Source organism: Coregonus lavaretus (assembly GCF_964263955.1).
Source record: "Coregonus lavaretus genome assembly, chromosome: 14".
NCBI classification, from domain to species: domain Eukaryota; kingdom Metazoa; phylum Chordata; class Actinopteri; order Salmoniformes; family Salmonidae; genus Coregonus; species Coregonus lavaretus.
In genome coordinates, this window is record NC_140001.1 from 18,756,549 (window position 1) to 18,885,924 (window position 129,376).

A 129,376-nucleotide genomic window follows, 5' to 3' on the forward strand; every position below is an offset into this window, starting at 1 on the left:
TCACTCACTGTAGCATGGCACTGATAACAGAGCCAGACTGCTCCAGTAATGGCTCTCATCCACCACCCAGCCCTTCAATTACGGTTATCATGTCAGGTTGCTCTGTCCCAATTTAATCCGCTCTGCCTCCACTCCTACCTTCTCCCTCCGTTCCTCCCTCCATCCCACCCAGTCAGCCCTATCCACATGTAGTGGCAGTGAATATGGGATTTAGTAGAGCAGAATGATGTCCTGTGTGTTCAGTGATGGTGACAGGTCCAAGTAGAGTATGTGACAAGCTGTCAATAACCCTAACAACAAACTGTCAATAACCCTAACAACAAACTGTCAATAACCCTAACAACACACTGTATCGACAGATAGACTGCACGCTACCATTTTCTCTACAGCTCTTGTTACTCTTAAACAAGACCAATTTCAGGAATTGGGCTTATTACATTGCCATTGGCTGTTTCCCCCTATGTCCACTGAGTTGGAACAAAAGGTTTGAACACTAAGCATTACTTCCAGTGGGTGGAGCAGGGCTTCCAGAGAATCTGTTTATTGCAACAACGTGTCAAAACTGGCGTAAAGCCCCAATAGATGGGCCAAATAAATCTCAGAGCCATTAAGGAACAGCAAGCCAGGGCGCTCCCTAGTGATGCTAGCAACTCCCCTGGGAATCTCTCCAGCGTAACAGTATCCTCATCATTACCCCTCCTCCACTCCCTCCATCCTTTCCCCCAATGGTCACAGTGAAGGCCTACACTAGTTACCTCATGCTCCTCCGCTACCCGTAGTTCCACTCCTACTGCCGCATTGACATACTAGCTCCATACAATCTCCTCTCTCAGTGCTACCACTTCTACTTCTGTTCATGTGGCCCTATTGTTTTTTACAGATACTGTCTATGGTATAGTTCATTAAAACATCCTGTATTGTTTTCCTGAATATTTATTCTAGACAAGTTAATGTGATAACATGTGACCACATGTAAAGCAACGTGATAACATGAAACTACCAATGTGAAAACGTGAAGTGTTCAAAAAACAAATTTTCCACATGTGAAATCACATGGGTTATTTTCCTGCTGCATATGCAATCATACAGTTATGGCTAAAATAATAGGATTATCTTTCCAATCAGGGTTAGAAATCCAGCCAATCCCTGTCTCCAGTGCTGCATGAAATGTGAAATTACCTTACACGCACACACATTAACATTGTGCTTCCTTATTAATCCACTGAGCATCAGGTCTGTCAGTTTGAAGCCGCGTGAACATTTAGCATGAGCCATTAGCTCAGTACTCACCCTGTTAGCACCACCACAAAGTCCATTACATTCCAGCCATTCCGAAGATAGGAGCCTTTGTGAAACGCAAAGCCAAGGGCGATGATCTTAATGCCAGCTTCAAAACAAAATATTGCAATAAAATAGGGCTCTGTGTCGTCCTGTTAAGACAAGAGAGGGCGAGACTGTAAGTGACCATTGATATCCATCATCATTAGTTTGTGAACATGATTTTATAATTATGGGCTGAATGTGAGTTAAAAAGCTATTTGATGGCTTCATATCATGATAGAGTGAGTCATGTCAGACAGAGCCTTGGCCCATCTGGGGGAGTGGATCAATTAGAGGGTGCTGCTGTGAGCCACTTTGCCTGAAGGAGTGTCATTTCATTTTTAAAACAACCAGCGTGCCCCAAGCAGCTAAGTCTATTTGACTGGACAGAGGAGCTCACAGCATTTACCCTTTCAATGGCACGACTTAACAACAGAGTTCAATAGGGAGCCTAAAGTGGCTGTAAACAGGGAATCAAAGGCAGCTCTGTGTGATACTGGTGAGCTGACTGAGCACAACTGGTGAGAAACCCCAGCTGCCTTCATGGGTAACATGCACAACGTGTCATTCAACTCTGTAAGTAGATAGTATTCATGCATGTGAGAAGATAATGACTGACACCTACAGTGGGTTGCGAAAGTATTCACCCCCCTTGGCATCTTTCCTATTTTGTTACCTTACAACCTGTAATTAAAATGGATTTGGGGGGGGGGGGGGGGTTGTATCATTTGATTTACACAACATGCCTACCACTTTGAAGATGCAAAATATTTTTTCTTGTAAAACAAACAAGAAATAAGACTAAAAAACACAAAACTTGAGCGTGCATAACTATTCACCCCCCAAAACTTTGTAGAGCCACCTTTTGCAGCAATTACAGCTACAAGTCTCTTGGGGTATGTCTCTATAAGCTTGGCACATCTAGCCACTGGGATTTTTGCCCATTCTTCAAGGCAAAACTGCTCCAGCTCCTTCAAGTTGGATGGGTTCCGCTGGTGTACAGCAATCTTTAAGTCATACCACAGATTCTCAATTGGATTGAGGTCTGGGTTTTGACTAGGCCATTCCAAGACATTTAAATGTTTCCCCTTAAACCACTTGAGTGTTGCATTAGCAGTATGCTTAGGGTCATTGTCTTGCTGGAAGGTGAACCTCCGTCCCAGTCTCAAATCTCTGGAAGACTGAAACAGGTTTCCCTCAAGAATTTCCCTGTATTTAGCGCCATCCATCATTCCTTCAATTCTGACCAGTTTCCCAGTCCCTGCCAATGAAAAACATCCCCACAGCATGATGCTGCCACCACCATGCTTCACTGTGGGGATGGTGTTCTCTGGGTGATGAGAGGTGTGGGTTTGCGCCAGACATAGCATTTTCCTTGATGGACAAAAAGCTCAATTTTTGTCTCATCTGACCAGAGTACCTTCTTCCATATGTTTGGGGAGTCTCCCACATGGCTTTTGGCCACTCTTCAATGGCTTTTTTCTGGCCACTCTTCCGTAAAGCCCAGCTCTGTGGAGTGTACGACTTAAAGTGGTCCTATGGACAGATACTCCAATCTCCGCTGTGGAGCTTTGCAGCTCCTTCAGGGTTATCTTTGGTCACTTTGTTGCCTCTCTGATTAATGCCCTCCTTGCCTGGTCCGTGAGTTTTGGTGGGCGGCCCTCTCTTGGCAGGTTTGTTGTGGTGCCATATTCTTTCCATTTTTTAATAATGGATTTAATGGTGCTCTGTGGGATGTTCAAAGTTTCTGATATTTTTCATAACCCAACGCTGATCTGTACTTCTCCACAACTTTGTCCCTGACCTGTTTGGAGAGCTCCTTGGTCTTCATGGTGCCGCTTGCGTGGTGGTGCCCCTTGCTTAGTGGTGTTGCAGGCTCTGGGGCCTTTCAGAACAGGTGTATATATACTGAGATCATGTGACACAGATTGCACACAGGTGGACTTGATTTAACTAATTATGTGACTTCTGAAGGTAATTGGTTGCACAAGATCTTATTTAGGGGCTTCATAGCAAAGGGGGTGAATACATATGCATGCACCACTTTTCCGTTATTTATTTTTTAGAATTTTTTGAAACAAGTTATTTTTTTCATTTCACTTCACCAATTTGGACTATTTGTCCAATACATGAAATCCAAATAAAAATCAATTTAAATTACAGGTTGTAATGCAACAAAATAGGAAAAAAGCCAAGGGGGATGAATACTTTTGCAAGGCACTGTATCATTCACTTGGCGAGAGGAGTGTAGTTAAGCAATAATCAACCAAATATGATATCATATTGGTATGGTACATGTAACCCATGTGATGGTCGCTTACCAAGCGCTCTGACATGGGGGTCTTGTCACTGGCTGGTAGGTGCTGCTCCAAGGCAAGGACGATGCAGTTTGCTATAATGGTGGCCAGGATCAGGTATTCAAATGGAGTGAGACGGTTAAGAAAAACAGACTGTGTAATGTTAGACATACCTACCATCTGCAATACATTCGAAGAAGAAGCATCTCTGATATAAATATTCTGCAATTACCACATTCAAAAGCTGCTCAACAGAAGAGTACCATAAATTATACAAGAACTGAAGCATAATGACAATGAATGCAGTAAAAAGCTACCAAAACTTAATTGAGTTGGACTGGATCTCAGAATGCAACACTAAACATGTATAACTGAGAGAAACTGAGTGATTTGTCAGTTGCTCCTGTTCCTGTAATTGTATGGTTGTTTATGGAGGCTATATATCTCCTCAGGAGACATTGGTGCACAGAGGACTAGCACCTCACCTCAGCCAATGGGCTACAGTACATCAACAGCCAATGTGACATCATTCACTGGTCTAGGGCTGCTACAATGGCCCCATGACCCTAGAATCTAACTCAAGGGAGAAAGGAGAAATACTGCATTTGTGGTTTGGAAATGCACAGGTAAGTTAAAGGCTGAGAAGTGTTTACTCAGCACCAGAGTTAACCAAGCAGTTATGCAAGTAATGGATGCCATAAAACAAATGGATGCAAATTAATTGCAATACCTCAAAGGTTCGTTAACCAAATCTCATGAAATAGTGCTTCAGGGGTGACTGCTTCTCTAGGAGGCCTATGCATAGTTTTGACAAGCTGCAGATGATATTGGTATCCCTCATTTGGAAAATGATATAAAATATATAATATCAACAGGTGGACAACACTGCCATAGCATTTTATGGGACATAAAGGACAATATTAATCAATGTAGCCATGAAATCAATTGGTTTTGTAAACTAAACTACATACACAACTAATTTCCAAGCTTCTGTTTATCCCTATTTTGTTCCAATTCCTACCAATAATAGCCTACACCTGAGTAAGTGTCTAAACATGATCGTTCTATGTTTTACTGTGAGATAAATCGACCAGAATTGAATTCTTATGGATCACTGCTTTGACAGGACACCCACGCAGAATAGCCTGTCTGTTTGTATTTAATAGACAGCCTTCCCGCTAGCTTCCCATTTACTGTTGAGCAGCATTTTGCGCGTGGGTAAGTTTAGCACCTTGGAGAGCGCTCGTGCTGAAACGTGTACACAGTAGCTACTGTAGGCAACGTGATATAAAACACCAAAATTGTTTTGGTTGCTAGGAGAGACTTGGTCCCAGAAACAAATGGAGCGATGCCGCAGTTATTTGATATGTAACAGTGGCATAGTCCCCTGGGCAGGCTATTACACAGGCTTGTTTACTTAGCCCATATACCGGAATCAATTGCATTAGGCAAGTAGAACGTAAAATGCGTAGGCTAATCACCTATGATTTATGGTGCTTTACAAAAACCAATTAAAATATCCTGCTGACAATATTTTCACTACACTGCCGATCGGGTTGAGAAAGACAACTAAAAACCACACCTCTATCCTTCATGGTACAGCACTTGTACTGTAGACCTGCATTTGTGCTTTATATTTATACCTTGCAAATTGATGCCATAGATAAGGGACAACACCCTGACAGGTTCTTGGTAGGAAATGCAGCAGCTGTAGGCCTACCAGAGAGAGAGAATTATTCCAAAAGCTGGAGAAAACCGGACTATTGCCAAAAACTGAGCAGTATCACCAATTACCCCATTGTAGTGGGTCCTCTCATCCGGGAGTGGTTATAGGCATACTGAGAGGGGTTATATTATACTGTATTACAAAGTCAACAGCTGGTTGTCTTCCATGCCATATCATAGCCTACAGCAAATTAACTTATGAAAACCATGCCCTATAGTCTAGAACCTTGCACAATCACGTCAAGACATTAAATCCCACTGATAAACTTATAATCAAATAATGTACTGGTACGAGAAATAGGTTGTTTTAAGCAACAAAGGATATGGCCATTCGGTAATCTTTTTGGCATATTTCCGTATGATACAGTCCTCACTAAAGATGAATAGAGACCGGTTGACAGTAAGACAGCTCTGCTTGACAGGGATGGGGTTGTAAATGGCCATTGTCCTGGCTCTTTGGGCCATTGATTGTTTGTACACCCTAGGGCCGCTTGGGGGGCCTGCCGGCCTACCTGCCCCTCTTGAGACCCCTCCACGCCGGTTAGATAGTTCCTCTTCGAAGCGAGCCATTCTAGAATCGCACAAATCTTACTCAAAAAATCTAAACTGACACTAGATAAAAGATAGAGAAGAAGCATCACAACACACACAGTTGTTCCAGCCACGAGATCCTTTCGGTGTGTGTAATGTTCAATAGAATATTCAACAAACATTCAAAAATAAAAGGAAGTATTTTCTTCAGAGATTCTGTTAGGTTGTCTCCGCCTTGTTACTTCCCATACTTTCAATTGTCCAGATGTCCAAATGATATGAAACATGAAGGAGAAAGTTTATATTTCCATGTCACATATTCGTCCATTGGTGTTCTTCTGGCTGAATGGCCACACATATATATATATATATATATATATATATAGCCTATATCCTCTTTCACTGGGCTATAAGCTTTAAAAACAGCCAGTTTAACACGTCGAGCAATAACAATTCGCCTCATTCGCATAACGCATGACATAAGGCGGGCTATGACTGCATAGTTGACTTAAAATACGGTCCAAATAAAATAGATGCATTTATCTGTTGTTTCCGCCTCGATTGGTTTGTCATTGCGCGTTCAAGTTTCAATTTTTTTTATTACAGCCTACGTTCCTTATCAAAACGAGGTACCTCATATAATCCGTTCCATTAATCTCCCTATTAATTCGTGCACGGTGTAACGACAAAATGACGGGGTTGGCACCTCTGCTTCCGCTAAATCACACGCTGGCAATGTATACTGTAACCACTTTCTCCAGCCACTGCTCCTTATGAATCGGCACACGTGACTAAAAAGACGCCAGGCACTGGCTCCACCTGTACGGTCTCTGTATCCATAGCACCAGGGAGAAGGAGGGAAGCAGCTCCCCTCTCTCTCTGTACAGAATAATCAAGGAGGTTGCTTGAGAAATCGCGTCAAACAATGCACCATTTTGAAATTATGAAGCCCCCCCCCCCCCTCCCCTTCCCCTATCTGGCATTAGTGCGTAAACGATTAGTTACCGGAGTGTAACTCCAGTTCTATGAGTGGAGCGGAGCCCCATAGGGGAGCTCTGCACCTATTGGTTTACCCACTGCCCTAAGGCAGCATCAGCCTGAGACAAAATTATGCACACACCTGCAGCCAATAGGAGTACAGGTGTCCCTATAAGAGGGGATGCCTCCCCTCAATCAGCCTCCCGAGATATTTATCTTCAGCGAGACTAGAGAGGGTCGGCAGGGCCTTAAGTCCTATGGGGCTCCGCTCCACTCATAGAACTGGAGTTACACTCCGGTAACTAATCGTTCTATATCGTGGAGCTCCGCCCCATAGGGGAGCTCTGCTCCTATTGGTTTAAGGCGGAGCGTAGCGCTCCAAAATGTACTCCCTGCCGAGCCCAACACTTCCCATCAAAATGAAAAGGTCAGGCCTAGCAATGGCTGCAACCAATTCCCGCAGTACTGTAACCACTGTCACCCTACAAGTGTCACAATATACTGCGTCATCGGTTAAAAACCCGCCCCACCTAGTCCAATGGCAACACCAATGACTAGTGGGCAGATCACCAGAATACAGGCCATACTAATCTGTACTAGCAGATAGATGGTACCTCAATATCCTGTTACAATACTACCGACCACTAATGGAATGACACAAAGTGTCACTCTACATTGTGTATACGGTAGACCGCCTCACTCAATCAATGGAACCCCAGAGATTAGTGGGCAGATCCCAGAACATGATTCATACTAATCTGAACAAGCAGATAGATGACGTCACATTCCGTCAAATTGTCATGACCGGTCTAATAGTATCGTAACCCAGGTTACTACTATTATCCCTCATCATCCCGCCTCACTCCAGTGAATCACTGGTGGGCAGATCAATACATGCCCTCTACTGTACTGAACCTGTCAGTCAGGAGTCATGCCAAAAATATGCCCTTCTATCAGAAGCGGACCTGATAGAGACCCTGTCTCCACAGTCCTGCATTCCTCTCCTCCTAGCTCAAAGTCTCCCTTCAGCCACGCTGAGTACAGACTGAGCCAAAGAGTTAGAAGACACATCCAAGAGATAGAAACTGATAAATGGAGACGGTGTTGACCATGACGCCGCTCTACATATATCCTCTACCCCTGTTCCTCTGAAAAGGGCAGTAGAAGCTGCTACTCCACGAGTGGAGTGAGCTCTGATACCCTGAGGCAATTGTCGCCCCGCTGCCTCATAAGCTGTCTCAATGCCCTCACAGAGCCAATGAGACAGACGCTGTTTCGAAAGTGGTCTACCTAGTGCAGCAGCACCATGACACACAAACAGCTGAGGCGATGACCTAATCGCTGCTGTGCGCTCAACGTAACACGCCAAGGCGCGTACTGGGCACAGGCGATGGAGCATTTCCTCACTCCTCTCTCTATGAGGAGGAGGAGAAAAAGCCCATAGCTCCACGGTCTGTGATCTATATGAACTCCTAATAACCTTCTGCACAAATGCCGGGTTAGGACGTAACACCGCTCTGCTCAGATCGCCATTAATGGCCAGGCAGTCAGGTCTCGTCGAAAGAGCACACAAATCACTAACACGCTTAGCCGTAGTCAAAGCGAGCAACAGTGCTGTCTTCAAAGACAGCATCTTGAGGGGTATTTGATTCAATGGCTCGAACGGCGACTTACATAGCGCTTCGAGTACCAAAGCCAAATCCCACTGAGGAAGCGTGGCTCTAGGTGTTGGCCTAAGCCGCCGCGTTCCTAATAGGAAACGTTTCACTAGAGGGTGGCTAAAGACATTGTCTCTGCCAAACCCCTCCTGACAAGCTGAAATCGCCGCTGCAAACACCTTAATGGTGGCGGGCGATCTCTGCTCGTCAAACATAAGCTGTAGGAAAGAGAGAATACTCTCAACCTGACAGCTCATGGGGTCTACACCTTGTGTGAAAACACGTTCCATCTACTGGCATACATCTTAGAAGTGGAACTGGCACGTGAACCCTGTATGGTCCTGATCACCGCATCAGATAACCCACGGCGCTCTAGCCTGTCCCTCTCAGCAGCCAGGCCTTCAGTGGTTGGCCGATTATGGGCAACTGCCCTATCGTGCCCCCCGCCTGAGACAACGTGTCCCGTCGATGTGGAATTGGCCAAGGTGGCGCAATCAACATCTGACTCATCTCCGCAAACCAAGGAGCCCCTGGGAGATCGGGGGCTACCAGTATCACTGACAGCCCTCCTGACCTCACCCTGGCTAACAGTGGGAGAATGCAGGACAGCGGAGGGAATGCATACAGAAGAACTCTCGGCCACGGGTGGTGCGCAAAGGCGTCTCTTCCTAGTGGCGGTTCTTCCTGTTCCCTCAGAGAGAACCATAGGGGACATTGCGCGTTCACACGTGACGCGAATAGATCCACCTCGGCTCTCCCGAACTGTTCCCAAATTTGGAGAACAATGTCCGGATGCAGACACCACTTGTCGCCTCGAGGACCCCCTCTTGACATGAAGTCTGCTCCTACGTTCAAGTAGCCCGGAATGTGTGCTGCTCTCAATGAGCGAAGGTGCTCGTGAGCCCACAGCCACAATTCCTCTGCCGCCCGATGGAGAGCAGGAGACCTGACTCCTCCCTGGCGATTTATGTGGGCTACTGTGGTCCGGTTGTCTGACCAGACCAACACATCGCGACCCCGAAGGGTAGACGCGAAGTGGGTCAAAACCAGTCGAACCGTTTCCAATTCCAAGAGGTTGATGTGGCGACTCGAAAGAGGCCACACACCTCCTATCGCTTGGGTCTGACATGTCCCTCCCCATCCCGTCAGAGACGCATCTGTGAACACTGGGATGTAAGAGGACCCTTTGCCTATCGGGACTCCGTGCGTGAGAACGCGCGGGTTTCTCCAATAGTTCAGATCTGCACTGAGCGAGAGGGGAACCACCACCAACCGATGACGTTGACGCAATGGGTCTAGTCTTAGTTGGGCGAACCATCGCTGCATCCTGCGCATGTGCAGGAGTCCCAGCGGAACCACAGAGTGGGCAGACGACATGAGACCCAAGAGTGACATGATCGACAGCGCCGTCACCGTGTGATTCGGACGACACTTCCTCAGGGCTAGCAACAAGGCTACCCTTCGGGGGTCCGAAATTCGAGCCCTCATCATTACAGTGTCTAGCTGTATCCCCAGGTAGACAATCTGATGACTGGGCCAGGGCGTGCTCTTTTTCCAATTCACAGCGAACCCCAGACGTGTGAGATGAATCACTGTCTGTGTTGTGTGAGTGATCGCCAGCTCTGCTGACGGGGCGAGAACCAGTAGGTCGTCTAGGTAGGCTAGTAGCCGTATTCCCTGACGACGCAACGGTTCCAATGCCGCATCCACACACTTGGAAAACGTGCGAGGTGCCAGGGCGTACCCAAATGGCATCCTCGTGTATTCGTACGCCACCCCTTGAAAGGCGAATCGCAGAAACTTCCTGTGACGCGGCTGTACCGGCACATGAAAGTACGCGTCCTTTAGGTCTATGCTCGTACAAAAGTCTCCTTTCTGGACACATTCCAGCAGACGTTTTGTCGTTAGCATTCGAAAGGGCCGTTTGGTTACGCTCTCGTTGAGAATGCGTAAATCCAATATCGGCCTCATTCCCCCCGTCTTTTTTGGGCACCAGGAAGTAGGGCGAATATAGCCCCTTGTTCCTTTGCTCCTGGGGAACCACTGTGACCGCCTCCTTCGCCAAAAGTTCAGTGATCTCTGAAACCAGAGCGGCCATTTTTTCGGCCGTTTTCATCACCGTCTCCACTACTCCCCTGAATGGGGGTGGAGTCCGATGGAATTGGAGAGCATAACCCTTCTGCAACGTCTGTTGTAGCCAGCGTGAGAGGGTGCAGCTTCGCTGCCACTGCCAGCAATACAGAGAAAGCGGCCGAGCGCGAAGCTGTGGTACATTCAGTAGGAAGGACCTGTATTCCTCTATGGCCCTTGCCGCCGCTGTTCCCCAACACTGAGGTGGTGGAACAGCCCAAGGCGGGCCTCCCATGAAAGGGAGAGGAAACATTAGTGCGTTCTGAACCAGAAGGAGGGGCAGAGACGTCAGTTAAACCCGTAACCGTCGTATTCCTGCCCTCCGTGAACGCAGCGCGGGTCTGAATTGCACTGACCGAGGCCACAGCCTGCGACAGGGCACCATCCCCAGCAAGCGATTGCGTCATCGTAGGTGACTGCAATCCGCTATTAGAGCCACTCACTACAATACTCCTAGGAGTCTGTAATATGAGGTCTCTTTGAGATAAACCAAGACGGCGTCTTGGTCTCTTTCCTCCTTTCACCTCCTGTGTGCGTTCAGCTCTGCACCTCTGGTGGGCTGAACTACACTCAGTGTGGTGAGCATTGGCGCGTTCAGAAAGAAGCGGGGGCGCCGATACACTGGGCACCTTCGTGACCGTGGTAATCGGGCCCTCCGTGAACGCAGCATGGGTCTGAATCGCACTAACCGAGACCTTAGTCTGCGATAGTGCGCCATCCCCAAATAGCGACTGCGTCATCATGTCAGAGTTTGACCGAGACTGCTGTCTGCTATGTGAAGCACTTCTTATACCTGAAGTGTTATGTGTACCTACTCTGAATGCCTGTCCAGCAACGCACCCTTGGTGGGCTGAACGGCGCTTAGAGTGGTAGGGTAGAGAGGGTGAGATTTGAACGCTCTCGGACGTATTATGGAAAAGGGGCTCTTTTTTGACAAAGTCAGGTGGAGCCAACTCTTTATTAAACACATCAACAAAAGCAATACCATTATCACCCATCCCTTCAACCGAAGGGTGGGGGGGAACAGTGGTCACGTTCGAAGACGACGTGTCCTCCATTCGCTCCCCCGCATCCCGTCATGTGCGCCTCCTCTTGTGGCCTCCCTTAGGAGCCCAAGTCGGCGTCCTCACCACCTCCCTCGCCGGCTGCAACGGGGCCACCGTGGCTGCTGGGGGGGCTGGGCCCGCTCCCCTGCTTCCTGCGGCCGCCGATTGGCGCCGGATACGCCGCCTCACCGTAGACCCTTGTCTACTCTGGGGGGCGGAAGTGGATGGTGACGGTGCAGGGCCTAACCCCCTTGCAAATGGCAGGTGTCTGGCCAACTGCTTATTTTCTTCGTCCAGCTTCGAAAACCTCTCAGTCGCCTCTTTGACAGCGACTCCAAAGAGCCCGTCGTCAGAGAGGGGGGCGTTCAAAAGGGACGTCCTGTCTGCTTCCTTCATGGTTGTCAGGGACAATCAGAGGTGTCGCTCCGCGACCACCGAGGTGGCCATGGACCTCCCCGAGCAGACGGCCGATGCCTGTGTTAGGTGTAGGATGGCGCCAGAAATCCTGGACGCCTCCTCCACCTCCTCTGGCTCCAGCTCTGTCTTACCCGTGGTTAAACGGGACAGAGCGGCTGCCAAGAGGGCAATGTTGTTAGCTGCTGCTACAGCTTGGGCTCCCAAATTGAAGGACTTCTCTAACAGCTGTGCTGTGAGACGGTCCTTCTGAGATGGCAACGTGGCTTTTCTGGAAGAGGGCCAGGGACTCGAACCCGGTATGAGATACGCCGGCATGGCGCTCTCTAACCTGGGGATTCCCTTGACTTGGCCCTGGAACCTTCCCTCCACTCTAGTGAATGGGAGGTACGATTTAACCGGCGAACGCGCCGCTAAAGGTGCCTCCCATGAGCCCTCGACGTATTTAGCCAAAGAAGGCATGGCAGGAGCCAGTGGCTCTGCCGCTCTTCTTGGCCTGGAATACGGGCCGCCCTCCATTAAATCAACCTCCGGTGCGGAGGGAACAGGGGGCAGCGGTATCTCCAGCCGTCTGGCAGCTCTCTCAATGAGACCCGGAAAGTCCGTCCTCAGAGACGCTGCGGCGAAGGACAGGGCTTCTGATTTCTCAGCGCCCGTGTCGTCATAGGAACTACAAGCCCTCTCGCTAACCAAAGGAAAGGGGGGCTTGAATGTATGAGGGACGGGGTCTGACTGTTACATAGGAATGTCAGTCTCTTCCTCATAGTCCCTATCATCCCCTGAGTCTGCGCCGTCAGACGACGCCTCTGAAGCAGAGGCTAGTATTGACAACACATCCTCTAGGGGGATATCCTCCCTAAAAAACACCCAGCGCTGCTTCCTCTCCTTTGTAGAAAGGAGGGCGCAGGAGGTGCAGTTAGGGGGACTGCAGACGCCCTCTTTGGCATGCTGGGACCCTAGACACACGAAACATAAGTCGTGGGAGTCGCCGGCCGCCATGGAGGAGCATCTGCATTGAGCTCTGAAAAGAGCTTTTGGGGGTGGAAAATCTCCTGGTGTGCTCATTTTAGGACGACGTCGATGAGTCTTCTCTTCTTCTCTTCGTCTCTTCTTGGCTTCTTCAGTCTAGTCCAGTCGCTGAAGATAAAGGGAGGCTGATTGAGGGGAGGCATCCCCTCTTATAGGGACACCTGTACTCCTATTGGCTGCAGGTGTGTGCATAATTTTGTCTCAGGCTGATGCTGCCTTAGGGCAGTGGGTAAACCAATAGGAGCAGAGCTCCCCTATGGGGCGGAGCTCCACGATATAGAACCTAAACTTTAGGGCATAACTTTACGCGCGCATTAATAGCCTACACGCCAATCGCTTTTGGGAACTGGCAGAAAAAGCTAATGTAGATCCGCTGAGGCAAAAAGGACAAAGTCGGAGTTTATTCAATAAGAGAAAAGATACGAAATGGAGTTGAAAATAAAGAGAAGGTAGGGCCAGAAAAGTAATGTTCGGGAAAGATTTGGTGAAGTGGTAAAAAAAACATGACAGCAGTGCCCGCTATGTTATGTGTGATGATTGTGAGGCGCTATACAAATTCGACAGTCACAAGACCGGGACTTCAAATAGGTCTAGGGGGCACGTCAAGGGAACTGTAGCCTACTGTTCAGATAGGTGAAATGAAAACTGAAATATGGACACTGTATTTCTATAACTTCTCACATAGTCTTAATATATACTCCTGCAGAATTAAGCATTTCTTGCAGTAAAATTATACACCAAATTTATATTTTGACTCGGGAAGAGGAGAGGAGAATTATCATTTATTTATTTCAGTATTTTTAGAGAATGTGAATGCGTCTGTAGAGGTGCTATCTTTTCGGCATCATAAAAGCTGATAGTATTTCAACCACATAAAATATGCATCCAATCCGAATTTAAATCTTATCAGAAACATTTTGGGACGTATTCACAGCTATCGATTTCCTTACAACTGGTCAAACTGATGTAATTTAGAAATTTTGCACAGAAAATGTTTCCCATTTTGAATTAATATTGCGATTTCAGTGCCAACAGAAATTATTAGAATTTTATAATTTAGCATTTTTATTAGGATATTGAATTAGAATGCAATATTTTTTGAATGTTTAATGCACTAATTGAATAATTGAATTCATAAATTGAACATGTATTTTATGATTAGAAATTTAATTAATATTGTATTTGTTTTAAAATGTAATGTCAATTGAACTGAATATTAAAATTAAGTATTTATATATTCCGTTTAAATATGGTAGATATTGCATTCAAGTCTGTGTATCAAGTTTGCAAACCATCATTTCAAGTTAATCAACATTCATTTATTAAACATTTCAGATGAATTCAGATTCCGTTTTACATTTTACATTTACATTTACGTCATTTAGCTGACGCTCTTATCCAGAGCGACTTACATTATTATTTTCATACTGCCCCCCCGTGGGAAACGAACCCACAACCCTGGCGTTGCAAACACCATGCTCTATCAACTGAGCTACCTCCCTGCCTGCCATTCCCTCCCCTACCCTGGACGACGCTGGGCCAATTGTGCGCCGCCCCATTGGTCTCCCGGTTGCGGCCGGCTACAGCAGAGCCTGGATTCGAACCAGGATCTCTAGTGGCACAGCTAGCACTGCGATGCAGTGCCTTAGACCACTGCGCCACTCGGGAGGTCATTTTAAAATTCAGTTCTCTAAATACAGAATCAAAACTAGAAACAACATCCTGGTACTTTGCCAGCCAGGAAAGTTAGAGGAGAACAGATAGAATCAAACACTCTGTGGTGAACAGAAGCTTCTGGCGGTTTCTGAAGCCAATGTGGCATGTTTAATTTATTTTCTTACTATGAATTTGGCTCTAACGTTTGAACCGCTTTGGCTATAAGCTATTATGACCCCATTCCTGAAAGCTACGACTCTCTGGAGCATGTATATGCTTTCTGTTCCCCTCTATGATGATCACAGGCCTGTGATCATCATAGAGGGCATCCTCCCTCCCTTTCAAGTAGCACTGCATTTAGGCTTATCATGAGTGTTGGACCTGGTGGGATATATGGCGCGATTTCAGTGCCAACTGAAATTTCATTTGAATTTTATAATTTTGAATTTGTATTAGGTGTCAAGTCCTCCTCTTGTTCACCATCCAAAGGACACAGGGACAACTCAAATTTCTGACTCAATCTTTTTTATTTTTAGTTTGCTTTTAGTTGATTGGTCTGTCCAGTAAATTAGCCAGTAAATTAGCCAGTAAATTAGGTTGTAAACCTTTAAAGACAGAACAAAAAGTTACAATTTTAATTAAACATTTTAATGAACTTAAATTAGTTTAAACATTTAAATAAACATTCTAAATAACTTAAGTGAATTAACAATTTACCATTGGCGTCTTTGGACTGAACCTGTGAGTGAACTTGGAGTCTTCTCTCTGAAGTTTGTTCTTCTGAATGACTGAGCCCCTCCATGCCTTCACAGGTGCTCCAAATCAGTGAAAATGACTGATCAGGTGACAAGCAGCCGGTTTGCTGCTTCTGGTGCACTCTGGGAAGTGTAGTTCTTTGACTCACTCCTGAGATTCAGCTCAACACCTCCCACTTGAGCTCCTGGTTTTTTCAAATCCAGAGAGGTCACACAAGCCCTTCACACCTCTGTTTGTTCTTCAATGGGAAGTAGAATGACAAGCCGTCTGACATCTCTATGAAGAATTGTGGCTGGGATTTTGGTTTGAAGCCTCTTCGTTCTTTCACCATTTGCTCTTGTGGGCCCTTTTTTGCTGTTTGACTTTGTGATGTGAACAGGATAGCTGGGAAAAGTCTTCACAAGCACATCTCTTACGATGCCTTTGCTGTCAGCATTGACACCGACCACTCTAGCCAGCTTGTACTGTCCTCTTAGGGCATTTTGGTCAGCCAACCAGACCACATCTCCAACAGCAACATTTCGCTCTTTGGTGTGCCATTTGTTCCTTATGAACAGATTAGGTCCAGCCAATTGGCTCCACTTCTTCCAGAAATGGCTTAACTCTGCTTGAATATGTTTAAGTCTTTTGTAAGGGTAGCCATCAAACTGGAAATCTCCAAGGTCTCCCTTTGGATTGGTACGTCCTAAAAGCAGAGAATTCGGGGTGATGTACTCTACACAGTCTTCTCTGCTTTGAGTTCTTGCATCGATGGGTCTCTCATTAGCAAGGTTGGCTGCCATGAAGAGAAAAGTTTGGAATTCTCCCCACGTGAAAACATCATCTCCACCAAGGTTGCTCAGCGCCCGCTTCACTACTTTGACAGCTGCCTCTGCGGCACCATTCCTATGGGGAGAGTCTGCAGGGTGGATCTTCCATGACCATTCTGTACCATCCTTGGCAGCTGTGTCTTCAAGTTCAGACTTGTTTAGTTGGTTAAGGAATTTTTGAAGTGCGGGTTTGGCTCCCACAAAGTTAGTGCCAGGGTCTGACCAGAGTTTCCTGGGGTGTCCTCTCAGTGAAGTGAACCTTTGATAGGCTAGCAGGAATCCTTCAGATGACATGTCACTCACCACTTCAGTGTGTATGGCTCGGGAAGCCATGCAGCAGAAGACTATTCCCCATACTTTGAGTCTAGTTCTCTTCTTGACCTCATCTTTCACTTCATAAGGGCCGAACAGGTCCATGGTGGTGAATTCAAAAGGTGCAGCTGGGCCTGTTCGCTCTAGAGGCAGGTCAGCCATGATTTGTTGACACTGTTTTGCCTTGTTTTTCCTGCAGACCACACAGCTGTCAACCATTTTCTTGGCAAGTCTACGGCCTTTTATTACCCAGGCTTTCTTCCTCATCCGGAGAAGGGTTCCCGCCACTCCCTCGTGGTTTGCTTTGTGGGATTCTTGTGCCAGCAGTGTAGACACCCATGCTTCAAAGGGTAAAACTGGCACTGCTGTCTTATCTTCGTTGAATGTCTGAATTCTGCCTCCACAAACTAGCAGCCCAGAGTTCACATCTTTGTACACTGTCAGTCTGCTTAGAGTTGTGTCTGAAAAATCTGTACCTTCTTGAGCTGCGAGGAAAAGGTATTTGAGTGCATCTTCATGTTCTTTGACAGTCAGCACAGGTTGCTTGGGTGATCTTACCTCCCTCTTTGCCTGTTTAGGGGCCCGGCCCTTCCTCTTCAGCCACTGCTTGGCTGCTAGACAAACCCAGGCAACGACTCTCACCAGTTTGGACAGGCTACTGAATCTTCTTACTTCCACAAGATCTTTAACCCAGCCAGTGGGCTTCCTTCTAAGAAGAGTTGGGTTTACCACAGGTATTCCCTCTTGAGTTTCACTCTTTGGACTTTCCTGAGTGCCTTGTAGGTCTTCTTTCTGCTGACTACTTCTTGCTTGAGCTCTTGTTAATGCACCTGAGAATGCCTTCCTCTGGAGCTTGTTTACACTCTCCCTGGCATGATCTGCAACCTCTCCAGCTGATTTTATAGGCCACTCCTCCACTGGCCACTTTAGGAACTCTGGTCCATTTTGCCATGTGGAATTCTCCTTCAAATCTTCAGGAGCACCCCCTCTTGTTATGATATCAGCTATGTTTAGATCCCCACGGATCCACCACCAGTCTTGCACTTGTCCAGCCTTCTGGATTTCACCCACTCTATTTGCAAAGAAGGTTTTGTCTCTTCCATCAGAGAATGTGATGCCCCAAGGTTTCCCTTCCCAGCCAGCTGGTGTGAGGCTCCTGTGGAATTTCACCTCTCCAAGCTGCACATATTCTTCAAAAAGCTGGATGGCTTCTTCTCTGAGGCTTTCTGAGAGAGGTTGGTCCCAGATTTGTTGGGTTAGTTTCCCACCCCCTCCCTCTTGGAATGCTTTTCGAACAAGAATTGCTCCCTTCTGTTTGGCAGGTGTAACTAAGCCAATTGGGTCGTACAGTCCAGCCACTTGGCTTAAGAGAGCCCTCCTAGTCAGTGGGTTAGGTGTCTCAGTTCTCACCTCCTCCTTGAGAAGATTTTTTCCAACTCTCATCTTCTTTTTCCTTTTGGAAAAGTTAACTGAGGTTAACATGTAGAGCATGTCTTCATCCATTTGGTAGCCGATACCCAAGGCTTTGTTGTCTTCGTCCCTCATTTGATTTGGAAGAATTAAGGTTTTACTTTGTGTCTTTGTTAGAACCTCCATCTCCATTCCTTGCCTCCCACTTTGCCCTGACCGGACCCATGGTTTGAGGAAGAACCCTCCAGCTTTCAAGATCTCTTCGACATTTGCTGTGATTTTGTCAAGTTTATTCAGGTCATTTTGGGAGGTTAAGAGGTCATCCACATAACTGTCCTCTTCAATGACTCTGCGCTCATCCTTCAAGTGAAGAAATTTGGGCAGGCGTGCTGTTTCCCTCATAGCCAACTGAGCAATGCAACCAGCAGGTCTGTCCCCAATGTTGACTCTGGTTATTGCATATTCACTTATCTCTTCATCTGGGCTGTCCCTCCAGACGAACCTGTGAAGATGCATCTCACGCTCCTCCAGCCATACAGAGTTGTACATCTTTTTGATGTCTCCTAGAGATGCATACGTCCCTTCTCTGAACCTCAGCAAGACAGCTCTTATAGGGTTGAGAACGTCTGGTCCCTTCAGAAGAAGATCATTCATACCCACGCCTTTGTATTTCTGGCTACTATTCCATACAATACGAACCGGTGTAGTCACCGAATGAGGGTTTGGTGCCACCAGGTGGCTTACGTACCACACTGGTCCGTTCCACTCGTCCATGATTTTGTTGGTGAGTTTTATGGCTGCGCCTCGCTCGACAATTTCATGGATCTGGGTAGCATATGCGACTTTCCAGTCTGGCTCTCTGCTTAGTTGCTTTTCCATCCTTAAGAAACAAGCCTGGACTGCACTTTTGTTGTTCGGGAGAGAGTCTGGATCTACCGTCCAAGGATACTTTGCATCCCAATGTGGAGCCGGTGTGTGAGCATCCCCCTTCTTGTAGGTGAGGCCTTCTTTAATGATCTCCAGTTCCCTTTCCTCTGCCAGGGTCATTTCCTTTCCTCCTGGTGGACAGTTTCCACATCGGCATCCTCCACATCTTGGCTCACATGCTGCTCCGATGCTGTCCCAGTGCCACCACTCAAGGAACTCACGGTTACTGGCAGCTGTAAATTTGGTCTGAGTCACAGCCTCCTGCTGTAGCTGGGCTGTGTCAGTTGTTGGACTTGTGATTTCTTGATATTTGACAGCTGCTGTCCTCATGGAGCGAGCGAAGTGTGTTTTGGACTCATATGCTGCAACCTCCACTTCTTCAAATAAGTCAGGATGTGCTCCACCCACTGTTTTCCCCAATGGACCCTCCCACAATACGAGGTCTCCGATGATTTTTACCCTCTGGGGAGCGAGTCTTCCCTCTCGGTGGCTAATGAGAAGTTCAACCTCTTCTGGCCTTTCCAATTCTGTAAGTTTGACTTCTGGGAAGAATTTTTTCAACTTCTCAGGTTCAATTACTTGATGCACTCTGGCGATTTCATCCAAGCCGTAGCAGACCATTTCATGAGCTCTCTCTGTCCCTTTAGGTGTATTGACTCTGACTTTGAGGAGATACCTTTGTGTGTTCACCTCCATGGTCATACCACCAACCCCATGCACAACTAAAGTTATCTTCTCATGTCTTAACCTCAGTCTTTCAGCAGCCTTATGGGTAATGTAGTTTGTGTCTGAAGCAAGGTCAATTAAAGTCCCAATCTTCTGCCCTGCGTTTGCCGTGACTTGCATCAACATCATGATGACAGGAAGTTCAGAGAGCCCATTTCTCTGCGGTAGCTCAGACTGGCCTGAAGCATCGAGTGTCACTGCGGTTTTGTTGGTGTTGGTGAAAGCCTTTCTGCATCGATCTGCCATTTCCTGGGAAAGTTCAGACAAGATCTCCTCTTGTTCCTCCGTTAGCTTGCTTTCACCTTTGCCGTCTTTTCCACTCTTTCTCTCTTCCCCTCTTCTGACTTCTCCTTTTGGGCAGAGGAAAAAATGGTGGTCTGGGGCACCACCTTCCCTTTTACAGTCTTTGTTTCTGCATAGGAAAGTGTCTCTGCAGTACCCATCTTCATCATGGCATCCGAGACATTTTCTGCATGCTCCCAGCTTTCTCAATACAGTTTTCTTTTCATGTAGCTTAAGTCTTTTGAACTTTCTACAGAAGAAGATTTTGTTGTTGTGCCCACTTTCACCACATACACCACATACCTCATCAAGCTCTTCTTTCTTTGTGGTTTTTGTTGAGGCAATCTTTCTGTCATACTTCTTGTCCAAACGATCTGATTTTTCCACCTTCTCCACAGTTCTGAGCTGTTCGAGTCTCTCTAGTATTTCTTCTTGACTTTTCAGGAACTTCAAGAGCATGACAAAGTGGTTGTCTGATGTGACATTGTTTCTGGGTTCAACCATGAACATCACCCAGTCTCTTTTAATGAAGTCAGGCAACTTGCTTTCAATGGATCTAATTACCAGTGGGTTATTTATGGCTCGAGAGTTTCCTAACTCTGTGAGATCTGCTAGAGCCTTCTCCACTGACTGTATGAGATCAATGACCTTTCTTGGTTGGTTCCCTTTCACATATGGCATCTTCTCCAGCTCTTCCAGGATTTCCACTGTGATGGTTGACTTGTTGCCATACCTGTTCTCCAGGACTCTGAACATGTCATCGGCAGTGGTGTAGGTTGAAAGTCTGAGGTCTTTTGAGATTTTGTCATCCACACTCTCCAGGAGTTGAATTTTCTTAACTTCAGTTGATCCGGATGGCTCTCCCTGCTTTTGAAGCCTTTCCCAGTCTTTCCTCCATCTGTGATATTCTCTCTTGCTTCCATTGAAGATAGGTAGAGAGATTGGCTTGATTCTCACTATTGGTGTGGATGTTGCCGGTTGGGGTAGTAGTTCCACTCCTGTGCCTTGCTCATTGATCGTCCGTGCAGTGGCAAATTCAGGTCTCCTTAACTCAAGCCTGTAGTAGAATGCTCTTACGTCCTTGACTCTTCCATCTAATTCGTCCTTTAATCCTACAGGGATCCATCGCTCCCATGTTGACATTGCTGAGATGGCCTCTTTTATTCTCTTGTCCAAGAGAGCGAGGTGCACTTCATAGCCCTCTAAATTGGCACTTTCCACAGGTACATCAGCCGCTTTATCATTGGCTTTTTCTGCTTCCAGGATTGCCACAAGAAGTTCACTCCTTCCATACCTCGACCACAGGTTTGTTTGAACAATGTCTCTTATCTCCGCCAACTTTGTTTCACCTTCATTTACAGATCTATCAATGTCAGCCTCTTGCTGTTCATTAAGACCTGGTTCCTTATCCTCAGTCATGTCAGCCTCCAGTCCAATCCTGTAGTCATCGTTGGCATCGAGCATCTTTCTGAAACAATCTGAAAGCTTAGCGAATTCCTCCTTTAACTCCACTTGAAGCATGCTGCTTGCTCCTCTTGAAATGAAGTTGGCTTGTCTGGTGAAGCTGCTTTTTGCAGTGGTCCTCTCCTTTTTGAGCTGCTGGACCGACTTCCCCAGGACATCTTCCGCCATCTTGACTTCCTCTGCGTCAACAGCTTATTTCTGGATCTGAAGCCGTTTATCCTCAGGGCCAGGCCGCTCCGCGTGGTTTACAACTGTCAAGTCCTCCTCTTGTTCACCATCCAAAGGACACAGGGACAACTCAAATTTCTGACTCAATCTTTTTTATTTTTAGTTTGCTTTTAGTTGATTGGTCTGTCCAGTAAATTAGCCAGTAAATTAGCCAGTAAATTAGGTTGTAAACCTTTAAAGACAGAACAAAAAGTTACAATTTTAATTAAACATTTTAATGAACTTAAATTAGTTTAAACATTTAAATAAACATTCTAAATAACTTAAGTGAATTAACAATTTACCATTGGCGTCTTTGGACTGAACCTGTGAGTGAACTTGGAGTCTTCTCTCTGAAGTTTGTTCTTCTGAATGACTGAGCCCCTCCATGCCTTCACAGGTGCTCCAAATCAGTGAAAATGACTGATCAGGTGACAAGCAGCCGGTTTGCTGCTTCTGGTGCACTCTGGGAAGTGTAGTTCTTTGACTCACTCCTGAGATTCAGCTCAACATTAGGATATTGAATTAGAATGGCATATTTTTGAATGTTTAATGCAGAAATGGAATAATTGATTTCATAAATTGAACGCAATATCTACCATATTGAAACTGAATATATAAATATTGAATTTCAATATTCACTTAAATTCAGTTCAAATTATGAATGCTATGATACAATTTGTGCATTACATATTCTAAAATGTTACACAAAAATGTCACTAATACAAATGCAAAATTATGGAATTAAAATACAATTTTTGTAGGCACTGAAATCGCACCATATGGGTAGCTTAGGCTACAGCAGAATATGACTGATGTTTATTATTTGGTAAACCCAAAACACTCAGCTGAAATCTGCCTTGTATAATGTTATTTTTCAATATGCAAAAAGGAACACACAATTTACTAAGTGCCTGCTTACTGTCTTGTGTGGTGCTTCAAGAGCCTTTAAATATATAGCTAAATGGGTGGGGTAGGGGTTACATCAAATTCAGTACCAGCCGATAGCCTACCTGTATCTCTGTCATCGCTGCTGTCAAAACTGTTCAATCCCTAGGGTAATATATAATTTACATATAGTACCAGTAAAAAGTTTGGACACACCTACTCATTCAAGGGTTTTTCTTTATTTTTATACATTGTAGAATAATAGTGAATACATCAAAACTATGAAATGACATATATGGAATCATGTAACCAATAAAGTGTTAAACAAATCAAAATATATTTTATATTTGAGATTCTTCAAAGTAGCCACCCTTTGTCTTGATGACAGCTTTGCACACGCTTGGCATTCTCTCAACCAGTTTCATGAGGAATGCTTTTCCAACAGTCTTGAAGGAGTTCCCACATATGCTGAGCACTTGTTGGCTGCTTTTCCTTCACTCTGCCGTCCGACTCATCCCAAACCATCTCAATTGGGTTGACGTCGGGGGATTGTGGAGGCCAGGTGATCTGATGCAGCACTCCATCACTCTCCTTCTTGGTAAAATAGCCCTTACACAGCCTGGAGGTGTGTTGGGTCATTGTCCTGTTGAAAAACAAATGATAGTCCCACTAAGCCCAAACCAGATGGGATGGCATATCGCTGCAGAATGCTGTGGTAGCCATGCTGGTTAAGTGTGCCTTGAATTCTAAATAAATCACAGACAGTGTCACCAGCAAAGCACACCCACACCATAACACCTCCTCCTCCATGCTTTATGGTGGGAACTACACATGCAGAGATTATCTGTTCACCCACACCGCGTCTCCCAAAGATGCGGCGGTTGGAACCAAAAATCTCAAATTTGGACTCCAGACCAAAGGACACATTTCCACCGGTCTAATGTCCATTGCTCGTGTTTCTTGGCCCAATCAGGTCTCTTCTTCTTATTGGTGTCCTTTAGTAGTGGGTTCTTTGCAGCAATTCGACCATGAAGGCCTGATTCACACAGTCCACTCTGAACAGTTGCTGTTGAGATGTGTCTGTAACTTGAACTCTGTGAAGCATTTATTTGGGCTGCAATTTCTGAGGCTGGTAACTCTAATGAACTTATACTCTGCAGCAGAGGTAACTCTGGGTCTTCCTTTCCTGTGGCAGTTCTCATGAGAGCCAGTTTCATCATAGCGCTTGATGGTTTTTGCGATTGCACTTGAAGAAACGTTCAATGTTCTTGAAATTTTCTGGATTGACTGACCTTCATGTCTTAAAGTAATGATGGACTGTCGTTTCTCTTTGCTTACTTGAGCTGTTCTTGCCATAATATGGACTTGGTCTTTTACCAAATAGGGCTATCTTCTGTATACCACCACTACCTTGTCACAACACAACTGATTGGCTCAGACGCATTAAGGAGGAAAGAAATTCCACAAATTAACTTTTAAGAAGGCACACCTGTTAATTGAAATGCATTCCAGGTGACTACCTCATGAAGCTGGTTGAGAGAATGCAAGAGTGTGCAAAGCTGTCGTCAAGGCAAAGGGTGGCTATTTGAAGAATCTAAAATATATTTTGATTTGTATAACACTTTTTTGGTTAATACATGATTCCATATGTGTGTGTTATTTCATAGTTTTGATGTCTTCTCTATTATTCTACAATGTAAAAAATATTAAAAAATAAAGAAAAACCCTTGAATGGTGTGTCCAAACATTTGACTGCTAGTGTATATTACATTATTTATTGATAAAATAGAGGATTCGGTTTATAAAATAATATACCTACATTATCCTACTTTAGGCCATTATTAATTGGCTACCCCTATCTTTCTTGTAAACTGGAATAACCATCAACAAATGACAAATAAATCATGTTTTAAAATGTACTTTATTACTATATTGAGCACTTAATAAAAACAGATACATGGAAAAGGTGAGCATTTGTCACAGTCTAGGGCTAGGCTACCCATAGCATTTGATTTCTGTCTGCAAATCCATTAAAATGACATTTAATATCAGTCTACATTTAAAAAAGGAGTCATAGTGGTGATCAGGGAGAGTGAGAGACCCCCACGATGGCTGGGGGAGGACAGAGGTGGCATGGGGGTGTTATGATTGTGTTTGGGCAGTATGAGCACCTGACTGTTGGGCTGGGGCTGGGCTGGCCACCCTCTCTAAGTTCTGGGCTATGGCGGCTGATGAGTGTCTACACTTTGGAGAGCAGCACTGGCAGCTGTAATACTTGCTCTTGACCTTCCAGAAGTGATCACCGTAGTCAAACCTGAATGGGGAACACAGGGTAGCCATCAATGCACATGTACTGGAACCTATTCCTTGAGTATGTTGATTGATTCTATAGCCTAACATTAATAAAACATCGAAAATAATAATTGTTTTATGCGTCTCACCCAATCTGATCGCCTGACTGAATGGGCTTGCTGGAGAAGAAGGCAATGAGTGGGAACCGCAAGTCCTGATGCATAGTGAACACTCGGACTGCTAGCAGGTTAGGTTCACACAGGTGGTTAATAAACCTGCCGATGTTGCCAAAGAGTCGCGCATCAATACAGTGCACATCACCCACCTGCAAGACAGTAGACGAAGCAATCACTCACTAAAATAATTGAATAGAATCACACATTAGTTAAGGCTGTCATGTTGATCCCTCCTGTGAGGCAGTAGCATAGACAGTCATTAAATTGTACAAGTTTCAATATGCTTTAGTGTAACAAATAGCCATCAAGCAAACTATGAGCGAATGCAGTAGAGAAGTGTTGTAAGAGGAACATGTATGAAAATAATGTTGTCTCGGACTCTGTGGCATTGTGTTCTCTGCGGCACCTCCCATTGGTATACAAAAGTACTGTACAAACATTATGCCACAGTAACAATACTACTGTCAACTTCAGAATACGCCATTGGCCAATAAAAATGTGAGTTTCTCATAGACGTAATTTAAAAATCACCTTATTGTCCAGGGTGAAGAGGAATGAGTCATTTTCCCTGCCATCTGCCTCTGCATCAGTAATGATTTCACCCACATACCTGCACAATAAAGAGCAAGCCTGCTGTATATAATCTGTGTAACCACAACATTAAAATGAAGTGAAAAACATACTTCCTGTTTTAACATTATCTGTTCATGACATCAATATTGGCTCATGTCATTTGTATACCATAAAACATAAATCGTAAGTGTTCTTCCTGATTCTGAAACTACAATAAAACAAGACATTTTTATAGTTATGGTTGGGCACTTTTCCAAACACTTCAATTCAAGCATGTCTTCCATAACATTCAGGGCCTCACTCGCAAATGAAAGTTCCTTGAGGAATATCCTGCAGTGCCCTCACACCCCAGCCCATCCTCTGGGTTTTATAGAGCTGCAGCCGAGCCCTGAAAACAGAGAAGAGAAGATCCAGTCCAACTAACTGATAAATACTGTACAGGAAATAGACAAAAATACAATTGTCAGATATGACTGTGCAGTGTCACACTGAAGCCATATTTGATCAAGTGTACAGAGAAACGAATGTTATCGTGCTTGGCTGAAATACTGTATTCAACAGAAAGGTAGACATTAGATGCTGGTGGGTTAGGGAGGATCTGTTACCTAAGTCCATTCTGAACCACACGGTTCCTGCAGCTCCTCCAACAGGAGCAGGCGTGGTTACACTCAAACAGGACCGGAGGCTCCTTCTGACAGAACTCCAGAGGCAGACGCCCTTCCTGAGCAACCAACACAGGTAACACATCACATATGGGAGCTGCGAGAGTCCATAACGTCCATTTGAAATACATGAAAGCAATAACTTTCCCTTGTAATGTGAACTTCGCCTTCTAATGTGAACTTTGCCTTGATGTAGTTATGTACTTACTTTGTCATACCAACAGCGCAGGCTGAGCTGGGCACACATGCAGGTATTTGAAGAGCAGTCATCTGTACATACACAATGCTGAAATAGGAGGAGAGTGAGATCTTTATTAAACAACACTTGTCGAGAGTAAGTATGTCACTTGTTCTGGCCCACAGTAACTTATGAAGCAGAACAAGATGGGATTGGACATTGACTGTGTTTCACAGAGCACTGGAGGTTCACCTGTAAGTGAGTGATGTCTTTGTCTATATTAATTGGGGAGGTGACACAACTGTCAGGGACGTATTTGTAGTTATCAGGACAGGAGTCACTGTCCACCCCGTTCACACAGGTGATGGGGACTGCCTCATACCCCCGAGAGATGTCCCTGAAGAGGACAGAGAGGAGGACAAATAATCAACACATCTACAATAATTACAATGTATTAGACCCCTTCATATTCCCTCTTTCCTCTGTAAGCTAGACCATGCTGTTCTACCTGCAAAGGACCTTCTCTCTATGACTGTCCCTGCTTCTCCTGGCATCTGTCAGCTTCTTATTGGTGTTCAGGGACACCCACACCTTAGAGTTGTAGATACAGCAGTCCAGAGGGGTCTCCCCCTCTCTGTTCTTCAGGTTCACGTCTGCTCCCTGGGACAGAAGCAGTCTGGAGGAGCAGACATCATACTGGATGTGGTTAGGATCTCTTACACCCCCAGCATGGCTATGGTTCAGCAGTATGACTGCCACCCAATGGCCAGGCTAGAGCAGTCACAGTCTCTGGATGTGTGTATCTATGATGTGTTGTATATATATAAAAAACTGGGCTCATTGCAGGTTAGTGCGCTTATGATAATCTATCTACTTATCCAGGTGGGATAGGCTATCGTTCAAGAACAACCTGGTGTCAAGCTGCAGCTCTGGGAGAACAGAGACTGGTGTATTACTCACGTCACACATTCCAGTTGGTTCTCCCTGGCAGCGATGTGTAGAGCTGAGTCCCCATGGACATTGACTGCATGGAGGTCACATCTGGCATCAAGCAGGATCTGAGCAATGTCATCGGAGCCAGACAGGGCTGCCCAGTGGAGGCAAATGTTCTCTTCCTGGACAGGGGTCATAGGTCAACGTGGAAAACATAGCCAGGAGGAATACCTTCCCCAAACACCACAGAGAAAGCGCAACATCTAAAAGCTATCTTGAAGGCAAATGTTTCTGTTTTTTAGGCATTTATGTCAAGCGTAACAATATACAGGTATGTCACCTACGGTATACAAATGTCTGAGGAAGAAATTATCCTCATACAGACCAATTGATATGTTCTCCTTTTTCAAACATACAATAGTTATTGCTATGAGTTAAGTCGTTTCTTCCTCAAGACAGTTAGTGGACTAGTAAGTATGCTCCCAAGGTGACATTCCGAAACATCCCTTTAACTTGGATTACACCATGTACTGTAGGTGAAAAACATGCACCCCATGGGATCCATCCCACTTGTCAGTGAGTACTGTAACCTTGCCTGGGTCTAGCCTCCCCTCCCCAGGCTGTAAGAGGTGTGAGAACAGAAGGTAGGTGTAAAGTGTTGCGATGAGATGTGATGAACAGTATGCGTCCTATACAGTACTGACCTTGTCTCGGATGTTAACATCAGCCCCTCTGGAGAGCAGCAGGAGGACCAGCTCTCTGTGCTTGTACTCTATAGCCCAGGTGATGGGGGTCCACCCACCGTCATCCTGAAACAAAGCACAACCAATCGCTGCTTTGAACTCTGCTACCCATTTGAATATTTGGAGGTATGCTTTTACCAATGGTTCTAAAAAGGTGGCTGTAGATTCTCTTATTGTACACACTATGTGAAAAGGCATTAATTTACTAACAGTTTGTAGGCATTAAAATGAAAGGCAAAACATGGTAAATCCCCTGGAATCATGATAACAGATAGGAGCAATCTCAGTCTCTCTTTCCTGTTAAGGTCAGGACTTTTACAATCCATTTAATATTACCCACAACATATTTAACATCCTAATAGGCACTGTTGAACTGGGCTGACTTCCAACTGCACTGACCTCCAACTCATCCTCCCAAACCCTTGCTGATAGTACACATGAATTATGGATGGATAAAAGAGTGGCGGTTTGAATTAAGCAGTTAAAATGTCAACAGAACCTGTCAGTAGAAGAGGGAGCAGAGCATGGATAGGTACATACCTGACAGTTGACCTGCTTGGATGCCTTGGACAGGAGATGTTGAACTACGTCATAATGTCCCAGTTTAGCAGCCAAATGCAGACAGGTTGAGCCCTTGATATCCTGACAGGAGAAGAAGATCAAAATCAAAATGTTAGTCACTCCTTTTATTAATTACTATTTAAAGAAGCACAGATCTTGAGCTGCTACAGTATCTGGTTAATAGTTTAAGACGTGAGCGTGTCATGGACTTAAAATAGTTTGATCACTTTCCATCTACAGTACACCAGAAAACCAGCTCATTTAGCGAAGGTCTTGTCAATTTTGCGTAATTTGGTCAGCTGCATGATTAATTTCTGTATTCTTATGTGTTAGAAATTGAGAGTTCTTGCAAAAACAAAGTCTCCACCCTCGCAAAAGGAAACTCCCCCCTCCCCCTCCAATCCGTGTGGGCACACGCGCATAACAGTTTAAGCACCGCCTTCCCCAATCCTAATATGTCCAAATAACCAGTGACAAAAAATAAATAAACTGAACTAATGCTGCTCGGATCTCACACATTCCATTAATTCCTGGCAGATTCTCTCGGTCTACACACAGAATCTGCCCACGGAAGATTATATGAACGGTAACAATGCTGGTTGGGTTAACAGAAGATCATGGCCTATCCATGGGGTGATCAATGAGCTATGCTCCACACACTGACCTTATGGCTGAGCGCTGCCCCGGCCCTCAGCAGGTACTTGACTGTGTCCAGATGGTTGTTCTCGCAGGAGTCCATCAGGGGGGTTCTCTGCTCCTCATCAAACGTGTCCAGGTTAGCTCCAGCCTAAGGGGGATGGGGAATCAGAAACCTTTCCCACATGTATGCTTACACAGTATAATAGAGTGGAAATTCTGTCCTGTCTGGAACGCAAAACATCAACCCTCTGCACAGTAAACACAACGTACTCAAGAAGCACAGTCAATACCGACCCAGAAAAGCAAAGTCATGTTCTTGTTGTAGCGAAGCTAACTTAGCCATCTGCTACACTTGTATGCCAAGTGATTATATTGTGAAAAGATAGCCAATACCTGCTACATGTCAGAGTACATCTCCTCACCTGGACAAGCATGTGACAGACCTCCTGGTGTCCTTCAGCTGCTGCAGCATGTAGAGGGGTCCTCTTGTTCTGGCTGTCCATCAGGTAGTTAGGGTCTTTTCCATCCACTGGAACAAAGCTGTTAATTACCCTTTGAGTCATGTTGACAACTTTCTCCTCAGGGACACTAAAGTATATAATTTAATATCATTCATGAAAATAAATAAATAAGTTGCTGTCACCTTTTTCATTTAAGTTAAAATATTAGAAGAGCTGCCTCCATGTAGGAACTAACTAGGCTTATAAAGTAGCCCTGGAGAGATGTGGTGTGTAAATACCCAGCAGATGGATGACTTTCTGGAGCTCTCCGTGATGGGCAGAGATGTACAGCTGCTTCGTGTGATACTTCACTTTCTTCGGCCTCATACTATATACACAAAAGAGAGAGGGTGGTGTGGTGGGGTGGGTAGAGTGCCTATTACATTAATCATTGACATGAAACAATAATGACCTGCTATGTTCATTATATAGTATTATCTCATCCAAATTGTTAAACGTTTATTAAGGAATGACTTTAAAATAGCTCCCTTGTAACTTTACTTTTCATCATCCAGGGCCATTAGGATGCTCTCCAGTGATGTTTTAGCTGGTTCCTCTCCATCACCTAACGTCTCCCTCTTCAGGCTAGTACAAAACAGCATACAGCAATCATTAGCATTACATATTAAGCTAAATACCCAAGCTAGCACTAATGCAGAGATAAAAAGATACAAGAGACACATTAGGATAGAGGGGGATAATATTGAGAATGGAAGAGTCAAGTCTGAACTGCCTGTTGGGGGAGGTGTCCAGCCTCCTCTCAAGCTCAGTGGTCTTCTTAGCCCTGTGAATGAGGGGCCTGGTGGACACAACTGGAAGAGGGGCCACAGGGTAAACAGCAGGAACAGCTGGCACAGAAGGAAGTACAGGTTCAGCTTTGGGGACAGTGACACGATTGGAGACCGTTTTGGGAACAGTGACTTCCTGGGCCCCGGTGGCATCCTCCCCACAGTGGGGACAGAAGCTCTGGGCCTTGATGACTGAAGCACAGCCACGGTGGAAACGGTGAGAGATGCTGCCATAAGGTCTGCACTCCATGAAGCTCCCCTGCATAACATACATTAAATAGTCAGATATTAAAAGGCAAAGGAGTGCTTTAAGAATGAACAACGAACATGTATCATAAAGCAATGGGACAGGTGTGCCAGCCTGCCAGGTCTATTTTGGTTGATCCCTGCTGTATCCCTCCACTTACCGCCCTGCAGAAGAGGCCACAGCCAGGGCAGCACTGGTGCTTGACCATGCCGGCCCTGTGGTCCTCACACAGAACCAGCAGATGCACTGCGTTGGAGGGACGCATCATCTCATGCTTCAGCACACTCCTCTGACACCGACTCACCTATAGGGAAGAGATTAACAGAGAGATTGATAGAAAGAATAAACAGAGAAATAAGGGTTGTTTAGACATTAGCTCAACACACAAAGGCTGGGAAAGGTTAACCTCATCCCCAGGCTATTTCACCCTTTGGGGAGAAAATCTGGTGCGCAAGACTAGGGAAAGTTTGCTTCAGAGCAGGTCAGCTTTACCAGGCCATCCACACTCTCTGTGGCCATGCAGGTGTGCTCAGTCTGGGACAGGCTCTCCCAACTGCATGGGGTCTCCATGCGACAGCAGCACAGAGGCAGCTCTTCAGACAGGTCTGTCTCTGTCACCTCACCATCAACTGGAAAGCCTGCAAAAGAATACATCCAGATCAACAACAGATTGAATGTACATCATTGTACAAGTATAATTTAATAACTAATGATGCAATGTGTAACTCGTCTCTGGGTAAACTATATACACACACTGTATATATATTTTCTGTTGTATTTTTTGACTTTATGTTTTTTTACCCCATATGTAACTCTGTGTTGTTGTTTTTATCGCACTGCTTTGCTTTATCTTGGCCAGGTCGCAGTTGTAAATGAGAACTTGTTCTCAACTGGCTTACCTGGTTAAATAAAGGTGAAATAAAAATAAAATAAAAAATATAAAATAAAAACTTACCTGAGAGAGGAGGAGAGAACAGCTCCTCTTGGGCTTTCAGATCCAGCGATTCTAAAGTCAGTTCAGTGTATTCCTGCTTACTGCTGCTGTCCTCTTCCTCCATTTTGTTTCCTTTGCTTAAGTCAGTTGCCTTTTCTTCACACTGCTTGGCTAACAGTGCTTGGCTTTCTTTTATTTCACAAATCTCTCTGTGCGTCAGGTCTACTCTCTTCTCCCTGCCGCTTTCTTGCCCTGCCTTTACAAATGAGCTTTCTTTCTGCAGAGAGAAGGGGATAACCATTCAGACACTATTAGAGCAAAACAAAGTTCATCAACAGTGCATTTCTACACAAATCTTTACAATAGAGTAGATGGGTCTCTTACCTTCAACACCTTGGTTTTTTTCTTAGGGACAAAGTTGTACATTCCCATCTTCCTCTTCCTCTTCCTAGACCCTGCAGATACATAGGGACGGTGAAGTGGCAGAAGGTGGTCCAAGCAGGCAAGTACAGTATGTCACTCATAACTAGTCCCAACTTAGTACAGGTGCCAACTAACTCCAAGTGCCATCACTACAGAGTGGACATAAGAGACAGTGTAGATAGAAGAAGTCTTACCAGCAAGGCAGACGACTAACCTGGCTGTGACTTGGTAGAGACAACTCTCTTTCCTTTACAGCTCGGAGGTAGCTTGATTTGGGAAGGTGCCATTGACTTTTCCATCCCCATGACTTCCATGCTCGACTCTGCTCCGTCCCTGGTTAAACGCTTCATAACAGACTCTTATGAGTTCAGACACCAGTCATCATTTAAAAGCATGAAATACCATGGACTGGGGTTGGATGAACATTACCTTCAGTGCTGCTGGATTGGAGGCAGGTTTGCCCATAGTCTTCCATGCACACTGTGTACTGGATGCTGGGGCAGGGACCAGAGATGGATTGCTAGGAGGTTGTACATCTGAGATCCCTGCTATAACAGCTTCTCTACCACTGTCTGCAGGAGTTGGAGGGGTTTTGGTCAGTCCATGGGGTGAACCACCTTTCCTTTGAGGGGTTGCCCTCGCTTGTTTTTTATGCAGAATAAAACCATTGGAGCCAGCGACTGAGCCGTGAACAGATGTCATCTTGGTTTTGGCTTTTTTGTTGACGTGTGATTTAGCACTCAGAGCCTTCTTCCCCTTGGCCCCTGTGGGTGTGACAGAGGGGGGGTTAGGATGTATTTTCCCTGCCTCTGATTCCTGACTGACTCCCCTGCGCTCCATGGCTGTCCTGGAGGAAGGCTCTGGCCTCGCCAATCCAAAATCGTCACCTAAAAGATGACAGCTGTTAGTCCCATCAAATAACATGCTACATTAATCACATTCACACACCATTAAGTGGAAGAGTGGGATGGCCTAGTGGTTAAGAGTGTGGGGCCAGTAGCCAAAAGTTTGCTGGTTCAAATCCCCAAGCCGACTAGGTGAAACATCTGTTGATGTGCCCTTGAGCAAGGCACTTAACCCAAGTTACTCTGGATAAGAACATAATGTAAAAGAGTGGTAGGGGTAAATGAGGCCAGTGTGGGAGTGATTACTGAATAGGCAGAACTCAACAGTCCCTCTGGACAAGTTCTTCTCTAATCCATGTTTAATACTTCTACAAAATGATGCTGTACTACAGGAACCCAACCTTCAAATCCGTAAACCACATTTTCACAAAAGAGGGAAGGTAAAGGGTTGAGAAAAACAAAACAAAAACAAAGCTCAACCTACTAGGAAAACACACAGAGGAAAGCACTGAAAATATTTCCAAAAAGTACATGCAAATACAAGTAAGATCCAGAACAAGGCCCTTGAAAAAGTTTAGAAAAATAGAGTAGCTTTATACCTGCTTTCTCGATGGCCTTAGTTGTTGAGCGAGAGTAAGGGGGGAGGGGGGGGGCAGGGAAAGAAAACCGAACCAAAGCACACTGCTTCCACTTCCTTTCCCCACCCGGCGCACACGTTCAGCCACGATCATGTGACAATAGCTGCTGTTCTATTGGTTCCTTCTGCACAGCCCAGATGGAGCATGCTCAGTCAACATGTGTGGCTACTTTTCAGAAGCAGCAGTGCATCAGCCGGCCAGAGAGTGGCACAGCAGTACCATGGAAATATTGGGTAATATAGCCAACGATTTGTAACTAAACCCGTATAGCTCCAGCAAAGACCTTTCACTCTACAACCACATTAAACAATGTATTTGTCTTCTTCGGTGGGGTTTTAGAGCGGACTACATCCTGAAAAGGTGTATTGCCGCCCACTACTGGAAAACTAAAAGGGGGAAATCCGTATTGCAATATGATACTACTGCAATGATGACAAGACCATTGAAATGTATGATTTTTTTGTTGCCAAATACTTTATACACAAACAAAAATTCCAGAAGTAAGTACAAATATTTCGGATCGAATTCAATCATCTAGTTAAAATATCATCCCTAGTTAATAACAAAAATACTGACATCTTGAATCATAATTAGATTTTTTCCTGAGTAAATCCAATTGCCCTCTTTATTTTTATGTGTATGTATTTAAGGTATTCTTGTTTTACCTGTGTGTTTTGTTTTGCTGTAGACGTGTTTGATGTAACTTGTTGATTGCTGATTATTTGTATAACAAATATTTGTGCCTGATATTTGTGATTTCTATTTTTAAAAAAAGTGGGAATGGGGAAAAAACTAAAACTCTTAAAGGCCCAGTGCAGTCAAAAACCTGATTTTCCGAGAAGGGTTTAACTGCGGCCTGGAATTCGGGGCGTTCTTGCATGTGGGTATTATTGCATCTGCAGGAACCCCTCTTTATACTTCTATTGGTCCATTTTTAAGCTAGGACTCCAGTACACATGATGGGCGCGGCGGCGCTCCGGTAGAGTAGGTGGCGGTAATGCACCTTCGTGGTTTACTGGCGGTTGACATCCACAGAATGAAGAAGAAGCAGAAGAAGGGCGGCACTGAGTTGTCACAAGTTACCATAGCCACAAAGTCAAAATTGGCCATCATAAAAATTCATGAAAACAAAAATGTATATTTTTGATCTTCATTTAAGGTTAGGAATAAGACTAGCAGTGTGGTTAGAGTTAAGGTTTGTGGCTGTGGTAACTAGGGACGACCAATTATGTATTCTCTCCAGTGTTACACTTAATTTATTTCGTTATAGAATCATAGCCACGCTAAGGGATCTGAAGGAACTGCAGCACTCCTGATAAATTGAAATACATTTGCCAAAGTTATGGAATTACAGCTGTCTGTTCAGACATACATTAAATCATCAGAATAGCCTACTACACCATGAGAAGGCCTATAATTTAGCTACAGAGGATCAATAGCTTCTTTTTTTAAATAGCCTAGCTGTGGATTGTAGCCCAATAACAAAGAATAGCCTACGGTCGGGAATGAGCGACAAATATGGCAATGAACAAACAGCATGCAGACAAAACAGGCCTTTCGCAATATTTCAAACACAGACTATGCTGTAGGCTACCAAAATATTTGATCAACTTCCAAATATTGTTTTAGAAAGTAAAACGAGATAGGCTTTTGACACTAGCGCATCGGTCATCACCAGCGAGTGAGCTGCGCATCATTGGGTGAGTCAGTGAACTGGAAAGCATTTTTAGGACTATAATTTCGTCATATTGTAGCCTACAATATGTCTCCACACACCTAGGCCTGGGCTATTGATGGATTCAAGACAAGGTCGTTGTTATTGATCTCAGATTCTCAGTTTGTCAGTGTCAAAGTAGCCTGCCATTTCGATCATTTGTGTGGTATTAAAAAAGATTCTGCCAAAGTCTCCAGTCATGTAAAAGGACGTAGAAAAGCATGAAATGCGTTTATATTCATTTATATATTTGTTTTCGGACCCTAGGCTACTATTAATGTTCCCCATGTGTGCAACTTCGGTAAATGCCTCTACTCTACACCACGACGCAAAGCGATGATATGCATGCAATGCCTTTTACAAAAGTGATTTTATTTCCTCATGCTTTCCGGTACCTCAGAACTTCCCCTCAAGCGCTCACTTTTTGATCCGGCACCTCCAGATTTACAAACTAAGCAACAGATGGAAATAAACCCTGGATTGCTGATGCTATGTATTGGCCAATGAGAGATTTTGAAGCCACATTGGCATGCCCCATAAGGCGCAGTCCTCCATAGTAATGACTGGAATTCTACAGTATTTCATTTAAACGTTAAGGACAAAATTACATGTATTTAAGTATTGTTGTTGTTGTAGTGGCGACAGTAACATTATAACTAAAAATATACTTTAAGGAAAATGTTTTCATATATTTTATACAAACAAAAAATGTTTAGCTCACAATATAGTTAAAGTATTCATTAATGTGTCTGTAATAGAATAAACGTGGCAAAAACAAAAAGGTAGACGTTTATAAATGCATTTCTATTGCTTCCAAAAATAAATGTGGGGGAGTACCAAGATGGAGGCACAGTGGCTTCAAAACAAGCCATCTAGTGTATATACACTGCTCAAAAAAATATAGGGAACACTTAAACAACACAATGTAACTCCAAGTCAATCACACTTCTGTGAAATCAAACTGTCCACTTAGGAAGCAACACTGATTGACAATACATTTCACATGCTGTTGTGCAAATGGAATAGACAACAGGTGGAAATTATAGGCAATTAGCAAGACACCCCCAATAAAGGACTGGTTTTGCAGGTGGTGACCACAGACCACTTCTCAGTTCCTATGCTTCCTGGCTGATGTTTTGGTCACTTTTGAATGCTGGCGGTGCTTTCACTCTAGTGGTAGCATGAGACGGAGTCTACAACCCACACAAGTGGCTCAGGTAGTGCAGCTCATCCAGGATGGCACATCAATGCGAGCTGTGGCAAGAAGGTTTGCTGTGTCTGTCAGTGTAGTGTCCAGAGCATGGAGGCGCTACCAGGAGACAGGCCAGTACATCAGGAGACGTGGAGGAGGCCGTAGGAGGGCAACAACCCAGCAGCAGGACTGCTACCTCCGCCTTTGTGCAAGGAGGAGCAGGAGGAGCACTGCCAGAGCCCTACAAAATGACCTCCAGCAGGCCACAAATGTGCATGTCTGCTCAAACGGTCAGAAACAGACTCCATGAGGGTGGTATGAGGGCCCGACGTCCACAGGTGGGGGTTGTGCTTACAGCCCAACACCATGCAGGACGTTTGGCATTTGCCAGAGAACACCAAGATTGGCAAATTCGCCACTGGCGCCCTGTGCTCTTCACAGATGAAAGCAGGTTCACACTGAGCACGTGACAGACGTGACAGAGTCTGGAGACGCTGTGGAGAACGTTCTGCTGCCTGCAACATCCTCCAGCATGACCGGTTTGGCGGTGGGTCAGTCATGGTGTGGGGTGGCATTTCTTTGGGGGGGCCGCACAGCCCTCCATGTGCTCGCCAGAGGTAGCCTGACTGCCATTAGGTACCGAGATGAGATCCTCAGACCCCTTGTGAGACCATATGCTAGTGCGGTTGGCCCTGGGTTCCTCCTAATGCAAGACAATGCTAGACCTCATGTGGCTGGAGTGTGTCAGCAGTTCCTGCAAGAGGAAGGCATTGATGCTATGGACTGGCCCGTCCGTTCCCCAGACCTGAATCCAATTGAGCACATCTGGGACATCATGTCTCGCTCCATCCACCAACGCCACGTTGCACCCCAGACTGTCCAGGAGTTGGCGGATGCTTTAGTCCAGGTCTGGGAGGAGATCCCTCAGGAGACCATCCGCCACCTCATCAGGAGCATGCCCAGGCGTTGTAGGGAGGTCATACAGGCACGTGGAGGCCACACACACTACTGAGCCTCATTTTGACTTGTTTTAAGGACATTACATCAAAGTTGGATCAGCCTGTAGTGTGGTTTTCCACTTTAATTTTGAGGGTGACTCCAAATCCAGACCTCCATGGGTTGATAAATTTGATTTCCATTGATAATTTGTGTGTGATTTTGTTGTCAGCACATTCAACTATGTAAATAAAAAGTATTTAATAAGATTATTTCATTCATTCAGATCTAGGATGTGTTATTTTAGTGTTCCCTTTATTTTTTTGAGCAGTGGATAAATAATTGGTGACTACCCCGGTACTGCTTTCCCGCAGTTCTGTTAAAGACAGCAGGTGTTTGGCAGGCAGGAGCGAAGAACACAGTGTGCTAGCTAGCTAGGACTCCAGTACACAGCAGGCGGGAGCATCAAAATAATCCATTTTAAAGAGGTTTAGCCATCAGTGACGGAGTTGACAACAGATACTCAAAACAGTCATTGTTTCCTCTAAAAATTCAATACAAATGTTTGTAAAATATAAACAATTATTCATTTGAAAATCCCCAATAAAAACAACCATTCTATCAGATCTTTCAGCACTCTGACAGAGTTGACGTTAGACAAAAATCTGATGGAGTTGATGTTTTATGGAGTTGACAAAACTAGCCTTTTTCTTAATTCAAGTGGTATACAAAGTAGCAATTTAGTTGTTCCTCAGTTGCTTTGACTTGAAAGCCTAATTAAAAAAAAAAAAACATTTGAATCACAATTCCTATTCTATCAGGAAGATGGAGTTGGCAGTTTATAGTTGTGACCATGGCGACTTCAATATTGTTTGTTTAAATCTATCAAAAGTAGATCACTTTACAGACCATAAATAGAGGCTACATGTAATGAGGACATTAAGGGGTCCTTATTGCATAGCTGACCCTGCTCATTCCTGATTCATTTAGGATTTTAGACAAATCTGACAGTGTTGACCAAATCTCCATAAAAAAAAAAAATCACTGTTTAAATAAATATATTCTTTAGTCATAGAGGGCCATTTCAAGAAACTACATAAGATCCCTTTTCAGTTAGTATACATAATAGCACGTTTTTAGAATTTTATACACTTTTTGGGACAGTTTGAAATTGGGATGCTCTGCTCCAGACAAGCTTTAAAAAATTAAACTATAAAAATAAAGTTTCCCTGCCGGACAATAATTGTCCCGACTTTCAAGAATCCCTGTCGAGCAGACATCTTCTTCTATGTTGGACTGCAAGAACCTTCATGTTTACAACTGACAAATGGGCCTAAAACTAGAGATGTACAATTACCCTGGCATAAAAAAACAAAGCAAAACAAAAATGGTGAAACATACAACACAATTTTATTAGGTTGTGCATTGTAGATTATCATATTTCCTATGCATACAACATTATTTGGATATAGTGAATTGTCTATGAATAGACAGTTAAGTGAAAACAAATAAACATACAGGTTACATAAAACATAGCCTGGGTAGTTGCTAGTGGGCTTTATGGATCTTCACTTGGTTTCAAACATCACAGATGCCATTTCAACATATTCTAAACTAATTCTAAATTACCCTGACTTAACTTTTAAAACTTGTCTCCAGCTATAAAAACTGTTTACGTAAAAACACATTACTGTCCTGAAAGTGCAAAAATTGTGTGAAAGCAATCAGTAGTCATAAAAAGGTGTTGATTAACCTGGGCTGATGTACTTAAGAGGGCTATCTGGCAGCATGATCCAGTAGTAGAGAGGTTGGTTGTCATGTTCAGTGTACCGTGTCATGACATTGTTTATGTGTTGCTGCTACAGCTCTCCACATAGCTGGGAAGAGCCTCTGTAACAGAGAGGACAGAGGATATTAGTTATCAGACAGAGACATTATTACACAAGACCCACCTAACTACATACTTTCCATCAGAAAGGACATGAGGTCACAGCAAAACTTACAAAGCAAAGGCATAACTGTCTAAGGTGTGGCAATTAGACTTTCATTCATATTGGATATTAGCCAATATTCTCAAACCAGCCACAACTGATACATTGAGATGACAATACAATACTAGAAACACCTTACCCAAATACTAATATCAAACTGCAATAAGATAACTTTGAGTAAAAAGTAAATAGCATTAGCACCGCCAGTCACTACAGGTTATTTAACAGCGTGTGAGACTGACCATGTGGGAGTGTTGAGGGGCTGTACTCTGGAGGCAGGAGTGGGTAGAGGGTAGGCATGGGGTTGGCACTGCCCTCAGAGAAGAATGGGATGGTGGCCCCTGTGGACACACAGAACAAAGGTCCCGATGTGTTTGAGGCGTCACTCCGGGACTGGTTCTGGGAGAAGGTGAGGCCTGGGGCATAGCTGAAGGCACTGGGGGAGACAGTGGCCTGAGGGCTCAAGGCAGCTAGCTGGGAGTGGCTCTCGGTAGGGAGGGCCTCGGTCGCCTGCCCCCTGGCCCCCATGGCCAGATAGTCCATCTCAGCTGGAGGGGCGCTGGGGGAGGCAGGGGCGGAAGTGGAGACTCTGATCCTGGGAACAGGTTTTGGGGCTGGGCGGGGGGCAGGGGTAGTAGTAGGAGTTCCTTGGTATTGGGAGGATGGCTCAGAGCGTCTGCTGTTTTCTAGCTTGGTAGGCTTTGCGGAGGAGCGAGCAGGATCGGTGGTCGGAGGGGGTCTGGAGGGTTGTGCTGACGTGGTATCCACTGAGATGTTTCCAATGTGGATGGGCAACAAAAACGAAGCCTCAGGAGATTTCAGAGAGATCTAAAGTACCAGGGATAGAAGGTTTTATCAAAACATGGGCACTAAACTGTGGACCAAAGGTTTTCGCTGTAGAGGAAACAGTAGAGGAATGTTATCATGAAGAGAAAAGTTGCTTACTTGAATAAAGTATTCCATGTTTATTAGACCACAGCCAGCCAGAGATGACTGGGGCAGAGGAGGTACGATAATCTGCTCCTTCCACTCAACCTGTTTGCCAGCCTTCACCCCAGAACCCTCCACCTGCACTAAAGTCCTCAAGTCAATGGTAGGCTTCTTTGTCTGGTAAGTCACTTTCTGTTGGAGATGAGCACACAGAAATATGGTAGATAATGATTGAGTGACTAAAATAAAGCAATCCCTTTATATCTCACCTACACATTGAGGCAAGAATTACCACATTGCAGCTATATAACACCATTGACACAAACATACTTTGTTGAAACGCTCTTCTCTTGTACATCCTTAGCCTTGCTTTATTTCAAGCACTGTAGACTCTAGGTCAGTACTCTATACCTGCATGAGACAGGCTATCACAGTCCCTGTGGTTTTCCCAGACTGGTTGTGGATCTCTGTGGTCAGTTGGATGACCTGACCAGGTGTGTAGCCCTTCATGTCACTATGGGCCTTCAGCACCACAGTTCCTGTCTTTACCCCCAGCAGGTAGGTGAACTTCTTAGTAACGGAAGATGAACTAGGTCCCTGGAAACAGATGGGAAAGATAAGGTTAAGACCAGATTCACCAATGTCCAGTGTCTGAGGTTTGGATATCTCTGATAAAGTGAAAAGGTATCAAATCTGCCAGGGAAGCTCTCACATTGATGTCAGGTACATCATTGAGGTTGAGGAGACTCAGCAGGTAGAAAGGCTTCTCAGTCTTATAGTCCTTAGAGAAGCGAGGAGTGTCAATGAAAGCCCTCACTCTGTACATAACCTTTCCATAGTTTCCTTCAAAGGATGTGGGAACAGAGGCTATATGGGGGTGGAAGGAGTAAAGTTATTTAGCACAGGATGTCTTTTCACGGTGGCAAGAATATTGGCAAAAACAGTGGCAACACAAATGGCCTGTATCTAATTGTTTTACAATTGAAAGTCTTGACGGTGTAAATTGAACAGCAGATGCAAGTTTCAAATGACAGATTTTAAATCAGAATGAACAGTTCTGGTCAGGTTGGTTTGTGCTTCTGTGGTATGTTTCACATACGTTGTTATGAAAGACAGCTTTGTCAGAGTGAAAGGGAATCCCTTCTCAACTGGAAAGGCAGTCTGTCAGATCTTAACGATAAGTAATGAGTGGAGGGTTTATGATGTTATCATGGGGCTCCCCTCCCTGTGAGCTATTGCATAGACAAGGCAGAATACGTGATATAGTTTATATAATGATCTATCGGACTAATTTCCTTAGCATGCAAAGTGTAACGGTTCAATAATCAGGAGTCATACTTTGAAACAAAAAGAGAAGTAGGCCATGACAGATTGTTAGCATAAATGACCATGAGACAAAACATAACATAAGGGAGGAAGCCACTGCCATACCAGTACAGGGGATAGCATAACAATGATAACAGGTGGAATTGGGAACTAAGCAGTTCAGCTTACACACCTCGGGGCATCAATGCTCTCTCTCAGTCCCTACCATACTAGTCAACAAGGGAAAAGGAGGCTAATGACAAGGGCACAATCTCAACTAATGCATTAAAATGGTTTATTACAGATTAACTAATATATATATATATATATATATATATATATATATATATATATATATATATATATATATATATATATATATATATATATATATATATATATATAAGCTAATAACGAAACATTTATAAACTACTTAACCCTTCTATACCTTTATGTACAGTGTTACCTCAACCTCTTATAAACTCATTGGCACGAGTAAGTTATTTTAGAGGCTCACATCAATTACTCTGCCAATGTGCAGTCATTTGTAGCTCAATTTCCATTCTAGAGACATGGCAACGGTCCCCATGGTAATCCTCATCCTCATAATCATTCATGTAGAGACTCAGGAAATGGCATTGTACTACATTTCTCACATTACTTCAGCTTATAATGAACGAGCCATGTCAAAACTAAAGTAACTATTCACATGCCAGGGCATTACCGATTTTATAGAATGTGAGGAAAAAACATATGTTTGAAACAATGTGGTGCAACAAGTGTGCAAAGCTCCATCACTCAGCGGCCTTACCTGGAATGAGAAACTTGAATGGAAAACTGTGATCTCCCTGTTTCAGGGTTCCTGGGACACAGGAAGAAAGATAAGCATCAGATCAGCTGGCTGGAAAACATTCTGTCCATTTAACAATGGCTGTGTTGTTCCTCTTCTATGAATCACATTCAACTTTCAGGGTAGAAGGGGAACCTCTCAGAATAGGGATTAAATGTTTGTTTACCTTTTCCTTCTTACATACACTACCAGTCAAAAGTTTGGACACAACTACTCATTCAAATTGTAGAAAAGTAGTGAAGAAATCAAAACTATGAAATAACATATGGAATCATGTAGTAACCAGAAAAGTGTTAAACAAATCAAAATATATTTTATATTTGAGATTCTTCAAATAGCCACCCATTCTTTGCCTTGATGACAGCTTTGCACACTCTTGGCATTCTCTCAACCAGCTTCATGAGGTAGTCACCTCGAATGCATTTCAATTAACAGTTGTGCCTTCTTAAAAAGTTAATTTGTGGAATTTATTTCCTTCTTAATGCGTTTGAGCCAATCAGTTGTGTTGTGACAAGGTGGGGGGGGGGTATACAGAAGATAGCCCTATTTGGTAAAAGACCAAGAACAGCTCAAATAAGCAAAGAACCGACAGTCCATCATTACTTTAAGACATGAAGGTCAGTCAATACGGAACTTTTAAAGTTTCTTCAAGTGCAAACGCAAAAACCATCAAGCGCTATGATGAAACTGGCTCTCATGAGGACCGCCACAGGAATGGAAGACCCAGAGTTACCTCTGCTGCAGAGGATAAGTTCATTAGAGTTACCAGCCTCAGAAATTGCAGCCCAAATAAATGCGTCACAGAGTTCAAGTCACAGACACATCTCAACATCAACTGCTCAGAGTGGACTGTGTGAATCAGGCCTTCATGGTTGAATTGCTGCAAAGAAACCACAACTTAAGGACACCAATAAGAAGAAGAGACCTACTTGGGCCAAGAAACACGAGCAATGGACATTAGACTGGTGGAATTTTTTCTTTGGTCTGGAGTCCAAATTTGAGATTTTTGGTTCCAACCGCCACGTCTTTGTGATACACGGTGTGGGTGAACGGATGATCTCCGCATGTGTAGTTCCCACCGTAAAGCATGGAGGAGGAGGTGTTATGGTGTGGGGGTGCTTTGCTGGTGACACTGTCTGTGATTTATTTAGAATTCAAGACACTTAACCAGCATGGCTACCACAGCATTCTGCAGCGATACGCCATCCCATCTGGTTTGGGCTTAGTGGGACTATCATTTGTTTTTCAACAGGACAATGACCCAACACACCACCAGGCTGTGTAAGGGCTATTTTACCAAGAAGGAGAGTGATGAGTGCTGCATCAGATGACCAGGCCTCCACAATCCCCCGACCTCAACCCAATTGAGATGGTTTGGGATGAGTCGGATTGCAGAGTGAAGGAAAAGCAGCCAACAAGTGCTCAGCATATGTGGGAACTCCTTCAAGACTGTTTGGAAAAGCATTCCAAGTGAAGCTGGTTGAGAGAATGCCAAGAGTGTGCAAAGCCGTCAAAGGCTACTTTTCCATTTGTGTTATTTCATAGTTTTGATGTCTTCACTATTATTCTACAATGTAGAAAATAGTAAAAAGAAAGAAAAACCCTTGAATGAGTAGGTGTGTCCAAACTTTTGACTCGTACTGTATGTATGTGATAAAATAACATCTCCATTTCAAAGGAAACAGTTACACTATAACTGAAGTGTGTCAGTAAGAAGTGGAAAAGGGAGGTGAATATGTGGCCTAAAACTAAAGGTGAGCAGGTCATGACCCAGTTGACAGTACCTTTATCTGCCACAGAGAGAGTGCTGCTGAAGTACTGCTCTTCATCTGTCCAGGCTGTGTCATTGCTCTTGCTGGTGACACCACAGAAGCCTTGGCAATTCACTTTGATATCTGCAGGGATAATACACAGCAAAACACAGATCTATTAACTTCACAAGAAAATAAGATAACTTAAGGTCCTTAGATTGCCAAACAAATGGCAGATACAAACAGATGCAGACCACATCAATCAATTATTGATAGCCCTTTTAGGAGAGTTTACATTCTAAGGGATATTCTCCTGAAAACAAAGCCCCAACCCACCTATTGTTAACACCTAACACGTCACACAGAATATATTCTTAAAAACAGAACTAAAAAACAAACTCTCAAATAATGAGGGATCCTAAAACAAAGTCAAACAGACAAAACAGTTTTCCTGGCGTGACATAATGTGACACACTTGATCAGTTTGTTTTTGTTATGTGAGTCATATACCTGGCAGCGAAACTCAAACACACTAAAGTCACACAAGCCAATGAGCACATCAATTAAAGGGTGCTAAATGGGAGTCCTAGCGGGGAAACAGCTCTTGGCCAGTAGTGGGTTATCACCCACACCCACATTAATTCATAGTTCAATCAATCATAATTCTGGATGGAGCCCAAAAACACACTGACAGTCCTGGAGGAGGACAGCCAAGTAAAAACTAATCAACAAACCCTGTGGAAGTATAAACTTCAGTACTCTGATATTCAACTAGATATTCAGGCTAAAATTATACAAGATAAGTTTAATTATAACTTCTCATAACGACAATCATATAATGTTGAAAAAAGTAGACTTCTTAAGAACATGAGAGAGGATCCACTTTACACAGTCTAAAAATGTGATATTGTTAAGAGTACCACCTGTTGTGAAAATTGAATGTTAAGTCCTCACAAAGGGTCAGATAACCAATACTGTGGTAACTTGGGAAGGTTATGAAGTTCATAAGACATCAGTTAACAATAACAGTGCAGCCAGTGAGACTGTGTTCAGTATCTAAATGCATGACTCAAGCTGCTTCAGCCTGATCTGCTATTCCTGACCTGGAATGTAAACAAACCGGAGCTTTAACACAAGACATTGAGCCGAAACTCCCATGACACAAAACGTCTTTAGTGTGTTTAGAGGGCAATTTAGTTTTCATGTTCACTAAGGTTCAGAGAAAATGTATCTTCAACTATTTGTGTTTTACCATGAACACAGATAATATTTTTTGGGGTTGTTCTTTAACTCCACCACCTACTGTCTAAACAGCAATGAAAAAAAATTAAATGGGCTTACCTCAAAACATGTTTGATCACCCCCAGGGCAATTTTGATGACTAGATTAGTGTTTTTGTTCTACTATAACAACAGGTGATAGGGATGAGGGTGTCCACCAGCTGTCAATAGCGATTTGATACTTGGGACAGGGGCAGCACTTTGAGATCCTTTCATAAGGCACACAGCTCTGGCCCATTGAACAATTCAATGTTATATCCTACTACAATTCTGAGCTTATCATTTCTACTTCTATACTTGCCAATTGCCATTTAATCCTTGGTATAAATGTTAATAGCTAGACAAAGTTTTTTTGTTTTACCTTTAAGATATGGTAAATTACAACAAATTATGTTAATCAACAGTCCCCAAAAATGAGGGTAGAATTTGCCTCTCTGACAACACTAACACGAGAGACTGATCACCCCCCTAGTCTACCTACATTTACATTTTAGCTCTTATCCAGAGCGACTTACAGGAGCAATTAGGGTTAAGTGCCTTGCTCAAGGGCACATCGACATATTTTTCACCTAGTCGGCTCGGGGATTAGAACTGTAGCTCAGCTGGTAGAGCACGGCGCTTGTAACGCCAGGGTAGTGGGTACAATCCCCGGGACCACCCATACACAAAAATGTATGCACGCATGACTGTAAGTCGCTTTGAATAAAAGCGTCTGCTAAAAGGCATATTATTATTATTTATTATAGAACCAGCGACCTTTCGGTTACTGGCACAACGCTCTTAACCACTAAACTACCTGCCGCCCATACCTGAATTATTTACACATTTGTTGTACACATTCATCACCAGAAAATAATAAAATATAAAAAAATTCAATGTAGGCTACTGTAAATAAAACGTGTCACAAATCACAATTGCATGGCATGACCATTGTGTTTGCTTCAGTGGAACACTAATGTTACTTCCTTGTCCGAGGAGACGACGGATTCACGACAGGTGAAAGAAAGTTGCCAATGACTGTTAAATGGTGACGTTTTCAGAACCTTACCTTTACATAGCAGCGCTTCGGTGGTTGTGATTTTCAGAGTGCCTGAAATTGACTCCCCGGGACTATAAACAACTTTATTGTCTTTCAAAGTTATGTCGAATTCTTGGAGTTTTCCCATGTTTTCCACCGCGAGCGGGTGGCACCGACTGTTCTATCACCTGTGCGCACTGCGCTGTGGTCTCGACGTGACGTCACTAACAGGAAACAGCTCTTTTTATTCATATAGCAGTCTCGTATTAAATACATTTTAAACACAAAATATCTAAATATATCTCACATAAAATGTATCTCACATATCTCAATTAAATACTTTGTGAAATGTTATGCATACGGGTCTTGTATTGTAAACAAAATATCATATTATTTTTCAATGGGTAAATCCATTTGAATTCAATCACTTTGTGACAGCATCCCTTTTGTTTTAAACTTTCCTTACATGTTTGCCCATGGAAGAAGTGGTCAGAAAGTGAATTTTTGGACCTGAATTAGATAAAGGTGCTCAAAGTTGACCCATTTTGCATACTTCACCCTAGCATGAGACATCCATGTCTTCATCACTGGAAAATATAAACGTTTGAGTTTAATATCATTAAAACGTTTTCTAATAAAAATGATGCCATTTTTTTTTTTACCTTTAACGTCAATTATCTATTAACGTGTAAACGTTAAATATTCGCATATGTTGTAGTTTAGACCCTATTTTACATCATCTGAGGTTTTTGTGATGTGCCCCCATTGGTTGAGACGCATGCTCTTGATTACAGGGTGGGTGTCAGTTTAATCATAGAAATATAATTCATATAATGGACCTATCCCTTCAGACCCCTGCAATTTATCTGGTACACCATTTACATTTTAATTGAACTGAAATTGTAACTTCTAATTACTACAACAAAGATGTCCGCCAAAGGGGTCAACTTTGAGACCTTTTATCTCTTGAATGTATTGGCATTCAAGTCCAAAAAGGTCACTTTCTGAGCACTTCTACAATGGGCAAATACACTATATATACAAAAGTATGTGGACACCCCTTCAAATGAGTGGATTTGGCTATTTCAGCCACACCCACTGCTGACAGGGGTATAAAATCGAGCACACAGCCATGCAATCTCCATAGACAAACACTTGCAGTAGAATAGCCTTACTGAAGAGCTCAGTGACTTTCAACGTGGCACCATCAAAGGATGCCACCTTTCCAACAAGTCAGTTTGTCAAATGTCTGCCTTGCTAGAGCTGCCCCAGTCAACTGTAAGTGCTGTTATTGTGAAGTGGAAACATCTCGGAGCAACAAGGGCTCAGCCGCGAAGTTGTAGGCCACACAAGCTCACAGAACGGGACCGCCGAGTGCTGAAGCATGTAGCGCATAAAAAACGTCTGTCCTCGGTTGCAACACTCACTACCGAGTTCCAAACTGCCTCTGGAAGCAACGTCAGCACAAGAACTGTTCGTCGGGAAATATATGAAATGGGTTTCCATGGCTGAGCAGTCGCACACAAGCCTAAGATCGCCATGTGCAATGCCAAGCGTCGTCTGGAGTGGTGTAAAGCTTGCCGCCAATGGACTGACTATCACACTTCACCATCTAGCAGTCCAACAGACAAATCATAGTGCCAACTGTAAAGTTTGGTGGAGGAGGAATAATGGTCTGGGGCTGTTTTTCATGGTTCGAGCTAGGCCCCTTAGTTCCAGTGAAGGGAAATCTTAACGTTACAGCATACAATGACATTCTAGACGATTCTGTGCTTCCAACATTGTGGCAAAAGTTTGGGAAAGACCCTTTCCTGTTTCAGCATGACAATGCCCCTGTGCACAAAGCGAGGTCCATACAGAAATGGTTTGTCGAGATCGATGTGGAAGAACTTGACTGGCCTGCACAGAGCCCTGACCTCAAACCCATCGAACACCTTTGGGATGAAATGGAACGTCGACTGCAAGCCAGGCCTAATCGCCCTACATCAGTGCCCGACCATACTAATGCTCTTGTTCCAACATCTAGTGGAAAGCCTTCCCAGTGAGTGGAGGCTGTTATAGCAGCAAAGGGGGACCAACTCCATATTAATGCCCATGATTTTGGAATGAGATGTTCGACGAGCAGGTGTCCACATACTTTTGGTCGTGTGTATGTATGGAAGGTTTCGTTCAAATCAAAAAGGGGTGCTGTCAAAAAGTGATTGGGGTAAATCCATTTGAATTCAATGTAATTTTCATACATCAAATTGAAATTGGCTCAGTAAAACATTGTTTTTGGTTACAGGACTGAGACAAATTAGGGTGTCTGATATGCCTACTGTGTGGATAGTCAACACTCCCACCTTAAGTGAGTTTGTGAAATGACAACTATAGACAAATAGAGGTACATTATCTTTTAATCTGGATTTTGAACATGTATTGACCTCATACATTATTTTCAAGTGCAAGGGCTTTTTTCTCAAATAAAAGCAAAAGATCACAGAAACAATAATTATATTACAAAATATGATAACAATTCATACACAATGAAAATAAAAAAACAATTATTAGTTTAACAGTTAAAAATGATCAATGAGACATGAATATGAAACAGAGAAAGCAGCATGCTGTACATAGAATGTGATATATTCAATAACATTGCAGTGTTATTGACAACCTCTGTCTCCAACTCACTCAAAGTTCTATTGTACTTCTTTGAGTGTTCATCTGATCCACCCTGAAGGATCCACCCTGAAATAGCTTTCTAAACGTCTGGGATCCAAAACAATACAGCAGGGGATCCAGGCAACTATTGACACCTGCCAGGATGAATGACACATAATATGCCGTATCCAAATGTCGAAGCATTGTACACGCTTTACTGTATTTGTTTACCACTACCCCTAGTGTACGCACTAAATTGAGTGGTAGAAAGCAGAGCCCAAATATCACTAAGCAGATACCTATCATCCTCTGTGATTTTATCTTAATGGCAAGGCCCCTGGCTGAGTTGATATTGAGTTGAGACACTGAGTTTGCCAGACGACGATAGCTTTCTGCCGCCACTGAGAAAGGCAGAAGGAATCCTAAAATGAATAAGAAGAAGTTAATGACAAAGTAGACATCTGTCAGATTATGCTGATGGATGGTCAGGCATTGGGTACTACCTCCCTCCTTACTGGGTGGAAGAAGGGAAGATAGGACAAGAGCTTCTACTAGAAGCAGTAACCAAACTCCACCACATAACTTCCTTACAAACTCCTTTTGTTTCATACGGGAGCTTTTGTTGAATTGGACAACCGCCACATAACGATGAATGCTGATGAGCATGAGGAACAGGATGCTGCCAAAGAAGTGTGCACTTAGAAGGGCGATCTTGAATACGCACAGTAACGGTCCAAATGTCCACTTGCTGCCGTTGGTTAAGTATACAGCCATCAAGGGAGTTGCAGGGGTGCCAAGGGCATCACTCAGGGCCAAATTGAACTGCAGGATGGTGCCAGAGCTCCAATATGGTATATGGAAACAGAAGACCCACAGACTGAAGCTGTTGAGGAGGAAGCCAACCACAAAGACCAGGAGTAGGATCACAGGGATGGAAACATGTTGGGATTCCACTGTACAGAGCTCAATGTGACTGCGGTTGGCTGGTATGGTGGTTATGTCTGCTGGGATGATGGTCAGGGACTGGAGGGACATAGAGGGTGACTCTGTGCTGGTCATCTTGAGAAGAAATTGATGTAGAGTGGAAATACACTACTGCTTAAAACACCTTTTGAAGGGAAAACATATGAAGAGTCATATTTAGGATGGGGAAATTATTACCAATGTGTGTATATATATATATATATATATATATATATCTATATATATATATATATATATATATATATATATATCAAATTGTTGTTTCTCATTTTCATGCATTTCAACAATTGTATTGTGCAATACTTCATGGGGTGATGTCAAAGGATGATATTGCATTTTACTTTTCCTGTGTTGCCAAATTTTTTGCACTACCTCTCAACAATTATATCTCACAATTGTAAGATTGTCTAAGAATATCCAGTTCACAAACCCAGGTACAGATCTGGATTTAAACAATAACATCCGAAAGGTGAGAAAAGGTAGCCTAAAACTAAACATTTATGAACAATGATTTTAAGATCAAGACTGCAATTCTCAATTTATAACTCTAAATCGTTGACAGTAAGCAAATATGTGTATCTCTCTACCATCTGCCTTTGTCAGAGACAACCTGTTATTATAAGTCCATAAGAAGAGAGAACTTACCAAGACTTGTAAAGCATTACCTCAGTCACACTTGCTGCTCTCAGAATGGGACTACGTGAACGTCTCTTCTCACAACACCTCTAGTAACTTCCTGTATGAGGCAGGGACAGTAATGACAACATTTTACTGATAGGGGAATTTAGTATTTTCTTTATCAGCAGTGCAATCATTAAGCCATAAAAAAATTAGAAAACCTTCCAGTATAACAACTGACTAAAATGGACTTATTACAAATTAAGACTGTGGAAAAGATGCATACAATATACACTTTAATTAGTTTAAAACAGAGCATATTTATAGGTTTTGCTTTACAATTACAGTATGCCTTATGACAGTATCTAATTATATTATAAAACATCAATAAAGAATACATTTAAGATCACTCTCAGGGGACATATACAGTTGTGTAAAACGTTTTGAGAATGAAACAAATATTAATTTTCAAAGTCTGCTGCCTCAGTTTTTATGATGGCAATTTGCATATACTCCAGAATGTTATGAAGAGTGATCAGATGAATTGCAATGAATTGCAAAGTCCCTCTTTGCCATGAAAATGAATTTAATCCCAAAAAAACATTTCCACTGCATTTCAGCCCTGCCACAAAAGGACCAGCTGACATCATGTCAGTGATTCTCTCGTTAACACAGGTGAGAGTGTTGACGAGGACAAGGCTGGAGATCACTCTGTCATGCTGATTGAGTTAGAATAACAGACTGGAAGCTTTAAACGGAGGGTGGTGCTTCAAATCATTGTTGTTCCTCTGTTAACCATCGTTACCTGCAAGGAAACACGTGCCGTCATCATTGCTTTGCACAAAAAGGGCTTCACAGGGAAGGATATTGCTGCTAGTAAGATTGCACCTAAATCAACCATTTATCGGATCATGAAGAACTTCAAGGAGGGAGGTTCAATTGTTGTGAAGAAGGCTTCAGGGCGCCCAAGAAAGTCCAGCAAGCGCCAGGACCGTCTCCTAAAGTTGATTCAGCTGCAGGATCGGGGCACCACCAGTGCAGAGATTGCTCAGGAATGGCAGCAGGCAGGTGTGAGTGCATCTGCACGCACAGTGAGGCAAAGACTTTTGGAGGATGGCCTGGTGTCAAGAAGGGCAGCGAGGAAGCCACTTCTCTCCAGGAAAAACATCAGGGACAGACTGATATTCTGTAAAAGGTACAGGGATTGGACTGCTGAGGACTGGGGTAAAGTCATTTTCTCGGATGAATCCCCTTTCCGATTGTTTGGGGCATCCGGAAAAAACCTTGTCCGAAGAAAACAAGGTGAGCGCTACCATCAGTCCTGTGTCATGCCAACAGTAAAGCATCCTGAGACCATTCATGTGTGGGGTTGCTTCACAGGGAGTGGGCTCACTCACAATTTTGCCTAAGAACACAGCCATGAATAAAAAATGGTACCAACACATCCTCCGAGAGCAACTTCTCCCAACCATCCAAGAACAGTTTGGTGACGACCAATGCCTTTTCCAGCATGATGGAGCACCTTGCCATAAGGCAAAAGTGATAACTAAGTGGCTCGGGGAACAAAACATCGACATGTTGGGTCCATGGCCAGGAAATTCCCCAGACCTTAATCCCATTGAGAACTTGTGGTCAATCCTCAAGAGGCGGGTGGACAAACAAAAACCCACAAATTCTGACAAGAATGTAAGAATGGGCTGCCAAAGAATTTGAGCCAATCAGTTGTGTTGTGACAAGGTAGCCCTATTTGGTAAAAGACCAAGTCCATATTATGGCAAGAACAGCTCAAATAAGCAAAGAGAAACGACAGTCCATCATTACTTTAAGACATGAAGGTCAGTCAATACGGAACATTTCAATAACTTTTTAAGTTTCTTCAAGTGCAGTCGCAAAAAACATCAAGCGCTATGATGACACTGACTCTCATGAGGACCACCACATGAATGGAAGACCCAGAGTTACCTCTGCTGCAGAGGATAAGTTCATTAGAGTTACCAGCCTCAGAAATTGCAGCCCAAATAAATGCTTCACGGAGTTCAAGTCACAGACACATCTCAACATGAACTGCTCAGAGTGGACTGTGTGAATCAGGCCTTCATGGTCGAATTGCTGCAAATAAACCACTACTAAAGGACACCAATAATAAGAAGAGACCTGCTTGGGCCAAGAAACACGAGCAATGGACATTAGACCGGTGGAAATGTGTCCTTTGGTCTGGAGTCCAAATTTGAGATTTTTGGTTCCAACCGCCGCGTCTTTGTGAGACGCGGTGTGGGTGAATAGATGATCTCCGCATGTGTAGTTCCCACCATAAAGCATGGAGGAGGAGGTGTTATGGTGTGGGAGTGCTTTGCTGGTGACACTGTCTGTGATTTATTTAGAATTCAAAGCACACTTAACCAGCATGGCTACCACAGCATTCTGCAGCGATACGCCATCCCATCTGGTTTGGGCTTAGTGGGACTATCATTCGTTTTTCAACAGGACAATGACCCAACACACCTCCAGGCTGTGTTAGGGCTATTTTACCAAGAAGGCGAGTGATGGAGTGCTGCATCAGATGACCTGGCCTCCACAATCCCCCGACCTCAACCCAATTGAGATGGTTTGGGATGAGTCGGACCGCAGAGTGAAGGAAAAGCAGCCAACAAGTGCTCAGCATACGTGGGAACTCCTTCAAGACTGTTGGAAAAGCATTCCAGATGAAGCTGGTTGAGAGAATGTCAAGATCGTGCAAAGCTGTCATCAAGGCATAGGGTGCGTATTTGAAGAATCTCAAATATAAAATATTTGTATTTGTTTAACACATTTTTGGTTACTACATGATTCCATGTGTTATTTCAGATTTTTGATGTCGTCACTATTATTCTACAATGTAGAAAATAGTAAAAATAAAGAAAAGCCCTTGAATGAGTAGGTGTGTCCAAACTTTTGACTGGTACTGTAGGTAACTGCCAAAATAAAGGAAACACCCTCATAAAGTGTCTTAATAGGGCGTTGGGCCACCACTGACCGCCAGAATAGCTTCAATGTGCCTTGTCATAGATTCTACAAGTGTCTGGAACTCTATTGGAAGGATGCGACACCATTCTTCCACGAAAAATTCCATAATTTGGTGTTTTGTTGATGGTGGTAGAAAAGTCTGTCTCAGGCGCTGCTCCAGAATCTCCCATAAGGTTTCAATTGGGTTGAGATTTGGTGACTGACACACACATACACACACACACACATTTAAAACCCCTTATGCTCCTTTAAGACCCCTCTTTCAAAGTCACTGCGATATCTTCTAGCCATTGTAGCCAAAATAATGGGCAACTGGGCATTTTCATACATGACCCTAAGCATGATGGGATATTAATTGCTTAATTAACTCAACTCAGCAACCACACCTGTGTGGAAGCACCTGCTTCAATATACAGAGAGCACCATAATTCATTGGACAGTGACCAGTTGTTTGTTATTTTGGTTCTGTAGTCTAGCACTTTGAGTTTGAAAGGATACAATGACAATGAGGGTGAAGTGCAGACTGTCAGCTTTAATTTGAGGGTATCTTCATACATATCGGATGAACCGTTTAGAAATTATAGAAGCTTTTGTACATGGCCCCCCCCCCCCCCAATTTTCTGGGCATCAAAAAACATTGGACAGTTTAACATAATGTAGAATAAAGTAATCATTGTTAATATTTGGTCGAATATCCTTTGCATGCAATGACTGCTTGAAGTCTGCGATTTGATTTGTATGTCCTTGTTTGAAAATGCTAAAATAAGATTTCAAATAAATTCATGTAAGCATTCAGTGAAGTGGTGTCACAACCTGGCTATAATAAGGTTAGGGGTCATGACTCTTATAACCACACAGGAAGAATCCTTTGGGACTAGCCCATATTTGTGCTTCACCATGTGGTTATGAGAAAGACCAATTCTGCTTCTGGCTGTATATATTACATATCATGGTTGTGGGCGATTTACAGCAGTCCATATCCTCACATAGAAGTCAGGGGAAGTTATAACTAGTTTGTCATTCAGGTCTTGTCCCACTGATGGACTGCAAGTGCAAGCTTAAGTAAGTAGCCTACTCAAAATGAGATTTTATGACCTTTCATCATGATCACAAGCTTCTCCATAATGCAGTGTTTTCCTCTAAAAGTTTCATTGTGTAGAGATATTTTAACCTACAACTCATTGGATTCTGATAAACTTTACACAGTTGTGTTCAGTTACACTTCCCTCTGTATTTATCTGGACAGTGAAGCTAAAATTTGTATGGAGACAAATGTAAACATGTAAGCTTGATGTTGCTTTAAATCATATATTGTGCCTAACTCAGTTAAGACATTGATTGAATGTTCATTTTCAAATATATTTATACTTTAAATCAGGGAGTTTTATTTGTTTTGCTAGAATAAAAGCTATTTTGTGACAGTCGTGATGTCCTTGCGGTAGCTGACTCATGGTGAGATCTGTTCTCACTTCAGTTCTAAGTTTTACATCCTGTTCAATGTGTTTTCAGTTCTACTGTCTGACTACACTGAACACCACCTTATAAGAATTAACAAGGATGTAATACACAATGTCTGCATTATGTGTTACATCCTTGTTACATTTTCACAGATTCTTTGTGGTCTGACTAGTAATCTGTTCCAATTTGCTCAAATTTTTTTCTTAAGGTGAGTGTTTATAGCCTGCATCCCCCATACATCCCATCCTAAGATGAACAGCACAGTGTCTCCGTCCATGCTGCCTATGGATAACCGCAGTCTCCCTGAGTCCTGTAAAGTGGAACCCCAACATGTGTCCATCACTGTTTTCCTCCTGCTTTTCCTAGTTGGTTTCTTCCTCAACAGTTTCAGTCTGTGGGTCTTCTGCTGCCGTATACCACAGTGGAGCTCTGGTACTGTCCTGCAGTTTCATTTGGCTGTCAGTGATGCTATTGTCACACCAGTTGCACCATTTATGGCAACATACTTTGTTATGGGTAGCCACTGGCCCTTTGGAGCTTTTCTGTGCAAGCTGAACATTGCCCTGCTGAGCATTCACTTCTATGGCAGTATCCTGTTCCTCACATTCAACAGCATTCATCGGTACATGGCAGTTGTCCAGTTTAAAAGGGACTCCTGTATGAAACGAAAGGCGTTTGTTCAGAAGCTGTGTGCTGGAGTCTGGCTGGTTTTGCTGGCCAAAGGGATTACTTGTTTCTTCTTATTAAATACAAGCCCAATGGGAAACCGCACACAATGTCTCAGCATTCATCAGGAAGATTACATTAACGTCTACATCAACTTATTTTTGCTCATCCCTGGGTTCCTGCTGCCTTTCTCAGTGGCAGTGACCTATGTTCAGCTAGCAAGATCAATGTCTCGCATCAATATCAACACGTCTAAGGGCCGTGGTATATAGGCCAAGTCACGTAAAATGGTGGCCATGTGTCTGGTGATATTTGCACTGTGCTTCACGCCTCTGAATGTGATACGAACTGTGGCTGTTGTGTTAAAGAAGTACTTTCCAGAACAATGCAGTCTTCTCCTGCAGGTGGAGACCGCATACTATGTCTCCTGGATTTTGGCTGGAGCAAACTGCTGTCTGGACCAATTGCTTTATTGTTTTGGATCACACAACTTTGTCAAGGCTATTCATAGGTCTCTAAGAACATTTGATGTCAAGTTCAAAGAAGACCTGGCCACAAATGACCAGATCAGATACGATACTGCTATTGATTCTCCCTCCATTGTTTTAGAAGACATCCACACCCAGCATTTTAACACATCTTGAATAAGGAACCTCATAGTAGTATAATCACATTGGCTTATTGTTTATTGTGTTTGCTCAGTGTCTTTTTATTTTTTATATAAATAGTATCTATAACATTGACATGGGACCTGTGAAGAAAGAATGTACAGGTAAGCGCCAAAATAAAGGAAACACTTGAGTAAATGAGGGAAACAAAGTACAGTGAGCACCATAATTCATTGGACAGTGACCATTTTTTTGTTATTTTGGTTCTGTACTCTAGCACTTTGAGTTTGAAAGGATACAATGACAATGAGGGTGAAGTGCAGACTGTCAGCTTTAATTTGAGGGTATTTTCATCCATATCGGATGAACTGTTTAGAAATGACAGCACCTTTTGTACATGGTCCCCCCATTTTAAGGTACTACAAGTATTTGTTAAATTGGCTTCACAGATGAGTGTCGTCAGGCAGGTGTATTCATTTGTGTCGTTAGTGAATGCAGGAGAGCTGTTGATGAATAGTATTGATTCTAGACTTTGCTATTGCCTTTGGAGGTTGTTGTTGGTGTGTGACAACATGAGGAAGACAGCAGTGTCGATGCAAATGAAGCTGGCCGTCATAAGGCTCAGAAATGAAAAATCAATCAATCAGGAACATTGCAGAAACCCTGGCCATGCCCAAGTCAACAGTTTGGTTCATCATTAACAAGAAAAAAACAACCGGTGAACGAAATTATGTCAAAAGACCCGGTAGACCGAGGAAGACCACTGTAGTGGATGACCGGAGAATACTCTCTATGGTGAAGAAAACCCCCCTGACAACAGCCCAACAGATCAAAAACACTCTCCTGGATGCAGGTGTAGATGTGTCAAAGTCTACCATACATAGAAGACTACACCAGCAGGACTACAGAGGGTACACTACAAGATGCAAACCACTGATAAGCCTGAAGAACAGAAAGGCGAGATTACAGTTTGCTAAAAAGCACCTAAAAGAGCCCCAAGAGTTCTGGAAAAAAGTATTGTGGACAGATGAGACAAAGATTAACATGTACCAGAGTGATGGAAAGAGGAAAGTGTGGAGAAAAAAAAGAAATGCCCATGATCCAAAGCATACCACCTCATCCGTGAAACATGGTGGAGTGGGTGTTATGGCTTGGGCCTGTATGGCTGCCAGTGGAACAGGCTCACTTGTCTTCATCGATGATGTGACTGCAGACAGAAGTAGAACAATGAATTCTGAAGTCTACAGAAATATTTTATCTGCTCAGATAAAACCAAATGCCTCCAAACTCATTGGACGGCACTTCATCATGCAACAAGACAAAGACCCTAAACATACTGCTAGAGCAACGAAGGGGTTTTTGATGGCCAAAAAGTGGAAAATCCTTGACTGGCCGAGTCGATCACCGGATCTGAATCCAATTGAACATGCATTTTAAGGCAATTAGTCCCCGAAAAACAAGCAGGAACTGAAGATGGCTGCAGTACAGGCAGAGCATCACCAGACGCTAGTCCCAAATTATTCTTCCTGTGTGGTTATAAGAGTCATGACCCCTAACCTTATTATAGCCAGGTTGTGACACCACTTCACTGAATGCTTACATGAATTTATTTGAAATCTTATTGTAGCATTTTCAAACAAGGACATACAAACAAGTTGGTCATCGTCATTGTGTAAAACTTGCTGATGGAACAGTTCTTGAGTAATGGATTTAAATAAATAAACAGTGAAAAAATGTTTAATTAAATACATGTTTAACAATTATCCTAACTTTAGCTTTATTTCATGTCTTTCCTATAGGTCCAATCATTTAGATTTGTTGTACCCTATTTTGATTCTAATGTCTTGAAATTATAATAGAATCAGTATTTCTACATTGTGAATTCCAAATTCTTTACTTTGTCCAATTACCATAGCAATGCCAAGGAACTTTAAATGAATAGGTGTCGCTATGGTAATTAGACAAAGAATTCACAAGAATACAGCAGCAATAATAATTTATTTTATTATAATTTCAAGATTTGAGACAATAAAAGATACACTAAGTTTGTTCATTCTGGATAATTATGTAGCCTACCCACTACAAAGACACATTTGTAAATGATCTCACATTCAATGCTTTGACAGATAAAAATGTCCAGTTTGTGGAAACTCAAACGAACCATTCCACTGGCACCAGCAAAAAGCTCTGGAACGCCCCTGTATTTTGTACAGTGCATTGGTAAAGCACTGCTACAGCCCAGCTCAGAAGTAGCCAGACAACAACACAGCAAGACAGACTCCAAATGAAGTGAGAAGGAAACAGGTAGGGGATCATGATGTCAGAGGCACTAAACTGCAAATATATAGCCATGTCTCTTCCTCTGATATTATTTTGTTATGCAGATAAGATATACTATCAGAAGCAGGTCAGCATGCTTAAAGCCATCCTCAAAGCATGAGAACACATCAATGCTTTCAATTGATCCACGGTAGGCTACCAAAATTGTACATTCTATTAGAGACTAACAATCACACCAGATGAAAAAATAATAATGCTTGAGATGTACATTTGAGAAGGCCTATGCAAGTCTGGCCAGACATGACGTAGTGTGAGATAGTAACTGGAACTGATGCTGTCACCTTTCCAGTTGGAACACAGCTACAGGGGATGTGTGATGTCGGTTCATTCCGATGAGTTCAAGGTTCTTTATGATGAGTTCTAAGTGTTCCATTGTAACAGGTCGGGGACAGTCAATGTGGAGAAGTGGAGTCAAAGTGAGCTGTTTGAATGGGACATCAACAGGATCAGCAGTGGCGGCGCCAGGATTTTTTCACTGGGGTAGCTATGGGGTAGCTTGTTCATTGCATAGGGGTGGATTACATGCAGACACGCGGTCACGCCAGTGAGGTAAGGGAGAAGGATGTCGACCTCAAACACAACATATTGTCGAATCTACACATGTACTCAATGTGTCATTGAAAATCATGTCAGGGTTTGCAAGAAACCAACTCTTTTAACTCCCAAACAACAGCCCTCCATTACTCCAATGCCAAAACAGCTTGGGTTCAATATTTTACAGCTAGTAGCCTAATGTTATAGCTATAGGAAACACAGTTATCTGCAAATCTTTAGCTACTAGCTAAATCATTTACCAATTTGCAAAAAGTCAAGAGCAACAATTTTGAAATGATAGGACTCGGGTCGGTACACATTGCCTGTAAAAACAGATCAATGATCAGATACCCACACATCCTGATTTAAACTAATTTCGCTTGCGATTTAAAAGATCTGACTCTGGATCAGGGGATAGCTACAGGCACATTTTACATAGTTCAAAGACATGTCAATCAGCAGGATTTTTCAACCACTCAAATTCAAGAGATTCTGGCTGAGCCAATGAGGAGGCACGGTGTTATGTAGGTGGGACCCTTTGTGAGAACAGGATTTTGAGACAGAAATATGGAGACTCGTTATATATATTGAAATTAAAACATTATTACATTTTTTCTTGGTGTTGCTAGGCCTATTTTTGACAATGCTTCAGCACCGTCTTGCCCCAGCCTAGAGCCGCCACTGAGGATCAGGAATTCCCGAATGTCCAAGCCCTCTAGAATACCAACCACAGCATCACGGGTGAGTTGACTCTTGCTAACTCAAACTCTTTAATGAGTATGGAGGGGAAAGAGGAAAGATAACATCAATGATGTGTTTCTTCCTTTAGAGTGCCAATGTCTCACGGGCAACCACTGCTAGGACCCAACACTCATGATTCTAAGACAGACACACTGCAGGACAGCCGGAGTCAGCTCAGAGCTGATACCAGCCTAAAGAGCATTGATCTCAGGCGGTACAGGAAATCAGTCCATATGAGGAACGGTGGTTTGAAGACTTTGAGACCTGTTGGCCCACAGAGACCAAGTATATTCCAGTGTACTGGCATAACTCCAGGTAAAGTCACATTGCTCAGTTTTAAATGAAAGAACAGGAACATTCTTCAGACTTTCTACTGTAACCATTGATACAAAATGTAGTTGTTCAAGACTGTTTCACCTTTTGATATGTGATGATATAATCACATCTCCCCCTCAGACCCCACGAGGAATGTGCAAGAGAAATACCACCAGGGTGACAACACAGCTCCTGTGTTCAGGCGCTTCTATGAGGTGATGCTTGAGGAGCCACAGAGGAGACGTCAAGACAGGCAAAGGCAAGCACTGACATCTCTTTGACAACTCTGTCACAGTTTGTTTGGCTCGCAGGATTAGCTAACTGGTAATTTTCACTTTCCCTCAAACATGATATCATTGTTTCCCTCCTATAGATCTGCACACACATCAGGAATGTTGAGAGGTCACATGGATTACGAACACCTAGAGAATGCTACATCAGGTTCCTGCCTGGAGGTCCCTAGCTGCAACCCAGACACCCTGCAGCTTCAGCTAGAGGGCCTGTGTCTGCAGGGGGAGTGGGGCCAGCTGGAGGAAAAATGGATGCACTCACTAACTGTAAGTCGCTCTGGAAAAGAGCGTCTGCTAAATGACTAAAATATAAATGTAAATGAAGCTGGGTGGGGGTAAGAAGTGTAGCTCACTACCTACAAGTCGCCCAGTAAAAGAGACTTTCTTCAAGAGTATTGTGTCAAATGACTCCCATAAGGACACAGGGTGTGCGAGTGGCAGGAGAATAGAGGACACAAGTAAAGAGGACAGTTCGAAGGACACGACAGACTCTTTCTTCATTAACGAGTGGGTTCCAGGCCAGCTTAAAGTCACCTTCACACTTAAAGACACAAATGAGCAGATGATAAAGAGTGTCCTCCAAAAGCCACCCTCTTCCTGAAAACAGCAAGATTCGAGTCCATGTTCTTCAGTGATGTCACTCGACATCAGTGGTGGAAAAAGTACCCAATTATCATACTTGAGTAAAAGTAAAGATACCTTAATAGAAAATGACTCAAGTAAAAGTCACCCAGTAAAATACTACTTGAGTAAAAGTCAAGTATTGGGTTTTAAATATACTGAAGTATAAAAAGTAAAAGTATAAATAATCTCTTTCCTTATATTAAGCAAACCAGACGGCACCATAAAAAAAATATTTACGGATAGCCAGGGGCACACTCCAGCACGCAGACATAATTTACAAATGGACTGTGTGTTTAGTGAGTCTGCCAGATCATAGGCAGTAGAGATGACCAGGGGTGTTCTCTTGATAAGTGCGTGAATTGGACCCTTTACCTGTCCCGCTAAGCAGTCAAAATGTAACGAGTACTGTTGGGTGTCAGGGAAAATACACTGCTACAAAAAATAAAGGGAACATTTAAATAACACATCCTAGATCTGAATGAATGAAATAATCTTATTAAATACTTTTTTCTTTACATAGTTGAATGTGCTGACAACAAAATCACACAAAAATTATCAATGGAAATCAAATTTATCAACCCATGGAGGTCTGGATTTGGAGTCACCCTCAAAATTAAAGTGGAAAACCACACTACAGGCTGATCCAACTTTTATGTAATGTCCTTAAAACAAGTCAAAATGAGGCTCAGTAGTGTGTGTGGCCTCCACGTGCCTGTATGACCTCCCTACAACGCCTGGGCATGCTCCTGATGAGGTGGCGGATGGTCTCCTGAGGGATCTCCTCCCAGACCTGGACTAAAGCATCCGCCAACTCCTGGACAGTCTGTGGTGCAACGTGGCGTTGGTGGATGGAGCGAGACATGATGTCCCAGATGTGCTCAATTGGATTCAGGTCTGGGGAACGGGCGGGCCAGTCCATAGCATCAATGCCTTCCTCCTGCAGGAACTGCTGACACACTCCAGCCACATGAGGTCTAGCATTGTCTTGCATTAGGAGGAACCCAGGGCCAACCGCACCAGCATATGGTCTCACAAGGGGTCTGAGGATCTCATCTCGGTACCTAATGGCAGTCAGGCTACCTCTGGCGAGCACATGGAGGGCTGTGCGGTCCCCCAAAGAAATGCCACCCCACACCATGACTGACCCACCGCCAAACCGGTCATGCTGGAGGATGTTGCAGGCAGCAGAACGTTCTCCACGGCGTCTCCAGACTCTGTCACGTCTGTCACATGTGCTCAGTGTGAACCTGCTATCATCTGTGAAGAGCACAGGGCGCAAGTGGCGAATTTGCCAATCTTGGTGTTCTCTGGCAAATGCCAAATGTCCTGCACGGTGTTGGGCTGTAAGCACAACCCCCACCTGTGGACGTCGGGCCCTCATACCACCCTCATGGAGTCTGTTTCTGACCGTTTGAGCAGACACATGCACATTTGTGGCCTGCTGGAGGTCATTTTGCAGGGCTCTGGCAGTGCTCCTCCTGCTCCTCCTTGCACAAAGGCGGAGGTAGCAGTCCTGCTGCTGGGTTGTTGCCCTCCTACGGCCTCCTCCACGTCTCCTGATGTACTGGCCTGTCTCCTGGTAGCGCCTCCATGCTCTGGACACTACGCTGACAGACACAGCAAACCTTCTTGCCACAGCTCGCATTGATGTGCCATCCTGGATGAGCTGCACTACCTGAGCCACTTATGTGGGTTGTAGACTCCGTCTCATGCTACCACTAGAGTGAAAGCACCGCCAGCATTCAAAAGTGACCAAAACATCAGCCACATGCAAAACCAGTCCTTTATTGAGGGTGTCTTGCTAATTGCCTATAATTTCCACCTGTTGTCTATTCCATTTGCACAACAGCATGTGAAATGTATTGTCAATCAGTGTTGTTTCCTAAGTGGACAGTTTGATTTCACAGAAGTGTGATTGACTTGGAGTTACATTGTGTTGTTTAAGTGTTCCCTTTATTTTTTTGAGCAGTATATATGGAGTAAAAAGTACATCATTTTCTTTAGGAATGTAGTGAAGTAAAAGTTGTCAAAACTATAAATGGTAAAGTACAAATACCCCCCTAAAATACTTAAGTAGTATTTTAAAGTATTTTCACTTACACCACTTTTACTTTCCTTAGGTCTGAGGTGAAATAAAAAGGTCTGGCTGCTATAGTTTCAACATACTGTATGTTTGATATTTTAATTCCTGTATGAGTCATTGCTTCCCTTGACAACTTCCATTTGTAATATTTTTGGACTTCAAGATAGACTACATGTTCAAAAGTATGTGGAACATGCTCGTCGAACATCTCATTCCAAATTCATGGGCATTAATATGGAGTTGGTCCCCCTTTGCTGCTATAACAGCCTCCACTCTTCTGGGAAGGCTTTCCACTAGATCAGGGGTGTCAAACTCATTCCATGGAGGGCCTAGTGTCTGCAGGTTTTTGGTTTTTCCTTTCAATTAAGCCCTAGACAACCAGGTGTGGGGAGTTCCTTACTAATTAGTGACCTTAATTCATCAATCAAGGACAAGGGAGGAGTGAAAACCCGCAGCCACTCGGCCCTCCGTGGAATGAGTTTGACACATGTGCACTAGATGTTGGAACATTGCTGCGGGACTTGCTTCCATTCAGTCACAAGAGCATTATTGGAACACAGAATCGTCTAGAATGTCATTGTATGCTGTAGCGTTAAGATTTCCCTTCACTGCAACTAAGGGGCCTAGCCCGAACCATGAAAAACAGCCCCAGACCATTATTCCTCCTCCACCAAACTTTACAGTTGGCACCATGCATTCGGGCAGGTAGCGTTCTCCTGGCATCCGCCAAACCCAGATTTGTCCGTCAGACTGCCAGATGGTGAAGAGTGATTCATTACTCCAGAGAATGCATTCCACTGCTCCTGAGTCCAATGGCAGCGAGCTTTACACCACTCCTGCCGATGCTTGGCATTGCGCATGGTGATCTTAGGCTTGTGTGAGTCTGCTCGGCCATGGAAACCCATTTCATGAAGCTCCCGACGAACAGTTCTTGTGCTGACCTTGCTTCCAGAGGCAGTTTGGAACTCGGTAGTGAGTGTTGCAAAGGAGGACAGACTGTTTTTACGCGCTTCAGCACTCGGCGGTCCCATTCTGTGAGCTTGTGTGGCCTACCACTTCGCAGCTGAGCTGTTGTTGTTCCTAGACATTTCCACTTCACAATAACAGCACTTACAGTTGACCGGGGCAGCTCTAGCAGGGCAGAAACAGACTTGTTGGAAAGGTGGCATCCTATGACGGTGCCACGTTGAAAGTCACTGAGCTCTTCAGTAAGGCCATTCTACTGCCAATGTTTGTCTATGGAAATTGCATGGCTGAAGGGGTGTCCACATACTCTTGTATATATAGTATAAACTTCTAAATTATTTTATTTACAGCTTGCCTCACCACTGACACAAACCAAACAGTACATACACATTTACATTCAGTCTAGCTAGATTACAGTACATAAGAAAATATACTTTCAACAATAATTAAGCAAGACTACATATTTATAAAATTAAAAGTAATAATTCACACTGAAAAACATTGGCAAATGAGTTACATTTTTAAAGCCGGAAGACTGCTTCAAATAAGACATCTTAAAAAAAACAAGCATTAGAAAATGAACTAAACCTTGACCACAGTACCTATAGAGGAAATTACATTTTGTAATTTTTTATGTGGTTTCATGAGCCGACCTAAATTCTACATGTAATATCAGCATCCTTTTTTCAGACCACTGGGTTTCCTTCTTTTGCTACTCATTCCCACCACCTCTCTCAGAGCGATGTTGTTGGAGTGGAGGCTGTAGTGGGCACTTTAACAGGATGGAGCCCCAGGTCCAGGGAGGGGGCTTTGTCTGGCTGGGGAGGACTCTTCCTTTGGGCCTCCACTTTCTCTGTCAGCTGGGTGTACAGCTCCTTTACCTGGTCACTGCTCTGTGGACACCAGAGAAGCACGGAGAACAGAGAATGAAGAATATGGAAATACAGTAGCTGTGTCATTGGGCCAGGAGCTTTCCCATGGCCCTGACTATGGTACGTGACTATGTGACCTGACTAGGAAAAACTCTGTTATAAGCCATAGGTGAAGTTCAGAGTAAAAAAACAAACATGTAAATTGTCAGAACTGTAAAACGTAAGGTTACTTGATGTAACCCCAGCTCTATGATATTATGAGTGAAGAGTCTCACAATGGGGATTGCCTGGGGGCGGAGCCAATCTAGGAAGATCCAAATATAGACTACCGGTCAAAAGTTTTAGAACACCTACGCATTCAAGGGTTTTTCTTTATTTTTACTATTTTCTACATTGTAGAATAATAGTGAAGACATCAAAACTATGAAATAACACATATGGAATCATGTAGTAACCAAAAAAGTGTTAAACAAATCAAAATATATTTTATATTTGAGATTCTTCAAATAGCCACAAATAGCTTTGCACCCTTGGCATTCTCTCAACCAGCTTCATGAGGTAGTCACCTAGAATGCATTTCAATTAACATGTGTGCCTTCTCAATGCATTTGAGACAATCAGTTGTGTTGTGACAAGGTAGGGGGTTATACAGAAGATAGCCCTATTTGGTAAAACACCAAGTCCATATTATGGCAAGAACAGTCCATCATTACTTTAAGACATGAAGGTCAGTCAATACAGAACATTTCAAGAACTTTGTGCAGTCGCAAAAACCATCAAGTGCTATGATTAAACTGGCTCTCATGAGGACCGCCACAGGAATGGAAGACCCAGAGTTACCTCTGCTGCAGAGGACAAGTTCATTAGAGTTACCAGCCTCAGATTGCAGCCCAAATAAATGCATCACAGAGTTCAAGTCACAGACACATCTCAACAGCAACTGTTCAGAGGGGACTGTGTAAATCAGGCCTTCGTGGTCAAATTGCTGCAAAGAAACCACTACTAAAGGACACCAATAATAAGAAGAGACTTGCTTGGGCCAAGAAACACGAGTAATGGACATTAGACCGCTGGACATTTGTCCTTTGGTCTGGAGTCCAAATTTGAGATTTCTGGTTCCAACCTCTGTGTCTCTGTGAGACGCGGTGTGGGTGAACGTATGATCTCTGCATGTGTAGTTCCCACCGTAAAGCATGGAGGAGGAGGTGTTATGGTGTGGGGGTGCTTTGCTGGTGACACTGTCTGTGATTTATTTAGAATTCAAGGCACACTTAACCAGCATGGCTACCACAGCATTCTGCAGCGATACGCCATCCCATCTGGTTTGGGCTTAGTGGGACTATCATTTGTTTTTCAACAGGACAACGACCCAACACACCTCCAAGCTGTGTAAGGGCTATTTTACCAAGAAGGAGAGTGATGGAGTGCTGCATCAGATGACATGGCCTCCACAATCCCCCAACCTCAAACCAATTGAGATGGTTTGGGATGAGTCGGACGGCAGAGTGAAGGAAAAGCAGCCAACAAGTGCTCAGCATGTGGGAACGCCTTCAAGACTGTTGGAAAAGCATTCCAGGTGAAGCTGGTTGAGAGAATGTCAAGAGTGTGCAAAGCTGTCATCAAGGCAAAGGGTGGCTATATGAAGAATCTCAAATATAAAATATATTTTGTTTTGTTTAACACTTTTTTGGTTACTACATGATTCCATGTGTTATTTCATAGTTTTGATGTCTTCACTATTATTCTACAATGTAGAAAACACTAAACATATAGAAAAACCCTTGAATGAGTAGGTGTTCTAAAACTTTTGACCGATAGTGTAAGATGCTGTAATACGTGTTCATCTCACTTCTAAGTACATGTTGTCTTCCTTACGCAGAGCGTGAAGGGAAACATGATGAGACACCTCACTCATATCATAGAGCTGCCTCAAAAGGCAAACCTGAGAAATCTCCTGTGTTCTGGCAGAACGCTTGTGAAAATAGGCATCCTGCAGATCGATTGTAATGAACCAATAGCCTTGACGAATGAAGAGAGACCACACGTTTTGCGTAAGCATACAGAACGTGAACTTTCTCAGATAGTTGTTGAGGACCCGTAGGTCCAAAATGGCGGCGCTGCCCTACCCTTCTTGGGAACCAGGAAAAACCGCTCTGGGCTTCTGCTGCTGCTACATTTTACATTTTAGTCATTTAGCAGACGCTCTTTTACAGAGCGACTTACAGTTAGTGAGTGCATACATTTTCATACTGGTCCCCCATGGGAATCGAACCCACAACCCTGGCGTTGCAAGCGCCATGTTCTACCAACTGAGCTACACGGGACTACTACTACTTTGATCTCCCTTTTGCTCAACAGAGAGGAGATCTCCGGTTCTAGTATTTGAGCTGAGTCGCCAGTCGCTACTGAAACCAACATTCTGTTGAATGTGGGAGGTTCTCTGGCGAACTGAGTTCGGTAGCCTCTCGTAACCATGGATGGATAGAACCCAGGGATGGACTGTGCACACACACCAGTTCTCTGCCTGTGTGGCAAGTTGGTCACTGCCGTAACATGTTCTGTGCCCTTGGCGAAACGCTTTGGTGCAACAGTGGTATTTTCATATGAAAAGGCAATAAATGCACACGGAACGGGGACAGTGCTTTGTGGCAACTTAAATATTGTCTTCCGGCCTCTGACTCGACTAACAAGGGTGTCGAGGGGAGCGCTACGGTATGTAGGACACTCCGGGGAAAGTGGTCTGCTCCATCTTTCCTGTGCTTTGATATAAAACAATTGGTCGCTGCACTGGGGAACGCGCTCTGGTGGAGCAGACATGCCCCTCCTGCAATATTCAGCCCGGGAGGGGGCAGGGCCGAACATCGTGTGAACAATGACCTGCTCCCCTCTGCCGGTGGGGAGGGACCCCTAGGACCGTCTCCCTCTCTTTCCTCCACGGGAATCGTTGGGGCGGGACCTTGAAGCATCTGCGACGAATGACCGTGAGCCTAGACACTGAGAAGTAGTTTTCGTTGTGAGCTCAATCCTCTCTCGCGAGAAGCTGCTATCCTATGCTTGGCGGCGGAGTCCTTTATGGTCCACCTGTGACCAGGTTAGCAGGAAAGCAGAGGTCCAAGTCCATCCTTAGGAGAGTCGTAGAGGATCTACATCAAATCCGTGAGGAAGATGAAAGAAGTTAGATGAGAGCGCATTACGGCCACTTATATGCGAAGTGGTGTGTCTACAACAATCATGTTGTGTGATTGGATATTCCTAGACTGGCTCCGCCCCCAAACACTCACCACCTAGTGTGAGCCACAGACTAAATATATTAACCTAACCCCAATCATTGATCTTATGTGGTTAATATAATGTTTTCATGGGAAAAATGCATGATTACACCATTAGTTATTCAGGTGTTTCAATTAAAGATGCGTTAAAAGGTTTTGTAGAATTTACACCAGTAATTCTGAAAGCAGCGCTCACAAGCAAAAACGGGTCGCTGAAAATTGTGCACAACATCATCTATTTAGTATGATATATTGTGCAAATAAAAAAGATATAATAAACCTGCAATAGTGAATTGCAATTCGTACAATATGTTACGAATTTGTAAGCGCTCAGGATCCCGTTCAATCTCAATCTCTTACATACATTTGGAACCTATTTCATGCAATGTGGCAGTTTGCCCACCTGTTTTGGTGGTTCCAGGGTTTTCACTAAGGTCTCCACACAAGATGGCAGCACTTTCTGGTGAAGGTGAAGCAACAGGCGTAAGTTGTGTCTGTGGACATTTTCTTTACTGGAATACACATATAAATATGTTAGGGAGTTATGGTTTATGTGAGATAAGAAAGGCAAAATATATTACCATTAGTACAGGAAGTATAGTACTCTACCTCAATTTCACACATTTCATAAATGTGAAGTAACATTTCCATTAATTTCAAATGCAATATTCGCAGTAATCTCCTGTATGTCCCAGGACAAGACAGACCTGGAGAAAGAGGTGAGGAGGAAGCCATCAAACACGGCAGAGCAGAACTCTTCAGTCCCAAACTCATCAGAGAGCAAGGTGAGGTGTCCTGTCAGGAGGTGCAGGAAGATGTCCCCAAAGGCCATGTCATTGTAGGTCTCCACTACAGTTACAAGACAGAGACAAAACAATGGTGAGAGCCAGGTTAACAACAATTTACTAACACAATTTCTTTCCTTCTATTAACCTGTGGCAAAACAAGTGCAGAACCTACCCAATGCAGGAAGTAACCTTTGTAAGGCATTCTTGTTCCTCTGCTTGGCAATGTGGAGTGCGTAGTACAGACCCATCTCACAAGCCACCCTGTTCTCCTGCAGGTACCTAGTGCAGGGGAGAACTTACTTTAATCAAAGAGGGTCCTCATTCAGACCTGGGTTCAAATACATGTGTATTTGAGTATGTTATTTAAATACTTATTTTCTGTGTATTTGAGTATTTTCAAATTATGTGGCACGAATCAACTACTTCTATTGGAAGTATTTTCAAATACTTATTTCAAATACTATTTTTAAATACCTGAGTTAAATGCATGGGAGTGTATTTGAGTGTATTTGTGTATTTGAGTGTATTTGAGTATTTTCAAAAACTTTCCAAATACATTCCAAGTGCATTTCCAAATACATTCCAATATTCAACTACTTGTCTTTTCAAATAAATAAAAATATCTAAAAATACTTACTTCCAAATACCTTTGAAAGTAATTGAAATACCCTAAATATTATTTTAACCCAGGTCTGTCCTCATTAAACGTATAGCAGTTTCATGTACACCGTAAATAACATTGATAATTTCAATGTATATTTTAGAATCTCAATACTACGTGTTTTACATTCTACATTTTTTACATGATAATATTCTCTTTTTTTTAGGGGGTAGATCAGCTTTAATATTGCAGATAGATTGTAACTTCCATCAATGTAATTGTCTGCATCACTTCCAATCCCCCATGTTTTTTCTTCTTCTCGCATATACAGTGGGGAGAACAAGTATTTGATACACTGCCGATTTTGCAGGTTTTCCTACTTACAAAGCATGTAGAGGTCTGTAATTTTTATCATAGGTACACTTCAACTGTGAGAGGCGGAATCTAAAACAAAAATCCAGAAAATCACATTGTATGATTTTTAAGTAATTAATTTGCATTTTATTGCATGACATAAATATTTGATCACCTACCAACCAGTAAGAATTCCAGCTCTCACAGACATGTTAGTTTTTCTTTAAGAAGCCCCCCAGTTCTCCACTCATTACCTGTATTAACTGCACCTGTTTGAACTCGTTACCTGTATAAAAGACACCTGTCCACACACTCAATCAAACAGACTCCAACCTCTCCACAATGGCCAAGACCAGAGAGCTGTGTAAGGACATCAGGGATAAAATTGTAGACCTGCACAAGGCTGGGATGGGCTACAGGACAATAGGCAAGCAGCTTGGTGAGATTGGCACAATTATTAGAAAATGGAAGAAGTTCAAGATGACGGTCAATCACCCTCGGTCTGGGGCTCCATGCAAGATCACCTTGTGGGGCATCAATGATCATGAGGAAGGTGAGGGATCAGCCCAGAACTACACGGCAGGACCTGGTCAATGACCTGAAGAGAGCTGGGACCACAGTCTCAAAGAAAATCATTAGTAACACACTACGCCGTCATGGATTAAAATCCTGCACGGCACGCAAGGTCCCCCTGCTCAAGCCAGCGCATGTCCAGGCCCGTCTGAAGTTTACCAATGACCATCTGGATGATTCAGCGGAGGAATGGGAGAAGGTCATGTGGTCTGATGAGACAAAAATAGAGCTTTTTGGTCTAAACTCCACTCGCTGTGTTTGGAGGAAGAAGAAGGATGAGTACAACCCCAAGAACACCATCCCAACCGTGAAGCATGGAGGTGGAAACATCATTCTTTGGGGATGCTTTTCTGCAAAGGGGACAGGACGACTGCACCGTATTGAGGGGAGGATGGATGGGGCCATGTATCGCGAGATCTTGGCCAACAACCTCCTTCCCTCAGTAAGAGCATTGAAGATGGGTCGTGGCTGGGTCTTCCAGCATGACAACGACCCGAAACACACAGCCAGGGCAACTAAGGAGTGGCTCCGTAAGAAGAATCTCAAGGTCCTGGAGTGGCCTAGCCAGTCTCCAGACCTGAACCCAATAGAAAATCTTTGGAGGGAGCTGAATGTCCGTATTGCCCAGCAACAGCCCTGAAACCTGAAGGATCTGGAGAAGGTCTGTATGGAGGAGTGGGCCAAAATCCCTGCTGCAGTGTGTGCAAACCTGGTCAAGACCTACAGGAAACGTATGATCTCTGTAATTGCAAACAAAGGTTTCTGTACCAAATATTAAGTTATGCTTTTCTGATGTATCAAATACTTATTTCATGCAATAAATTGCAAATTAATTACTTAAAAATCATACAATGTGATTTTGTGGATTTTTGTTTTAGATTCCGTCTCTAACAGTTGAAGTGTACCTATGATAAAAAATTACAGACCTCTACATGCTTTGTAAGTAGGAAAACCTGCAAAATCGGCAGTGTATCAAATACTTGTTCTCCCCACTGTGTGTGTGTGTATATATATATATATATATATATATATATATATATATATATATATATATATAGAATGATATAATCTATCTATCTCACACACACATATATACACACACTGCTCAAAAAAATAAAGGGAACACTTAAACAACACAATGTAACTCCAAGTCAATCACACTTCTGTGAAATCAAATTGTCCACTTAGGAAGCAACACTGATTGACAATAAATTTCACATGCTGTTGTGCAAATGGAATAGACAACAGGTGGAAATTATAGGCAATTAGCAAGACACCCCCAATAAAGGACTGGTTTTGCATGTGGTGACCACAGACCACTTCTCAGTTCCTATGCTTCCTGGCTGATGTTTTGGTCACTTTTGAATGCTGGCGGTGCTTTCACTCTAGTGGTAGCATGAGACGGAGTCTACAACCCACACAAGTGGCTCAGGTAGTGCAGCTCATCCAGGATGGCACATCAATGCGAGCTGTGGCAAGAAGGTTTGCTGTGTCTGTCAGCGTAGTGTCCAGAGCATGGAGGCGCTACCAGGAGACAGGCCAGTATATCAGGAGACGTGGAGGAGGCCGTAGGAGGGCAACAACCCAGCAGCAGGACTGCTACCTCCGCCTTTGTGCAAGGAGGAGCAGGAGGAGCACTGCCAGAGCCCTGCAAAATGACCTCCAGCAGGCCACAAATGTGCATGTGTCTGCTCAAACGGTCAGAAACAGACTCCATGAGGGTGGTATGAGGGCCCGACGTCCACAGGTGGGGGTTGTGCTTACAGCCCAACACCGTGCAGGACGTTTGGCATTTGCCAGAGAACACCAAGATTGGCAAATTCGCCACTGGCGCCCTGTGCTCTTCACAGATGAAAGCAGGTTCACACTGAGCACGTGACAGACGTGACAGAGTCTGGAGATGCCGTGGAGAACGTTCTGCTGCCTGCAACATCCTCCAGCATGACCGGTTTGGCGGTGGGTCAGTCATGGTGTGGGGTGGCATTTCTTTGGGGGGCCGCACAGCCCTCCATGTGCTCGCCAGAGGTAGCCTGACTGCCATTAGGTACCGAGATGAGATCCTCAGACCCCTTGTGAGACCATATGCTGTGTGGTCCTCTGTAGCTCAGCTGGTAGAGCACGGTGCTTGTAACGCCAGGGTAGTGGGTTCGATCCCCGGGACCACCCATACACAAAAATGTATGCACACATGACTGTAAGTCGCTTTGGATAAAAGCGTCTGCTAAATGGCATATTATATTTTATATGCTGATGCGGTTGGCCCTGGGTTCCTCCTAATGCAAGACAATGCTAGACCTCATGTGGCTGGAGTGTGTCAGCAGTTCCTGCAAGAGGAAGGTATTGATGCTATGGACTGGCCCGTCCGTTCCCCAGACCTGAATCCAATTGAGCACATCTGGGACATCTTGTCTCGCTCCATCCACCAACGCCACGTTGCGCCACAGACTGTCCAGGAGTTGGCGGATGCTTTAGTCCAGGTCTGGGAGGAGATCCCTCAGGAGACCGCCACCTCATCAGGAGCATGCCCAGGCGTTGTAGGGAGGTCATACAGGCACGTGGAGGCCACACACACACTACTGAGCCTCATTTTGACTTGTTTTAAGGACATTACATCAAAGTTGGATCAGCCTGTAGTGTGGTTTTCCACTTTAATTTTGAGGGTGACTCCAAATCCAGACCTCCATGGGTTGATACATTTGATTTCCATTGATAATGTTTGTGTGATTTTGTTGTCAGCACATTCAACTATGTAAAGAAAAAAGTATTTAATAAGATTATTTCATTCATTCAGATCTAGGATGTGTTATTTTAGTGTTCCCTTTATTTTTTTGAGCAGTGTATATACACACACACATACATACACACACACACACACACACACACACACACACACACACACACTTTTAAAAATATATTTCCCTTTATTACTTTCCAACCCCACCACCCCTTCCCTAATTGGAGTAAACAACATGATAATGTTCTTAATGTCAACACACATTTACAAAATTGAAATACAGGCATGCCAAGTCTTACAAAGTAACAGTATGTCCCATTCTAACCCCTTCCCCTGTGTGACATCCCATCCCAGTAGTTACTTGCTGAAGTTATCAGGCAGGGCTGTGGGGTAGGAGAGGGAGGTCTTATCCTCACTAGGGAGTTTCTGTTCTACAGTGAAGGTGTAGTCGTCCACAAGTACTGACAACATGGCTGGGAGAAAACGGGTCACAACTTCCAGTTCCTGAGAGGGAAGGAATCAAATATGATGAGTCTCTGCCCTGGCTGGTTTTGTCGCATTTACCCCATCTAGCTGTAGTTAATTGTAAAGAGGTTATTTTCCTGCTCTGCACATCAAACTATTGTTGCCATGTAGCTCATAAGTAATGTAATACAGACAGGTAAACTCACTGAAGAAAAATACATGATTATAAAATAATACTAGTGGAAATAAGAAGTGACTGCATACCAATCGAGGCTCTTTAAAGACCTGGCTGTCAATCATATCCCAAGCACCTTGTCCAAGAGACAGCATTCTGAGTAGCAGCATCAGGTCTGGACTGTCCTGTTCATTCACACAGTAACATCTCTCTTTAGTAGTGGCAATAGGTCTCCACATAGCATTGACAGAATATGGAAATGGACACAAAAACATAAGGCCACAAATGACAACATTGAATGTCTTACTCTGGGTAGAGCGTCCTGGCTTAGCAATTCTTGCAGGTTTCGGACCGTACTCAAAACCAGGGTGTTACTGGCAAATGGGTCACACAGTATCATGGACAGGTCACTGGAAAGCAAGAAGACCTTTAACATTTTTGTCACATATTTTTATTAATCCTAAAAATGTTGCAATGATAAGCCATGTTCAATCACATTTCCTCCATTCTTCTTCTCTCACCCAAGTACTTGCTCCTGTCCTTTCTTCACTCCATCCAGAAACCCTTGCAACTCCCGGGCTCGCTTGGCATCCACAAACTTCTCACGGATACAGGCATCCAAGCACCAGGTGAACTGCCAAGATATAGACATAAATACAGCACTCTGCATCAGCATGCCAAACATTCGCCAACATATTTGCAAAAAAATATATATATATATTTGAAATCAATACTTTTCCTGTTTGACTACAGAAAGCAACTCAGATGAGTTGCAGAGTCTCTTTCCCAGGGTTTGGGCATACCTTGTGGCAGGAGTCTACTGAGCTGATCTCGCTGATGTCCAGGTCATGGAGTGACATGAGCAGCTCTGCACGCAGGGTGCAGTAGTGGACGTTACGAGTACGCAGGAAAAGTGTTCGCAGAAACTGGAGCACCATGTCATACAGCTTCACATTCCTCCCAATCATCTGGGTCAGTTTCAAGACTACCTATACAGAAAAAGGGTTTGTCTCAAGCACACCCAACTCTCTCTTGAATGTACAGACCAACAAATGGTTGACTGAGGAGGAAAAACGATGGACTCTTGTTATTAGGGCCGGGACGATACCAGTATGCGATACTTGTTAGTATCGTGGCAAGGAAACAAAACACAAAGCAGATTTAACTTCTTTAGGAAAACAATTTTAAACATTGTTATGTTGTCCCAAAAAATATTGCGATACTGGTATCGTCACAGCCCTACTTGTTATAATGGGTTCCTGGCCCTAATCATAACAAATGCTTATTGGAATGTGAACAGAATCTATTGGGAGTCAAAAGGTAATGAAAACATCCAGATGTACTGGGGTGGCTCACCTCTCCTTGGCGTCTTGATTTGGGGGAGGGGCTGAAGAAGTTGTGCAGAATGGAGAGATCGTTGCTAAAAAGTGCTGCCTCCTTCGCCACGATATACTGCTTAAGCAAGGGCGAGACCTCATCTCCGAAGAGAGCCTGGTTGTCCTGCCAGATCTGCCTCTTCACCTCAACAGCACAGACTTTATACAGTTCCTTATCAGCCATCACAAGCTTCAGCTTTTTCTCTGGCACCTGTTCATAGGAAAATAAACAGTAAATCAGGACATACATTTCAAACACTGAGCTGTGGTAGAGATCAAGGTGCTTTGGAGAAAGAATCATGCAAAACAAGCATCTTATCATGGCTACTGTGATGTGCAAAGAACTATAAATAGAAAAAGATCTGCATTGTGGGTTAATGACGTGCATTCACTTAAAGCTAGAATCATTAATTGGTGAAACTGCCACGTCCGTTTGAGATATTAAAACAACAAAGAAGTTACTGCAAACAACGAACACTGTATTTTCCCCCCGCCTCGGACATCATTGCACGCGCAATTGAACAGCAGAGTATGTACTTGACATGTTTTTACCATGCTGCCGGAGGCTCCTCTCCTCCGTTTCAACAACAAAACAATAACAAAGGAGCTGGGACGAACAGTGGTGCTGTTTCCCCTAATGCAGATTCGATTCGAAGGTGGGAAGACCGAGACTTGCCTTTGGAAGATACTTCAGCACCTGCATGACCACTGGCTGAATGGAATGCATCTTCACCAGCGGGAAGCTCTTCTCCAGCAGCTCTTCAAGTTTACCATAACTGTAGAGGGAGGAGGAATACCCAGAAACTCAATGTCTAACATACATGTACAATTGTTGATGAGTTCTCTATGAAGACCTGCTGTTTACTAGCTTAGATGTCGCACCGGTCCTCATCCTTGTCCTCTGCGATAGTGGCGACTCGCTCCATCAACTTGTCACGAAGCTCGTCAAAGACAGACTGGTGAAACTCCAACCGAGGAGTTCCGTGAAGGTCCAGAAAGGGAAGAGCTGACTGAAGAGTTGGTAACAAAATGCCATTTTCTGTCTGCAAAACAACACAGCCCAGACAGACCAAAGACATCAGACTGATGAAGGTGTGATAATAATCAATGCACTGACATGGTGGTGTTATTCATTTGATAATCATTGCAGGGATAATTTTGTGTACTCTAACGTTACTCATGGAGCCTGCTTACCAGGGTTGGGTAGGTTACTTTTACTATTTCTTATGTTTGTTCCTTTGAATAATGACAAACCGGGGCGTAGGTTGAACTACTTTTAATAAACTGATACTTTAGCCAGAAATCTCCTTGTGTAGCCATGCAAGGCATTCTTCAACCTCCCCCCCCTTAACACATAACAACACATCTTCCTTCCTTACAAAGAAAACTACTTTTTCTCTGTAACTAAACATGTCACATCACATTTGTTTACTCAACCTGCATAACATGCAATTTTCAATAATACACATTTCTTTCTCCTTTTTCTTTTTCTCAACTAAATGCAGTCTCTGTCCAACAATACTCTATTGAGCTATTTCTTTTCACGTAAACAAAAACATCCAATCCAGATGCCCCTCAATAAGCCTTTCAAGGGCTCTGACAGTCCTTTTTGGTCGTTCTGCTGACGTGCTTCCTGAAGCAGTTGGACAGCGTTCATTGTCAGTCAGGGTGTTCTGACAATTGTCCATTGGTAAAGGCATTTGACACTTCAGCAGTATCCTCCTGATGATCCTCAGTCCCTTGAGTGAATGGCTGAAGACTTAGATCCACTGTGTTTCGTCTCAGTTGTGATCCATGCTCCGTTTGGATCTCATAGGATCGCGGTGCAACTTCTCTCTGCACGCACCCTTGCTGCATCCAGGTTCCTGTAGTGATGTCTCGGAGTCGTACATGATCTCCAGGTTTCAGTTCAGGTAAGTGTCTTGCACTTTTGTTGTGTCGCTGTTTTTGTTTGTCTTTCTGTTTTTCCTTTGCGAGTTTGACGTTGTAAGCACCTCTGGGTGTTAGCAAGTCCTCATGGATGGTAGGTTGGTTCTGATGCGACGTCCCATCAACATTTGTGCAGGTGAAAGTCCATTCTGCAGCGGTGTGCTGCAGTAGATCATACTTTTTAGGAAGTCCTCCTTTCCATCGTGTGCCTTTATCATCAGACATTTGACTATTTTGACTGAACATTCTGCTAAGCCGTTGGACCTTGGGTAGTTGGGGCTGGAGGTATTGTGTCGGAATCCCCAGTCATTAGCGAACGATCGGAATTCAGAACTTGAGAACTGCGGGCCATTGTCCGAGTACAGTTCAGACGCAACCCCATGTCTTGCGAAGACTGATTTCAAGTACAGTGAGGAGGAAAAAAAGTATTTGATCCCCTGCTGATTTTGTATGTTTGCCCACTGACAAAGAAATGATCAGTCTATAATTTTAAATGGTAGGTTTATTTGAACAGTGAGAGACAGAATAACAACAACAAAATCCAGAAAAAACGCATGTCAAAAATGTTATAAATTGATTTGCATTTTAATGAGGGAAATAAGTATTTGACCCCCTCTCAATCAGAAAGATTTCTGGCTCCCAGGTGTCTTTTATACAGGTAATGAGCTGAGATTAGGAGAACTTAAAGGGAGTGCTCCTAATCTCAGCTTGTTACCTGCATAAAAGACACCTGTCCACAGAAGCAATCAATCAGATTCCAAACTCTCCACCATGGCCAAGACCAAAGAGCTCTCCAAGGATGTCAGGGACAAGATTGTAGACCTACACAAGGCTGGAATGGGCTACAAGACCATCACCAAGCAGCTTGGTGAGAAGGTGACAACAGTTGGTGCGAATATTCGCAAATTGAAGAAACACAAAAGAACTGTCAATCTCCCTCGGCCTGGGGCTCCATGCAAGATCTCACCTCGTGGAGTTGCAATGATCATGAGAACGGTGAGGAATCAGCCAAGAACTACACAGGAGGATCTTGTCAATGATCTGAAGGCAGCTGGGACCATAGTCACCAAGAAAACAATTTGTAACACACTACGCCGTGAAGGATTGAAATCCTGCAGGGCCCGCAAGGTCCCCCTGCTCAAGAAAGCACATTTACAGGCCCGTCTGAAGTTTGCCAATGAACATCTGAATGATTCAGAGGAGAACTGGGTGAAAGTGTTGTGGTCAGATGAGACCAAAATCGAGCTCTTTGGCATCAACTCAACTCGCCGTGTTTGGAGGAGGAGGAATGCTGCCTATGACCCCAAGAACACCATCCCCACTGTCAAACATGGAGGTGGAAACATTATGCTTTGGGGGTGTTTTTCTGCTAAGGGGACAGGACAACTTCGCTGCATCAAAGGGACGATGGACGGGGCCATGTACCATCAAATCTTGGGTGAGAACCTCCTTCCCTCAGCCAGGGCATTGAAAATGGGTCGTGGATGGGTATTCCAGCATGACAATGTCCCAAAACACAAGGCCAAGGCAACAAAGGAGTGGCTCAAGAAGAAGCACATTAAGGTCCTGGAGTGGCCTAGCCAGTCTCCAGACCTTAATCCCATAGAAAATCTGTGGAGGGAGCTGAAGGTTTGAGTTGCCAAACGTCAACCTCGAAACCTTAATGACTTGGAGAAGATCTGCAAAGAGGAGTGGAACAAAATCCCTCCTGAGATGTGTGCAAACCTGGTGGCCAACTACAAGAAACATCTGACCTCTGTGATTGCCAACAAGGGTTTTGCAGAGGGGTCAAATACTTATTTCCCTCATTTAAATGCAAATCAATTAATAACATTTTTGACATGTGTTTTTCTGGATTTTTTTGTTGTTGTTATTCTGTCTCTCACTGTTCAAATAAACCTACCATTAAAATTATAGACTGATCATGTCTTTGTCAGTGGGCAAACTTACAAAATCAGCAGGGGATCAAATACTTTTTTCCCTCACTGTAGGTGATTACAGCTTTGCTGGAGGTAGTTGGCAGTGTTGCTACTTCAGGGTAGTTTGAGTAGTAGTCGGTAACAACAATGTGACTTTTGCCTTTGCAGTCAAAAAGGTCAACTCCAACTTTGTAGTAGGGTCAGTTGAGTACTGGATGAGGCATTAGCGGTTCTGCTTGCTGCTTTGGCCTGTAGGTCAAACACAGTTCACATGAAGCAGTGGTCTGGCTGATTTCCTGGTTCATTCTTGGCCAGTACATTACTTCTTGTGCTTGTCGTTTGCATTTTTCATCACCCAAGTGGCCCTCGTGTATTTTCTGTAGCATGTCTTGTTGCCTTTGAACACTATGTCATCCACAACAGTGAGCTCTGCTCTGCACATCCAGTAATCCTGTATTCTCCTTGGACAGTTGTTTTTCTGTGCAGGCCATCCTATTAGTATTGTTTGGTCAGCTGCTGTCTCTCTTTTGATCTGCGCCATTCTCTCAGAAGAAACAGGAAGTGATGCAACGATCATGTCGACGTAGGCCTGAATCTCAGTGTTTTTCTGTGTGTCGGCGCTCTCGTTCTTGTCGACTGCTCAAGAAAGAGTGTCGGTGGTGAACATGAACTTTCCCGGGGTGTAGATCATCTTCACATCATACTTTTGCAGTCTGATCAACATTCTCTGGATTCTCATCGGACAACCATTCAGTGGCTTAGACATGATTGACACCAATGGTTTGTGGTCGGTTTCTACTTGGAAGGCTTGTCCGTAGACGTATTGGTGAAACCTTTCGCACACATGTGCTCGCCAGTAGTTCTTTCTCTATTTGTGCATACCTTGTTTCTGCGCCTGTCAAGGCTCTGGACACATAAGCGACAGGTTGCCATGTGTCGTCATGCTGTTGCAGAAGAACTGCTCCCAGGCCAAACCGTGATGCATCTGCAGAAATCCTTGTGCTTTTCTCTGGATCATAGAACCTGAGCACTGGCTCTTCTGTGATTGCCTTTAGGTTTTTGAAGCAGTTTTCCTGCTCATGGGACCATTCCCATTTGTTTTTCTGTTCCAGAAGATATCTGAGTGGAGCAGACTGTGCTGACAGTTGAGGTAGGAACTTTGCAAGGTAGGTGATCATGCCTATGAAGCGTCTCACGTCGTCCTTGTTCTTCGGGCGCTCCATGTTGTTGATGGCTGATGTTTTCCTCTGGTCTGGTTTGACTCCATCCTCTAAAAGTACGTCTCCCACGAAGGTAAGTGTTCACACCAAACTCGCATTTGTCTTTGTTTAGTTTCAGGTTTTTATTTTTTATTTTATTTCACCTTTATTTAACCAGGTAAGCCAGTTGAGAACAAGTTCTTGACTTTCCGTGTCAGGTCCACTACTTGTCTTACTCGCGCGTCGTGTTCTTCTTTTGTGGACCCCCAGACGATAATGTCGTCCATCATGGTCTCTACTCCTGGAATGTGCTCGAAGACCATGTGAATTCTCTTGTGGTAGACCTCTGGCGCTGAGAGAATCCCATATGGTAGACGAAGAAATCACTACCTGCCCTCAGGTGTGGTGAATGTGCATAGCCTTGAGCTTGCATCATCTAGCTTCATTTGCCAAAATCCTGATGAGGCATCAAGCTTACTGAACCACTTTGCTCCAGCAAACTGCGACATTATCTCTTCTCTGGTTGGCAACTTGAAATGCTCTTGCTTGATAGCTTTGTTGAGATCTCTCGGGTCTAGACATATCCTGAGATCGCCGTTCTTTTTCCACCACAATAACCAGTGAGCTTACCCAATCTGTAGGGTCATCCATTTTTGTGATGACCTTCATCTTTTCCATGCGTCCGAGTTCCTCGTTGAGCTTTTTCCTCAGTGCAAATTGAACTTTTCTGCACGCATGCACAAATGGAGTAATTTTGTCATCAGTACATATTTTGTGTTCTCCAGGTAAACATCCGAGACCCTCAAACACGTCCTCGTACTCAGCCAGTAGCGATTCTTGGTCATTTTCAGTCTGTGATGTCACTACATACACTCTTTTCACCAAATTGAGCTTTTCACATGCACTGATTCCGAGAATAGGCGGTACACTCTTTTCCACGATCAGCAGCTGTGCTTTGAACTGTTTTCCTTTGTGCTGTAAAGTTACTTTACAGCCTCCTTTAACTGGTACTTTCTCCCCAGTATAACCAGTAACCTTGATTTTCACAGGGTGTATTTTGCCTTCACTTTCAGTGTTTTGTAGTCATCCAGCGACAACAGGTTTACCTGAGCTCCAGTATCGAGCTTGAATGGTATTATAGTTTCATTCACAGTCAATGGCACAATCCATTCAGCTTTTACTGCATTGCATATATCCACTGAATCAACAAATAATTATTCAGTCTCCTCTGACTGTGTGAACCTTTTTCTCTGTAGCCTCAGCTTCGCAGCATTTTGAGAAATGATTCTTTTTCACACAGTTGTTACACGATTTGCCATATGCATGGCAATTTTTGGGCTTGTGGATAACTCCACATTTTCCACATGTAGTGTTTTGATTTTTCTCTTTTGCTTATTTTTGTTTTGTAAAGCGTTGTGTGTGTTGCGCCTCTCTTTTTATTGCATGCACTGACGTGCTCTGGTGGTTTCAGCTGCTCGACACATTCACTGCTTTATCCAAAGTTAAATCTTGCTCACGCAGCACTCTCTCCTTGAGTCCATTATCAAGTATGCCACAGACTATCCGGTCTTTCACTAGTGAGTCTTTCAGATTTTCAAATTCACACGTTTTGCTCAGTGTGTTCAGCTCAACCAAGTACTGGTCAAAACTGACTCCCTGTTTCTGATCATGAGAGAAAAACTTGTAGCTCTCAAAACGTGACGTTCTGGCTTGGTACAAAGTACTCCTCAAATCTAGCCATGAGCACAGTCAATGTCAAGTTTGCCTCGTCTAGCTGAAAGCTATTGTAAATGTCCAATGCATCCTCTCCAATAACATGCAGAAAAATTGAAGCTGTCAATTTGTCATCATCTCAAGCTGCTCCCACAACAGCTCAATAGGGTTGAGATCCGGTGACTGGCCACTCCATTATAGACAAAATACCAGCTCACTGCTTCTTCCCTAAATAGTTATTGCATAGTTTGGAGCTGTGCTTTGAGTCATTATCCTGTTGTCGGAGGAAATTGGCTCCAATCAAGCGCCGTCCACAGGGTATGGCATGGCGTTGCAAAATGGAGTGATAGCCTTCCTTCTTAAAGATCCCTTTTACCCTTTACAAATCTCCCACTTTACCACCACCAAAGCACCCCCAGACCATCACATTGCTTCCACCATGCTTGACAGATGGCATCAAGCACTCCTCCAGCATCTTTTCATTTGGTCTGCGTCTCACAAATGTTCTTCTTTGTGATCCGAACACCTCAAACTTAGATTTGTCTGTCCATAACACTTTTTTCCAATCTTCCTCTATCCAGTGTCTCTGTTCTTTTGCCCATCTTAATCTTTTCTTTTTATTGGCCAGTCTGAGATATGGCTTTTTCTTTGCAACTCTGCCTAGAAGATCAGCATCCCGGAGTCGCCTCTTCAATGTTGACGTTGAGACTGGTGTTTTGCGGGTACTATTTAATGAAGCTGCCAGTTGAGGACCTGTGAGGCATCTGTTTCTCAAACTAGACACTCTAATGTATTTGTCCTCTTGCTCAGTTGTGCACCGGGGCCTCCCACTCCTCTTTCTATTCTGGTTAGAGCCAGTTTGTACGATATCTTCAGTTTCTTGGCAATTTCTCGCATGGAATAGCCTTCATTTCTCAGAACAAGAATAGACTGACGAGTTTCAGAAGAAAGTTCTTTGTTTCTGGCCATTTTGATCCTGTAATCGAACCCACAATTGCTGATGCTCCAGATACTCAACTAGTCTCAAGAAGGCCAGTTTTATTGCTTCTTTAAATCAGCACAACAGTTTTCAGCAGTGCTAACAATTGCAAAAGGGTTTTCTAATGATCAATTAGCCTTTTAAAATGATAAACTTGGATTAGCAAACACAACCTGCCATTGGAACACAGGACTGATGGTTGCTGATAATGGGCCTATGTAGATATTCAATTTTCTATTTTTTTTTTATCAGCCGTTTCCAGCTACAATAGCCATTTACAACATTAACAATGTCTACACTGTATTTCTGATCAATTTGATGTCATTTTAATGTACAAAAAAATTGCTTTTCTTTCGAAAACAAGGACATTTCTAAGTGACCCCAAACTTTTGAACGGTAGTGTATATGCATGAAACGTACATTATGGAAACATGTCTCACACTCAGTCATAGTTAGTAGAATAATAAATGCGTTGGCAAGATTTTGGCACCATCAACTTTTATAAGGTTAGTAGTAAAGTTAATAATTTAAACCACCTAAATATACTCACATTCACTGAACATTTAGTATTTGCAACTCAAACATTCATTTCCCCAACTGCTTTTTCTATAATCCTACAGGCCCTTTATCATTCTCCATATCTTATATTCTAATGCATCCAACATTATGCATGCCCACCATGGGATTGGGCAGCTGCTATTTGAGAACTCATCTAGTTTAGAAATCAAACTCTGGTTATCTTATTGCAGGGCACATTGTACAACTGTTTTTAGAGAGGATTGCATTGCAAGGTATGCCATATGTGTAGGCTATGCCATATGTATTGGTTAATATGCATATGCAGCTGTCGTTTGTAAACCTTAATTCTAGCATACACGACACACACATCTTTCCATCTACATGCTTTTATTTGGGTTTCTATGCTAATTATTTTATTTAATGTTTCTTTAAGCCTGCAACTAGAACCTTGAAATGAGACAACCATGCCAAAACATGATTCAAAATAAATTGAATTCACTGACAGAGACAGCTAATGAAACCCTAGCTTCCTGAGCAGGCACATTGACAATATTAGCAGCTAGGCTAGTAACATTGGCTAGCTTTCAATAAATTGGCTAAATGGTCAATGGCGTTACCTCTTCATATGATCAAGACCATTAGTATTGCATTCTGCATATTTCAAGTGCACTCGAAAAACAGATATTTATCTTATTTCAGTCTTCGGGAGCTAACGTTAGTTCCAGTGGCGAACCGTGACTATAGGACCTAAGCCTTCAGAGGGACCAAAAATCTTCCTATACGTTGTATCGAACAAAAAAAATCAAGAAAATAGCAGAAAACATTGCATCATTAATGCACCGACATTATATCTTCTTTAGTCGGACCATTCTAGTTCTAGTGAAGGAGAAGCAATACTTTTTATGACATTATGAATTAATCAAACACGCCTGGCTGCGCTTCGGGCTGCCGCACACACAGAGACAGAACCGGCATGGACACGACACAGCATAAAATAATGCACTGTTTACACAACTTATGGTAGCAAACACCACTATCACACTATAACCAATAGCGACAACAACAGTGTCACATCAAAGGTGACAGGCTCATAGTGCTGAAAGGACAGCAACTGTAATACCTTTGCACTACATGACGCTGAAGGAGAGCCAATTTTGGTCAAACACAGACACTACTGATAGACAGGAGACAGCAGTAACAGACAGCATCAAATAATGTTAAAGAATAGGCAGCCCATTCACTCCAGTAGGCCCCAAGAAGTCACACCAATACAAAAGCACAACCATTTCATGTGCAAAATGAAATTAACAAACCAGCTATTCCTTCTCATTGCAAATATATTTAACCACTTTCATCACACTAAACAGTGATCTAAAGTTTAAATGCAACAATGTTTCACAGTCATTCTTTTCAACGAGATAGCTAACAGCAAGTGAGCTGCATCAAAAAAAACAGTGCCACTAACCAGATGATCATTTGTAAACAAAGTTTGAAAGTTAATCTTGAAAAGGGTAATGTTAACAAATTAGCAAACAACATCCACCTTGGAGTTGATAACAGCTGCTGCAGCCGCCATTTTCACACTACTACAACACAAGTTAGCTAACGTTACTAGCGTCAGCATGGGAAAACTACTGCTTGCTTACTTTCTCTTTTTTTTACTTTCTCTTTTTTGTGTATTCCCGCCACCTACTGTATTGGCTGTTTATTAGCCTGCTATTCTGTATGATTAATTCATTACCTCTTGAGCTGTCAGCAGTGACCTGTCTAGGCCGATATGTCACTTTAAAAAAAAAGCTCCCAACCTTGCAAGTCAAAATGTGATTGGTTCATTCCACTGTCACTCCAAAATTCTGCTCTAATACAGTTGAATGGCAGAGGCCTTCTGTCCAGCTTCTGAAGGCCTAGCCAATGGCTGGTTGAGCTAGCTAGATTTTTCTACCCAGAGACCACCAAAGAAAATCCTGATTGGATAATTTTTTATATTGAGTATTAACCCTTCTCTTTCCAACACAAACTGAAGAGATGAAATCTGAAAATTATTACAATTAATGTAAAGATGAAATAGAAATTAAAACAATTTTATAAAAAAAAAAGGTATAAATCCTTACATTCCCCACTGGTTAGATAAGCAATAAGGCTCGAGGGGGTGTGGTATATGGCCAATATACCACGGCTAAGGTCTGTTCTTAAGCACGACGCAATGCGGAGTGCCTGAATACAGCCCTTAGCCGTGGTATATTGCCCACATACCACAAACCCCAGAGGTGCCTTATTGCTAGAGCAGTAACAATAAATATTTTGTCATACCCGTGGTATACGGTCTGATATAAAAATATATATATATATTTTTTAATATGCCATTTAGCAGACGCTTTTATCCAAAGCGACTTACAGTCATGCGTGCATACATTTTTGTGTATGGGTGGTCCCGGGGATCGAACCCACTACCCTGGCGTTACAAGCGCCGTGCTCTACCAGCTGAGCTACATATACCACGGCTTTCAGCGAATCAGCATTCAGGGCTCGAACCACCCATTTTATAATTCCTCTTAACACACAGCAGATCAGAGGTGCTGTTTACGTCGTAGATAGAAGCAGGCCATTGGCTGCCTTCATCACGAGGGGTATGTACAGGAGTTCTGATTGGTTCCAAGTTTAGCAGTGAGCAAATTTGCCTGAGCAGACAGTGTTGAAATATACTTTTTCGGTGAAAATGTGTAAAAATTGAAGCTGGCAACACATTTGACAGTAATCATGAGAATATTTCATTGTCATATACAACATTTTATTTGTATTTTATTTTTTATTTAACCTTTATTTAACCAGGTAAGCCAGTTGAGAACAAGTTCTCATTTACAACTGTGACCTGGCCAAGATAAAGCAAAGCAGTGCGATAAAAACAACAACACAGAGTTACATATGGAATAAACAAAACGTACAGTCAATAACACAATAGAAACTCTATATACAGTGTGTGCAAATGTAGAAAGTTATGGAGGTAAGGCAATAAATAGGCCAAAGTGCAAAATAATTACAATTTAGTATTAACACTGGAGTGATAGATGTGCAGAAGATGATGTGCAAATAGAGATACTGGGGTGCAAATGAGCAAAATAAATAATGTAAATAACAATATGGGGATGAGGTAGTTGGGTGGGCTAATTACAGATGGGCTGTGTACAGGTGCAGTGATCGGTAAGCTGCTCTGACAACTGTTGCTTAAAGTTAGTGAGGGATATAAGGGTCTCCAGCTTCAGAGATTTTTGCAGTTCGTTTCAGTCATTTGCAGCAGAGAACTGGAAGGAATGGCGGCCAAAGGAGGTGTTGGCTTTGGGGATGACCAGTGAGATATACCTGCTGGAACGCATACTATGGGTGGGTGTTGCTATGGTGACCAATGATCTAAGATAAGGCGGGGATTTGCCTAGAAGTGATTTATAGATGACCTGGAGCCAGTGGGTTTGGCGACGAATATGTAGTGAGGGCCAGCCAACGAGAGCGTACAGGTCACAATGGTGGGTAGTATATGGGGCTTTGGTGACAAAACGGATGGCACTGTGATAGACTACATCCAATTTGCTGAGTAGAGAGTGTTGGAAGCTATTTTGTAAATGACATCGCCGAAGTCAAGGATCGGTAGGATAGTCCGTTTTACGAGGGCATGTTTAGCAGCATGAGTGAAGGAGGCTTTGTTGCGAAATAGGAAGCTGATTCTAGATCTAACTTTGGATTGGAGATGCTTAATGTGTGTCTGGAAGGAGAGTTTACGGTCTAACCAGACACCTAGGTATTTGTAGTTGTCCACATATTCTAAGTCAGACCCGCCGAGAGTAGTGATTCTAGTCGGGCGGGCGGGTGCAAGCAGCGTTCGATTGAAGAGCATGCATTTAGTTTTACTAGCATTTAAGAGAAGTTGGAGGCTACGGAAGGAATGTTGTATGGCATTGAAGCTCGTTTGGAGGTTTGTTAACACAGTGTCCAATGAAGGGCCAGATGTATACAAAATGGTGTCGTCTGCATAGAGGTGGATCTGAGAGTCACCAGCAGCAAGAGCAACATCATTGATATACACAGAGAATAGAGTCGGCCCGATAATTGAACCCTGTGGCACCCCCATAGAGACTGCCAGAGGTCCAGACAACAGCCCCTCCGATTTGACACATTGAACTCTGAGAAGTAGTTGGTGAACCAGGCGAGGCAGTCATTTGAGAAACCAAGGCTATTTAGTCTGCCAATAAGAATGCGGTGATTGACAGAGTCAAAAGCCTTGGCCAGGTCGATGAAGACGGCTGCACAGTACTGTCTTTTATCGATCACAGTTATTATATCGTTTAGGACCTAGAGCGTGGCTGAGGTGCACCCATGACCAGCTTGGAAACCAGATTGCATAGCGGAGAAGGTACGGTGGGATTCAAAATGGTCGGTGATCTGTTTGTTAACTTGTCTTTCAAAAGGCAGGGTAGGTCTGTAACAGTTTGGATCTAGAGTGTCACCCCCTTTGAAGAGGGGGATGACCGCGGCAGCTTTCCTATCTCTGGGGATCTCAGACGATACGAAAGAGGTTGAACAGGCTAGTAACAGGGGTTGTGACAATTTCGGCTGCTAATTTTAGAAAGAAAGGGTCCAGATTGTCTAGTCCAATGATTTGTAGGGGTCCAGATTTAGCAGCTCTTTCAGGACATCAGCTATCTGAATTCGGGTGAAGGAGAAGTGGGGGGGGGGGGGGGGGCATGGGAAAGTTGCAGCGGAGGGTGCAGAGCTGGTGGCCGGAGTAGGGGTAGCCAGGTGGAAAGCATGGCCAGCCGTAGCAAAATGATTATTGAAATTCTCGATTATCGTAGATTTATCGGTGGTGACAGTGTTTCCTAGCCTCAGTGCATTGGGTTGCTGGGAGGAGTTGCTCTTATTCTCCATGTACTTTACAGTGTCCCAAAACTTTTAGGAGTTAGTGCTACAGGATGCACATTTCTGTTTGAAAAAGCTAGCCTTTGCTTTCCTAACTGATTGTGTAGATTGGTTCCTGACTTCCCTGAAAAGTTGCATATCGTGGGGGCTGGTCGATGCTAATGCAGTACGCCACAGGATGTTTTTGTGCTGGTCAAGGGCAGTCAAGTCTGGGGTGAACCAGGGGCTATATCTGTTCTTAGTTCTGAATTTTTTGAATGGGGCATGCTTATTTAAGATGGAGAGAAAAGCACTTTTGAAGAACATCCAGGCATCCTCTACTGACGGAATGAGGTCAATATCCATCCAGGATATCCAGGCCAGGTCAATTAGAAAGGCCTGCTCGCTGAAGTGTTTTAGGGAGCGTTTGACAGTGATGAGGGGTGGTCGTTTGACCGCGGACCCATTACGGGCGCAGGCAATGAGGCAGTGATCGCTGAGATCCTGGTTGAAGACAGCGGAGGTGTATTTAGAGGGTAAATTAGTCAGGATGATATCTATGAGGGTGCCCATGTTTACAGATTTAGGGTTGTACCTGGTTGGTTCCTTGATGATTTGTGTGAGATTGAGGGCATCTAGTTTAGATTGTAGGACGGCCGGGGTGTTAAGCATATCCCAGTTTAGGTCACCAAGCAGTACGAACTCTGAGGATAGATGGGGGCAAGAAATTCACATATGGTGTCCAGGGCACAACTGGGGGCTGAGGGGGGTCTGTAGCAAGCGGCAACAGTGAGAGACTTATTTCTGGAAAGGTGGATTTTTAGAAGTAGAAGCTCCTCCCTCCACGTAGATCGATCAACTTCACTGTTTTTGGTGTCGGCCGACCATATAAGTGGTTAAATCTAGGCTTGGGCGGTAAACCGTATATACAGGGGTACTTGGAAAAAGCCACAGTATGGTTTTCCAATACCGTCAAAACTATTTCTTTGAAGCTTTTCAATACATTTGAATATTTGTATCTACTTTAAGTTTATACCTGCAGTCAACATGTGCAATACTTTAGGAAATAAAGCAGATTGCGTTCTTCATTTCACCGGTCACATTATTTTACATTATGAAGCTGTTCCCCCGAAACAGTTGAGCCATTCACGTGATATCTTATAATGGCTTTCTGCCAGAAGTCAAAGGGCTCTGGATGAGTCATCTGTACAGGTGCCATTTTTTCCCTGTGCTTCCTATTAGCTTGTGGGTTTTTTTCTCCTTCGTTTTTCTGCCCTCTGCTCCGTATACACATGCTGCTCTTCCTTCAGAAAAGCATGCTTCACAACTTTCACTCATTAGCATTCAGCTAACAGCGTCTATGTGATTTAGCTATTCGTTTGTGCTAATTTTATTAGCATTCTGGTCATAGAGCCCTTTTTCTTGTATTTTTTTCACCCCCTTGTGTACTATACTGGTAATACCGTAAATCCTGGGATGAGAGAAGTATGAAAATCTGGATACCGCCCAAGCCTAGTTCAATTAGGGCTGGACGATATGGCCTAAAAATAATCTCAATTTTTTCAATCTTATTCACGCTATTTATCTCGATTTTTTAAATGTTTTCTCTAAATATGCTTAGTTGTACAATTAAAAGGTCAAATACACTGCATGTCAAACAGTCAGCAATAATCTAATGAATTCAGGGCTTGTGAAATTATACCTAGGCTAAATATAAGCCTTCCACAATCACAAGACCTATTCATAATTTTATCAAAAGTTTAACCTGCTTTGTTTTGCAATAATCACTGAATAGAAAATTAACACAGGTCTCATAAACAATCTCTCAAGCACAAGCCCACGTGCTCGTGAGTAACCATCTTTATAGGAATCTTTATATTTCCACTTTAGCCAACTTGGATCTATTTGCTAGCTAACAAGGCAGAACAGTTGAACTATTATGAACACGCCCTTCTTTCCGTCCTTCAACTATTTGAACAGCATGCTAGCCTGTCCACTTTGTTCAGATGTTGAAATCAAGTGGCCTACCTTATTTCTCAGAATGAGAACGAGTTGCCAATTCCTTATATCATTGTGTTTTATGCTTATTGCACATTTATAAAACACAGACTAGACAGCTAGTATAACACTTTTGGCTAAAATGCTGCTAGCAGTACGTGGTACCGCAATGCTGCGCGCCACAAACAATAAATTCATTGAAGCGTACAAATTCCTCTTCTGCTCTGCCTAAGCAAGTTCTGTCTGATTCTGGCATCATAACTCAGAAAGAATGGGATAAGTGATGCTTTGAATCATAATTGTATCATCTCGGCAAGCTTTTTATTTGAGAGAAACTGTGGTTTAATTGACCCTGGTCAGTCAATCAACTGTTCTTCCCTCTAGCGGACTCGACGGTTAACCCGTCAACTTCTTGTGAATCTTTGTTTTCATTTCAACAATTTACTATCTGTGATGTGCTAGATGCCTTGTTTAAGATTGGAAGAAAAGAAAATCCACTGATATGCTTGATACATTTTTGCTGCAATTCTCTGCCCCCCTGATTGCTGAATAATTAACCCATATTTTTAATCTGATGATTATATCTGGTACTATCCCCAAGGTTTGGAAGGCGGGCCATGTACTCCCCCTTCAAAGATGGTGACCCTTGTAACCTACATAATTAAATTGCCCAATTTCTAAACTTTCTTGCCTAGCTAAAATATTAGAATCTGATTAATTCTCAGGTAAGATCTTTCTTGAAATGTATTAGTCGGGTTTTAGACCAGGTCATAGCACTATCTCTGCTGCATCCCTAGTTATAAATTATGTGGTTAACTGTATGGATAAAAGGCAACATTGTGCTGCCCTCTTCATTGACCTGTCAAAGGCTTTTGATACTGTTGATCACTCACTGCTAATTCAGAGGCTTTCCTCAATTGACCTAGACCAGGCTGCATGCAACTGGTTTAAAAATGAATTGACAGATCGAACTCAAAATGTGCATCTACTGATGGTGTTAAATCAGGTTTCCTGGATATTATGAAAGGTGTCCCGCAGGGGTCGATTCTGGGTCCTGTACTTTTTACATTAACAATATCGACTTGTCTGTAAAGAAAATAAAGAAATGTACCTGCACTTGTATGCCGATGACACTATTGTGTATGCTATTGCCCCCACGGTTGACCAGGCTCTATCTGAACTACAGTCTGCATTCATTGTATTACAGAAAAACTTTCTTGACCTGAAATTAGTATTGAATGTAGGTCAAACTAAGTTTACACTGAGTGTACAAAACAATAAGGACACCTTTCCATGACAGACTGACCAGGTGAATCCTTGTGAAAGCTTTGATCCCTTATTGACATTACCTGTTAAATCCACTTCAAATCAGTGTAGATGAAGGGAAGGAGACAGATTAAAGGAGAATTTTGGAAGGTGTTCTTAATGTTTGGTAGACTCAGTGTATGTTGTTCTCTAGAGCGCATAAAAATAACCGACTGACTAATGACAGTCAGATTCGTTACAAAACGTTGTGAGGGACTCTCCTGAGGTGTATTCCTCCTTACGCCAATTCTGTTGCTAAACGTTTTGCAACAGAAACAGTTTACTCCAAATGCTCTTCAACATCACGTAAAAGCTGTTGGGTTCTTAAACAGAAGTAGTAGTTATTTTTAAATTGTATGGTTTCCACACGTTGCCATTCCAATCTGAGTAATCTGCGAAGTGTTTGGCACAACTTGCACATCTCTCAATTATCGCTTATTCCATGCTCTAAAGTGGAGTGAAGTCTTCAGGGTTCCTTCTTCCAGACACTTATAAAAAAATAAGAGACAGGTCTGAATTACAACTCCCGTTTAATAACAAAACGGGGGTGTATTTATTACTCCGACTCTGTTGCAAAACGTTTCTTAAAACGGAAGCAAACGGTACAGGGAGGGACCTATCTGAATTTGTCCAATTGAAACGCTTGTTTGGTTCTTAAATGGTAAACGGTTTCCGTAATGAATACACCCCGGAACTCAGCGTCTGGAGTAAACGTTTCTGTTAACAGACGAAACAGAATCGGTGTAATGAATACACCACTGGTTTTCGTTGCAAAACGTTTTCCGTTTGAAATACACTACTTTAGAGCACTTTGACTTCATACCGCCAGCTAGCGCTGGTCCACGCGCATGCGCACTCGTATTTTGGAGAAATTAGAAGGCGCGAATAGAGAGAAATGTTATTCAGAACTCAAGCAACATCTTTACTTTGGTAGCTAAGTTACAAAAGTTTACTGAAGCCATTCACCAAACAAAATTCCCCCATGGGGTGATTCATCGAACGATTAATTCAGGGCAACCGTGAGAGCGCTGCCGAACGATGCCCTGGGCCAGAGCTAGCTAACGTTAACTATCTGACTTGTTACGTACTAACACGGCTGGCTAACGTTATTTGAATGACATACGTTGACTAACCACTAACTTAACTGATAATTATAGTAACTAATGAGCACAATACATAGTTTGAACCACTTTGTCGATACGCTCGTATCAACATGCTTTTAGTCCTGTTTTTATCTAGCTGTTAGCTTGCTAGCTAACGTCAGTTTAGCTTACCTGAAACTGGTCAATGGCTTTCAGAGGCTCTGTGCAGTTGGTCAGTGTTTCTTTTAGATCCTCGCCATTAGATATCCCAAGCTCAGGCAGGCCCGCAAACATTTTCTCGTGTGTACGATATAACTAGCTATACATACCTTTAATCAAATAAACATAGGGCTAATAATACAATACATTCATAAATGAATGACTACACGTTCGCGACTTTGTTTCTTCTTGGCTAACCAAAGATGGTGGATAAATCAAGATAGTTCACTGAGGCCGTTTACCATTAAAAAAAAAGTCCGTTCCGGTCTACATAATTGGGTGTGTCTCCCATAGACGCCATAGCGGCTGGGGCTGGTCTACTAAGGGTGCATTCGTACATTGTCTCCAGTGTGTCAGAGTGCGCTCTGGTCGTTTGTAAATTCAGAGCGCTGTTAAATTGTATGTTTGTAGCGTTCAGAGCGCACACTGGACACTCTGGCCGAGGAGAAGGGTTGATCGGAGAGTTTTGACCTCACAACGGCAATCAAGCACCCAAGCTCACTGGCTAAAGTTGGCTAGCTACTTACATTTTACATTTTAGTCATTTAGCAGACGCTCTTATCCAGAGCGACTTACAGTTAGTGAGTGCATACATTTTCATACTGGCCCCCCCGTGGGAAACGAACCCACAACCCTGGCGTTGCAAGCGCCATGCTCTACCAGACACAAACGAGAGAACACCTCACTCTGACCATTTTACTCGCCCAATCAGAGTTGGTTAGGCTGTTTTCATGTTATATAGAGCGTTAGTGACTGTAACTGTGCTGCTGGCAACAATTGAGTTAAGTTTTTTATTGCCGACGTTTACTGACACTGGTCATATTCAACAGGTGTTGCGAGTTTGTAAATTCATCAGTTATTCTGTGCTCTGGCACACTCAGATGTGAGTGCTCTGAAATCTGAGTAGATTGAGTGAATTTATGAACGCCCCTTAGGGTGTGTTTGTAAATTCAATCTGGGGTGCCAGAGTGCGCTCAGAGTGCGCTCTGGGTGTTTGTAAATTCAGATTGTCTGTTTGTAAATTCAGAGCATTTTGCTCTCTGAGTGTTCAGAGCACACACTGGACGCTCTGGCAAACCGAGCTGTCTGACCTCACAATGGCAGTCAAGCACCCAAGCTAACTGGCTAAAGTTGGCTAGCTTGCTAGATGGGTCAATATCACCATAAGGTGCCTTTGAGACTTCCCCATTTCCCCCCCAAAAAGCTGAGATTTTCCATTGAACTTCATATTCATTGTATTAAGTATATGTTATGCTGTTAGAAATGCATATTGGTCAAGCTCCCACACTTTTTATAAATTAACTGCAAGCAGACAATTTACATGCAAACAGCAAAATATGTCCACCCTGTCATGGACAATTTCAAAGCAGAATAAATACATTGTAATTACATAGTGATTATAAAACGTACATTTTCAGAAAACTATTTAGTCACTTTCTCAACAATATATTTTAGTTTATGGGAAAAGTATTTGGATAATAATGAAATTATGGCAAACTATTTGGTTCTCTATAAAATCTGCGAGAGTTGCACTTTCTTTTCTAAATAAAATCTAACAAAAAAGATATCTGGTCAAACTTTCAAACAATACTATTTGGCCCTCATTTGTTTATAGAGGAATCACACAAAAGATTTTGCTAACTTGTGAAAATAATTTGTTTATTTTCATAGAACATGAAAATAACAGGGTGGACAGTGACATGACAGGGTGGACCCTGGGCATGACAGGGTGGACACGTTGTGAAATGTCATTGAATGGCCTCATAAATGCAAGGAACAATGCAAGAAAATGATGTAAAAAATGCCTTTTCCCAGGTAGGGGGAAATTACAAGTTGAACAGACTGTTTTTGATCCACTCTACCTGCATGCAGCCACTGAATAAAGATGCCCAAAATGAGACATTAATGTGGCCTTCTAGCGTTAAACTCTGTACATCATTCTGCACAGTGAAAGTCAAACATTCAACTGTAGAACAAGAAGAAAAATGTTTTTTAAGTGGAGAACAGTTGATTTGAAAAAACAGAATATTACAGAAAGATCACTTGGACGCATCTCCAAACAGTCTCTCCCTTTCTGCAGAGACATGGCTCAGTTCTGCAGTTGCTGTTCCACATACTTCCATGCAGACACTTCAATCTGTACAGAGCGCTTGTTCAGAGCCTGTGGTTCTGGTATTAGGCAAAGTACCTGCCAGTCATGGTACCAACAGATGTCGTCCCGAAGACTTGGCCATTTGAACTTGGCGTTGCATACACTTAAAACTTTCACACTGTGCCCTTCTGCATCCATGATGATACCTGGGTATGCTTCATTGTCATAATTAACGACGCACCACTCTCCAATGTGCTTTACCTCAATCATTTCTGGTCTCCTAGGATTATCTGGTGTCTTTCCACATGCTGGAGACTTGTCAGATGAAACAGGAACATTAGCTAGAGTGACCTCTTGAAGGTTAAAGCAGAGGCAGTCCAAAACACCTTCCTCCCTTTTACACAGACATGAAATGTCTCTGTATTTCATTTGGCCGGGTGTCAGACTGATAGCTTGGTGGATTCTCATAGTGCCTTTTATGGCAGCTATTGCAGGTACCTCAGGCTTTGATTCAATATCCCTCTCTGGGATGAAGAACAGCTCGACAGATGTGTCCAGGCTTTTCAGCTTGTTATACAAGCTCTGGGCATCAGGAATGTCTCCTCCATGGGCTACAATCCGGTCTGCTGACCTCTTGAGGGCCCCACCCACACCGTCTGGTGCCCCCTTCCCATGATTAGCCTCAAAGAAATTCCACGTTATTTATTTGAAGCCATACTTGTAGGGTTCCGTTGAGAGGTAGAAGAAATTTCCCTTTTGTCGATACTGCGTTGCAGGCCCATCGCTGAAAAAATGAAGTGTGCTGACTTGAGGGTGTCGTTCTCTCACTACCTTCAGAACTGGATCAAGGTGGGCCCAGATGGCCACAGGGTCGTGTCTTCTGGAGGGTGATATGGAGCAGAAGGTGTGTGGCGCTTGTTCACCAGTGGTGTAGAGCACTCCAGTGTGCAGACTGGCCTGCTTGTGTGAGCCTCCAAAATGCACAGATTGTATTTATTCGCTGTACTTACATGAGTAATTTTCGCTAAAATCTATATGCAAGAGGGACTCATTGTGCTTCAGACTCCTCCTGAGCTCCCTGTAGGCATCAAACTGCCATTTAATGTTGAAGACATGGCTCCTAAAATGGAGAAGCCTCTCCTGGAAATCTGTGTTAAGCTCATGCTCTGTTGTTGTTATCTCCCTTTTCACTGTTATTGTTGACACCTTCTCATCCTTCTTGATCTTCTCTGTCATCCACTGAGATAAACGAATGTTCTCTTCCCCAGGGGTTGTCAGCATCGGGTGACAAGTTAGGAGGCATTCACTGCACTCACCATAAGCACAGACCTTGGCTTTCGGGTCATACATGGTTGCTTCAGACATTTCCTCAATATTTCTTGAGGACAGTAACCCTTGGCTCTGCAAGGCATTGGCAATGAATTGCAAGTTCTCATGTTTTTTGCAGAGACATGTGTCACGGTCAGAGGAAGAAGGGGTTACCACCCAAAAGGGTCTGAGACGGCAAAAGGAGGTGTATGACATTTGGCCAATGTGCTCAGAGAGAAACCTCCTATGCAAGTTCTTCATTGTATCAGTAAGCAACCTCTTTTGCATTTTTTTCTTCAGCCGTGTGACTGTTTGTTTGCGGCCAGTTGTCATTCGACTAACATCATCTCGAAGAAAAAATGATGTAACGTTCTTCCTAATCTCATTTCGACTGAAGCACCTCCTCCCACGGTAGGTCAGATCCACAGGATACTTTGCTCTCTTCTTAGAGTAGCCAAAAGCAGTCTGGGCATGCTTTTGGAGCTTATACTTCTTAAGAATGTTTCCACTGACCACTTTTGCTATCAGCTGCTTCTCTCGGTTTGTTTTTGCATGTTCATATTTTCTTCTAATATCTTCAATCAGGGATGTATGGAAAAGAAGAGCTCTTTTGATGGGTGAATTCACTTTTTGATGTGCCAACAAAGCATTGACTTTTGTACGTGGTGATTTGGACGCACTTTCTTTCTTGGCCCGATAGTACCTCTTCTTATATTTCTCAGTTTTACTTTTCTCTTTTGTGAGCTGTGCCTCTAATATTTCGATCTGTTTTTTCAGTTTTCTCTTCGAACTCCTTCGAATGCTTTCCCCTTGACGCCGTTGCCTGAAACACAAAATATTTGTAAGGATTTTTTTTAGCAAGTTAGTTATCAATATGTCATTTTATGGGGACATAAACAGTTGATAATTGTCCTTCAAATAAATCTAAACTTTCTAATAAGTCTCATCAGCTAAACTTCCAATGATCTAACCTGGAGGGCCCTGGCTCATGCAGATTTTCAGGAGTTTCAGCAGGGGAGTTGGGTGGTGTCTCTGACTGTAGCAAAGCACTGGCCCTGTTTCTGGCTCTGGCTTGACTTTTTGCCTCTCTCCATTTCTTTCTTTTTGCCCTCTTCTCTCTCTCACTGAGCTCATTGACACCCTTCTTCTTTCCAGTCTCTCTGTCTTTTTTCCATTTGACCCTTTCTTTCTCAAGGTACTTTATTCTTCTGTCTGGGTCAGCATCACGACGTTCCCGATATCTCCTTGCTATCTCAGCTCCTTTTGATCTCATTCCTTGAAAAAGACGATTCCAAATGTTCCCTTACACACTTTAATTGGCAGTCCCGGAAAACTAGGCTTGCATTATCAAACTAGGTTTGCTGATACAAAAAAATTGTCCATATTGTCCATTCTTACTATGTATAGCATGTACTGTTATAAAATGTGTGTAATAGCTGTTGTAATATGTGTAACATTATCAGTACGTGGCCTAAACTATGCACATGTCCTTCCTGTCATGAACCATGTCCACCCTATCATGGAAGGCTTGCTGACAGGGTGGACAATGACAGGGTGGACATTTTTGGCTAATGTTAGCATTTAATGAGCACATGGTGGACCTTCACTTAGCAACATACTACAGTTAGCAAGCTGACTGTGTACTGTTTTACAAATATATTTCAAAGTTCTGATAGGTTTTTCTATCAATTGATATTTCACTATGACAGAGTGGACATGTTAAGCTTGACAACATCCAACTACACACATAATATGATGAAAATTATGAAACATAAGTGTAAATACTTACTCTGCAACTAGACACTGCTTCAGCCTTCATTGAAGAAAGACAAAATGCTCGTAGTGATGTCACTGAAAACATCAGTGGGTTTCTTAAAGGGGCAGTTACCCCATAATGACAGGGTGGACAGCAATTTCAGGGACACATGCAAAATGTTCAATATGATTATGAAAATACAATATACATGATCAAAATTACTTGTTTTATCAAATAACTTATTGTGGACAGTAAAACCATGTAAATTGTTTTTGGATTTAGTATCATTTAACCACTTATTACACACACTGTAGTTAGCAGAGCAGTGTGTGGGACATGCCAAAATCACGTACATCCAATGAAAAAAATTTAATAAAATGAAGGAAACACTTTTTTAGAGACTTATCATTCTACTGATATGTGTGCAAATGTTTGGCCACTTATAATAAGACCTCAGACTTTCATTATTCTGCTACATTTTCATGATGACTGAGTGAGTCTGATGAGGACACCAAAGGCACCTCATAGTGATATTGACTCAGATACTTCCAGACACAAATGAGAGAACACCACACTCTGACCATTTTACTCGCCCTAGCAGAGCTGGTTAGGCTGTTTTCATGTTATCTAGAGCATTGGTGAAGATATCTGTGCTGCTGGCAACAATTTAATTATGTTTTTTGCCAACGTTTACTGACACCGGTCATATTCAATGGGTGTTGTGTGTTCGTAAATGCATCAGTTATTCTGCGCTCTGGCACACTCAGACGAGAGTGCTCTGAAATCGGAGTAGATAGCCAGAGTGAATTTACGAATGCACCCTTAGTCAATTGACTTTCATTGAACCAGAAAAAAACTGCGAGTGGGGTGTCTCGCTTCATCTTCCGTCTCTGACGGTTGTGACTGGGAAACTATTTTCAAGCCACTTCGATAATGAGGTTAGGAGAGCATTTTAGCTAACCCTAATCCTTTTCCTAAGTCTCCTAACCTGCACTTTAATTATCCTAATCTACAGCTTAAATTCTCCTACCTGCTACGAAAAAGTCACTTCCAGTCATAGCTGTACTCCCTCTAGTCGGAACATAGAGGACTCATCTTTGTATCTGTGCCATTATAGCATCTGTGACAGCATGGGCAACGCCATTTAGGCTATCTCTTCTTCACAATGATCCCTCCTGATTGGACATTATCGACTCTTTGATCTTTCCTTGGTACTCACTGTCAAAATGACAGATTATGAACACGGAAAAAGCAATAAACGTAGCTTATTTAAAATTACATGACATGCTAGCAATGAATGACACACACAGAGTCCTGAATTAACACAAAGTCTAAAAACAGCATAAAAAGACAATTCATGAATTCAGATGGCTCACTTGCATTTCAGCAATGTAGAATACGCAGGTACACGTGAGGTTAAACGTGAGCGCTTACGTAGCACTTTAACCATAGGAGGTTGGCGGTACCTTAATTGGGGAGGACGGGCTCGTGGTAATGGCTGGAGCGGAATATGTGGAATGGTATCAAACACATAATTTCCATGTGTTTGGTGACATTCCATTCACTCCATTTCGTCCATAATTATGAGCTGTTCTCCCCTCAGCAGCCTTCTGTGACTTTAACCTCTGATAGAATGGTTTGGAATTACAGTGCATGCCATAAAATCAGTTAATCATTACCAAAAGTCAAAATGTTGTACAAAGTGTAGTATGAATTGTAATCAATACATCTGACTTCAAATGAAATATACATCTCCTTGTCAATTTGGATATGCTTTTCTCCTGTAGCCTCCTCTAAACTATGTGACATTGGAATGATTGAAACTCTAGGGATTCTATTTTAACAAACCAAACACTAACGTAAATCTAAGTGCACTCTCGTGGAGTTGTGGATGAGTCAGAAATATTTTAGCTATTTTGACAGCGGGAATTATGGGCGTAAAGCCTGGCGTTAGTGTAAAAAGGCAGGCTTTCAATGAATTAACATGTTGAAGGTGTGACGAGGGCTTGACCACTCACTGGCCAATGAAAACATACTCCGAAGCTTTCTGTGGTTGCTTCAAGTTGTGTATTTACGCTGTTTGATGTTCTGTTGTCTTAAACTCCGGCGGGAGAGCATGGATGTTTGTCCTATCCATTGAAGATAGGCCTACTAGGTTATTAAATAGCATACAGTATAAATAACATACAGTAACCCTATAATAGTCCTAGTTATAACAAATGTTTATGTATCCAGTTTTTCATTTGCCTTTTACATTTACATTTTAGTCATTTAGCAGACGCTCTTATCCAGAGCGACTTACAGTTAGTGAATGCATACATGTTTTTAATTTTTTTCATACTGGCCCCCCGTGGGAAACGAACCCACATCCGCCGGCCAAACCCTACCCTACCTTGGACGACGCTGGACCAATTGTGCGCCACCCATGGGTCTCCCGGTCGCGGCCGGCTGCGACAGAGCCTGGACTCGAACCAGGATCTCTAGTGGCACAGCTAGCACTGCGATGCAGTGCCTTAGACCACTGCGCCACTCGGGAGCCTTTAAAAAAAAAAAATATTGGCTTCAACATGGGAATATTGCATTAGAATTTTGGTAGTCTATAGCCTAAATTACATTGCATATCTGAGCAATAGACATTGTCTACCAAACGTTATAATAAGATTAGCCTACCTTCGCCGTTGATATGGCCTGTATGGTGACTTTGCCATGTATAGAATTGTAAAGGTAAACAAACAGTCAAATATTAGTCTCCCTATAGGCAGACAGGTTGCCTCACACAATGTACCCGTCCACCTAGGGTCGGGTTTACGAGACTAGGCAAATATCAATACAATAGCGGATTCAGCACCACGGACAGCGAACATAATTCCCACGATTTGACATCAACAGAGGACAGTGGAAGATACATTTTTCAACAAAATGATAAACAAAAAGCAAGAAGACTTTTTAACAACTTGATATTTAAAAATATGCTTCCTACACATAACAACTTAATGTTTCTAAATAGGCTTGACATCTTTCATTCCATGGGCATCGCACATGTCTAAACTTTTCACAGGAGCTGGACATACATTTTATCCAATATAATGAAAACGGGTTGACTGTTTTGCTGCTCCCAAAAGTGATATTTTAATATAACATTGGTGGTATGCTATTCTATTGATTAGGATACTGTGCACCTCCGCTGGCAAAATCCATGCCATAGACAACTGTCATACAGTTAAGACCAGCTTTTGGTCTGTATTTAAATATCACCACAGCGCTGCCTGAAATTGGCACTTTGGTACACGTTTTTAAGGACACACCTCAAATATTTCCATCCCTCCCTCCCACCCCAGAGCAAGCAAGCTGATATAAGACAGGTCAATTACCAAGCCTGGCGCAAGGGTTTGAAAATAGCAGAGCACCTGCTTTAACAGGTCGAAATTGCAAATGAGCGTAAGTTTGAGAATTGCGCTGGGTTAACGGCAGCCCAAAAAGTGCATATTCTGACTGGGGAGAAGATTAACCAAATGGTGTCCTGAAGACATTCTTAGATGATGCCATCACTGCCCTTCTTCTTTTGGTAGGTCTTCATTAGAAGATATCCAGGCACAATGAGGATGAGGAAGACAAAGAGGAAGATGAGACCAGTCCAGGCCTCGGGGCGCAGAGCCTTCCTCAGTCCCATGCTCTCCCCTGGCAACAGACTGCTCAGACTCAGCATGTAACCCAGCGCCCAGCCAATAGAGGTGTCTCCTGCCTGCACAAAATAAGAACAACAAACCACAACTGAACTCCTTAGCATACATATAGTGGTACATGAAAAAAGCTATATTGAAATAGTCAAGCATTTGTATTGTTTTACTTTGCTGCTCACCTTTCTCTGAAAAGAGATCCGAGGGAAAGAGAGCTCATCAAAGCCATAGCCTTGGAGCATGAGGACCTGGACAAAGACAGAGGCTGCACAGTAATCCTGTAGACGACCCTTCTGGTCTGGGGCCTTCAATAGCATCTGTTTATGTGGAGGGGTTTGGGGTTAGAAAAATATCACTAAATGTTAATTTAGTTATTCCTCTGTTGTTCACTTTTCTTACTTTTTGCAATTAATACACACTCATCAGCAGGACATTTTCATAAGTGCTCAGAAAACCCAAATGCTGATAATGGAATTGAATACCCTGAATATTAGATCAGTTCTCCTTTCACTCAGATGATAATCATGTGCAGTGCCCTACTCTCCAGTACCTCCTGGAAGCTCATGTTGCAGACAGTGCGGGCGGCTCCCTCTAGTAGAGTGGGAGACGTGACAGTGATGCCTGTTGTGCGCTGCAGGAACACGTGAGTGTAGAAGAAGGCAGAAAAGGCCTGTGGAGAGGAGGCCACAAGATGATTGCTCAATCTGCCCCTTGACAATAAACAGACAATTATTCTGTCTCATAAATCTCATGAGGCTGTGGGCTGTTTGTCTATATGCTTTGGCTTACAATGAACAAGCCTATGAATGAAAATGGAAAATACCGTATTGTTCTGACAGAATTTCTGAAAAGAAATTAATCTGATTGTCAAATAGCTTGAACCAAAGTATGCCACTAAATATTAGGATATGATGTACATTTGAATTAAAATGGGATCAATTCTAAGAAACAGTGAGCCATAGATTGAATCCGTGATTGATCTTAAAGTGTGATCTCTGTATGGGTATCCTCCTCACCATGAAGCTGCCGCTGACGTTGGGCTGAAAGACTCCATCAAAGGAGCACTTGGAGAAAGAGCACCCGTCGAAGGAGAAGATCTTGGACATATTGCCAAGGCACTGCAGGTAATGCCCAGTGCCCATAACTGTCAGGGAGTCCTGGGGGCTGTAGGGAGAGGGCCTTTGGTCTGCTGTGCATGGGGAGTCAAACACCTTGTCCAGCTTCATGGAGACATTGAAACCTGCTGGATAGCAGGGGTGTGATACATGGGGCACAGTACCTTGAGTCTGAGAGACAGAAGAGACAAAATACATACAGTTGAAGTCGGAAGTTTACATACACTTAGGTTGGAGTCATTAAAACTCGTTTTTCAACCACTCCACACATTTCTTGTTAACAAACTATATTTTGGGCAAGTCGGTTAGGACATCTACTTTGTGCATGACACAAGTAATTTTTCCAACAATTGTTTACAGACAGATTATTTCACTTATAATTCAATGTATCACAATTCCAGTGGGTCAGAAGTTTACATACACTAAGTTGACTGTGCCTTCAAACAGCTTGGAAAATTCCAGAAAATGTTGTCATGGCTTTAGAAGCTTCTGATAGGCTAATTGACATAATTTGAGTCAATTGGAGTTGTACCTGTGGATGTATTTCAAGGCCTACCTTCAAACTCAGTGCCTCTTTGCTTGAGATCATGGAAAAATCAAAAGAAATCAGCCAAGACCTCAGAAAAAATATTCTAGACCTCCACAAGTCTGGTTCATCCTTGGGAGCAATTTCCAAACGCCTGAAGGTACCACATTCATCTGTTCAAACAATAGTACGCAAGTATAAACACCATGGGACAACGCAGCCGTCATACCGCTCAGGAAGGAGACGCATTCTGTCTCCTAGAGATGAACGTACTTTGGTGCGAAAAGTGCAAATCAATCCCAGAACAGCAAAGGACCTTGTGAAGATGCTGAAGGAAACAGGTACAAAAGTATCTATATCCACAGTAAAACGAGCCCTATATCGACATAACCTGAAAGGCCGCTCAGCAAGGAAGAAGCCACTGCTCCAAAACCGCCATTAAAAAGCCAGACTACAGTTTGCAACTGCACATGGGGACAAAGATCGTACTTTTTGGAGAAATGTCCTCTGGTCTGATGAAACAAAAATAGAACTGTTTGGCCATAATGACCATCGTTATGTTTGGAGGAAAAAGGGGTATGCTTGCAAGCCGAAGAACACCATCCCAACCGTGAAGCACAGGGGTGGCAGCATCATGCTGTGGGGGTGCTTTGCTGCAGGACGGACTGGTGCACGTCACAAAATAGATGACATCATGAGGAAGGAAAATTATGTGGATATATTGAAGCAACATCTCAAGACATCAGGCAGGAAGTTAAAGCTTGGTCGCAAATGGGTCTTCCAAATGGACAATGACCCCAAGCATACTTCCAAAGTTGTGGCAAAATGGCTTAAGGACAACAAAGTAAAGGTATTGGAGTGGACATCACAAAGCCCTGACCTCAATCCTATAGGACATTTGTGGGCAGAACTGAAAAAGTGTGTGCGAGCAAGGAGGCCTACAAACCTGACTCAGTTACAACAGCTCTGTCAGGAGGAATGGGCCAAAATTCACCCAACTTATTGTGGGAAGCTTGTGGAAGGCTACCCGAAACGTTTGACCCAAGTTCAACAATTTAAATGCAATGCTACCAAATACTAATTGAGTGTATGTAAACTTCTGACCCACTGGGATTGTGATGAAAGAAATAAAAGCTGAAAGAAATAATTCTCTCTACTATTATTCTGACATTTCACATTCTTAAAATAAAGTGGTGATCCTAACTGACCTAAGACAGGGAATTCTTACTAAGGTTAAAAGTCAGGAATTGTGAAAAACTGAGTTTAAATGTATTTGGCTAAGGTGTATGTAAACTTCCGACTTCAACTGTACCTCTGTAGTCATATCCTGATGATAAGTGGCTATACAGTCTACCATATTTGAGCCTAACATTGTTCTATGGTTTTAGCATTACTATGCACTTTGGTTTGTGATATACTCAATCATTCTGCGTTTGTAATACTACTGTGTTTTAGGAGAACGTTAGTTACCTTGACCAAGTGAGCCAGCAGTCTGCGTAAGACCTGGTCCCTGCCGTAGCACAGGAAGCTCTGTGTGTAGAGGTGGTAGTCTCGACCATAAAGACGCAGCGCCATGACGTTACTCTTGTCCTCCACCACATCTGCGGTCTCAAAGGTAATCTGAGTGGAGGCGCCTCCGAAGTCCAGAGCGCCCACTGTATCTCTGCCAGGACTAAGCCAACGCCCCACAAAGCCATACTAAGAGACAAAAGAAAGAATGAGAAGGAAATGAAGAGTGCCAGTTTGTCTTGAGAAACAACGAAAACAAACCAATGTTTCTTATTCATCATTCCTCAACAAGGCCAGCACTGCTTAACATTCATTCCTCAGTGTTCTTGAATAGCTCTGATGCCGGCTCTGAAACTGTGAAAACTTCACCTTGATAAAGTTCTCTAACAGGTAGTTGACAGTGACCCAGCCATATGCCCCCTCCTCCTGTCCACTCAAGATGGTCGCCCCTCTGAAGTCAAAAGGATAAGTACGCAATTTGCTCCCTACTTCCTTCAGTATCTGCTCTGACTCTGTGGGGTTGGATATACTGTGGGAAAGAGAGAGAAAAGTGGGACAGAACTAGACAAAAACAATTATAATGTTGTCATTAGCCAACATACTGTAAAGTCATTCTAATGTGGTAGCTCACATAATGTCACGATCGTTGTGAGATGAAGCGGACCAAGGCGCAGCGTGATAACCGTACATCTTTTATTGAAGTACACACACGAACATAACAACAAACCAAACGATACGTGAAGTTCTAGGTTAACACCAAAACAAACCTTACGGAACAAGATCCCACAAAGACTAGTGCAAAACAGGCTGCCTAAATATGGTCCCCAATCAGAGACAACGAGCTACAGCTGCCTCTGATTGGGAACCACCCTGGCCAACATAGAACTAAACGATCTAGAACAAAAAACATAGAAAACTAAACATAGAAAATCCACACCCTGGCTCAACATTTAAGAGTCCCCAGAGCCAGGGCGTGACAGTACCCCCCCCCCCCCCCCCCCCCCCCCCACCCCAAAGGCTCGGACTGCGACCGCGCCACACAAACACAAGAGGGTAGGGGCCGGGTGGGCATTCCGCCTCGGAGGCGGATCCGGCTCCGGGCGTGACCACCACTCTCTCTCCACCCCCCCGTTGCGCCCCTGATCTGGTCTGGCCCTGCTGGCCGGAGCTGGACTGGACACCGGTGGAGCGGATTGCTCTGGCTCCGGAGTGGAGCAGCTGACCGGTGCCGGACCAGGCACCGGTGGAACAGGCACGGGCCGTGCCGGACTGGACACACGCACCACTGGCTTGGTGCCGGGAGCAGGAACGGGCCGGACCGGGCTGACGACGCGCACCACTGGTTTGGTGCGAGGGGCAGGAACAGGCCGGACCGGGCTGGCGACGCGCACCACTGGCTTGGTGCGAGGGGCAGGAACAGGCCGGACCGGGCTGGCGACGCGCACCACTGGTTTGGTGCGAGGGGCAGGAACAGGCCGGACCGGGCTGGCGACGCACACCACTGGCTTGGTGCGAGGGGCAGGAACAGGCCGGACCGGGCTGGCGACGCACACCACTGGCTTGGTGCGAGGGATAGGAACAGGCCGGACCGGGCTGGCGACGCGCACCACAGGCTTGGTGCGAGGGGCAGGAACAGGCCGGACCGGGCTGGCGACGCGCACCGCAGGCTTAGTGCGGGGAGCATGAACGGGCCGGACGGTACTGGGAACGCACACGACTGGCCTTGTGCGGGAATCAGGAACGGGCCGGACCAGACTGGTGACACACACCACTTGCTTGGTGCGAGGAGCGGGACTGGGTTTCCTTCTAAACCTCCGCTCCCTCTGCTGCCTAACCAGTTCCTCTCGCCGTGCCTCTACACTCTCCCTCTCCCTCATGACCAATAGCCCCCGTAACCTGGTGGCCTCCTCTCCTAGTCTGCAGATTCGCCCTGTAGCTGCCTCCTGCTGCCCCGTCATCCACGACGATCGTCGACTGAAGATCCCACCACGACTGGATCAAGCAGCGTGAAGAGGAGAGAGGATGGACTTGGGAGGAGAAGAGTGAGAGTCTGGCGAGAGCCATGGAGGCCATGTTCACGGGGGAAATACAAGCCCAAAAATTTTTTAGGGGGGGGCTCACGCCGTGGACGACGAGGCAGCAGGAGGCCGCGATAGAGCGGTTCAGCAGGTTAGCAGAGGAGGCCGCCAGGTTACGGGGGCCACTGGTCACGAGGGAGAAGGAGAGTGTGGAGGCACGGCGAGAGGAACTGGTTAGGCAGCAGAGGGAGCGGAGGTTTATGAGGAAACCCAGTCCCGCTCCTCGCACCAAGCAAGTGATGTGTGTCACCAGTCCGGTCCGGCCCGTTCCTGATTCCCGCACAAGGCCAGTGGTGTGTGTTCCCAGTATGGTCAGGCCCGTTCCTGCTCCCCGCACTAAGCCTGTGGTGCGTGTCGCCAGCCCGGTCCGGCCTGTTCCTGCTCCCCGCACCAAGCCAATGGTGCGCGTCGTCAGCCCGGACCGGCCTGTTCCGGCTCCCCGCACCAAGGCAATGGTGCGTGTTCCCAGTCCAGCCCGGCCCGTTCCTGCTCCCCGCACCAAGCCAGTGGTGCGCGTCGACAGTCCGGCCCGGCCTGTTCCTTCTCCCCGCACCAAGCCTGTGGTGCGTGTTCCCAGTCCAGCCCGGCCTGTTCCTGTCCCTCGCACCAAGCCAGTGGTGCGCGTCGCCAGCCCGGTCCGGCCCGTTCCTGCTCCCCGCACCAAGCCAGTGGTGCGCGTCGTCAGTCCGGCACGGACCGTGCCTGTTCCACCGGTGCCTGGTCCGGCACCGGTCAGCTGCTCCACTCCGGAGCCAAAGCAATCCGCTCCACCGGTGTCCAGTCCAGCTCCGGCCAGCGGGGCCAGACCAGACCAGGGGCGCTACGGGGGGGTAGAGGGAGAGTGGTGGTCATGCCCGGAGCCGGATCCGCCTCCGAGGCGGAATGCCCACCCGGCCCCTCCCCTGTTGTGTTTGGTTGGCGCGGTCGCTGTCCGCGCCTTTGGGGGGGGGGTACTGTCACGCCCTGGCTCTGGGGACTCTTATATGTTGAGCCAGGGTGTGGATTTTCTATGTTTTGTTTTCTATGTTTTTGTTTCTAGATCGTGTTGATCTATGTTGGCCAGGGTGGTTCCCAATCAGAGACAGCTGTAGCTCGTTGTCTCTGATTGGGGACCATACTTAGGCAGCCTGTTTTGCACTAGTTATTTGTGGGATCTTGTTCCGTTAAGGTTTGTTGTATAACCTAGGACTTCACGTTTCGTTTGTTGTTTTGTTCATGTTGTTGTGTACAAATAAAGTATGTACGCTTATCACGCTGTGCCTTGGTCCGCATCATGTAACGATCGTGACACATAACCCATGAACGTAAGATGCTATTATACTGTGTATCTGATCTGAAAGTACATCTAATGTTATTTTGTGCATCTCCACTCACTTCAGTAGCCTCATACCCGCTGTGGCTCCCAGAAACACAGGAGTGAGGTGGTGTCTGGATTTGGGAATGTCCTGCAAAGCCTGTTCCAGACAGTGTTCCAGACTGCGCCCTGCACCCCCTCGCTCCGCTGCATAGCTGGATATCCCTCCTCCTGGGTATGTAGACATTAAATAGAATATAATACAATAAAATACAATAGAATACAATATAAATCAGAATATGAATACCCCAAAGTGTATGTGATTTCTGCCAATTTTGACTTGTGCCTGACCTTTTCTTTCATGTCAGCAAGAAACTTACTGTACCTGAATGGATGCAATACAATTTCACGAGTGTTTCTATGATTACCTGCCCAACTGAAACCAAACTTAAGTAATAGAGGAAGTACTGGAGAGGGCATACAGCGTACATGGCAATAGAAAGGGAACCAGAACTCTCAGTTAAGAATCAGAATTACGCAAAACATAACTGTGAAAAAGCACTTTTGTAATATTAATCTCTGACCGGTCATTCTTGAGGGGAACATACTGAGTTCCCTTCTAGAAAACAACAGAAATGGAAGTGAGTTTAGGGTATTTGTAGAACACTCAGACACTGGAGAAGTGGATATGTATGAGAAATATGATAATAGCTCCACCTTTCCCTGGAATAGGCGAGATGGATTTGTGTGTGTGTCATAATATGATATATTATATACAATCTCTTCAGTTCTACAGAAGTGCCTAGGAGGTAGGGGTTGATATGGCTATGCCCTCTTACCCTTAACATGACACTCGCTGTGCTGAGTGACAATGCCTGTGCCATTTTGTTTATCAGCTGGCCACTTGTAGATGTACATGGCAGTGTGGGACGAGCCTGCATCCAGGACTACTCCATACTGAAACAGACAGAAAACGGTTGGAAAAGTCAGAAATACAGGCAAAATAGAAATAAGCAATACATGTTTCAGAATTTGCCTGACAATACTAGGCAACACTACTTTTGTATTTATTGTGTATCTTACACGTTGACATTTCAGTGCTTATTTTGAGATTCCCACAGCAAAGTCAAAATATCACTGACCAATATCTGGTCCTTCAAAATGTTTTTCGAGTTAATACAGTATGGCCACAAAAGAGAATTCAAAGTTACTTTGATGAGGAAAGAAATAAGACTGTTACAGGTTTTGGTTTTTCCAATTATGTTTTGAGGATGGACTTTTAGCACGTATAGCATTTTAGAACGTAGGGCGCACAGATTGGTGTCACCTCGTCAGTCATTATGTGTTACACCTGTGCTGGTTACCATCTCATTAGTGGGAAGGTGTTTCACCTGTGTTGGCCCAGGTGCTATTTAGGAGTGGCTGGCCCAGTGCTCCAGTGGAGTTGGGGAGAGCTACACTTCATGGGTGATTTTGAGCTAAACCTATTTAAGTTTGAAAGAAGCCTGAGTTTTGGCATTTCCCCTGTTTGTTTTGCTCCATATTCATTGTACTCTCTATCCTAAGTTCTTGAGGGTTTTTCATTAAGTTTGTCTTTTTGGAGGCAAACCTAGTGGGCATCTATGGTGGGTGTCTTTTAGAACCCCTTACTAGTGGCTTTGCCAACTTTCAGTATGCACCCTCATGGGTGCCTTTAAGACCCCTTTTGAACCCTTTTCTGTTTTGTTTGGTTGTAAGTGATTTTCATTGTTAGTTCCCTTTGTTGTGAGACATTTTGAGTTTCTCTTGTGGGAACGTAACAGTAACCATAAGGGACAATAGAAAATGAGTTGAGTAAAATAGGCATGGCTTTATGCTGATCTTTCATTCTTGCCCTTTTATTTTCTTGTTTTTCATCCCTTTTATGATTCAGGTTGGGCTTTGTTTAAAAAGGCTTTCCACTGAGTGCTCTGAGGTTGGGTTTATTAAGCAAGATACTGCATGTCAAAGGCACAGCAGGGCCAGTTTCCCGATAGCGATGGAATGTAACTTTGACTATAACCAATGTTCCCTCTAATTTCTTCCAGTACTGAGCAAATTTCAGGTCTGCTGAGCGCAAACTTGAACGTTGTGAACATTCTGTGCAACTTCCAGCACGTGTTTACTGTGAACACTGAGGCTGTACAAGTTTTAGTATGGCCACTGTGGCTATTTGATCATAATGTAGGCCTATCATAGTGGCATTCCATCAAAAACAATGGAGAAAATGCATCCCATAACATTTTAACATGGAAATAGCTGTTCTGTCATTCAGCCTACAGTAGCAGCCAATGTGTGGTGTTCAATGTATGCCTACTTTCCATGAGGCTTTTGAAAAAAAAACGTGCAGCGCTTGACATTAACCTGTTTATCCACTTGTCCTTCAGACAAGGTGACTGAAAATGCTGTTGTGGTGTTTGATACAAGAAACCACTACAAAATCAAATGCATTGTTATTCTCATACCATTATTACAGAGACTCAGACAAATTGTTACCCTCTGCCTATTGGCTACTTAGCTTATTCAAGCCTGTCTCAAAATACAACACTGCCCCTTTATAAAGCTCTTTACCTGACTCTCCTTTCAAAGGTGTCTAGAAATATACATGTTTTGTGCTCTTGTAGGAAGCAATCACTCCCCTATTGCTGACTACAAAGTATCTATAACTGGGCTAATAACTAACTAGCAAAGGACATGAACAAAAATGTGCACACGTGGCTACATGCAGCTCTTGCTTTGATCTCAAAACAAGCGCATCTACTCGGGACCACTCATGCTGTGAACACAGTCCAGTTCAAAGGAAATGGCACAGATCCATATATGGAAATGGTCTATTTGCATATAGGCCTACTGCAGCTCTATAATAATAATAATAAGCCATTTAGCAGACACTTTTATCCAAAGCGACTTAGTCGTGTGTACATACATTTTTACGCATGGGTGGTCCCGGGGATCGAACCTACTACCCTGGCGTTACAAGCGCCATGCTCTACCAATTGAGCTACAGAGGACCAGAGGCACTGATTGTTTATGCCTCACCGGTCTGTGTAGAGTACGGGCTGAGTCGTGCGTGTCAATGCAATAGAATCCTACTGCCTACAACAAAATCTCTTGCATAGTTTGTTTTGTTTCGGTATGTTGCATTGAAAGTGGCTAATATTGCATCCATTCGATCACAATTGCCACAGTAAAAGTAAACGTTGATAGTGTTAACAGGGAAAACTCTAGAACAGTGGTCACCAACCGTTTCTGAGTCAAAATGCAAGCAGAGATCTTCCACTGATTCCGCTCCAGCCATTACCACGAGCCCGTCCTCCCCAATTAAGGTGCCACCAACCTCCTGTGCTAGGCACAGACGTCAATTCAACATTTATTCCATGTTGGTTCAACGTAATTTCAATGAAATGATGTGGAAACAACGTTGATTCAACCAGTGTGTGCCCAGTGGGGAGCGTTTTCAAGTGCAACTTTAGTAATGATGGTTTTGGGAAACAGCTCAGAGATTTAAAGACGCTCCTACGAAGGTTCTTATGATAAATTTAGCATTAAAATGTTTTTGGGAAACCGGGCTCAGGGGCATTGCTAAATTGCCTGAAACGCTGGTTTCATTAATCTCCAAGTTTCACTATCTGTCCGTCTCTGACATGTCTTCATGTATAATTACTTGTTAAATGTAAATTTGATCAGACTTTTCAACTCCACATTGTGCACATCCATAGTAATAGTATTAGGCCTACTTTATTTGTGGTTCATCGTATTGCCTATGTAATGGAGAATATGCATAACCGGCCCGGGATGCTTTAGAGAGCATTGTTTCCACAGTTTACAAGAATGAATCTTATTCTACTAAATGGGGCACAAAATAAGTATTACATTGAGACTCTGTGCTGCAAAAATATGACAAACAACAGCTCAGGTAAGAATTGCAATTGTGATGCACAACTCTGAAAGCTGCAGCAATGCATATCATCACCACTCTAGGAGTTCCAGCTGCTCCTTTGTGTTATGAGGGAAATCAACATTAACATTCAAATCAAACTGTGGATTTCAAAAACAGGGATTACATTTTGAGGAACAGCAAATTGGTGGATGGACCTCTGATTGAAACTGTGGAATCACACTTGAATTATAGATCTGGGTGGTTTCCAGATTGACCCCACAGTACAAAAACAAACAGAATATTGTTTATATTTTATTATGGTAGGCTAATGCTATTATATTAATGTTGTTTACAAAAACATTCAACATATGTTTTCCTAGCCTGTATTATTGCATGCCTTTATAACGTTATTATAACCAACATCATAACCAACATATTTTCATTGTTAAGGGAATAGTCCTACAAGCCATTTGTATAGCCTACAAAAGTAAACATATTCTCTACATTGTATCCGGTTTGCAGAATATGAAACATTGACAATTTGGCACCTTCGCACGGAACTGGTGCTTAGACATGACAAACAACGTTTTTGTAAGTATGGCATTTGCTACACTTTATTTATAATACAGTAAAACCTAACGTTATTTATCTCGTTTTATCCAGGATATGTCGTTAAATAATTGGCTACAGCCACTCATCGACAGGTGTATGCAAATACAATCAGTATACTTTCATTTTCGCGCCAGTAAATCTGAGAATAGGTCAAGAAAGTTATTACCATGAATTGTGGAGGTTCCCTCATGTCGTCAATCGGGATGACGAGCAGTATAATCCCAGTTATTCCCAGTAGCATGAACGCCACGGCCGGGGCTATTATTTGATAGTACCGGGTACTCATGAGGCTGCGGCTTCTGACAGAGAGACCGAATCCGTTTCTGAAGACAGCAATCATAAGATTAACAGCGAACCAATGCCTGAGTGAAGTGAAAGGTGTGGGTTGGGCCAGATCTATCGCCCTTTCAACACCTGACCTGATTACAGGAGGGGTTTGTTTTCTTGTCGATGGACACCCAGTGGTGACAAACGTTTTGTTTTCTATAGCCTATTGACTCTATACCAGGGATGGAACCTGAATTTCCTCAGGAGAAGAGATTATTTGATTGAATGACAGTGTTTAGTAGGATGAAAGTCCTAATGGGGAACAAATATAATTGTGATTTGGATATTCAGAGAGGGTGAGGAATATGTATTAAATGAGAATGCTAATTAAAACAGGTTTTATGTCAAGTGTACAATGACGCAACCACCATCATAAACTAAAACTACAATGTCATAAAGACCAGAAAAATTATTTCTTTTCCCCATGAATGTTCTTATCCACAAGACCAGTTCCTTCAGTGTTTGACACTCATTATATTTAGCAATTTATGCAGATTGTCAGTCAGCTACATCTGAAACTATGGTGTAAGGATGCCCTGCAGTTGGTCTGAAGCTACAGATGTTTCAGCTGGGCACCATAGCCGTAGAGTGAGAGTGAAATCTGGAAGGACACACACACACACAGACACACACACACGCTACACTGTGCTGCCATTCTTTGATATTTTTTATCATATTACAACAGGAACACACACACACTCAATATAACAAATCCCATCTAGCAGATAACGTTCTGAGAACCGTATCCCACTGGGCAAAAACTGGTTGAATCAACGACGTTTCCACATAATTTCAACCCCCAAAATGAATGTGATGATGTTGAATCAAAACTAATTGGATTTCAATTTAAGGGCATTTCGTCTTTTTTTCGCACCAACTTTTAACCTAATCCAATGACATAGTGATTTTTTGTTGTTGATTTTACCTTTAATTCACGTTAGTTGACAACTCAAGCAAATGTAAATCAAAACTAGAAGTTGAACTGACGCCTGTGCCCAGTCGGGTGTTTCTTAGAGCTTGGTGAGAGCGTGCTTGTCCTATGGTTCTATATCGTGGAGCTCCGCCCCATAGGGGAGCTATGCTCCTAGTGGTTTACCCTCTGCCCTAAGGCAGACGCAGCCTGAAACAAAATTATGCACACACCTACAGCCAATAGGAGTACAGGTGTCCCTATATAAGGAACCCCGTTCCCTCAATCTGCCTCCCATTATCTTCAGCGACTGGACTAGAGTGAAGAAGCCTAGAAGACTCAAGAAGAATTTCGTCGTTGACTGCCAGCCGTCAACGTCTTCTAAATGAGCACGCCAAGTTATCCACCCCCAAAGGCCCTTTTCAGGGCCCTATGCCGCTGTACCGCCATGGCTACTTCGGACCCCCACGACCTATGTTTCGTGTGCTTGGGACCGCTGCATGCCAAGGAAGGTCTCGGCAACCCTCCTAATTGCGCCTCCTGCGCTCTCCTTCCTATGAAGGAGAGAAAGCAGCGATGGACGTTTTTTAGAGAGGAGGTCCCTCTCGACGACGCAATGTCCGTGCTCGCCTCTGGATCAGAGGCATCAGCGGGCAGTGCTGAGTCAGAGGATGACGGGGAGAGCGCCGAGCCGGATGTCCCAATGGGGCAATCTGGAGCTCTGGCGCCAGCCTTTAAGACCCCCTTTCCTACGGAAAGCGTGAGGTCTGAGGGTTCCCTGTGCGGAGATGACATGAGCTCTGCCAGGTCAGAGGCTCTGTCCTTCGCGGCCGCCTCTCTGCGTTCGGACTTTCCCGGACTCATTGAGAGGGCGGCCACCCGACTGGAGATTGCGCTGCCCCCAGCTCCCCCTCCAATGGAGGTGGATTTGATGGAGGGCGGCCCCTACTCCGTGCCGAGAAGGGCGGCTGAGCCAATGGCTCCAGCCTTGCCCTCTCTGGGCAAATATGTCGAGGGCTCGTGGGGGGCACCTCTGGCGGCGCGTTCGCCGGCCAGAGTGTACACCCCATTCACCAGAGTGGCTGGATACGAGTGGGCAGCTAAGGGAATCCCTAGGCTCGAAGGCGCCATGACGGCGTACCTAGTGCCGGGTTCGAGTCCCTGGGCAGCCTCCACGAAGGCCACCCTGCCAGCACAGAGGGACAGGTTCACAGCCCAATTGGCTGAGAAATCCTTCACGCTGGGAGCCCAGAGCGTTGCAGCGGCGAACAACATCGCCCTCCTCGCGGCCTCCCTGTCCCGTCTCACAACGGGCAGGTCAGAGTTGACCGGTGAGGAAGTGGAGGAGGCCTCCAGGATTTCTGGAGCCATACTCCACCTGACGCAAGCGGTGGCGATATGCGCGGGCAGGACCATGGCCACCTCGGTGGTTACTGAGCGGCACCTCTGGCTGTCCATGACGGCCATGAAGGAGACCGACAGGGCATCCTTGCTCAACGCCCCCGTCTCCAGCGAAGGGCTATTTGGCCTCGCTGTGAAGGACGCTACCGAACGCATCGCCAAACTGGACGAGGAGAGGAGGCACCTGGCGAAACATTTGCCACTGGCAATGAAGGCCAGCAGAGCCCCAACCAACCCGTCCACCTCCAACGCCCCCAACAAGTCAGCTGGGAGGCGAAGGGCCAGGCGACAGACGCACACCCAGAGCAGCGGGAGAGCGGGCTCGGCCCCTCCAGCAGCAACGGTGACAACGTCGGTCCCGCCGGAGAAGGAGGTCGTCCAGAGGCCAGCCTGGAAGCACCAGAAGGTGTCACAGAAAAGGCGGCACCTCTGACGAGGCGAGGGGGAGAGAGCAGAAGACGGCCCGGCGCGTGACGCAGAGAGGCCTACTGTTCCCCCCCACCCCACTGTTCAGGGCGTGGAGGGCTGTTTTTATAAATATGTGAATAAAGAGATGATTCTCATTGACACTGTCAAAGAAGGACTTTTATTCCATAAGGTTAAGAACACTTCACGTTCTATGTCTCTCCCTCACCATCTTGAGTGTAGTTCAACCCACTTAGAGTGTGTAGCTGAGCGCGCTCAAGAGAGGAAAAGGGTAAAGGTAGCAAGGCACAGCCTTAGCTCACCTAATAAAGATCTCTTACTGCAGACTCCTAGGAGCTCTGCAGTAAAGGTCTCACATAGCAGGCAAATGCCTCTGTCCCAATGTGACATGAAGGCGCTGCCGTTAGCTGGGAATGACGCCTTGCTGCAGGCCAATGCCTCAGTCAACGCAGATCAGACCTGTGCGACGTTCACGGAGAGCGGGAATACCTCCAAGGTATGGACGCCTCCAAATTGTTCTGAACGTATCAATGCCCATGGCTATGAGCGCAGCTCGCCACACATTGAGTGTGTCGCTGAGCAGCCGCCTAAGACCAGTAAAGAAGCATTGTGGCGCCACCGTGTGGTGTCAGTCAGAGATCACACCTTTCAGGTTCTATTGAATTCTGTAAAGGATAGGTCTCATGTTAAGCGGCAGTCTCAGTCAGACAATGACATGATGACGCAATCGCTTTCCGGGCAGAGCGCTCTGTCTCAGGCCAGTACCTCAGACAGCGCAGTTCAGACCCGTGCTGCGTTCACGGAGGGCAAGATTACTGGAGTTACGGGCGTAACCAACGTATCAAAGCCCCCGACTCACCCAGAACGAGCTGATGTGTCCTCTCCCTTTCAAGGGGGGCCCACCTTGGGCTATTCCACCAACCCAGTGTTGGGGAATAGCGGCGGCAGGGGCCATAGAGGAATACAGGTCCTTCCTACTGGATGCACCACAGCTTCGTGCGCACCCGCTTTCCATGCATTGCTGGCAGTGGCGTCAAAGCTGTACCCTCTCACGCTGGCTAGAACAGACGTTAGAGAAGGGTTATGCCCTCCAATTCCGCCGAACCCCACCCCCGTTCAGGGGAGTGGTGGAAACGGTGATGAAAACGCCAGACAAAGTAGCCGCTCTGAAATCAGAGATTACGGAACTTTTGGCGAAGGAGGCGGTCACAGTAGTTCCCCGGGAGCAAAGGAACAAGGGGCTTTACTCGCCCTATTTCCTAGTGCCAAAAAAGACGGGGGGAGTGAGGCCGATTTTGGATTTACGCATTCTCAACGAGAGCATAACCAAACGGCCCTTCCGAATGCTGACGACAAAACGCCTACTGGAATGTGTTCAGAAGGGAGATTTTTGTACAAGCATAGACCTAAAGGACGCGTACTTTCATGTGCCGATACAATCGCGTCACAGAAAGTTTCTGCGGTTCGCCTTTCAAGGGGTGGCGTACGAGTTCACGAGGATGCCGTTTGGGTACGCCCTGGCACCTCGGACGTTTTCCAAATGTGTGGAGGCGGCATTGGAACCGCTGCGTCGTCAAGGGATAAGGCTATTAGCCTACCTAGACGACCTGTTGATTCTCGCCCCGTCAGCAGAGCTGGCGTTCACACACACGACACAGACAGTGATGCATCTCACGCGTCTGGGGTTTGCTGTGAATTGGAAAAAGAGCGCACCTTGGCCCAGTCATCAGATTGTCTACTTGGGACTACAGTTAGACACTGTTATGATGAGGGCGCGAATTTCGGACCCTCGAAGGGCAGCATTGTTGCTAGCCCTGAGGAAGTGTCGTCCGAATCACACAGTAACGGCGCTATCGATCATGTCACTTTTGGGTCTCATGTCGGCAGCCCACTCTGTGGTCCCGCTAGGGCTTCTGCACATGCGCAAAGCACAGCGGTGGTTCGCCCAACTAAGACTAGACCCAGTGCGTCAACGTCATCGGTTGGTGGTGGTTCCTCTCTCGCTAAGAGCAGACTTGGACTATTGGCGGAACCCGTGCGTTCTCACGCACGGAGTCCCGATGGGCAAGGTGTCATCCTACATTCCAGTGTTTACAGATGCCTCTCTGACTGGATGGGGAGGGACATGTCAGTCTCAAGCGATAGGAGGTGCATGGCCTCAATCAGGTCGTCACATCAACCTCCTAGAGTTGGAAACGGTGAGACTGGTCTTGACCCACTTCGCGTCTACCCTTCGGGGTCGCGATGTGCTGGTCTGGTCAGACAACCGAACCACAGTGGCTCACATAAACCGCCAGGGAGGGGTCAGGTCTCCTGCCCTTCATCGGGCGGCAGTGGAATTGTGGCTGTGGGCTCACAAGCACCTTCGCTCGTTGAGAGCAGCACACATTCCGGGCTACTTGAACGTAGGGGCAGACATCATGTCAAGAGGGGGTCCTCGAGACGACGAGTGGTGTCTGCACCCGGACATTGTTCTACAGATTTGGGAACAATTCGGGAGAGCCGAGGTGGACCTGTTCGCGTCACGTGTGAACGCGCAGTGTCCCCTATGGTTCTCTCTGAGGAACCAGGACGAACCGCCATTGGGAAGAGACGCATTCGCGCACTACCCGTGGCCGAGAGTTCTCCTGTATGCATTCCCTCCGCTGTCTTGCATTCTCCCACTGCTAGCCAGGGTGAGGTCAGAGGGGCTGTCAGTGATACTGATAGCGCCCGATCGCCCGGGGGCTCCGTGGTTTGCAGAGATGAGTCAGATGTTGATTGCGCCACCCTGGCCAATTCCACATCGACGAGACGCGTTGATTCAGGCGGGAGGCTCGATAGGGCAATGGCCCATAATCGGCCAACCACTGAAGGCTTGGTTCCTGAATGGGACAGGTTAAAGCGCCGTGGGTTGTCTGATGCAGTGATCAGAACAATACAGGGCGCAAGAGCCGGTTCCACTTGCAGGTTGTATACCAGCAGATGGAATGTTTTCTCACGATGGTGTGATACACAGGACGTGGACCCCATGAGCTGTCAGGTAGAGAGTGTGCTCTCATTCCTACAGTCTATGTTTGATAAGCAGAAATCGCCCTCCACTATTCGAGTGTTTGCAGCGGCAATTTCAGCTGGTCATGAAGGGTTTAACGGGAAAAGTGTGTTCACTCACCCGTTAGTGAGACGTTTCCTATTGGGAACGCGACGGCTTAGGCCAAGGCCTAGAGCTACGCTGCCCAAGTGGGATTTGGCATTGGTTCTCGAAGCGCTATGTAAGTCGCCGTTCGAGCCATTGAATCAAATACCCCTCAAGATGCTGTCTATCAAGACGGCGCTGTTGCTCGCCTTGACTACTGCTAAACGAGTCAGCGATTTGTGTGCACTGTCGACGAGACCCGACTGCCTAGCCATTAATGGCGATCTGAGCAGAGCGGTGTTACGTCCTAACCCGGCATTTGTGCCGAAGGTTATTAACAGTGCATATAGATCGCAGATCGTGGAATTGTGGGCTTTTCATCCCCCTCCTCACGGGGAGAGGAGTGAGGAAAAGCTTCACTGTCTGTGCCCAGTACGCGCTTTGGCGTGTTACGTTAGGCGCACAGAGGCGGTTAGGTCATCACCTCAGCTGTTTGTGTGTCACGGTGCGGCTGCATTGGGTAGACCACTTTCAAAACAGCGTTTGTCTCATTGGCTTTGTGAAGGCATTGAGACGGCGTACGAGGCGGCGGGGCAACAACCGCCTCAGGGTATTAGAGCGCACTCCACTCGTGGAGTAGCAGCTTCTACTGCTCTTTTCAGAGGAACAGAGGTAGAGGATATTTGTAGAGCAGCGTCATGGTCGACACCGTCTCCTTTTATCCGTTTCTATCTGTTGGATATGTCTTCTAACTCTTTGGCTCGGTCGGTACTCAGCGTGGCTGAAGGGAGATCTTGAGCAGAACAGAGAAAGAAAGCAGGATTGTGAATAAGTTCATAAGTCCACTTTTATTAGAAGTAACATATTATGGACATGTTTTCTAACTCTTTTGTTCGATCGAATTTCAGCAGAGCTGAAGGGCGTTCTTGAGCTAGAAAGAGAGGACAGAGCAGGACCTTGGACAGGTTCCAATCAGGTCCGCTCTGGTTAGGAAGACTTATGTCAGGAATAAGCCTTTTAAACTCCAATCTCGATTGCACTCAGCACAGCTGAAGGAGAATCTTGAGGTAGAGGAGGGAGAAGCAGGATGATAGACTGATCTCTATCAGGTCCGCTTTGGATGAAGAGCATATTCTGTGGCATGCCTCCTGGCTGACAGTATCAGCATATAGAAACATGTACTGAGTGGACAGAATGTGAGGTCATCTATCTGAGGTTCAGTTTAGTATGACTGGTATATTTTGTTCCATAGAATATTGAGGCACGGCTATCTGCTAGTCAGATTAGCACGGCGTCTATTCTATTGATCTGCCCAACAGCCATTGACATTGTCATTGAGCTAGATGGGGCGGGTCTATAACCGATGACGCGGTATATTGTGACGCCTTGATGGGTTTTTAGTCGCAGTACTGCGGGAATTGGTTGCAGCCATTGCTGGGCTTGACCTTTGCATTTTTTAATGGGAAGTGTTAGGCTCGGCAGGGAGTACATTTTGGAGCGTTTCGCTCCGCCTTAAACCACTAGGAGCATAGCTCCCCTATGGGGCGGAGCTCCACGATATAGAACGACTAGTTACCGGAGTGTAACTCCAGTTCTATGAGTGGAGCGGAGCCCCATAGGACTTAAGGCCCTACCGACCCTCTCTAGTCTCGCTGAAGATAATATCTCGGGAGGCAGATTGAGGGAACGGGGTTCCTTATATAGGGACACCTGTACTCCTATTGGCTGTAGGTGTGTGCATAATTTTGTTTCAGGCTGCGTCTGCCTTAGGGCAGAGGGTAAACCACTAGGAGCATAGCTCCCCTATGGGGCTCCGCTCCACTCATAGAACTGGAGTTACACTCCGGTAACTAGTCGTTATTTTGCATTCAACCTTCCCACAACTTTGGAACATTCTCTGCACATTTAAGGAACTTGACAAAAAAAATAGATTTTCTTGGTATTTCATTACTTTAACAGAACGTTTCCTATATGTTCAAACATGGTTACATTTAATTTACATTTTGGTAATGTTCTAGGAACGTTCTCCAACTGGTTTGACATTGGGAACGTTCTCAAATAGTTGTTAAGTTGTTAAGAAACAACATTCTTCTGTGGGAATTTGAGTACTTCAGCATAACGTTTCCTATAGGTTTCCTCATGGTTCTATTTAAAGACATGTTCTCACATTGTTCTGAGAACGTTAAGAAAATGTTCCATAAAAACCACAAGAAAACTTTAGTAATGTTCAGAGAACGTTCTGAGAATGTTATTTTAAAAACATATACATTCCTTTCTCAGCAGCAACAAAACTCTCTCTATCCTCTATCTTAAGGGTGCGTTCGAAAATCACTCTGGTCATCTACTCCGATTTCAGAGCACTCTCGTCTGTGTGTGCCAGAGCGCAGAATAACTGATGAATTTACGAACGCTCAACACCCTTTGAATATGGCTGGTGTCGGTAAACGTCGGCAAAAAAGCGTAATTAAATTGTTGCCAGCAGCACAGTTACAGTCACCAACGCTCTGGATAACATGAAAACAGCCTAACCAGCTCTGCAAGGGCGAGTAAAATGGTCAGAGTGTGGTGTTCTCTCATTTGTGTCTGGAAGTAGCTAGCAAGCTAGCCAACGTTAGCCAGTTAGCTCGGGTGCTTGACTGCCGTTGTGAGGTCAGAACACTCAGATCAACCCTACTCCTCCACAAGAGCATCCAGTGTGCGCTCTGAATGCTACAAGAGCGAAACGCTCTGAATTTATGAACGGACAATCTGACAACGCTCTGAATTTAAGAACGCCCAGACCACATTCTGAGCGCTCTCTGGCACTCCAGATTGAATTTATGAACACACCCTAAGTGTGTCCGGGTGTGTTGGCCGCGACCACTAATTGATCACACCTGATCTTAAAGAGTGCTTGTTTCCTTTGAAATAGGGTCTGTTTGAATAGATTAAAATGAACAGGTTTGTATGAGTTTAAAAAACATGGCATGTTAGCTCCATCCTGGTGGCACAGTGGACTAATTCCATGGATAGAGAACAGAAGAGCATAGGTTTGAAATTCACTGATATAAAAAGTAAATGTGTTTGCATGAATGCCTAAGCAAATTAATTTCCATCTGTGCTTAGAGTTCAAAACCGTTAAAGATGCACTATGCAGAAATCGCTCCACCAGTTCCTGGTTGCTAAAATTCTTATAGTTTGCTTATTTTCAGTTTGTGACAAAACAAGCAGTCATTGTGTAGAGAATCATTGTACCATCTAAACCGCTGTGAAATACTGTATCTTTCCATAACCAAAAATATTGTATTTTCAGCTGTTTGAAGCTGGTGTACAAAACAGAAAGTAAAAGATGCAAAAACGTAACTTAAGAACAGGAAGCATAGAAATAGTGCACATAGAACAGATCTACCGCTTCTTAGACTTGCTTTCAATGAGAATAACAGCTCTATAACACACATTTCTATGTGAATTTGGTCAGGTTGCCCAAAAAGTTAAATATTGCAGCTTTAAAGCTGTCATTCTCATTGAAAGCAATCTTTTACTTCGTGTTTTATACACCAGCTTCAAACAGCTAAAAATACAATATTTTTGGTTATGGAAAATATATTTCAAAGCGGTTTAGATGGTACAATGATTCTCTACAGAATGACTGCTTGTTTTGTCACATAAACTGAAATTAGGCGAACTATTAGAATTTTAGCAACCAGAAAATGGCAGAGCAATTTCTGCATATTGCACCATTAGCCCAAATTAAGTCTTATTGAAACATATTCCCAAAACGTTATATAATTAACTTCATATAACCTATAACTTCCATTCTCAGAATGTTAATAAAACATCCCAGGAAAGCTTTCAGGGAACCATAGTAAAGCATTCTCAGAACCTCCCTGCAACCTAAAAATGAAAGTTCTCAGAACAGGCAAAATGTCAATGTTCCATTTTACCGGTCTAGAAACGTATGGGTTATTTCCCAGAACCAATGGGAAACCAAAGACTTATGTTCCCACAACTTCCAAAGAACCAAATGTGCTAGTTGGGATGTTTTTGTGAAATTATCATTAGAAGGAAGTACTCTATAAGTCACCCTCTTGAGGTACAATGGTGTCATCACAACTTGTTTGATGAATCGGGTCAAATTGTGCCGTATTAAGAATATCAAGCTCATCGGGATATTTTGTTTTTTGAACGATGATGCAAAACGTCTACACTTGTTTGGTACAAGTGTTTTTACATGATTGTTGTCTGCTCTGTACTTGATCTCTCTATTGGTAAGTTTGAAGTTTCACAGCTAGGAGTTTCGATGGCTTTGCTGCCCTGAAACAGTGGAATAATTCCATATCGAGATCGATATAAATGCTAGACTGTTGAAAAAGTTATTTTCAACAGAGCTTAGTGGTTAAGAGCGTGGTGGGGGCGGCAGGTAGCTTAGTGGTTAAGAGCGTTGTACCAGTAACCGAAAGGTCACTGGTTCTAATCCCCAAGCCGAATAGGTGAAAAATCTGTCGATGTGCCCTTGAGCAAGGCACTTAACCCTAGTTGCTCTGGATAAGAGCATCTGCTAAATGATTTATTTATTTACTTAAATTCTTTGTCATATGTACCACTTTACTGTCACTTTTACCTCCATTTGAAATGTTTCTCTAATTTGAAACAGTGGAGGGTGCTACTCTCACACAATTCTACGTGAGGCAACCTACAGGCATATCCTGGTCTACGCTTTGAGAAACAATCACCCAACTCTCTGGTTAATTCAACCACAACTGAACCAGCAGTAACCCACATTCCATGTCTATCTATCTGTCTTCTTCATTGGTATCCATGCTTCTTTCAACAGCAGAGACCGCGAGACTAATCATCCATCAATATAACATGGCGACCTGGGTTAAATGCAGCTGTCAGATCGATACAAATTAGTCATATAATTCTGATCATCTGCTTGCAGATGTCAAATAATTCCCTTTCAAAGGAGATTGATTTTTAAAAGAGCAATAGAATGTCACACCTCCCAGTGAGCCAGTTACCTCAGGTTCTGTTTGTTGAGGTTTCATTTTGATGAAGAGGAGCTGTGCTTTCTAGTCTGTCTTCAAAGGCTGAATGAATGTGTGGTTACAGTAGATTGGCATAGGTAATTTATAAGATTGTATCCAGGTAGATTTAATAAAATTAAGTGAAAACATTGATTCTGATAATGGTCCTTGGTGTTGATGATCACATTTATTTTGTCTTATTTTTTTGTCAAATCAATTACATTGATGTAAATGCATTAATGCGACATTGTAACAGTTGCAAAATCCTCACTAAGGGAATTCCACCATATACCATAATATACAGTATGTTTGATGTGTCCCAGAATGTCCAGCAGTACAACAGAATCTATCCAAGCCTCCCCCGATGCTTGCTCTGGCCAAGACAGTGTGTGGTTTGGCGTTCATGCCGAACTGTAGATGACACTGGAGCTGGTGACATGCACTGGAGTTAGGTGAGGGGTGAGATGCACAGTGCTTGATTGCCTGAACAGAGCAGGGGGACAACACAACACAAATGGCGGAGAGGTGAAGAGGTTAGGAACATAATTCTGAAATGCACAGATAAATCAGGAGTGTCCAGCTAGTCAGGCAGGGCCTCTCCTCTCTCCTGCAGGGCCAGCTCTGGTCCAACCACCAACCACCTGATATTTCCTTTCCAAACACAACACTGTCAATGTCCCATCCCCCGGGCCTGGTAGCAGGGCCCTAAGGACTTACACAGGCTGCTGCTGCACATTGGAGGGCCAGGGCACCGGGAGGGCATTCACACCTTGTTAAGTTTTACAACTTGTGCATTTGTCGACCCCAGTCCTCTATTGCCCCTGTGACTGAAGCAAGCCTTTGAAGTTACCTTCTCCATGGAGCAGGGTGATGGAGAAAGTCAGGGTGAAGATTCTCCCTTATGGATGTGAATGATGCAACATTGACGACATGCATACAGCATATCGGCAAGTGACACAGGCAGACAAAATATAGTATAGGTGACAATTGTTGTTTGCCACTTACAAAAATAAATAAAGTTAATACAAAAATGTATCAACCAAGTGTAAGAAATTATGTCAATACTCTACATTTTTCCAAATAGCATACATTTAAGTAAAACACAGATATACAAAGGTTGTTTTATCTACCATAACAACTACATTGTCATAATGCTGACACTTTGATGAATAGTCCCTTATAAGGGATGCATACAGTAAGACAGGGAGTAGAACTAATAGAACTATTGCATGCCACACATGTCAAGCTGCGGAATCTTTGTGACTTTTAGAGGGTTCATCACTAAAGTCTACTAATCCATCTATTGCTGGAATTTATAGTGAAAAAGTGTTTCTATTTAACTTCATGGTTTCTATGTAGGACATGATGTCAGTTGATGTCAGTTGTGGCTTGCATGGATTGCTACACTTTTGTTCTGAAATTCTTTCCCTTTTACCTGTACATGAGAGACTGTTGTACATTGCATGAAGGAATGCCTATTCAAGTGATTAAAGGAGCAGAAAACAGGTTATATTTTAGAGTAGGTGGTACTTGCCTCCTGTAGCTCAGTTGGTAGAGCATGGCGCTTGTAACACCATGGTTGTGGGTTCAATTCCCACGGGGGGCCAGTATGAAAAATGTATGCACTCACTAACTGTAAGTTGCTCTGGATAAGAGCGTCTGCTAAATGACTAAAATGTAAAAACATTTACTTGGTATGTGAAGACTGACTTCTTGAGCAGGGAAAAAAAAAGAGTGAAACCCCAGCCATATAGGTGAAAGTATGAGCCTAAAAACGTGGTGTATAAGGCACCTCCTCCAGAACAGGGCCATCCTTTTACATGTTCTACTGTTATTTGTGTCGACCACTCATCACTCACAAAATAGTTTGGAATGGTATCCTGGTCAAAATGGCCTCAGTAAAAAGGTATCCTGGTGAAATTGGCATCAGTTCAAATGTATCCTGGTCAAAATGGCCTCAGTAAATAGGTATCCTTGTCAAATTGGCCTCAGTAAAAAGGTATCCTGGTCAAAATGGCCTCAGTAAAAACATATCCTGGTCAAAATGGCCTCAGTAAAAAGGTATCCTGGTCAAATTGGCATCAGTTCAAATGTATCCTGGTCAAAATGGCCTCAGTAAAAAGGTATCCTTGTCAAATTGGCCTCAGTAAAAATGTATCCTGGTCAAAATGGCCTCAGTAAAAAGGTATCCTGGTGAAATTGGCCTCAGTTAAAAGGTATCCTGGTCAAAATATGCCTCAGTAAAAAGCAAGCCTTTGAGACAGCGTGACTGAAGGATTCTGAGGTGCTCCCGACAGGACAAGCCAACAGGATCAGGTTTCCCCTAGCTTTCTTCTGGGACTGGAAGGCAAAAATTCCTGTCGTATAAGCCAAAAAAAATCACTATAATTTAGGTCTTGTTTTTTATTTTCTTGTGACATGGAAAGAGAGATGTTGGGGGTAAGACAGGGGAGGGGAGCATACCTGAAACAGTGTTGTACCATCTTACAATATGAATGACTTTTCCTGTGGGCTCTGAATGAAGGATTAAGCCATTTGAGCACACCTACTTTGTAGAACCTGAATGTGAAATAAAGGCAGCTATTGTCTGAGCATCGCTCACCCCCAGGGTCCTCACAGCTACCGGGCTTCTCAGATACCTCACACACTCTCTCAGTCTAAACCAGCAATTAGCCGCCCAAATCAAACCCGGCGGTCAGGACTAATTGTTTCTAACAGGTCTTTGTAAAAGGCCATGCTGTTTCCCATTCAGGTCAACTCTCTGGCTTCTTGTGTGTCAGATGGGGAGGGCATCGTTCCACCCGGGAGATAAGCCAGTTTTTTTATGCCCCAAAGTAGACTTAATTTTCACCTTCCTTTCACGGTTCAGGTGCAATTGTGTATTGAGGCAGTCAGAATCTTTGGTGGGAGGGTTGGGTGTGGGATACAGTACCTCACAGGATGTCATTCATTGGCGGCTTCCTCCTTTGTTGGACTTTGTGCAAAAGGGTGTGGATTTGTAGATTAGAAAATAAAATCCTGTTTCCTTCTTCCAAAGTGTCATACATTTGTCAATGTTTGATAAAAAGTAGTGTATGCAAATGTTGGTTCTATTTAATTGTGTTGTTTCAAGTAGTGTCTGTCCCACTTTAAACCCAAAGCTTTATAGGCTTTGCAAGGAATCATCATTTTAAGCCACATTTTTCTCACTATCTGCCTATAAGACCTATAAAATATGTTAGATTGGAGTAGGACTGTTCTTGGAGACTGGAGTAGCACCGTTGTTGGAGATTGGAGTAGGACTGTTTTTGGTGATTGGAGTAGGACCGTTCTTGGAGATTGGAGTAGGACTGTTCTTGGAGATTGGAGTAGGACCGTTCTTGGAGATTGGAGTAGGACCGTTCTTGGAGATTGGAGTAGGACTGTTCTTGGAGATTGGAGTAGGACTGTTCTTGCAGCATGTGGTGCGTTGATTAGCCCTAGGATTGACATGTCAAAACATAAAATGTGTTAACCTTTCATAATTGTCATTTAGGTAGTATGTTGAGTGTCTGAATGCATATTAATTTTTATCTGTGTGATTTTTCACTGTCTCTCTTAGATAATTAATTATGCAGTTGACATATCCAGACTAAAATATATGTTTGACTTTGAATGTCACTTAACTAAACGTGTTAAGGAGGGAGAGACATGTATGTGTCAAAGTGATAGCTAGTGTAAAGACAAACATTGCTAGGGCATGTCCCTGTGTCCCATTTCAAATGGCTGTCGGCAGCCTGCCTAAGAAGGTGCCCCTCAGAGCGGCTTCTGGTTTAATTGGAGTGTGACAGGGTACACTGGGAACTATGGGGGGCCCAATGATGGACAGGCTGAGTTTGCCCCTGCTGTGGACCCCTCTGTCTGCAGCTCAATCTGACAGCCCGAGAGAGAGAGAGAGAGAGAGAGAGAGAGAGAGAGAGAGAGAGAGAGAGAGAGAGAGAGAGAGAGAGAGAGAGAGAGAGAGAGAGAGAGAGAGAGAGAGAGAGAGAGAGAGAGAGAGAGAGAGAGAGAGAGAGAGAGAGAGAGAACCCCAGCAGCACCTTGGAAAGAGGTACCTCTCTCTGCACCTACGCTGTTACTTTAACAAAAGGAAAAGATGGTTAGCTGTCTGTCACTTTTACAGAATGGTCCACTAGGCCCCTCTGTTGTCATTATGGTGGCCTACATGCACATTATTCTTTGGTTGGTTGATTGTAATGACTTGGTGTTATAGCAAAAAGGGCTTTTCATTTTATTATTGATAAAGGGTGATTTCAAATGGGGAAAAACTGAACGTGATTCATGGTTTTTAATGGCTCCTAAATCTGTGCTTTTGTTGTGACAGGAATTTCGATTCTCATTAGAGCTGGGTGATACGGACAAAAATCCATATCGCGATAAATTCTGAATTGATGCGATAACGATATATATAGGACGATATGTTTAGAACATTAATGTGCACCACTACTAGTTTGATGGTTGTAGCCATCAATTGTCGCAATAACAATCACCCATATTAGCAAAATTATTTCATTTCAAACTTCACATTTCTCTAGTATAGGCTACTTATCGTAATGAACGATATCAGCAAAATGCCTGTGATAAATGATCGGTATGGTTGTGGTTCTACTTTCTATCGCTCATTATGCTTCACACATCGCTTGCAAAATAAAAACACAGTAAATGGACAGTGCTTTGACACAGGGATGCAAAACTCCTGTATTAATGAACTACAGTAAGAACTCTGAGATTCATTGATGGTATTCTGTGACTATTTTTATGTGAAAGCGACAAATGTGTTCCCAGCTTACTGAGGGGTCCATCCTGTAGTGACAT

General features: G+C 43.9%; 5 protein-coding genes and 1 pseudogene across 8 annotated transcripts; 1 reads left to right on the forward strand and 5 right to left on the reverse strand.

Moving 5' to 3' along the window:
* Window positions 1-24,467: 24,467 nt before the first annotated feature.
* On the reverse strand, window positions 24,468-33,766 carry LOC311141721 (histone-lysine N-methyltransferase EHMT1-like). 3 transcript variants are annotated; one of them, XM_084177151.1, is made up of 23 exons: window positions 33,659-33,766; window positions 32,644-33,101; window positions 32,429-32,558; window positions 32,176-32,246; window positions 31,813-32,068; window positions 31,350-31,495; window positions 31,018-31,161; window positions 30,556-30,869; window positions 30,324-30,407; window positions 30,062-30,150; window positions 29,745-29,851; window positions 29,348-29,470; window positions 28,663-28,764; window positions 28,084-28,188; window positions 27,407-27,561; window positions 26,955-27,122; window positions 26,699-26,843; window positions 26,477-26,554; window positions 26,212-26,327; window positions 25,908-25,994; window positions 25,565-25,643; window positions 25,007-25,182; window positions 24,468-24,879 (listed from the first exon to the last, which is right to left on the reverse strand). In XM_084177151.1, the coding sequence occupies exons 2-23, from the start codon at window positions 33,052-33,054 to the stop codon at window positions 24,708-24,710; spliced, it is 3,258 nt and encodes a 1,085-aa protein (XP_084033277.1). In that variant the 5' UTR covers window positions 33,055-33,101; window positions 33,659-33,766; the 3' UTR covers window positions 24,468-24,707. The 3 variants fall into 3 exon arrangements, with proteins under 3 accessions (XP_084033277.1, XP_084033276.1, XP_084033278.1); XM_084177150.1 differs by having other exon boundaries at window positions 30,553-30,869; window positions 33,659-33,764; XM_084177152.1 differs by having other exon boundaries at window positions 30,553-30,869; window positions 32,644-32,978; window positions 33,659-33,723.
* Window positions 33,767-38,928: 5,162 nt separating this feature from the next.
* Window positions 38,929-46,890, reverse strand: LOC311141467 (arrestin domain-containing protein 1-like). The gene is made up of 8 exons (XM_084176806.1): window positions 46,695-46,890; window positions 44,400-44,510; window positions 42,577-42,627; window positions 41,173-41,327; window positions 40,872-41,057; window positions 40,476-40,652; window positions 39,773-40,358; window positions 38,929-39,429 (listed from the first exon to the last, which is right to left on the reverse strand). The coding sequence occupies exons 1-8, from the start codon at window positions 46,810-46,812 to the stop codon at window positions 39,386-39,388; spliced, it is 1,428 nt and encodes a 475-aa protein (XP_084032932.1). The 5' UTR covers window positions 46,813-46,890; the 3' UTR covers window positions 38,929-39,385.
* Window positions 46,891-49,325: 2,435 nt separating this feature from the next.
* LOC311141505 (P2Y purinoceptor 2-like) lies at window positions 49,326-50,961 on the reverse strand. Its single transcript, XM_084176852.1, has 2 exons — window positions 50,937-50,961; window positions 49,326-50,415 (listed from the first exon to the last, which is right to left on the reverse strand). The coding sequence occupies exon 2, from the start codon at window positions 50,364-50,366 to the stop codon at window positions 49,338-49,340; it is 1,029 nt and encodes a 342-aa protein (XP_084032978.1). The 5' UTR covers window positions 50,367-50,415; window positions 50,937-50,961; the 3' UTR covers window positions 49,326-49,337.
* Window positions 50,962-54,861: 3,900 nt separating this feature from the next.
* Window positions 54,862-56,680, forward strand: LOC311140927 (lysophosphatidic acid receptor 6-like; annotated as a pseudogene). The gene is made up of 2 exons: window positions 54,862-54,904; window positions 55,593-56,680. The product of its transcript is annotated as a lysophosphatidic acid receptor 6-like (transcript).
* An 8,173-nt stretch (window positions 56,681-64,853) lies between these two features.
* LOC311141745 (negative elongation factor B-like) lies at window positions 64,854-93,649 on the reverse strand. The gene is made up of 13 exons (XM_084177179.1): window positions 93,467-93,649; window positions 76,627-76,787; window positions 76,421-76,520; window positions 75,725-75,955; window positions 75,172-75,357; window positions 74,890-75,002; window positions 74,676-74,778; window positions 74,458-74,553; window positions 74,090-74,232; window positions 69,639-69,745; window positions 69,386-69,527; window positions 69,082-69,190; window positions 64,854-65,430 (listed from the first exon to the last, which is right to left on the reverse strand). The coding sequence occupies exons 1-13, from the start codon at window positions 93,566-93,568 to the stop codon at window positions 65,272-65,274; spliced, it is 1,752 nt and encodes a 583-aa protein (XP_084033305.1). The 5' UTR covers window positions 93,569-93,649; the 3' UTR covers window positions 64,854-65,271.
* Window positions 93,650-102,181: 8,532 nt separating this feature from the next.
* Window positions 102,182-113,698, reverse strand: LOC311140928 (ectonucleoside triphosphate diphosphohydrolase 2-like; the record flags this gene model as incomplete). Its single annotated transcript, XM_084176197.1, has 9 exons — window positions 102,182-102,391; window positions 102,509-102,643; window positions 102,877-102,996; window positions 103,343-103,612; window positions 105,438-105,665; window positions 105,846-106,005; window positions 108,929-109,079; window positions 109,688-109,805; window positions 113,525-113,698. The coding sequence occupies 9 exons, from the start codon at window positions 113,696-113,698 to the stop codon at window positions 102,182-102,184; spliced, it is 1,566 nt and encodes a 521-aa protein (XP_084032323.1).
* Window positions 113,699-129,376: the final 15,678 nt, after the last annotated feature.

What these genes read in the sequence shown, in the direction of transcription:
- LOC311141721 (XM_084177150.1), bottom strand. Translation starts at nt 33,054, where the DNA reads ATGGAGCGCAGGGGAGTCAGTCAGGAATCAGAGGCAGGGAAAATACAT. An exon ending in GTGGTTCAGAATGGACTTAG is followed by an intron (nt 25,995 to 26,211) that starts GTAACAGATCCT and finishes CTCTGTTTTCAG; the next exon opens with GGCTCGGCTGCAGCTCTATA. An exon ending in TCTTCACCCTGGACAATAAG is followed by an intron (nt 25,183 to 25,564) that starts GTGATTTTTAAA and finishes ACTGTCTTGCAG; the next exon opens with GTGGGTGATGTGCACTGTAT.
- LOC311141467 (XM_084176806.1), bottom strand. Translation starts at nt 46,812, where the DNA reads ATGGGAAAACTCCAAGAATTCGACATAACTTTGAAAGACAATAAAGTT. An exon ending in ATGATGTACCTGACATCAAT is followed by an intron (nt 41,058 to 41,172) that starts GTGAGAGCTTCC and finishes ATCTGTTTCCAG; the next exon opens with GGACCTAGTTCATCTTCCGT. An exon ending in TGATAGCCTGTCTCATGCAG is followed by an intron (nt 40,653 to 40,871) that starts GTATAGAGTACT and finishes CATCTCCAACAG; the next exon opens with AAAGTGACTTACCAGACAAA.
- LOC311141745 (XM_084177179.1), bottom strand. Translation starts at nt 93,568, where the DNA reads ATGTTTGCGGGCCTGCCTGAGCTTGGGATATCTAATGGCGAGGATCTA. An exon ending in AATCAAGACGCCAAGGAGAG is followed by an intron (nt 75,358 to 75,724) that starts GTGAGCCACCCC and finishes TTTTCTGTATAG; the next exon opens with GTAGTCTTGAAACTGACCCA. An exon ending in CAGTAGACTCCTGCCACAAG is followed by an intron (nt 75,003 to 75,171) that starts GTATGCCCAAAC and finishes ATATCTTGGCAG; the next exon opens with TTCACCTGGTGCTTGGATGC.
- LOC311141505 (XM_084176852.1), bottom strand. Translation starts at nt 50,366, where the DNA reads ATGACCAGCACAGAGTCACCCTCTATGTCCCTCCAGTCCCTGACCATC.